General features: G+C 45.4%; 2 protein-coding genes and 1 long non-coding RNA gene across 3 annotated transcripts in view; 2 read left to right on the top strand and 1 right to left on the bottom strand.

Annotated features, from left to right (window-relative positions):
- HID1 (HID1 domain containing) overlaps nt 1-16656 on the bottom strand; it is a 64859-nt gene extending 48203 nt beyond the window's left edge. The window contains exon 1 of the mRNA XM_030208325.1: nt 16119-16656. Within this exon, the coding sequence (XP_030064185.1) occupies nt 16119-16184 (66 nt within the window). The 5' untranslated portion in view covers nt 16185-16656. The remainder of the gene's footprint in view (nt 1-16118) is intronic.
- A 20914-nt stretch (nt 16657-37570) lies between these two features.
- Nucleotides 37571-85325, top strand: LOC115473388 (cerebellar degeneration-related protein 2-like). The gene is given in 8 exon segments (XM_030208323.1): nt 37571-38407; nt 75347-75459; nt 78399-78462; nt 78465-78546; nt 81306-81395; nt 81397-81468; nt 83748-83863; nt 83866-85325. Coding segments are annotated over 8 exon segments (1383 nt in total). The 5' UTR covers nt 37571-38328; the 3' UTR covers nt 84633-85325.
- Nucleotides 85326-91617: 6292 nt separating this feature from the next.
- On the top strand, nt 91618-95454 carry LOC115473390. The gene is made up of 3 exons (XR_003942652.1): nt 91618-91845; nt 94533-94569; nt 95405-95454. It is a non-coding gene; the product is annotated as an uncharacterized LOC115473390 (long non-coding RNA).
- Nucleotides 95455-106238: the final 10784 nt, after the last annotated feature.

The following is a 106238-nucleotide window of genomic DNA, read 5'->3' as shown; positions in this document are numbered from 1 at the left end:
CTCCCTGCTAGTCTCCGGTCAAGCTGCGGTAGTGCAGCAGACCTTGGACAACCTGATCCGCCTGGGTGTGGTCGTTCCGGTGCCAAAAATCAGTTGGCAAGGGACGTTACTCTCATTTACTTTGTGGTTCCAAAGAAAGGAGGTTCTGTCCGGCCTATCCTCGACCTCAAAGGGGTCAATCGGGCCTGGAAAGTGAGGCTCTTTCGCATGGAGACTCTCCGCTCTGTTATAGCGCAGTGAAGGCGGAGAGTTCTTGGCTTCCTTGGACATCAAGGAAGCGTACCTGCATATTCCCATCTGGCCTCCTCTCCAACGCTTTCTGCGTTTTACAGTCCTGAGACGACACTTCCAGTTCAGAGCCTCCCTTTCGGGTTGGCTACTGCCCGCGGACCTTTTCCAAAGTAATGGGGGTCATAGCGGCCTTCCTGCTAAAGGAAGGAGTACAAGTCCATCCTTATCTGGACGACTGGTTGAATCCGAGCCCCCTCTTATGCAGAGTGCGGCAAAGCTATGGACCGGTAGTTGCTCTTTGAGCTCCCTGGGATGGATCATCAACTGGAAGAAGAGCCAGCTGCACCCGACTCAGTCCCTGGTGTATCTGGGAGTTCGATTCGACACCCAGTGGGCAGAGTGTTCCTGCCAGACAATCGGATTGTCAAGCTTCAGGCTCAGGTGGACTAGTTCCTAGTAGCCTCTCCTATTCGGGCTTGGGACTACGTGCAGCTGTTGGGCTCTATGACGGCCACGATGGAAGTAGTGCCCTGGGCCAGGGCTCATATGAGACCACATACAGCTATCTCTGCTGCTGCGCTGGACTCCGAGGTCGGAGGATTATGCTGTGCGCCTTCCCGTGAACCCAGCAGTGCGCAAGGCGCTGAGCTGGTGGACGCAGACAGACAAGTTGTCTGCAGGATTGCCTCTGGTGACCCCGGAGTGGATTGTCGTCACGACAGACGCCTCTTTGATGGGCTGGGGAGCCACTGCTTGGGAAGGACAGCGCAGGGGCTCTAGTCTCCTGCAGAGGCAAGTGGTCTATCAACCTCCTGGAACTCAGAGCCATTCGCTTGGTGTTATTGGAGTTCATCCCGGTACTCGTGTTGAAGCCTGTACGGGTCCTGTCGGACAATGCCACGGCTGTGGCCTATATCAACCGCCAGGGAGTGTACCAGAGCGCCCCTCTAGCCAAGGAGGCTATGAGTCTTTGCCAGTTGGCGGAAGCGAACCTGGAGCAGCTTTCAGCGGCCCACATTGCCGGAGTCATGAATGTCAAGGCGGACTTTCTCAGTCGCCATACCTTGGAGCCCGGAGAGTGGCAACTATCTGCTCAGGCGTTCTTGGACATCACGAAGCGCTGGGGCCAGCCGAGCCTAGATCTGATGGCGTCATCGGCCAATGGCCAAGTGCCGCGCTTTTTCAGCAGAGGACGGGACCCTCGATCCCTGGGAGTAGATGCTCTTCTCCAACAGTGGCCGACACAAGAGCTCCTCTATGTGTTCCCGCCCTGGCCCATGTTGGGCAGGGTGCTAGACTGGGGTGGCAAAGCATCCCGGCAGGGTAATCCTGGTGGGGTCCGGATTGGCCCAGACTTCCCTGGTATGCGGACTTGTTCGGGCTCTCAGTCGACGATCCTCTGCGGCTGTCAGTGGAGCAGGGCCTGTTACATCAGGGTCCCGTGGTGATGGAGGATCCCTCTCCCTTTGGTCTTACGGCCTGGCTATTGAGCGGCAGCGTCTGAGGAAGAAGGGCTTCTCAGACAAGGTCATCGCCACTATGCTGAGAGCGAGGAAGCGCTCTACTTCTACTGCTTACGCCAGGGTTTGGCGTATCTTTGCAGCATGGTGTGAAGCAGGCTCACTTTCTCCCTTCACTGCTCCAATTTCTTCAGTGTTGGCGTTCCTGCAAGAAGGTCTGGAGAAAGGCCTGTCGCTCAGTTCCCTTAAAGTCCAGGTAGCGGCTCTGGCTTGCTTCAGGGGCCGCCTGAAGGGTGCTTCCCTGGCTTCGCAGCCAGATGTGGTGCGCTTTCTCAAGGGAGTTAATCACCTGTGCCCTCCTCTGCACTCAGTGGTGCCTGCGTGGAATCTCAACCTGGTGCTAAGAGCATTGCAGAAGCCGCCTTTGGAACCCTTGTCGAGGGCATCTCTGAAAGACCTGACGTTGAAAGCAGTCTTTTTGGTGGCTATCACTTCAGACAGAAGAGTTTCCGAGCTCCAGGCGCTCTCATGTCGAGAGCCTTTTCTGCAGTGCACTGAGGCAGGAGTGACTATTCGCACAGTGCCTTCCTTCCTGCCCAAGATTGGTTCTCGCTTCCATGTGAATCAGCAGCTCTGTCTCCCTTCCTTTCGTAGGGAGGACTACCCAGAGGAGTACTCTCGCTCTTGGATATCTGGATGTGAGATGAGTCATCATCAGATACTTGGAAGTGACCAATGATTTCCGGAAATCGGATCATCTGTTTGTCCTGTTTGCAGGTCCTCGTAAGGGTCTGCAGGCTGCTAAGCCTACAGTGGCAAGATGGGTCCAGGAAGCCATTGCAGCGGCTTATGTGGCCGCGGGGAAGGTGCCGCCTATCCAGCTGAAGGCTCACTCCACGAGAGCTCAGGCGGCCTCGATGGCAGAGGCCGGATCCGTCTCCTTGGAAGAGATATGCAAGGCGGCAACGTGGGCTTCGGCTCATACATTCTCCAAGCATTACCGTTTGACTGTGGCTGCACGGGCGGAGGCCCGGTTTGGAGCTTCAGTGTTGAGGTCAGGGATTTCTATGTCCCGCCCTGGGTGAGTACTGCTTCGGTACATCCCACCAGTCTATGGATTGATCAGCTTGATGATATGGAAGGTAAAATTATGTATAATCATACCTGATAATTTTCTTTCCATTAATCATAGCTGATCAATCCATAGCCCCTCCCAGATATCTGTACTGTTTATATTCTGGTTGAATTTTAGGTTCAAGTTTAGCCTTCAGTTACTTCAGGAGGACTTCGTGTTCAAGTTCTTCTTTCACTTGGATTCTTCAAGAGTTGAGACGACTTTGTGTTACAGTGAGCTGCTGCATTCCTCTCCCCTCCGTTTTACGGGGCTGGTTTGAGACATAAATTCTGCCGGCACTCCCTCCCGCTTCGTGCGGCTGTAGGGCAGCTTTGTACCCCTCCCGCTTCGGCGGTGTTAGGGTCAGTCAGCTCCTCCCGCGGTTGCGGTTGCAGGATAAGCCAGATCCCCCCGCATCGGCGGGTGTGGTGTCCCTCCCCCGCTCCGCGGGGATGAGCTGGACGGATTCCCCTCCCCCACTTGTGTGGGGATGAGCTGGGTAATTCCCCTCCCCCGTTTCGGCGGTGGTGAGCTGGGCAGAGTGTCCCTTCGTGGGTGTAATTCTCTAAGTGCTGAGTCCTGCGGATGGAGCTTTGATATCGACATACTGAGGAGTTTCCGGCAGCACATGACCACATATAGGGAGGCAAAAGTTTGCTCTCTATCTCCACCTGCTGGTAGATGGACACAACCCACCAGTCTATGGATTGATCAGCTATGATTAATGGAAAGAAAATTATCAGGTATGATTATACATAATTTTACCTTCCTGAGCCACTCCTTTGTTGCCTTGGCTGTATGTTTTGGGTCATTGTCGTGCTGGAAGACCCAGCCACGACCCATTTTTAAGGCCCTGGCGGAGGGAAGGAGGTTGTCACTCAGAATTGTACGGTACATGGCCCCATCCATTCTCCCATTGATGCGGTGAAGTAGTCCTGTGCCCTTAGCAGAGAAACACCCCCAAAACATAACATTTCCACCTCCATGCTTGACAGTGGGGACGGTGTTCTTTGGGTCATAGGCAGCATTTCTCTTCCTCCAAACACGGCGAGTTGAGTTCATGCCAAAGAGCTCAATTTTTGTCTCATCTGACCACAGCACCTTCTCCCAATCACTCTCGGCATCATCCAGGTATTCACTGGCAAACTTCAGACGGGCCGTCACATGTGCCTTCCGGAGCAGGGGGGACCTTGCGGGCACTGCAGGATTGCAATCCGTTATGTCGTAATGTGTTACCAATGGTTTTCGTGGTGACAGTGGTCCCAGCTGCCTTGAGATCATTGACAAGTTCCCCCCTTGTAGTTGTAGGCTGATTTCTAACCTTCCTCATGATCAAGGATACCCCACGAGGTGAGATTTTGCGTGGAGCCCCAGATCTTTGTCGATTGACAGTCATTTTGTACTTCTTCCATTTTCTTACTATGGCACCAACAGTTGTCTCCTTCTCGCCCAGCGTCTTACTGATGGTTTTGTAGCCCATTCCAGCCTTGTGCAGGTGTATGATCTTGTCCCTGACATCCTTAGACAGCTCCTTGCTCTTGGCCATTTTGTAGAGGTTAGAGTCTGACTGATTCACTGAGTCTGTGGACAGGTGTCTTTCATACAGGTGACCATTGCCGACAGCTGTCTGTCATGCAGGTAACGAGTTGATTGGAGCATCTACCTGGTCTGTAGGGGCCAGATCTCTTACTGGTTGGTGGGGGATCAAATACTTATTTCCCTCTGCAGAATGCAAATAAATTCATATACTTTCCACAATGTGATTTTCCGGATTTAATTTGTGATGTGCTATCTCTCACTGTTACCAATAACCTACCCTTCAATTATGGGCTGCTCATGTCTTTGTCAGTGGGCAAACTTACAAAATCAGCAAGGGATCAAATACTTATTTCCACCACTGTATGCGCCACAGAAGGAATGCACTCACCGTGTTCAGACGGCCTGCCAAATACCCTCCTCAAAACAAATTATGCGGGGGGGGGGGAGAGAATGGCAGCACGACATTTCATGACTGGTAAGTATGCCCTGGGCAAATTTTTCAAGTCCAACTATAATATAACTGACAATAACAACAATACTGTGCACACCAAGGCAAGCCACCCAGGAACGCCAAAAGATCATCTCGCACATTCCTTAATCTTCACTTCCCAAACTGCAAAGGCCTAAAATATAAACTAATGCACGCATCAACCTTTTCCTATATGAGCACGCAATTCTGGAACGCATTGCCACGTAACCTAAAAGCGACCTATGAACTGACCAACTTCCGAAAACTGCTGAAGACCCATCTTTTCGACAAGACATACCACAATGACTAAAACATATGAAATCCCCACATACATCTAGCAAGCAATGTTAAGAGCGCCTCACATTATATCTTTATCATGTTTTCCATTACCAAAATACTTCTGTAACACTACATGTCAACTCTCCTCTCAGTTCCACTATATATTGTAAGCCACATTGAGCCTGCAAAGAGGTGGGATAATGTGGGATACAAATGCAATAAATAAATAAATAAAAAATAAAATAAACCAGAGGGAAAAGCAGTCCAGAAAGGCCAAGTAAAGTTAAATGTGGCATCAAACAGTTGAAAAAGGACCTCACTGAGCTGGCTACCAACTGATCAGATGCAGTTGATGAAACACAAGACCAGAAAGTGTAAAAGATGCAGCTGTCTTTCTGTATGTGCCAACTGACTCAAGAAAACATATTATTATTATTATGAATGTATTCTTATTACACACCTCTCCACATGATCTTCTAAGCACAGTATAAATCAAACGATGATTGCAGACATTATAAACTAATGGATTAAAAAGAGCAACCAGTGATTCTATATGATGATATACAATATCCGGTGACCAATGTAACTCATTATGCAAGAAGCCGACCAGGGATTTCCAGAGGAATTGCTCTGAAAGGGATACAGCAGGTGTGCAACGCCACAGCGGAGCTTTGACAAACAGCTCATCTATAAATGCACCGAGGCGCCCTGGCTCAGAACAAGGAAAAAGAGAGAGAGCTATGCACGTCACAGGAAGCAGGAGGAAAACAAAAGAACCCTGACGTACCAGGAGACTTCTCCCTCTCTGCGTCTATGGAAGGAAAAAAAACAATAAAAAAGGACAATTCTCTACACATCTGGCTCAAAGAAGACAGCAAAAAAAGCTTGAAAACAACTGTGAAAGAGAAATGAAGATAGAGATAAAATAGGTACAGACTGTATGGGGAAAGAAGGAGCTGCTAGTGAAAGGGGAAAAAAGGAGGAGAAAGAATGGAGGACAGATTAAGTTATACATGAAATATCTAATGGATTAGCAAGATGGAGAATGAGAAAATAGAACCTGAGTACAATAGAAACAAGAGACAAAGATCTAAACAGACAACACTCAAAAGAAACTCCAGAGTCAAAAAACCAGGGACTTGATTTCAAAACAATGTAAACAGCCAGGGGAGGCTCCTGGCCATTTAAAATCACCTGTCTGGGGCTAACCCGGCATTTTCAGAAGCAATTGAACCGGATTGTGCTGCTGAAAAATGCCCAGTTAGAAGCATAAAACGTACTCACGCATAGATTACTGGTTGGGGAGGAAACCTTTCGAGGCAAAATTTATAGGACTAAGATTGAGCCTTGCTCCTGGTCAGATCACTGCTCGGTCAGCATAGAGCTAAGCCTTATAAGAGAGAAGAGGGGCCACAGGAATTGGCGTATGAATGAAGCACTTTGTTAGACCCTCAGCATGCAAGTGCAGTGGAGAAATGTATTGAGGAATACATCCGGTTGAATGACAATGGAGAAGCACGACCGGTGAGTGTATGGGAAGGTATGAAAGCGGTGGTGCGAGGGCATATCATTGCGCTGCAATCTCATGTAGATAAGGAAAGGAAACAGGGAGAGGCCACACTGCGGCAGCAACTAGACAATCTGGTAAAGGCACATAAGGCAGACCCCAGGGATAATGAGCGAGAGAGACAGATACAACAAATACGTAGACAACTAAATGAGACCCAACTAGCGGAAATAGCAGCTCAGTTACAAGCAGCGCAGCAGGAGCACTTTGAGTTCGGGAACAAGGCTAGCAGGTTATTGGCCCGTAAACTGCAAAAACGAGCACAACGTAACTCTATAGCTGCTATAAAGTCGGAGGGTGGAGAGATGTGCACCTCCACAGGGGCTATACAACACGCTTTTTGGGAATACTATGGCCAGCTTTATGAGAGGGAGCAAACTGCAAATAGGGAAGAGCAGGAAGAGTATATAAAGGACCTGGGCTTACAGGGGATTTCAGAGAAGGACCGGGATGACATTTCAGCGCAAATAACAATAGAAGAAGTGGAAGAGGCGATAACAGGGATGCCTACACATAAGGCTCCAGGCCCAGATGGCTTCCCAATCAGATTCTATAAGATGTTTAAGAAATGGCTTGCCCCCCTGCTACTGCGGGCGATTGGGTCCTTCGACGAGGAACATTCACTGCCATACTCTTGGAGAGTGGCAGAGGTAGTACTGATCTTGAAGCCAGGGAAGGACCCGCAGAAGTGCGCGTCGTACCGACCCATATCCCTGCTAAATAATGACTACAAAATCTTTACTAAAATTTTGGCCAATCGATTGGGAGGGATAATGCCTCGTGTGGTCCATCAGGATCAAGCGGGGTTTATTGAGGGACGTCAAGGCAGTGACAATATAAGAACCCTGATGCATGTGATCCAACAGATTGAGGAGGAGGGGAGCCCAGCCCTGCTGCTGTCGATAGACGCAGAGAAGGCCTTTGACCGGGTGGACTGGGCCTTCCTGAAGTCTTTGATAGGGAGGATGGGCATGGGTGAGAGATTTGACAAGTGGATAAATCTTATATATGATAAACCTCTAGCCCTACTTAAGATCAATGGGGGGTTAACCGAGCCGGTCCAATTGTATAGAGGCACGAGACAGGGGTGTGCTCTGTCTCCCTTGCTGTTTGCATTGTCGATAGAACCACTGGCCAGGAAAATTAGAGAACAGGTTGATATTAGAGGGGTGGTTCGGGGTTCCCGTGACCAGAAAATAATGCTTTTCGCAGACGATATCTTATTGACAGTTTCGAACCCGGTGCTGTCATTGCAGAAGGTGATGGAGATATTTGAACAATATGGGAGGATGTCAGGATTCAAGATAAATATGACAAAATCTGAGATTCTAAACCTGTCAGTAGACCAGGATGATATGAGAGAGATACAACAGCGTTACCCATTTGTATGGGCACAAAACTCTATTAGATATCTGGGAGTGCAGATAACAGCAAAAATAGATCAGCTATATCAGGCAAACTACCCCCAAAAAAGTAAAGAACTATTTCTGGAACTAGATAGATGGGAAGCCAGGACAGTGTCATGGTCGGGTCGAATTAATGCAATAAAATGATTATACTACCCAAGTTATTATACATGTTCATGGCCTTACCGGTGCCTATTCCGCGTTCCTTTTTCCAGCAACTGCATAGAAAAGTATTTGCCTACATCTGGAAAAAGAAACCACCAAGAATCCGTAGGAGAGCAATGCACCACCCCCCAGCATTAGGAGGGATGGGTGTCCCTGATTTTTTCCTATACTATCAAGCAGCCCAATTAAAAATTTGGCTGAATGGCAGCCCAGTAATAACAAGAAATGGCTCCACTGGGAAAGGGCATGGATGGGCACTAAATATTTAGGCAATGTGTTATGGGGACCGAAACAACAGATCCTGACAGCTCTTCGCAAGGTGCCGGTAGGACTAGCTCATCTGCTTAACACGTGGCTACAAGTTAGAAATAGAGTGTTCCCAGAGAGGCAATATTTCTTACAAACGGCTATAAGTGATGCCCCGGGTTTTTCTTTGGGGACGGAGGAAAAGACCTATCAAATGTGGGCCCGCAAAGGGCTATATAGGTTGGGTCAGTTATGGGATGAGAATGCGGTAAAAGATTTTGAGATAGTGAAGGAGGAATATGACTTATCCCCCAGGGACCTCGTGTACTACCACTGTGTGAGAGACTATATTCAGAGGAAAGCAAGGGATGAGCTGGAGCTGGCGGAGACGGGCTTAGAGCGGGCGATAAGGGTAGGAGGAGGGAAGGGATGTATAACTAGACTCTATAAGGCTCTTTTGCTCATGGGCTCCCCGATTGACTTTTATACAGACAGATGGGAGAAAACGTTACAAAAGAATTTCCCTACAGGCTGGTGGGCTAATAGCTTCAGGTTCCTGGTGCGCTCATCAATCACTCAGCCGATGATTGAAAGTGGGTACAAGATATTGTTTTGGTGGTACTATACGCCCCTACGCCTCCACAAGATCTATCCAAAGATATCTAAGGACTGCTGGCGCGAATGTGGGGGGCAGGGATCCTTTTTACACATCTGGTGGGAGTGTCCCAAGGTATGTGCCTTTTGGGAACAAATTATAGCTATAGTCAATGAACTGGGCACAGGGGGCTATACACGCCAGATAGAATACTGCCTATTGCATGCCCGCCCACAAAAAACTAGAGTACAAGAACATAAGCTTATTGTTCAGATATTTGCTGCGGCCAAAATGCAGCTGGCAAGGGCTTGGAAGACACGGGAAACTCCACCCTTGCAAAGAGTGGGATATAAAGTAGAATATATATACCAAATGGCAAAACTGACTGCGATGAGGAAGGGTTTGCTAGGGATGTTTCAGAAAACATGGGGCCCATACGAGGAGAAACGTGAGAAAATCTGGCTCCGGGGGGGAGGGGATAGTAATGGGGGCGAGGAGGGGAGGGAGGGAATGATGGAATAATAGTAAAGAAGGAATTATATTGTGTTGATAAAGTTGGTTGTGGGATGTTTTCTAATAGTAAGTTATTCCGTATGTGTCTGTTCGATCAGTGATGTTTCCACATTGATGTAAAATTTCCATAAAATCTTTAATAAAATATGGTTAAAAAAAAAAAAAAAAAATGCCCAGTTAGCATCAAAGAAGAAACCAGCTATTTTGTGGGTGTTCCAGGGTGGAGCTGGCACTTAGCCAGTTAAGTGCCAATTAGAGAATGACACAGGGACCGGGGGGGGGGGGGGGGGGGGGGATGTAAATCTGCAGTAACAGTAATAATTTTAATGGAATCTGTTTGGAGGGGGTGGAAATGGGGACAAACTTTGTCCTTGTGTTATTCTCTAATGAGAAGTTTCCAGCTAAGTGTCATGCAAGGTTCCGCGTTAGGAGTCACAAACCTAGAAAGGGATCTGGGAGTCATCGTTGATAAGACGTTGAAAACTTCTGCTCAGTGTGCTGCGGCGGCCAAGAAAGCGCACAGAATGTTGAGTATTATTAGGAAAGGGATGGAAAACAAACACGAGGATGTTATAATGCCGTTGTATCGCTCCATGGTGGGACCGCACCTCGAATATTGTGTCCAATTCTGGTCGCCGCATCTCAAAAAAGATATAAAAGAATTGGAGAAGGTGCAGAGAAGGGCAACGAAAATGATAAAAGGGATGGAACGACTTCCCTATGAGGGAAGGCTAAGACGGTTAGGGCTCTTCAGCTTGGAGAAAAGGTGGCTGAGGGGTGATATGATAGAAGTCTACACGATAATGAGCGGAGTAGAGCGGACAGATGTGAAGCGATTGTTTACACTTTCAAAAAATAACAGAACCAGGGGACAAAAGATAAAGCTAGAATATGGTAGATTTAAAACTCAGCGTGTAGTTGGACTCTGGAACTTGTTACCAGAGAATGTAGTGACAGCAGCTGGCCTTACGGAGTTTAAGGGGGTTTTGGACAGATTCCTGAAGGAAAAGACAAATTGAACATTATTAATTTTTTTTTTGGTGGGGGGGGTTGCCAGGTTCTTGAAGCCTGGATTGGCTGCTATCGGAGACAGGATGCTGGGCTTGATGGACCCTTGGTCTTTTCCCAGTATGGCGATGCTTATGTGCTAAGTGATAGTCCATAAGTACATACTTAGAATAGGCTTCAAATAAGGACTTTCCTAACACAAGTGATTCCAAAACCTGTCCTGAGGGAACTCCAGCCAGTCAAGTACAATTTCTACTAAATACCAGGTCATCGGGGCTTTTCTTTCTAATTTTGTGCCGATGCAGAAAGCTACTGTGGGCAGAAGCATGTGGTAAATGACGGCTCAACACACACATTAGCAGGTGGAACAATGCAGAAAGGCAGAGGCGGACTGACCATTCGGGCAACCGGGGAGTGCCCGAGGGCCCAGAGGCTCTAGAGGGTCCAAAGGCTCTGCCCGGTTCCCCACCACTGCCAGCCATTACAGCCATCCCTTGTCCTACCTTGAAGAGCCCTGGTGGTCTAGTGGCCTCTGCAGGAGCAGGAAAGAACCCCACTGCTGCTACTCTGCCTGTCGGTGCCGGCGCCACCGTGTTTTAAAAATGGCTGCCGAGGTTGCCAAGATCCACGAAACTACTGCGATAAGTCTCGGAAGCCATTTTGAAATCACGGCGCCGCCGCCACCAGGCAGAATAGCGGCAGCAGGCAAGAAAAAAGTGGGGTTGTTTTCTGCCCCCTGGTGATGAATATTTCCTTCTGTATTTCTGTAACAAGTGTATGCTTGTGTAAATTAAAAATTCTATACATAAAACATTAAAAAAAGACAGTCCTATCTTTTTTTTTTTTTTTGCCAACTCTGCATACCCAGAAATTCAATGCCGGAGCCCAGTTTTGAATTCCCGAATATAACGCCAGCAGAAATCAGCAAAATGCTAATCATCAACAACTGACTGAGCCCCAGATGTTTACTCTCATTCCCCATGGTGTCTTTAGCAATACATGCATTCAACTTGGGGTGCTGATGGCTCATAACCCAACATAGTGAGGCACGAATGCACAGATGTCTAACGAGTCCTAGATAAAGAAAGCTCTGCAATGAGAACCATAGGATGAAGGTGAAAGAGAACAGACTCAGGAATAATCTAAGGAAAGACTTCTTTATGGAAAGAGTGGTGGATGTGTGAAACAGCATCCCAAGTATAGGTAGTAGAAACAGAGTCTGTATCTGAATTCAAGAAAGCTTGGGACAAGCAAATCAGATCTCTAAAGAGAGGGACGGAGAGTAGATGGTATGTATAGGCAGACTGGATAGGCCATAATCTGCTATTAAGATAAGGGAAAAGTCACCACTTATCACTGGGATCAGTAGCACTGAATTTTCCTACTCTTTAGGATTACATAAGTAATGCCACACTAGGAAAAGACCAAGGATCCATCGAGCCCAGCATCCTGTCCACGACAGCGACCAATCCAGGCCAAGGGCACCTGGCAAGCTTCCCAAACGTACAAACATTTTATACATGTTATTCCTGGAATTGTGGATTTTTCCCAAGTCCATTTAGTAGTGGTTTATGGACTTGTTCTTTAGGAAACCGTCTAACCCTTTTTAAACTCTGCTAAGCTAACCGCCTTCACCACGTTCTCCAGCAACGAATTCCAGAGTTTAATTATGCGTTGGGTGAAGAAAATGTTTCTCCGATTTGTTTTAAATTTACTACACTGTAGTTTCATCGCATGCCCCCCTAGTCCTAGTATTTTTGGAAAGTGTGAACAGATGCTTCACATCCACTCATTATTTTATATACCTCTATCATGTCTCTCCTCAGCCGTCTCTTCTCCAAGCTGAAAAGCCCTCGCCTCCTTAGTCTTTCTTCATAGGGAAGTCGTCCCATCCCCGCTATCATTTTAGCTGCCCTTCGCTGCACCTTTTCCAATTCTACTACATCTTTCTTGAGATGCGGCGACAGAATTGAACACAATACTCAAGGTGCGGTCGCACCATGGAGCGATACAGGCACTTGTGACCTGGATTGGCCACTATTGGCAACAAGATACTGGGCTAGATGGACCATAGGTCTGACTCAGTATGGCTATTCTTATGTTCTGTTCTTATGTAAACGTGCATGGAGCAGCAGTTAGAATCATAATCATATCCATCAAGCTTTCAGAAGGTTAGAGTGACCTACATAGTGGGACCATGGTTAAAACCCAAATTTTATTGAGCATGGAGAGGCCAGATCTCTAGTTATCACAGCATCACAAATCTTGGTGGCTGTGGGGAAATTCTACAAAACAAGGTGGTGAGACAGGGAAGGGGGCCTATGTACTGGTTTTGTGGGAAGGCAGGGACCGAAATGGCATAGTAGCCAATGGTAGACGCCATCACTTGGTCAGAATTTAGGCTTGTTCAGGACAGATGTGTAGAACAGTAGTGGGAGAAAGGACAAGTAATGGCCTGGGGGGAGGTGGGAGTCAGTGGGCTATATCAGGGGTTTTATGAGTACATCTACCATCACTTGCTATGCTGCTATGAAGTCAACAGACCAATATAAGCTAGTACATTTATATACATCTACATATATTCATGTTCATATATCTAGCCCTATGGTGGCACTGCATGCTGCCATTCCTCCTTCCAGTCTCTCTCCTTGGAAAGTGGTTGCCTCTCTTAAAGAAAGCTTCCTTCAGGAAACAAATACGCCTATTCTTGTCCAAGTTCCGTATACAGATATGGCCTACTGACTTCCTATCTCTTGCAGATGTGAATCACTGCTACCAACAAGGAAATGAATAGGCGCCCACAAATAATGACAAACACACTGCTGCAGACTGTCGAGACCGTTTTAAGACACCCGTATAAGCACAGATCTTTGGAAGCTAGAACACAGCTGGAAAAAAAGCAGCAGACACTGGGAAAAAGACACTGCTGAAAGGCCTTGCTCAGTTTCTCTGAAGCAACAGCCGTACATCACTGGACTGCAGAATCCCACATGTGCACAAGCACACTCTGTGGGCCGCAAGCTGCCAAATAAGTCAGACCACAACAAAGACCAATTGAATAACGATCGGAGTACAACAAACATTACAAAGGGCGGCACTTCACACAGGGGCACAGCTCTGACCTCAGCAAGAACATTCCTCAACAAAATGTTTTCAAGCGCTGAGGCACCTCCAGACGTTCTCTCTGGTCTCACTAGATTCAGCAATTCTCAAGAGCCAAGTCCCAGCATTTACCATAAAATGAAATGTTCTTCAGAAGCACCTGCTATTCCCAAACACACCAAAGTGGGAAGCACAATTCAAGACATGACCTGCTGTCCCAGCACTTGACCTGATATGGCTCTGCCAGCAACCCCCAGGTTCCACTTGGACGTTCTCACATCACGGAGTGCCAGTGCACATCGGCCTTCAAAACCTAGATCCCCACCTGTGCATTCCCTACTATTCCTTCAATGCCCAACCTCTACAAAAAGATCTCCAGTGGTTGCGTCCCAGTAAATCAATAGATCCTGACAACCACACAAACTCAAAGAACCAACAGCATATGCTTTGGAGGCAGCAAGAAGTAGCTGCAGCCAAAGTAAAACAATAGACATCTGACAAACAAACCAACTAAAAAAAAAAAACATCAGCACATGCTTTAAACTACAGAAAGGGGGCAGCAAAGAGTACCCACAGTCAAAACAAAACAACAGATCCTGACAACCAAACAAACTCAAAGAACCATCAGCACCTACGTTTTTATAGAATGTTTGTGTGATGATCATAATGCTGAATTTAATTATCAAACTCTTGCTGGAGGCTGCAGGATAGGGGGCAGAAAGTTAATAGAGGGCAGTGTAAGGCTGAAGGTTTGCGTAGGGCACCCACTACCCTTGTACCTGCCCTGTTGCATCCAAACCAATTCTAACAATGTACTGCAAAAAATGCCTATACTGCTGAATCGCAGGGTTATAAAATGAGCTGAATCTTAAAAGAACATCATTTGTTTACAATTCAGAGGCAAGAACACTAATCTGCCGTTCCAAAGATTTGAATTTAAACTCCAGCTGAAACACTGGAGATTTCTTACCACCCAAGACCATAGATTTGGAAGTTGCATTTTTCTACTGAAAAAAAGATATGCAAGACAACTCAAGCCCTCATCTAATGAATGCCTAAACACATGGGGGGGAGGCCATCTAATGAGAATTTGTATTCATATCTGCAAGAGGAAAAGGCACTAGTGTGACATTGAACTAATATCCCAAGCTTGTTAGACATAACTAAAGTATGATGGTAGATAAGGGCCACAAGGCAAGGTCCATCCAGTCTGAGCATCTTACTTCACAGTGCCACAGGTGTCAGCTTGGTTGAACTCTAGGCCAGTGGCATAGCTACATAGGGCCACAGGGGCCTAGCCCCCCCCCCCCCCCAAATTTGCTCAGGGCTCCTGGTTTGGCTGGCGGGGGTCCCCACTTGTGGCTGGTGCTGCTGGTGCTGGAAACCATTGCTGGATGAAGTCTTCAGCTGGCGGGGGTTGGGAACCTCCGCAAGCCAAGGTATTTGCGGCGGTGGTGCTTCAGCTGGTGTGGTTGGGGACCCCCACCAGCCAAGATGTACAGCGGCAGCTGTGGGTGGCGAGGCGGTGGGAGAGGGGCGGTGGCTGGGCAGTGGACCAAAGTTTGCCCCCCTACCTTGGGCTCTGGTCCCCTCCCACTCAAGGTCTGGCTACACCCTAACATTCCTTACAATTAAAAATCATCTGCGTTAGACTCAGGCCTTCCTAAACTCTGTTCCTATTTTTACCTCAAGAGTCGCCCTTTCCATTAATTCACCGTCAAGAGTCCAACCTCCTTGAGGTTAACAATCTACCCTATAAGGATCCTGTATGCACTTCGAGCTTCTCTACATGTCCACTCCAGTTTTTACCCTTCTACCCCATCTTTACTTCTCAAGAATTCATGTTGGGGACACTGCATTAGTACCAATAGCTGGCCTGGGAATGGTTTTCCTGCCTGCAGATCTGCCAAGAGTTTTGTAACAATTGACTTGACATTTCGTGATTTCCCTCGAACCTCGTTCAATATGTTTGCGTTTCTCACCCACTAAATTCTTTGCGCGCTCTCCGTTTCTCTTTGACCATTTCCGCGTATTATTTCCAGGAACACGTCAGCCTTAGATCGAGATTCCAGATCCAGCTGCTGGTACCGGACCGGGATGCCCCTCCTCTCGCTGCACCTGTGCACCCACCGCCTACCGGATTTGGCCTGCCCCGTTTCCCGGATGCTTGTTACGAGCACCAACCAGCATAGCCCCTCGGTCATTGTAAAGCACCGTCCGAACGGACACACGACACCCTGGGGCAGGGGTAGCAGCCTGGGCTTAACGAGTCACCGGGATAAGGTTAGTCCCTACAATCAAAGTGCGTTAATCACCGATCACCTCAAAATGTCTTTCCCGGTACACCGAAACGGTTTACCCCTCCGGGCCTACACGTTCTCCCCTCCCCCCTCCTCTCGTTACACCGACTAAATGGTCTCTGACCTGGGTTTTGGTGGTCAGCTGGATCACCGCCTTCCTGAAGTTGAGCTTCGAGTCGGCGTTGCCCATCTTCTTTGGCCTGGCCGACAATCAGGATCCGCTCCGGTCCAGATCCTGTGCCAGCGGCGGGTACCGGAACCCGGATCCACCTGCAGCTGCCGTGCTCTCAATGCCCGCTGCTGCTGCCTCCACCATCTGCTGTCGTGATTCCTGCTTCCTCCCCCACGTCAGGGCTGGGACTGGGAGTCACAGGCTGCAGCAGTCCGCCTTTTGCACGCCCCTCCCTACCTCACATTTGGGATAAATAAATCCCTGGCATTTGGAGGGATGCAGATCGCTACTCGACAGCCCAGTTACCCTTTTTTTTCGATTTCGCTCGTTCATTTAAAGCTTCACTTTGCTATTAACCCATTTACCTTCCCACGTTCTTCTAGCCTCCGTCTGCATTTATTACGTAGTCCGATACGCGCACTGCCCTTCCTAAAAATAAACAGAAGCCTGTTTTACAGCTCAGTTTTTAAAATGATTTGGTAGAAATAGTCTGAGCTCACTGACGAACACGGCCAGAACTAGACTGGACAGTGTGGATGTAATTTTATAAACCATTGTTTGTGCTTCAAGGTCTTATGCCCTTAAATAAGCTTTTATTCAATTACTCTTAGGGGCACAACCAGCCAGTCAGGTTTTCAAGATTCCTACAATGAATATGTATGAGATACATTTGCATACTAAGGAGGCAGTGCATTCAAATGTATCTCGATTGTGGCTATTCTGAAAACCCAACTGTGCCCCGAGGACTGGTTTGAGAACCAGTGACATAAAGCAGTAGTTCCCAAACCTGATCCTGGAGGCACCCCAGCTAGTCCGGTTTCAGGATATCCACAATGAATATTCATGAGAGAGATTTGCATGCGCCTCCTCCACTGCAGTTCTCTCTTATGAATATTCATTGTAGATATCCTGAAAACCAGACTGGCTGGGGTGCCTCCAGGATCAGGTTTGGGAGCTAGTGGTATAAAGTGTGCATGCTGACAAGAAGGTGGACCTTAGTCGTTGAGGGACCACAACCCAGTCGAGTTTTCAGGATTTTCCCCAATGAATATGCATGAGATCTATTTACACGCACTGCCTCCATTTTATGCAAATAGATCTCATGCATATTTATTGTGTAAATCCTGAAACCCAACTGGGTTACAGCCCTCGAGAACCGAGATTGTCCACCCCTGGTGTATACTTTTAGGCTACCTGCATGATGGCCTGTTTTAGGGTGAAGTCACAAACTACACCTGTAATAATACAAATACACGACATGGCCATGTTTCGCCATACGGCTGCGTCAGGGATTAGAAACTAATACAAAACCCAAAATAAATATAATTAATCAAAATGATAAAATCAGCAAACAATAATTAAAAATAACCAATTTAAAAAATGTCAGCCAATTAAAAAAATAGAATAATAAAATTGATATCAAATGTAAATGTATGACACAGAATATAACAAACATGTACAAACAAACATTCAAACTTAAAATTGTAGACTAATATGCTCAAAAAAGTAACCAAAGGAGGAGTAAGACCTATGTAAGGAGCTCATACATATAGGGGGAAATACTCCGCTTTCCCCTAATAGTTATCAATAGAAATCAAACAAAATAAAACATGGAAAAGAAAATAAGATGATACCTTTTTTATTGGACATAACTTAGAATATCAATGAAATGCTTTGATGTCCCCATGCATACCTCCTACCCACCCTGTCAGACTGTCAAAGTAATGCTTTGATGTTTCTCTTATATATACTATCTGCTACCACATTTGCTTATTTCCAATCTGACGAAGAAGGGCAACCTTCGAAAGCTAATCAAGAAATGTATTATGTCCAATTAAAAAGGTATCATCTTATTTTCTTTTCCATGTTTTATTTTGTTTGATTTCTATTGATAACCTTAAGAGTGGACTAACACGGCTACCATACCTCCCTAATTCCTTAATCTTCATTTTCCCAGCTGCAAAGGTCTGAAATACAAATTAATGCACGCCTCTACCTTCTCCTATTTGAGCACACAACTCTGGAACGCGCTACCACGCAATTTGAAAGCGACCAACGAACTGGCCAACTTCCGTAAATTATTAAAGACTCATCTCTTTGAAAAGACATACCACAAAGATCAAAACATGTAAAAATCTCCAAACATACCCAGAAACTTCGTAACGCGTCTAAAGTCTTATAATGTCTTCTGCTATACCACTATCTATTCCTAATGTTTGTTAATGTGTTCTGCAGTACCACTATCTTATATTTCATGACCATGTAACCCAAAATCCTACTGTAAAACCAAATGTATATTCTCCTGTCCAGTATCCATGATGTATTGTAAGCCACATTGAGCCTGCAAAGAGGTGGGAAAACATGGGATACAAATGCAATAAATATAAATATATAATATTATTATGTCTCCAAATATCTGTAAAAAATTAATAAATAAAACAAACAGAAACCCAAACAGGACTATTAAGAACCAAAAACAGCAGTGAAACTTAGCTTCCCTGATTAAAATAATGAAAATAAACCAAATCTGGGATACTTACACTGCAGCACTTCCTCACCAGTGAAGCAGATTCACCTTCTCACTGCCAGCATTGAATCTGCTGAGTACTGCTGTTTTGTGTTTCGGCTTGGAGTGCCTGCCTCAGGAGTCTTGCAGTCCTTCGTCTACAGTGGAACTGTACAGTATACATAAACAGATTTCTGCAGGTCTTGAAAAAGACCGTTAAAGCAATCCACGACTTGGCAAAAACGATTGCATCTGGTAAAATTCACGATGAAAAAGAGCGGCGCTCCTCCACAGTCTAAGCACAAAAGAGTAATGCTTCCCAGGGGCTATCAGAGTCCAAGCCAATGGCAGCTAGGTGGGGTGGTATAGTGGGGATAAAGGAGGGGAGAGGAGGAGGGGGGGGGGGCTTTGGGGGGTGGTAGGTTGGTTGTTTAGGTACGGTATGATCTGTTACCAGTTACCTTTTGTCTAGGGGTAGAGGAGTCAGCTTAGTTTCTACTACTACTACTTAGCATTTCTATAGCGCTACTAGGGTTACGCAGTGCTGTACAAGTTAAAACATGGGGAAGTACAGTCCCTGCTCAAGAGAGCTTACAATCTAAAGGTAACAAACTATGTAGTCAGTGTAGTCAGTGTATCGTGAATGGGGAAGGTGGTTAGGCGCCAAAAGCAAGGGAGAAGAGATGGGTTTTGAGTAAGGACTTAAAGATGGGTAGGGAGGGCGCATGGCGTATGGGCTCGGGGAGTCTGTTCCAGGCATAAGGTGATGCGAGGCAGAAGGGACGGAGTCTGGAGTTAGCGGTGGTGGAGAAGGGTACAGATAGGAGTGATTTGTCCTGAGAGCGGAGGTTACGGGTGGGGACATAGGGGGAGAGGAGGGTAGAGAGGTAATGGGGGGCTGCAGATTGAGTGCATTTGAAGGTCATTAGGAGAAGCTTGAACTGAATACGGTAGTGAATCGGGAGCCAGTGAAGCGACTTGAGGAGAGGGGTGATATGAGAGTATCGGTTCACGCGGTAGATAAGACGTGCAGCGGAATTTGGACAGATTGAAGGGGGGATAGGTGGCTAAGCGGGAGACCAGCAAGGAGAAGGTTGCAATAGTCAAGACGAGAGGTAACGAGTGAGTGGACGAGGGTTCGGGTGGTCTGTTCAGAGAGGAATGGGCGGATTTTGCTAATATTATAGAGGAAGAAGCGACAGGTCTTAGCTGTCTGCTGGATATGGGCAGAGAAGGAGAGGGAGAGGGAGGAGTCGAAAATGACTCCGAGATTGCGGGCTGACGAGACGGGGAGGATGAGGGCGTTGTCAACAGAGACAGAGAGTGGGGGAAGAGGAGAGGAGGGTTTGGGTGGGAAGACAAGGAGCTCAGTCTTTGCCATGTTCAGTTTCAGGTGACGGTTGGACATCCAGGCGGCGATATCTGAGAGGCAGGCCGAGACTTTGGCCTGGGTTTCGACTGTGATGTCGGGAGTGGAGAGGTAGAGCTGGGTGTCATCGGCATAGAGATGGTACTGGAAACCATGTGATGAGATCAGTGAGCCCAGGGAAGAGGTGTATATTGAGAAAAGAAGCGGTCCAAGGACAGATCCTTGGGGAACTCCAACAGAGAGCGGGACGGGGGTGGAAGAAGAGCCATTAGAAAATACTCTGAAGGTGCGTTGGGAAAGATACGAGGAGAACCAGGAGAGGACGGGGCCCTGGAATCCAAATGTGGACAGTGTGTCAAGAAGTAAATTATGATTGACGGTGTCGAAGGCGGCAGATAAGTCGAGGAAGGATGACCTTTGGATTTGGCAAGGAACAGGTCATTGCAGACTTTGGAGAGAGCTGTTTCTGTTGAGTGTAGTGGGCGAAAGCCAGATTGAAGCGGATCAAGGATGGCCTGAGAGGAGAGGAAATCAAGGCAGCGGCTGTGGACAGCTCGTTCAAGTAATTTGGAGAGGAAGGGTAGAAGGGAGATGGGGCGGTAATTGGAGGGACAGGTGGGGTCAAGTGATGGTTTTTTAAGAAGTGGAGTGACTACAGCGTGCTTGAAGGTGTCAGGGACAGTAGCAGTGGAGAGAGAGAGGTTGAGGATGTGACAGATTGAGGGGTTAACTGTAGGAGAGATGTTGGTAAGTAGATTGGTGGGAATGGGGTCAGAGGAACAGGTGGTGCACTTAGAGGAAGAAAGAAAGAGCAGTTTCCTCTTCGGTGATCTCAGGGAAGGAGGAGAAGGAGGACAGGTTAAGTTGGTTGAGGGAGTGGGTTAAGAAGTCACAGGGAGGAGAAGGCTTGGAGGTGAATTCAAGGTTATCTTCTGCACTTTATCGCGGAAGTAGTCAGCTAATGTTTGAGGAGAGAGTGAGGGGGGGTGGGAGCGGAGGGCACTTTAAGTAGAGAGTTGAGGGTTGCGAAGAGGCGACGAGGGTTGGAGCCAAGAGAATTGGTTAATTGAGAATAATATTCCTGTTTGGCAAGGAATAGGGAGGACTGGAAGGAGGATAGCATGAATTTGTAATGGGTGAATTCTGACAGGGTGCGAGATTTCCTCCAGAGTCGTTCAGCAGATCGGGTGCAGGAGCGAAGGTAACGGATGCATGGGATTAACCAGGGCTGAGGATTAATGCGCTTAGTGGGGCGAGAGACAGATGGTGCTAGGGTATCCAGAGCAGTGGAGAGAATTTCATTGTAGGTAGAGACAGCCATGTCGACACATTCAGAAGACGAGATGGACGGGAAGAGATTGGAGATGTGAGAGGATAGGGTGGGGGGGTCGACAGCTTGGAGATTCCTGAAGGTAGTGGTTATAGTTGGGCGAGGTTGAGGGGGAGGGTGATGAAGTGTGAGGGTGATTAGGTGATGATCTGAGATAGGAAGGACTGAGGTGCAGAAATTAGAAGGTGAGCAGGAAGAGAAGAGAACGAGGTCGAGACAATGGCCATCACGGTGAGTAGAGGATAGTCGGAGGTTAAAGGAGGATATCAGAGTGAGGAATTTAGAAGCGTAGGAGTTGGATGGGTTGTCAACGTGAATGTTAAAATCACCAAGAATGAGGGATGGAGATGCGGGATCAAGAAAGACAGTGAGCCAGGCGTCGAAGTCAGTAAGGAATGAAGAGAGGGGCTTATCAGGGGGGCGGTAGATGACGGCAACTCTGAGTGGTAATGGGTGGTATAGTCGGATGGAGTGAGCTTCAAAGGACGAGAAGCAGTGAGACTGCGGCAGGAGGAGGGGTTGGAAACTACAGGAGGGCGAGAGAAGTAGCCCGACGCCTCCGCCGCGGCCATCTGGGCGGGGAGTGTGGGAGAAGAGATAGCCTCCATGACAAAGGGCAGCGACTGAGGCAGAGTTGTCAGGGGAGAGCCAGGTTTCGGTTAGGGCGAGTAGTTGAAGGGAGCGAGAGATGAAGAGATCGTGGATGAAGGGCAGTTTGTTGCAGACCGAGTGGGCATTCCACAAGGCACATGAGAAGGAGAGGGAAGAGGGGGGGAGGAGGGGAATAGAGACGAGATTGGAGGCATCACGGAATCGTTTGTGTGGATAGGAGGAGGACAGGTCAGGGGGGCCTGGATTAGGATTAATGTCTCCCGCGGATAGCAGGAGGAGGAGCAGGAGAGTGCGGAGGAGGGTGGGGGAGGTCGGGCGACGAAGGCGACGAAGACGTGGTGCACTTAGGAGGAATGGTGAAGGGTTAATGGTAGGAAGGAGGTGTTGAAGATTAAGGGCTAGGAAGGAGGAGGGGGACAAGAGAGATGGTGAGGTGGTGAGGGATGGGGGTGGATAGGGTATTGCCATAGTGGGCAGGTTGGGAGGGAACACAGGTGGGCACTGATTTCCGGCAGTGGACAGCGGTAAGGGGAGGGGAAAAATATTAGGAAGGGACAGGGCAAGGAAGAGGATGTGGACAGGGGCCATAAATAGTGATTGCGGTGTAAGTGTAGAGACTGAGGTGAGAAGTAGATAGATAGAGCGGAGAGTCGGAGGCTTGGAATTGGAGGGATGGATGGACTGGAGAGCAGGTAAGTCAATGGCTGACAAGTTAGCAGGCAGGCAAGTGAGGCAGTGGCTGCCAAACTAGCAGGCGGGCTGAAGCAAGCTGGTGCGGATGGACAGGGATGAGCAGGGAGAGGCTGGGGGGGTAGGTAGGTCAATGGCTGACAAGTTAGTAGGTGGGCAAGTGGTTGACAAGCTAGTAGGCGGGTTGGGGCATGCTGGAGCCGGTGGACAAGAACGAGCAGGGAAATTCTGGAGAGCAGATAAGACAAGGGTTGACAAGTTAGCAGGCAGGCGAGTAAGTCAATGGCTGACAAGCTAGCAGGCAGGCTGGAACAAGCTGGTGCAGATGAGCAGGGAGAAGCTGGAGCAAGCAGGCTGGAGCAGATGGACTGGAACAGGCAGCAAGCAGGCTGGAGCAGATGGACTGGAACAGGCAGGGAGAAGCTGGTTCAAGTGGATCGGAGCACGCTGGAGCAGATTTACTGGAACAGGCAGCAAACAGGCAGCAAGCAAGCTGGAGCAGATGGACTGGAACAGGCAGGAACAAGCTGGTGCAGATGAGCAGGGAGAAGCTGGAGCAAGCAGGCTGGAGCAGATGGACTGGAACAGGCAGCAAGCAGGCTGGAGCAGATGTACTGGAACAGGCAGCAAACAGGCAGCAAGCAGGCTGGAGCAGATGGACTGGAACAGGCAGGGAGAAGCTGGTTCAGGTGGATCGGAGCACGCTGGAGCAGATGTACTGGAGCGGGCAGGCTGGCGCAGGTGTATTGGAATAAGCAGGGAGAAGCTGGTTCAGGCAGAGTGGAGCCGGTGTACTGGAACAAGCCGGGAGAAGCTGGTTCAGGCGGACTGGCACACGCTGGAGCAGATGTACTGGAGTAGGCAGGCTGGAGCAGGTGTACCGGAGTAGGCAGGCTGGAGCAGGTGTACTGGAGCAAGTAGGTGTACTGGAGCAGATGGGCTGGAACAAGCAGGGAGAAGCCTGACTGGAACACTGGAGCAAGCAGGAGAAGCTGGGTCGGCGTACTGGAGCAAGCTGGGATCGGCGTACTGGAACAAGCTGGGATCACGAGATGGGATCATGCAGACAGGAGTAGGCTTGGAGCAGGCGGACTGGAACACACTAGGGCAGGAACATGCTAGCAGGGAGAAGCTGGATCGGGCGGACTGGAACAGACTGGAGATGCTGGATCAGGCGGACTGGAGCAAGCTGGACTGGGACAAGCAGGGAGAAGCTGGATCAGGCGGGCTGGAGCGACTGGAGCAGATGGACTGGAACGAGCAGGGAGAAGCAGCTGGATCAGGCGGGCTGGAACAAGCAGGAAGAAGCTGGATCAGTTGGACCGGGACAGGCTAGTTGGTGGATAACGAAGGGGGGCAGGACGGATGGTACATTTATTTATTTATTTATTTGTATCCCACATTTTCCCACCTATTTGCAGGCTCAGTGTGGCTTACATACTACCGTAGACGCGATCGCCAATATCGGTTTGAACAAATACAAAGTGAGGTTGTAGTAAAGTTAGTTCTTATGTGAGTCATAAGGAAGAAGAGTTAAGTCACGTCCAGTATGAGCTTTGGTTTTGTTGTGTTGCTGGGTTAAGGCATTTACGTTGGATCGTTGGGGTACGCCCTTTTTGAACAAGATACTTTTTAGTAGTTTCCGGAAGTTCAGGTGGTCAAATGTTGTTCTCACGACGTTTGGTATTGCATTCCATAGCTGTGTACTTATATAGGAGAAGCTGGATGCATAGGTTGATTTGTACTTGAGACCTTTGCAGCTTGGGTGATGGAGATTTAGGTATGTTCATGTTGATCTTGATGTGTTTCTGGTCAGTAGGTCTATAAGGTCTGTCATATATCCCGGGGCTTCTCCGTAGATGATTTTATGAACCAGGGTGCAGATTTTGAACGCAATACGTTCTTTGATTGGGAGTCATTGTAGTTTTTCTCGTAGGGGGTTGGCGCTTTCGAATCTCGTTTTTCCAAATATAAGCCTGGCTGCTGTGTTTTGAGCAGTTTGGAGTTTCTTTATGATTTGTTCTTTGCATCCCGCATAGATTCCATTGCAGTAGTCCAGGTGGCTTAGTACCATAGATTGTACCAAGTTGCCGCTGCCCGGTTACCGCTGGGTTAGAGCGGGAGCCCTTTCTGCCACCTCAATGGGTGGTGGTATGGGTTCCCCCTCGAAATGGCCATGCAGCAAGTGCTTTACTTGCTGCACAGCCATTTCCTGCAGAAAATAAAGACTACCCTTTTACCAGCTGCGGTAAGTTGTGATCACAATAAGAGAGAGAGGAAAAAAATTTTCAATGCTTTTCTTGTCAAAGCATAGCCCTTGAAAAGCCTGCAAGCGAAACGGATGGGGCCGCCGATGGGCAACAGATAAGTGCTCAACCTTACTTTATATGTGAAAATAGCTGCTTTATAGCATCTCATAAAGAATTAGTAAAGGTTCTTCAATCAAACAAATTTGAAATTAGCATTGAGAAAATAAAAAAAAATTTTTGGTTAAAGGATAAGTAGAGGAGTGTGGTAGCCGTGTTAGTCCACTCTTAAGGTTATCAATAGAAATCAAACAAAGAAAACATGGAAAAGAAAATAAGATGATAAAGGATGGTTAAAGGATAAAAAAGAATAAAATTACTTTTGAAAATAAAATTGAAAATTGAAGTAATTGTTCTAAGCAAGGCTTTTATGACCAGTGATGAACACCACGCCCCCAGTTAAAGCCGCTGAAAATTGAAAGTAAGCGGTTGGGCGTTTTGAGGTCTTTTCCTTGCTTTTTTGGAAAAAACTTTTGAAATATTATGTAAGAAATCAAACAGTATATTTCCATATAGGTCTTATTGGATTCCTCTTTATCTGTCTGGTGACCTTATATCTTGGAGTCCTTTACGGTGATCCTCGCACTACTGTTTACTTGCTGCACAGCCATTTCCTGCAGAAAGAAAGACTACCCTTTTACCAGCTGCTGGTATAAAAGGGGGCCTCGGCGTGCATCAAACACACGATGCCAGCACAGGCCCCCTTTTGCCACAGCTGGTAAAAGGGGCGCCTACTGAACAAAAGTCAACTATTCACTGAAGAAAATGCTCGAGCAGTGCGTGTTCAACTCAGTAGACGCTGAAATCTGTGGCAGAGAATATGGAGGAGATACGTGCAATTGCCACTGAACCAGGTGCAAGGAAGCAGTTCTTGTCCAAATTTTGCACAATTGATGACTCCCTGCTGGAAGAAGTTGTTATGGTGTTGGAACCATTTGGCAGGGCTACAAACGAACTGTCGACAGATACTAAGCCTTCACTACATCTGGCGATCTGATATCAGTTGAAACAGCATCTTGACAACCATACGATAGCATCCTTCAAGAATCATCTTGCAGATCACCCGGATCTCTATTTCACAGTTACAGAGACTCACTTGGCAGCAACGTTGCTGGATCCAAGGCTGAAAGGTTGTTTAGATCTGATGACAGTCGAAGGGTGGAATAGTGCTATAAACAGACTGCGAACACTTGACAACCAGATCAAGCCGTGGTCAAGGTGCAGCCAATTGCCAACCCACCAACAAAACTTTCTGAATATGTCATCTTCCTGGCTCCAGGCTTTGGAGGTCATCCAGAATGCAGCAGCTCGGTTAATTACCGGAGTACCAAAGTCGGAACATATTATTCCAGTGTGAAAGTATTGGCATGGCTTCCTGTAATGTACAGAGTTTTCTTCAAGGTGCTTGTACTGATTCATCAGTGTATATTTGGAACTGCTTCCTATTTTTGTAATGTTCTGAAGATGAATAAACCTAGATGAGTGTTAAGATCAGCGACATCTCAAAACTTGTCTGCAAATAGGTGGGAAAATGTGGGATACAAATGCAGCAAATAAATAAATAAATACATTTTGTCTGCCTTTTGCACATGCTATCATTATGTGGAAAACAAGATGTTAGCATTTTCAATTGTTGGTCCATCATTGTGGAATGCTGTACCGGGACTTTTGAGATCTTGTGACAACGTTCAACAATTCAAACGATTTTTGAAGACTCACTATTTTGAAGGCTTTTTTTGGGAAGAATGAGGGGTATTGTAATGGCCATTTTTTTTTTGGTTAATTGATGAATGTATTTATTATTATTATTGTTGGTTATGTTTTTGTGTTTTATTGATTATGTATGTTTTTCTTGTTACCCACTTTGGGCAAAGGCAGGATACAATATAATAACATAACTTACAAAATAAAATTTATTTTGGAGGACTTATTCAAGAGCAGGAAAAAGTTTCAGTGATCAGTGAAGTGCTACATACATATCGAGCTCAGACAAGGAATTCTGCTCATCTCTTACTACCTACTGGCAACAGAAGTCCATGTGTGGCTGAAACTGACACATGTTGCCTGTTCCCTGCTTGGAATGCCTGCCACCAGCAATCATCAGAAACGTTCTTTTTCTGTTGCAGGACGAAACAATTGAGAAATGTAGAATGGAACTGAGCTCTGGCTCTCTAGATGGTTTATTCCTTTTTTAAATAGGTTGAATGATAGCTTTCTCAGAGTTCCTGTTAATACATAACATACTTTTTCTTGCATATTTGACAAAGTTATGCATATTTTTATAGGATACATTTTTATGTTTGTTTGAACTTATAAGATCTTTTAAATGCAGGTTGGGTTAGGGCAGGGCCGGTCTTAGCAATTGTGGGGCCTGTGCAGACCAGTTTGGTGGGGCCCCTCAGCTCCTAGTGGTTAGTGCAGTGGACTTTGATCCTGGGAACTGAGTTCGATTCCTACTGTAGCTCCTTGTGACTCTGGGCAAGTCACTTAACCCTCCATTGCCCCTGGTACAAAATAAGTACCTGAATATATGTAAACCACTTTGAATGTAGTTGCAAAAAACCTCAGAAAGGTAGTATATCAAGTCCCATATTTCCCTTTCCCTTTCCTTGCCTATCCCTGCCCCACCTAGCTCCTCCCCAGCTAGCCCCACCCTTTTTGACAAGAGTTTATTTTTTTTTTATGTGCATTGCCCCAGCTCCTTGCCTAGCCCTGCCCCCACCTGCCCCTGCCCCCTTTTGACAAGATATTTATTTTGTGTATTTATATGCACTCCCCCACCCCCGAGCCTCAGGGTGCCCTCCCTAAACTTACCTTAATGCACCTTAGTAGTCCAGTGGCCTCTTCAGGGCAGGAAAGAACAACACTGTACCCTGGCCACTGCTCTGCTCATTGCCATCGCTTCTTCAAAATGGCTGCCAAGAGTTCCGCTTGAAGTCTTAGCAGTCATTTTGAAGAATGTGGCAATGGCAGCGGGCAGGAAAGAGTTGGATTCTTTCCTGTCCTGAAGAGGCCACTAGACCACCAGGGTGCGTTGTGTTAAGGTAGGTTCGGGGAGGGACCCCTGGAAGTGCGAGGCCCTGTGCAGCTGCACCTGTTGCTCCTGCCTAAGACCGGCCCTGGGTATGGGAATGAGAGAGAAAACTATGGTGTGATGCCAATATGATGGGGATGGTGTGGGGACAGAAAAAGAATTGACTGAGGATGGTGAGGGGACAGTAGCAATATGATGGGGATGGGGATGGGGATGGGATGGAATAGAATTGATTGGGAACGGACTGAATTATGCCCCTGTGCACACCTCTAGACCAAAGCCACCATTTTGAACCCAGAACAGTCGCATAACAGGAGTAATGAGGGTCTCTTCCTCACCCATCCACTAGATTACCAGGGAGACCACTGGGGGAGTCATAGGTGAGGTCAGGAATTGCAAAAGGAGAGCTTAGGGGGCGTTTTTGGTTAGAAGGGGTCTATTGGGGGAGTTTACTGTCTGGGGGTACTATTCAGGGGGGGTTGAGCTGCACTGCTGCAGCAGCTGCATTTTGTTTTTTGTTTGTGCCAGGGCCCGAGTTACACAAGTGCAATTCACTATCTCCCATGTATGTAACATGGGTGCCTGTGTGATACATGTCTGCCCTGTGTGGTGAATTCAGGGCAAATGCTGGCCAAGTCACCTGCTTTTATCACATAGCACCCCTTAGCTTAGCAGGGCCGTGCCAACACGGTAAGCGAGGTAAGCATGGCAGGGGGGGCGCTTCCCTCTGGGGGGCGCCGCCGCACCATGCTCACCTCGCTCGCCCTCCCCCCAAAATCCCTTTTCTTTTTTTTTCCTTTTTAAATGTACCTCCGTAGCGGTTCCGGCAGCGCAGCGTCAGTGAAGGAGGCGGCGCTCCCGACGTCGCTAGCCTTCCCTTCGCTGTGTTCCGCCTTCTTCTGACATCATTTCCTTGATGTCAGAAGAAGGCGGAACATAGCGAAGGGAAGGCTAGCGACGTCGGGAGCACCGCCTCCTTCACTGACACTGCGCTGCCGGAACCGCCACGGAGGTAAATTTAAAAAGAAAAAAAAGAAAAGGGATGTTGGGGGGAGAGAAGAGGGCGGGCAGTTGAACAATGGGAGCGGGAGGGCAGGGGGAGAGACGAGAGCATGGATGCGAGGGGGGGGTCATGGAAGGGAGAGAGGGGAATTGCTGGAAAAGGATGAATGGAGGGGGCAGGGACAGAGGAGCATGGATGGGCATGGATTGGGAGGGCAGGGCTCAGGGAGAGAGGGGAATTGCTGGAAAAGGATGAATTGAGGGGGCAGGGGACAGAGGGGCATGGATTGGGAGGGCAGGGCTCAGGGAGAGAGGGGAATTGCTGGAAAAGGATGAATGGAGGGGGCAGGGGACAGAGGAGCATGGATGGGCATGGATTGGGAGGGCAGGGCTCAGGGAGAGAGGGGAATTGCTGGAAAGGATGAATGGAGGGGGCAGGGGACAGAGGAGCATGGATGGGCATGGATTGGGAGGGCAGGGCTCAGGGAGAGAGAGGAATTGCTGGAAACGGATGAATGGAGGGGGCAGGGGACAGAGGAGCATGGATGGGAGGGCAGGGCTCAGGGAGAGAGGAGAAATTGCTGGACATAGAGGGGAGGGAAGAAAGATGAAGGAGAGGAAATGAGGGAAAAGGAAGAGAGGAGAAAAACTGCACATGGATTGAAGAAAATAGGCAGAAGCTGAGGACCAGAAATGAAGAAGAAAGGAGGAAAGGAAAGAAATAAATGGAAAGGAAGCCCTGGAAACGGAGTTAAGAGGACAGATAGCAGCAGAATCAGATACTGGGCCAGCATGATCAGAAAAAGAAAGTCACCAGACAACAAAGGTAGAAAAAAATCATTTTATTTCATTTTAGTGTTTGGGAATATGTCCACTTTGAGAATTTACATCTGCTATCTTATTTTGCAATGTATAGCAATTTGTTTCTAAGAATATTGCTGACAATTCCTGTCAGTGTGGCAAGTGGTGAGCGATCATTTTCACGGGGGGGGGGGGGGGGGGGCGCCGCCGCCAACTGATAGTCTGCAGGGGGGGGCGCCAACTGATAGTCTGCAGGGGGCGCCAGAGACCCTAGGCACGGCCCTGCAGCTTAGAGCCTGATTATTAAGGGGCATAGTTATCAATGTAGGCTACTGTTAAGACATGTTATTTCACTGTTAATCCCAGTTATTAGTAACTAGGTTTCATTGTATAAAATAGGACTTGTGCTAAAACAGCACAAATTAGTGGTTAAAACAACATGTCTTAACAGTTGCCCACATTGATAACTTCCCCCCTTAGTGTGAAGAGTTTCAGTGTCTGGTAGCCAGAGATGATATTGTGATGTCATAATGCCTCATTCCACCAATGCCTAAGAGCCAACCTTATCACTGATGTCACAATGGCTTCCTGGCTCACTTTTATTACATATAGCAGTGATTTTGGTTTCTAGATACATTTCTTTTTTTTTTTCTTTAATTAAGGGGGAAGTTATCAACATGGGCTATTATTAAGACACTAGTGGAACCCAGCCCATTTCTTCAACAATGAAACGGGCCCTAGAAAGGCTCTCTTGTAAGCAATTTTTTTGTCTCTCCATGCCCTCCCCTCCCCTCCATGTCCAGCGATTCTCCTCTTCCCTGCCCTCCCATCCGTGTCCCGTGATTCTCTCTTCCTTTGTACCTCATCATTTTCTGGCTGGCCTGGCTGGCTTCCCTTCCGTTGGCAACATCCTGACGTCAGCTCGCCTCCAGCGTTCCCTTCCCTCTCACTGTTCCGCCCTCTGATGTCATCACGTTTTGACGCGAGGGCGGGGCAGTGAGGGGGAATGGAACGCTAGAGGCTGGCTGACGTCATCAGGTGTTACAAACCCAGGCAGCCAGACAGCGATGGAACGTTGGAGTTGCAAATTATTATATAGTATATTTAACTCCAGCTATTTGATACTAGTTCCCATTGCAGAAAATGGGACCTGTGCTAAAATAGCACAAGTTAGTGGAAAAACAACCTGTCATCAATGTAGGCTTCCATTAAGACAGGTTGTTTTTCCATTAAAGCCTACATTGATAAATGTGCCCCTAAGAGACCTGTTACTAAGCTGCGCTGTAGGCGCGCAAACGTTTTAGCGTGTGCTAAAACTTAGCATGCACTAACGCTAAAGACACCCATAGGAATATAATGGGTGTCTCTATCATTAGCGTGTGCTCATTTTTAGCACATGCTAAAAAGTTCGCGTTCCTACAGCTTGGCTTAATAAACAGGGCTCTAAGTGTTTCCCCATAGACAAAGGCTGGAAAAAGCACTTTAGTAAATCTGGGGAAAGACTGCCAGTATTAATGAAAACGCCTGAATTATTGTATTGTTTAAATCTGAGGAAAACATTACAATCAGGAGGACTTATAGCCTTATTCATTGTTAAACATTAATGTGAAGTGCTGTGTGAAATGTCTACTGTCTGGATTGTGTAAAGTTTTGTCAGTTTGATTTATAAGGATCAGAAAGGCTTAGTAGCACAAAGGCAAACCCAGGATAATATATAGATAGTTGGGAAGGTAATACATAAATCTCAGGCAGATAAAATGCCAACTTGATGTTCATTGTCAGATAGTGAGAAAGCTTTTCTACAATGCAGACTGGCAAATTATGCAGTGAACACTGAAGAAAATCAGATTTGGCAAAAACGTCATGAATTAGTAAGCAAATTATATAAAACCCTTCTCGCCCCTATTACTTAAAACCCCTGGCCATTGTTATTGATAAACATTTATATAGCACTTTCCTAGAACAACCATTCAAAGTGGTTTACAAATCATAAAAAGAAAATTGCATAATTTAAAGTTAAAAAGTAGAGGAGTGTGGTAGCCGTGTTAGTCCACTCACGGCTACCACACTCCTCTACTTAAGATGGAAGATACCACATACAGCCGCATGAAAAAGCAAATGAACAAACTTTTGGAAAAAGAAACAAAAGTGAACAGTCATCTTTACTTTCTGACACACCCTGTCAGACTGTCATAGTAATGCTTGAATGTTTTCACTTATATACACTGTCAGCTAGCACATTTGCTTATTTCCGATCTGAGGAAGAAGGGCAACCTTCGAAAGCTAATCAAGAAACGTATTAAGTTATGTCCGATAAAAAAGGTATCATCTTATTTTCTTTTCCGTGTTTTATTTTGTTTGATTTCTATAGATTTTACATGGAATGTTGCTATTCCACTAGCAACATTCCATGTAGAAGTCGGCCCTTGTAGATCACCAATGTGGCCACGCAGGCTTCTGCTTCTGTGAGTCTGACGTCCTGCACGTACGTACGTACGTGCAGGACGTCAGACTCACAGAAACAGAAGCCTGCGCAGTCTTCTACATGGAATGTTGCTAGTGGAATAGCAACATTCCATGTAGAATGTCCAATAGTAGCAACATTCCATGTAGAATCTCCAATAGTATCTATTTTACTGTCATAGTAATGCTTGAATGTTTTCACTTATATACACTGTCAGCTAGCACATTTGCTTATTTCCGATCTGAGGAAGAAGGGCAACCTTCGAAAGCTAATCAAGAAATGTATTAAGTTATGTCCAATAAAAAAAGATATAGTAGAATTGGAAAAGGTACAGCGAAGGGCGACGAAAATGATAGTGGGGGATGGGACGACTTTCCTATGAAGAGAGGCTGAGAAGGCTAGGGCTTTTCAGCTTGGAGAAGAGACGGCTGAGGGGAGATATGATAGAAGTGTATAAAATAATGAGTGGAATGGATCGGGTGGATGTGAAGCGACTGTTCACGCTATCCAAAAATACTAGGACTAGAGGGCATGAGTTGAAGCTACAGTGTGGTAAATTTAAAACGAATCGGAGAAAATTTTCTTCACCCAACGTGTAATTAGACTCTGGAATTCATTGCCGGAGAACGTGGTACGGGCGGTTAGCTTGACGGAGTTAAAAAGGGGTTAGATAGATTCCTAAAGGACAAGTCCATAGACCGCTATTAAATGGACTGGAAAAATTCCTCATTTTTAGGTATAACTTGTCTGGAATGTTTTTACGTTTGGGGAGCGTGCCAGGTGCCCTTGACCTGGATTGGCCACTGTCGGTGACAGGATGCTGGGCTAGATGGACCTTTGGTCTTTCCCAGTATGGCACTACTTATGTACTTATGTACTTATCTTATTTTCTTTTCCATGTTTTATTTTGTTTGATTTCTATTGATAAAGTTAAAAAGAAAATTGCATAAACATAATTAAAATTAGAGAAAGTATAACAACACAATAAAACAACAAATATAAAGAAATGAAAACAATTGATGAAATAACCAACTTTCGTAAATCTCTGAAGACATATGTCTTCAACAAGGCCTACAAAGAAAGCCCATAATCCACTGAACACTTTGCCAACCCAACCAGTTAAGACAATTTACCTTCTATACTCACCCACCTTACTCTCCTCTACACCCTCACATTTCTTTACCCTCACTTAATCTTAATACATCACTAATGATATCTAATATCCTGTAATGTTAATGTCATACAAGACTATGTAAGCCACATTGAGCCTGCAAATAGGTGGGAAAATGTGGGATACAAATGTAATAAATAAACAGATCCAATGGAGCTTGCAATGATCAAAACATAATAACATGGGAAATAATAGCAGATAAAGACCTGTACGGCCCATCTAGTTTGCTCAGTAAGATGGCCCTGTGCAGGACACCCAATCTGGGGCTGATGCGGAAAATTTCCCATGCAGTTACCACGAGTTAGCAATACAGAAAGGGTGTCAATATGGGTGTTAACTCACACAGAAACCCTGACCACACACCGTATTAAAATGAATGCAAATCCAGTGATTAGCCAACCTGCAGTATGAAAACAAAATGTTTTGGACATTCGGCTAATGGGGGAAAATTTTTCACTAGGTCCAAGGCAGTGTAGAAGGGTTGGTTGAGAGGAGCGGGTGTCTACTGGCACCACTCCTCTTCCCCCCCCCCCCCCCATCCAACCACCCTGCCCAAAATAGCTTGCATCAGTCCCCCTGGGGTCTAGTGGCCCAACTTGATGACCCAACCCCCTTCCTACAGAACATTTTCCCTTGTGGTCTAGTGACCCCCCTCCTTGCCCCCATACACAATCCCCTTTTCTTGACTAAAAAAAGTTAAATACCTGGTGTCTAGTGGCACTCTCCCATGCCCCAACCCATCCCATAGGACCACCCGAGCCCACCCACCATACCTTAAATGGGAGACAGGAGTGATTCCCATTCTCCTGCCTCCAGTGTTGCCATCTTGAAAAATGATGGCATCCTGCATTCTCTTATATGATGAACAAACCCCACTCTGTGCATCCCCAGGATGCACTGCACAGAGTAGGGCACTGTCATTTCTCACAATGGCAACGCCAGAGTCAGGTTAGTCTCAGTTGTAAGGCTGTCACTCTAGGGGTGTTAACCCTGGTTTAGTGGCTGTGAAGAAAAGTTCAGCTTGGATTCCTGATGACGCTATATTTTAGTGAATCATAGATCTGTGTTGAGTTCAGTCCTGTTGGAGTTTAGTTGCGGACACTCTTTCCTGCATGTTCCTTGGACTATGGAGCTTTTATTTGACCAAGACTGAGCTTCTCATCTTTTCCCCTAAACCAACCTCTCCTCCTCCCCCATTCTCTATTTCTGTGGATAACACTCTCATCCTTCCTGTCTCATCAGCTCGTATCCTTGGGGTCATCTTCAACTCCTCCCTCTCCTTCTCTACACATATTCAATAGACTGCTAAAACCTGTCGTTTCTTTCTCTATAATATCAGCAAAATTCGCCCTTTCCTTTCTGAGCACACTACCAGAACCCTCATCCACACTCTTATCACCTCTCGCTTAAACTATTGCAACTTGCTTCTCACAGGTCTCCCACTTAGCCATCTCTCTCCAATCTGTTCAAAATTCTGCTGCACGACTAATATTCCACCAGTGTCGTTATGCTCATATTAGCCCTCTCCTCAAGTCACTTCACTGGCTTCCTATCCGTTTCCGCATACAGTTCAAACTCCTCTTATTGACCTATAAGTGCATTCACTCTGCAGCTCCTCAGTACCTCTCCACTCTCATCTCTCCCTACATTCCTCCCCGGGAACTCAGTTCACTGGGTAAATCTCTCTTATCTGCATCCTTCTCCTCCACTGCTAACTCCAGACTCCGTTCCTTTTATCTTGCTGCACCATATGCCTGGAATAGACTTCCTGAGCCAGTACGTCAAGCTCCATCTCTGGCCATCTTCAAATCTAAGCTAAAAGCCCACCTTTTTGATGCTGCTTTTAACTCCTAACCCTTATTCACTTGTTCAGAACCCTTATTTTATCATCCTCACTTTAATATTCCCTTATCTCTTGTTTGTCCTGTTTATCTGTCCTAATTAGATTGTAAGCTCTGTCGAGTAGGGACTGTCTCTTCATGTTCAAGTGTACAGCGCTGCGTACATCTAGTAGTGCTTTAGAAATGATTAGTAGTAGTTATTTTGATGCTCCGTATCACCCATGTTGCAGTAAATAGTGATTAAAACCCGTACTCCATCGCTATTTTTTTTAAGTCATCTTTCCTGTTAGTACATGAGCCAGTCACCACTCACACACGGACAGGAAGGGTGATATTTAGCAATGAGTTGCAGATTACTGCTGCAATTTTAACAGGAACAGGAAAGTAATGCTAACGCCGGACAGGCCCCCCTTGGATGCCAGCCCCTGGGGAATTTCCCCCCCCCCCCCCGCCCCCCCTCTCGGCGGCCCTGGTCTGCGCCACAACTAAATTTAGTCATGCGAACAGGCGCACAGCCTATTCTATAAACCATGTGGAAATTTAAGTGTATTCTAAAAAGTATGCCTAAATTTAGGCATATTTTATAAAATATATCTAGACATATTTTTTCAATATGGACTTTTTTTTAGGCCTGATATATAGAATCTAGCACCATAGTCTTACTTCAGTTTAGGAAAAGAGCCCCCTAAGTTTCTGTTTGAGCCAAGGGAGAGTTAGGTAACTTGCCCAACATGGCATGAAGTGGCAATGGCATTTGAACCCTGGCTTCCCTCTCAGCCCTTTTCTCTAACCATTAGGCCGCTCCACCATGGATAGGCAATGCTCTCATTAGATTAGGAGAAACTTTTTTTTAATGATTTTAAAACTGCTTCTAACATATACACTACTACTACTACTGCTTATCATTTCTATAGCGCTACTAGACGTACGCAGCACTGTACACTTGAACATGAAGAGACAGTCCCTGCTCGACAGAGCTTACAATCTAATTAGGACAAACAGGACAAATAAGAGATAAGGGAATATTAAAGTGAGGATGATAAAATAAGGGTTCTGAACAAGTGAATAAGGGTTAGGAGTTAAAAGCAGCATCAAAAAGGTGGGCTTTTAGCTTAGATTTGAAGACGGCCAGAGATGGAGCTTGATGGACCGGCTCAGGAAGTCTATTCCAGGCATATGGTGCAGCAAGGTAAAAGGAACGGAGTCTGGAGTTAGCAGTGGAGGAGAAGGGTGCAGATAAGAGAGTTTTACCCAGTGAACTATACAGTAGTGTGTGTGGCTCAAAATATATATAAGGTAGTATGTGGTGGAGCATGCCAGCTTCCCTCGCCAGGGGCGTAGCCAGACAACAAATTTTGGGTGGGCCTAGGCAAGAAGTGGGTGGGCGCCAAGTGTTCTCTCCCCCCCCCCCCCCCCCCCCCCCCCCCCCCCCCCGCCCCACCAAAAATATCTCTCAGTTGGCAGGAAAATGCTTCTTTCCACCTTGGCAGTCTGCAGCAGGCAAGCGCTGAAAACTGAGCATGCACAGGTGCCGGTATCATGGAGAGTAGTGCTTTCGTTACCATCAGGGGGAAGTCTTCAGCTGACGGAGCTTGGGATCCCCACTAGCTACCACTAAACGTGTGTTACTGCTGGGTGGGCCTTAGCTCTAAGCGGATGGGCCCCAGCCCACCCAGGCGCATCTGTGGCTACGCCACTGTCATCCCCCCCCCCCCCAAATGGATTGGATCCTGTTTGCTGTTACATCTGACATAGCTCCTGAATTCCTTTTGGCTGCTTTACATCCGCAGTCCCCCTTCCGCCCAGGATCGGCTAGCCAAAGCGCTCCAGATTTGCCGAACAGTTGAAACAGCCCTGGGTTTACACCATTGCCTATAGGGACTTGTAGTTACAATTTCCCAGTGATATGGCCTAAGAAAACCAAGGCAAGTCTTTACATGCAGTGGGATAAACTAGGATTGGATGAACCTTGTTTAGCCAGTTGGCAAAGTACCTCCTCCTCCCTCTCTGGAGTAGGGCTGTGCCCCATTGACGTTTCACAGAAATCATTCTGGATGCTGCAGTGAGTCTGATATCAAATAACGTCTTTCAGCTAAGTGGAAAGGGGGGGGGGGGAGTATTGCGAAGAAACACAAATAAAATTCCATTTGTACAGATTGTTTGCAGAGGGGGACTGCCATTTCCAACCAATCTCTCTGTGAGACTGTGAGTGAGCGACCAGCAAGCTGGCTGCAAACACCTCCCATTGACGGCAACTGAAGCTAACGTGAGTCAAACAGTGACAGCCCTCTCTCCCAATAAACCTCCTTCGCTCTCTCCCCTTCTCTCTCGTCGTGTGCTAGAGGAAGGGGAGGGATTGATCGCTTCGTGTAGCACAGATCATGCATCCCGGTTTCCTCTGACAGCTAAACCTTGGATGCAGGGGAAAGGGGGAGGCTTTATTTTCCTGCAGTGCGATGCTAGAGGTCTCCACTGGACCTCGCCTCTGAGAAGGCCTTGCTTTCTCTCCTTCTTTTGGTGCATGCCCAACGTCATGCTACAAAGCAGCCTGCAGTGGAGGAGAGCTCTGCTTAATCCCTTAAAAAATAGCCATAAGCAGTGTAAGAGAAAGGAAATGGAAGCAGGAAGAAAGACGGACTGAAAGGGAGAAAATCAGGAGGAAGAGCAGCTCGGATTGTATCTAGAATCCCTGCCATACCAGGGAAGGATAGATGGACAGAGAGAGTCACAGATGCAAGCCGACCCTGGTACCAGCGCAGACTGGACAGACAGCTCAGCATTGTCTTGCCTTAAACACTACCGCCTCTTCATCTGCCCTGCCCCAGTTTGGCCATTGTCAAACTTGACCCATGCCTGGTGTGGTCAGCATCCAACCTGCCTAAGCCGGTCGACGTCATCTAGCCAATACTGTATCTGCATCCTGCATCCTGCAAACAGATCTTTGTTTTGTTTCTTGCCTTATTCTCCTTTCCAGCTCCACTGAACATCCTGCCCTTTTTTTCCTATAATATTTCAATCTGTTTCTCTGGAGTGCTGATGCTGAGTGCTGGAAGAATGGAAGAGTTTCAAAGTGAGGAAGAGGAGCCCTGGTATGATCAGCAGGACCTAGAACAGGGTAAGGGAAAAAAACTATTAAAAAAAAAAGATACAGCCTCTTTTTATCCAGGTTTAATCTTATAAGAAATGAAAAGCTTGAGAGGTAAAACCTTACAGCATCCACAAGTTTATGGACACTTGGGGAGGTTTATTTATTGGTTTTTACCTCTGCTGCTAGTAAATCACAAGAATTAAAGCTGCAGTGTCAAAATTTAAGTAGGTTTGCAGCTTAAGAAAATGCACTTCGTTTCTAAACATTTTTCTGAGATGCGTAAAATCCACATTTAAATATATTTTTCCTAAGGTTGACGTCTATTATCCATTAGCTTTCCATGCCATTAGAATTTGGAACTTTCTTCCACATCATATTCATTCTTCTGCCTCTTGTTGTTTTGGGGGGGGGGGGGGGAAACCTGAAAACTTATCATTTTGCAAAATATGTTTTGTGAATTTAGGAGATTGATTTGTAGAGGTATACTTTTTATTTTGGTATCTATATGACTGTTGTGCTTGGGTCTTTTTGTTACCTGCCTTGTGCCATTTTTTTAAAGAATTTGGCAGGATACAAGCCTCTAATATAGTATTATCCATTTTTTTTAATTTAAAAAGTGTTGTCAGCGTACTCAGTGCTGTACAATCACATAGACAATGAAGACTAACCCCCAGCTTCTATATAGCGCGGCGCGGATTCTGTAACAATGAACATAGCTTAACAAGCTAATGAGCACTGATAACAGCACTTAAGCAATAATGTGCACTAATTGGCACTGATTATAATTTAGGGGCACAACTCACTAATAGTGACAGGGCAGTCGAGGACGTCCAAAATGTGGACGTTTCTGCAATGGGCAGTTAAGGACACCCAAAATTGGATGTTTCTATGAGAAAGACGTCTTTCTCAAAGAAACATCCAATTTTGGACGTCCTTAACTGCCCATTGCCGAAATGTCCAAAATTTGGACGTCCTCGACTGCCCCGTCACAGAAACGTCCAAATTGTGGACGTCCTCAACTGCCTTCGCTGGCAGGTTTGTTGTAGGGGGGAATGGGGGCCTGCCAGCATGCAAATGATCTGCAATGATCTGCAAACCCTAACTCCAGCTCAGAGCTGGCGTAGGGTTTGTTGCGACCAGCGACCCAATCTTTGGCACGCTGGACGCAGATCATTGGGGATGAATGCGTTAAACGCTGATTAGCATGCATTTGCATGCTACTTGCGCTAACAGCCCTCGAGCGCGTTGTTTCACGTGCTCGAGGGCTCTGATCATGGGGCAGTAGCAAACACCAGCGCTAACAGCCTCTAGCGCCGGCGTTTGCTTTTGATCATCTGGTTGTAAGAGTATTCAGTAACAATGTGCGCTGAACTTCTAACGCGTGCAGGCAAAAAGGGGCATGGTTTGGGCGCGGAAATGGATGATTCGAGGGCATTCTAAAATTTACATGCCTAGTTACAGAATATGGCCCAGTGCACCTAAATCTACGTGCTGGGATTTTACGCCACATTTTCATTGGTGTAAATGGATGCACGTAGATTTAAGCGCTGAAATATCAACTAAGTGTATTCTATCATCAGCGCCTAAATCTAGGCATCGATTATACAATACGCTTAGTTGGCACTGGTTTCACTAACCAATATTTTAGGCACCATGTATAGAATCTCTCCCTAAACGTTCTCTGCTATGAGTCCCAGTGATAGCGCACACAGCAGAAACTGTTGAACAAGGTGAGGGCGTTTAAAAATAAGAGACAATGTAACTAACTAGAACACAAGAGGAAACATACATAAAAACAACTGTCAAACATGAACTTAATATGAAATTTATACACCCATCTTTTATATAGTAGAATTTGATAGAGTGGTGGACTTTGGTCCTGGGGAACTGGGTTGGATTCCCACTGTAGGCACAGGCAGCTCCTTGTGACTCTGGGCAAGTCACTTAACCCTCCATTGCCCCAGGCACAAATAAGTACCTGTATATAATATGTAAGCCGCATTGAGCCTGCTATGAGTGGGAAAGCGCGGGATACAAATGTAACAACAACATGGAATGTTGCTACTATTGGAGATTCTAGATGGAATGTTGCTACTATTGAGATTCTGTTGCTACTATTTGAGATTCTACATGGAATGTTAATGTTGCTATTCCACTAGCAACATTCCATGTAGAAGCCTGCCCTTGCAGCCGCGCAGGCTTCGGTTTCTGTGAGGCTGACAGGACGTCAGACTCACAGAAACAGAAGCCTTTGTGGCCACATTGCGTGGCCTAGTGGTTAGGGTGGTGGACTTTGGTCCTGGGGAACTGGGTTCAATTCCCACTGCAGGCACAGGCAGCTTCTAGTGACTCTAGGCAAGTCACTTAACCCTCCATTGCCCCAGGTACAAATAAGTACCTGCATATAATATATAAGCCACATTGAGCCTATAAGTGGGAAAGCACAGGGTACAAATGTAATAAATATATTATCAGTCACCTTTTCTAAGGCTCAAGGTGACATACAGATTTGTACAGTTTACATTACAAAACAAATTGAAACACACATATTATATATCCAGAAAGCTGACAAATCTTTCATACCACAAAGAAAAAAAAAGAAATCCCAACTACAATGTTGCCTTAAAACTGTGTGGGAGTTCACTGCCTGTGCTTTTAATTATTCTGTGGGATACCCAAAGGACCTGCCTGCCCTGTGTGATTGAACCACCAGATTGCAGTTCTACCCCTAACAATTAGAGCAGTCAGTGGGCTTTCCTGCTGCTTAGGGGGATGTTGCATCCATACATATATAATAGTGAGTTTGCTTGTGAGTATGGTGAGCATGGTGGAGGAGTGGCCTAGTGGTTAGTGCAGCGGACTTTGATCCTGGGGACTCTGGGTTCAATTCCCACTGCAACTCCTTGTGACTCTGGGCAAATCATTTAACCCTCCATTGCCCCCCCAGGTACAAATAAGTACCTGTATATAATATGTAAACCGCTTTGAATGTAGTTGGAAAAACCACAGAAAGGCAGTATATTAAGTCCCATCCCCTTTCCCTTTCTGTATTACCGCTATTCAGATGACATCTCTGTTCTCGTTCCGTTTAACTCTGTATCTGAAATAGATCCTTCTAGAATGCATCAGTGCTAAGCTAAATAAACATAGAAAAGAAAATAAGATGATACCTTTTTTATCGGACTAACTTAGTACCTTTTTTGATCAACTTTCGACGGTAACCCTTCTTCTTCAAGTTACTCCGAAAGCTAATCATAAAAGGTATTAAGTTAGTTCCGATTAAAAAAAAAGTATCATCTTATTTTCTTTTCTGTTATCATTTTATTTGTGTTTATTACCTTTAAAAGTGGACTAACACGGCTACCACATCATTTTACTCAAGATGATCATAAGCTGAAACTGAACACTGAAAATAAACAAAATGTTTATGTTTTCACACCAAACTTGATACCATTCCTAAACTTATTTGCATTCATCAAGTTAATTATGAATTATTTCCTGTTGTTAAGGTTCTGGCCCCCTTGTTTACCAGCTGCACAGCAATGCCGACACAGCCTATTCAAAGTGAATGGGCTCTGTCCGCATTTGCGCATGGCTTAGTAAACAGGGGGGGGGTGGGGGGGGGGGGGGGGGGGGGGGGGGGGGGGGGGGGGGGGGGGGGTTTTGGTTGACAGCTAGGAGTGGCCTAGTGGTTAGGGTGGTGGACTTTGGTCCTGAGGAACTGAGTTCAATTCCCACTTCAGGCACAGGCAGCTCCTTGTGACTCTGGGCAGCTCCGTTGCCCCATGTAAGCCGCATTGAGCCTGCCATGAGTGGGAAAGCGCGGGGTACAAATGTAACAAAAATAAAATAGATACTATTGGAGATTCTACATGGAATGTTGCTATTCCACTAGCAACATTCCATGTAGAAGGCTGTGCAGGCTTCTGTTTCTGTGAGGACGTCAGACTCACAGAAGCAGAAGCCTGCGCGGCCACATTGGTGATCTGCAAGGTCCGACTTCTACATGGAATGTTGCTAGTGGAATAGCAACATTCCATGTAGAATCTCAAATAGTAGCAACAGTGGAGGAGTGGCCTAGTGGTGGAGGAGTGGCCTAGTGGTGGACTTTGAGGAACTGAGTTCGATTCCCACTTCAGGCACAGGCAGCTCCTTGTGACTCTGGGTAAGTCACTTAACCCTCCATTGCCCCAGGTACAAAATAAGTACATGTATATAATATGTGAACTGCTTTGATTGTAATCGCAGAAAGGTGGTATATCAAGTCCCACCCGCCTCCACGCAATTACTAAAAGACCCTCTTAGTTGGTATTCTATAACTTTAGAGCATAATTTCTTTAGTACACAACTCCTGAGTGGTGTGGACATGGGAGGGGCATGTGCATGTCAGAGACATGCCCAGTACTACACACTAAGGTTATAGAATACTGTCAGTTATGCACACATGTAAAAGAGTATGTCAGAACATGTGCCGACGTTTGCACGTACAAAAGAGTATGTCACAACTTACATGTGTTCATGCTGACATACCCTTTTATAATGTTTTGTAATAGAAATTATTAGGTACAAACTTAGATTGTAGGCGTTCTGGGGGTGGAGGAACATTCCTACAGTACCTGAACATAAACGCACCTCAAGCTACAACTGAAAAGGGCTTGAACTAAATCCAAGATCCCTTTCTTTCCTTCCCATTCAAGAAACTATGTCTAGAAGCTTCTAATTACCTTTCCATGTAGCTTTAGTAACTCAAAAACCCATATATGTGATATTTACATATATGTTTAACTAGAATGAAAAATGGCTGCCCATTATTTTCAGCCTTTTTTTAATTAGCCACCAACCAGGACCTTTGATTAGTCTAGGGCGATTTTTTTTTCTCTCTTTACCCTTCCCCCCACCCACCCAGCTGCATTTCTCCCTCCTCCCTCCCCCCAAGCATTGATATGCTAACAATAGAGAATATCTGATGCAGCTCAATGGAATCTTCTGATGACTACAAACAGCTTGATGGGGAGGAGATGAGGCAAGTCATGGGGTCAAGCAGTCAGAATTTGCTTCTTTTGATTTTTTTGTACTTGCTGAATCGCGCACAAGGTCTCTTGGGTCATGCTGTGGAGGTTTCAAGCCCGATCCAACAGATTTGCCCTAGGACTTTACAAAATTGTTAAACTGGGCTGTCCATAAACGCAACACCTTAACGCAGAACAACAATCTATGAGGTATTTCAAGTGTAGTAACAATAAGAGCAGACAGCCATTATGTCCTTTTCTTCCTTTCTATCTTTCTGTTGTCTTTTTCTGTGTCACACGCTTTGTTTCGGAATGATTTACTAAGGTTTGTTTGGGTTTTTCCTCCCATTTTGTATATAATGGAAATAAAGCCAAACAAATAAGGTCCATATTAACTTAGGGGTCGATATTCAAAATGGTTAGCTGGCCAGAAACGACTCATAGACGGTTAAATCGCCTGTTCTGGGCTAACCACTAAATTTGCAGTGGCATTTATTTTATTTATTTATTTATTTGTTGCATTTGTATCCCACATTTTCCCACCTATTTGCAGGCTCAATGTGGCTTACAATGCTCCGCTATGGCAGTCGCCATTCCAGAGTGAGAGATAACAATTGGTGTTACACAGAGAACATAGATGACATAATAGAATTAAACAATTAAGCAAACAAATCTTGGAAGAAAACAATTCAGAATATAAGGTAAAGTGGTGATATGTTACGATTACAATTATTGATCATTGTGGTATGCCTTGTTGAAGCGATCGGTCTTCAGAGATTGGAGTGGCCTAGTGGTTAGGGTGGTGGACTTTGGTCCTGGGGAAGTAAGGAAATGAGTTCGATTCCCGGCACAGGCAGCTCCTTGTGACTCTGGGCAAGTCACTTAACCCTCCATTGCCCCATGTAAGCCGCATTGAGCCTGCCATGAGTGGGAAAGTGCGGGGTACAAATGTAACAAAAAAAAAATAGATACTATTGGAGATTCTACATGGAATGTTGCTATTCCACTAGCAACATTCCATGTAGAAGGCTGCGCAGGCTTCTGTTTTCTGTGAGTCAGACTCACAGAAGCAGAAGCCTGCGCAGCCACATTGGTGATCTGCAAGGGCCGACCTCTACATGGAATGTTGCTAGTGGAATAGCAACATTCCATGTAGAATCTCAAATAGTAGCAACAGTGGAGGAGTGGCCTAGTGGTTAGGGTGGTGGACTTTGGTCCTGAGGAACTGAGTTCAATTCCCACTTCATCACAAGCAGCGCCTTGTGACTCTAGGCAAGTCACTTAACCCTCCATAGCCACATTGAGCCTGCCATGAGTCGGGAAAGTGTGGGGTACAAATGTAATAAAATAAAAATAAAAAAATGTTTAATTGGTTAGGGCCACTGAAAATAACCAGTCAATGCCAAAATGAAAACCAGCTGTTCTGGGGCAGAGTTAGCACTTAACCAGTCAGGTTAACTGCATAAATAGGCCCCATAAAATTCAGTCCTACCTTTATGTGGTAACCCATAGCCGGTTATGTGCTGAATCGTGCACTTAACCGTCTACGTGTTAGCCAGCTACGGAATCCTGGAAATTCAATGTCAGGTGCCTGGCATTGAATTTCTGGGTTTAATGCCCGCGACAGTCAGCAAAATGCCGATTGCTGCCAGCTGGATATCGGGCCTATAGTGGTTAGTGTAGCAGGCTGAGAACGAGGAAAACCAGGATTTTAAATGTGGCCTTTAACAAATCACTTAACATTACCACATAAGAACATATGAATAGCCATACTGGGTCAGACTAATGGTCCATCTAGCCTAGTATCCTGCTTCCAACAGCGGCCAAGCCAGAACACAAGTACCTGGCAGAAACCCAATTAGTAGCAAAATTCCATGCTACCAATCCCAGGGCAAGCAGTGGCTTCCCCCATGACCATCTCAATAACAGAATATGGACTTTTCCTCCAGGAATGTGTCCAAACCTTTTTTTAAGCGAATTCCAGAGCTTAACTATTGCTTGAGTGAAAAAAAATCTTTCCTCCTATTAAGTATTTCCATGTAATTTCATCGACTGTCCCCTGGTCTTTGTACTTTTTAAAAGAGTGAAAAATCCGTTCACTGTTACCCATTCTACACCTCAGGCACAAACTTTTATTTACTAACCTGCTAACCCAGGTTTATGTAACGCAAATCCTTTACCCAGAAAAATGGGCATTTGAAAATCCACCATCCTTCCTGCAGGTTACAGTACACATTGAGAATTGTTTGAGTTTGGTTATCAGAATCTATTTGCTTTGACTGCAGCTGCTCCCCCCCCCCTCCCGAAGGTGCTGCTAGGCAATTGCCTAGTCGTGACTAATGCTGTGACCAACCCTGCACAATTTAGTCAATAAAGCTTTTAGATTACAAATCCTCTGGCAGGAATGTACCAAGTGTTTTGGAAGATGTTAACTCACCTTGAGCTCAGATTTGGAAAGGATGAGATATTAAATCTAAAATCCAAATTCAATATATGCATTTCTGAAGGTACAACAGATTTTGCCAAACAGTGGAAGAGTGTTGACCAGCCTGACTCTGGTAGTCATCATTTCTTTCAAAAAGGCTAAGAAAAGACAGGCTGCTCATGCAAAACCTCCTGAAAAATATATGTCTTCAGATTTCCTTTACCTAATCAAGTCAACCAGTAATCAGTAGGTAGTGTTTCCTGCATAGCAGCCAACGGTTGATGTGCTATAATGAGAATTCCTCAAGCTCACTCAGTCATGACATCTGAACAGAGAGGGGGCCAGATTCACAATCACTTCACCCTTTCTGGTGAATGTGGAATGGGGGAGGGAGGAAGGGAGGGAGGTCTAACCACCGAAAATTAAAGCTGTCCTACCATGCACACACAAAGCACTCCCATGGGGTCACTTCAAACTGTCAGAGGTCAGTGCCCTGTACACAAGTGCCTAATTTGCTTAATTGATCATCTTGAACAGAACAGAGGGAATTTAGCAAGGTTCCACATGTCAGGACAAGTTGAGTGGACTAAAAATGTCTTTTTGACCTTGTATGGAATACTTGACTGGGAGGCAGCATAGCTGTTCAGTATCCCTGTCACTTACTGGTTTTCTGGATAGAGTTTGATATAGAATAACCAGAAGATGCTTTTTTGAACAACTGTTACCATAATTTAATCCTAGAGACTCAGTGTGGCCCTTATCCCCGTGTGTAAATAGCAGCATTTACACATGTAGATTGACACGCACATGTAAAATTAATCCAAAATGAAGAAGATACTCCCACGCACAGCGACAGGAAAAACGTGGGGGACGATCAATTGAATTCCAACACAAGGGTAACTGATTTAATAGTAACCAAACAATTAAAACTGTGCAAAAGAGCTTTACAGTCTTCCTAACTTGATTACTGACATGCTGTCCTGCATTTCAGCGCAAGGAGCGCCTGCTTCAGGAGTCACAAGCAATTCAGTCTAGTTGATAATGCAAGGATATCAGTCAGTAATTCCAAGCACAAAGGTACAACTGTAGTTTACTGTTCTTGAACTGCTGTACTGCGGCTCCCCAGATGGTTCCAGAGTTGTACCTTTGTGCTTGGAATTATTGACTGGTATCCTTGCATTGATGATATCCATGCATTGTGGTGTGGAGGAGTGGCCTAGTGGTTAAAGCACCAGTCTTGCAATCCAGAGGTGGCCAGTTCAAATCCCACCCACTGCTCCTTGTGATCTTGGGCAAGTCACTTAACCCTCCATTGCCTCAGGTACAAACTTAGATTGTGAGCCCTCCTGGGACAGAGAAATATCCAGTCAGTGGTGTGCTGGAGCCGGCTTGCACCGGCTCGCAAGAGCCGCTTGTTAACTTTGCTCGGCTCTTGCGAGCCGGTTGTTGAAACCCGCGAGCCGGCTCTCCTCCCTCCCTCTTCCCTCACATCACTGACCTGACGAATTCTTCGGGGCAGGCAGTCTTGCCTGCCCGCAGCAAGTTCTGACTCTCCCCTGCTGGTGCTGCAGGTTCGTGCTTTAAAAATGGCCGCCGAGGGAGAGACCACGTGATGCGATGAGCTGAGCAGGACGTGACTTGCTCTAGCTCCGAGACTCGCTCCCCCTAAACTGCTTAATTAACAATAAAGCGGCAACTACCACCATTAATCAAGACTACAAGTGCGTATGGACAAATATATTCAAAAATCGCCAGGTGGTATGGCGCTGCGCACTGCAAAGAAAGAAAAAAATAAAGCGGGAACCCTGGATGGAGTTATGGCGGAAGGCCCGGGAATCGCGGCAACGACGCATAATTTTACAGAACAGCAATTGATTCAACTGACCTCTGCTATCGAAAAAGCTTGGGCTCCGAAATGGTCGGCGTTGCATGACAAATTAGATCAATATCAGACTGCGGTGGATGGCTTGGGGATCAGGACGGGAGATCTGGAGGCCAGAATGGCGGCCCTCGAGGATGAAACACGAGGTTATGGGCCAGATATCCATAGTCTGCAAAAACAACTGAAAGAACAAACTGCAAAGTTGGAGGACCTAGAGAGCCGTTCGCGGAGAAATAATGTCCGTATAGTTGGGCTCCCAGAGCAATTACCAGAACGAAATCTAGAAACCTGGCTTGAAAATTGGCTAGCAAAGGAACTGGCGCTCACGGATTCGTCTGGCTCGCTGGTAGTGGAACAGGCACACCGAATAGGGCGAAAAATGGAAGCAAACAATAGGCCAAGAGTGGTGGTGGCGAAAATCCTTAATTACAAACACAAAATCGAAATATTACAAGGATTTAAACTAAAGAGAGACTCACTTAAATATGGTGGACGCAATATTCTGATCTTCCAAGATTACACAACATTGGTTCAGGAGCAGCGTAAGAAATTTCACCCATTGTGCTCACAGTTGATTGAGAAAAAGATAAAGTTTGCGTTGCAGTATCCCGCTAAGCTGCGGCTGTGCATTCAGGATAAATGGCAATCCTTTAATAAAGTGGAGGAAGCACAGGCGGCTCTGGCGGAACACCAGCTGTTGGACAGTACGTAGAAAAAAATGAGCAAAACTGTGTAAGAAGGCATAATTGATTGTGAGTAGGATCTTTACCGGGAAAATGGGGAGAAAATATGTTGTATAAGAATGGGGGAGGGGGTCTCAAAGCATAGGCACGTGGTTTTTACATTTTCGTAGGCATTGCGACCTGGGAAATGTTTCGGGGTAGCATTACAGGATGGGGTAATGGGAAGTATCGGGAAGGGTTGGGAAGGGATTGGGAGGGGGGGAGGGCAAAATATATTTTAGTATGGCTCAGCCAAAGCAGGGACCTCGAAGGCACAGTATTTATCCGAGGGCAGGACAGGGAGCAGATACAATCAAAGCATGAGACACACAGGGCAACGGCCAAAAGTCAAAAAGGGCGCCGAACATTAGGGTATCACATTCAATTTAGATCATGCCCGTGCGAATAATAACATGGAACGTGGGAGGATTTTCCTCTCCAATTAAGCGGGCAAAAATACTGGCAGCCCTGCGGAGACACAAGGCAGATATCGCCTGTTTACAAGAAACCCGCCTGACAGTGGCAGAACACAATAAATTAAAGAAAACCTGGGTAGGAGAGGTGTTTGCCAGCTCCCCCCGGGGCCGTAAAGGTGGTGTTGCAGTTTTATTTAGAAAAGGATTGGCGTATAAGGCCTCATTGATAGCCACAGATCAGGCGGGGAGGTATTTGATGTTAAAGGTATGGTTACAAGGGATGGAAGTAAATTTGCTGGTAATCTATGGGCCTAACACACATGATCCTGAGTTTTATCAAACAATAATGGAGTTATGCAATCTAAACGGAAACCGCCCATTACTGGTAGTGGGAGACTTAAATTTGGTAATGGACCCAGTCCGGGACTGCACAAATCCAGGCTCCTCTCATTATCAAGGACATAGGGGAGAGACACTATCATGCCTAGTACACACACAAGATCTGGTTGACACATGGAGAGCCTTACACCCAACAGAAACAGATTTCACGCATAGATCTCGGGCGCATGGGACGCAAGCTAGGCTGGACTATATATTAATATCACGTGGGGAGTTCCATAGGGTGCAGAGGGTAATTATAGGACCGGAAGAAATATCTGACCATGCTCCAGTGTGGCTGGATCTGGAAACTAATATTGCAGAGTCATGCGGGAAAAGATGGAGGTTCCCGGCATATCTAGTAGCAGATCCACAATTCCAAAAATATATTAACAAGAAGTGGGATGATTTTGAGGCAGATAATGCGCAGCATGCGGACCAAGCATCCCTATTTTGGTCGACCTCTAAGGCCGTCCTCCGGGGATCCATTATAGCTTATGTCTCTCTTAAAAAGAAGAAAGTGGCAGCTAGCGTACTTTTACTAGAAGCACAATTGAAACGAGCACAGAAAGCTTATGCGGAGAATCCAACCCCAATGAGGCTAGAGACGTTGAAAGCCACACAGGTGTCCCTTAACACATTGCTGCATGAAAGAGAAACACACTCCCAAATATATAGGAAATATAGGTTAGAGAGATATGGTAATCGACCGGGTCGCATGTTGGCTCGGGCTATAAAGACCTGGAATGGCCCAAGGACAATTGATGCGCTTAGAAATCGACAAGGCCAGCTAACTAACAATCCAACACAAATTGCAAAAATTTTGGCTTCACACTTTGCCACTCTATATAAAAAAGAACAGCTAGAAAGTCCGCAGAGGATTAGGAGATATTTGACACAAACAGGACTCCCTAGGCTGACAGCTGAGGAACAGCAAGCCCTAAACGCTCCTTTGACGGCAAAAGAATTGCAGGCAGTAATAAAAAAACTGAAGTCATACTCGGCGCCAGGGCCAGATGGATTTTCAGGCGAATTTTATAAGATGTTGCCACTGAAGGCAAGAGGGGCATTGATAGACTATTTTGAAGAGGTGATAGAAGGTGGCAAGTTGCCCCAGTACGCTAATACATCAACAATTACTTTAATACTAAAACCAGGTAAACCAAAAGAATTAGCAGAGTCGTATAGACCCATATCGTTATTGAATGTAGACATTAAAATACTAGCAAAAATTCTGGCGGAGCGCATGGCCGATGTTCTTCCAAGACTGATAGGACCGGACCAAGTGGGATTTGTTAGGAATAGGTCATCGGTTTTAAACGTACGAAAGGCCCTGGTAGCGATGGCTAGATGTCAGGAAAGGAGAGACCCCGCGATGCTCCTGAGTCTGGATGCTGAGAAAGCTTTTGATAAAGTGAGTTGGGATTTCCTCTTCCAGACTCTGGAGCATCTGGGATTTGGGGAATGGTTTGGAAAAGCAGTAAAAACCTTGTACAGCCAACCGAGGGCGGCAGTATTGGCGAACGGGACTTTAAGTGAAGAATTTCAAATAGAACGTGGCACGAGACAGGGGTGCCCCTTATCTCCGCTATTGTTTGTGCTCACTTTGGAACCGTTACTGAGACAAATAAATGAAGTAGAAGCCATTAAAGGAGTGAGTTTCGATAAGTACCAACTAAAAGTGCTAGCATACGCCGATGACCTTTTGGTGATAATTACAGATGTTGGGCGCTCGCTTAACCCCCTTTTAGAGGTATTAGACAGGTACAAGAGGGTGGCCGGGTTCACCTTAAATTTGGACAAATCCATGGCTCTGTCAGTTTTCTCTACTTTGGCAGAAAGAGAGGGGCATGGACTCCCCTTTAAACAAGCAGATGGGGCACTCAGGTATTTGGGGATATGGTTATCAGCAAATCTGGCACAGGTTTATACACTTAACATACAACGATTACTGAGGGACACCGAACAGAACCTAAGGGGGTGGGAATCATTGCCACTAAATCTATGGGGAAGAATAGCCCTGTTTAACATGTGCATTGTACCTAAATGGTTGTATGTATTTCAATTGTTGCCATTATTTTTGAGAAATAAAGAAGAACGCAGTCTGAATAAAATGTTAAGAAAGTTTTTGTGGAAAGGGAAAAGAGCTCGTCTATCTCTAGGCACTCTGTGTACCCCAGAAGAATATGGAGGTATGGGATTAATTAGTATTAAAAATATAACAGCTGCCAGCGGGATGCGTCACATCAACGATTGGTTCCGCCAGACCTCCTATTTCTCAAATACAGAGTTGGAACTCAGCTTGCTTCCACAGACTCATTTTAGTAACTGTCTACATTCAGGAGGAGGGGACATTCCAGAGATACTGAAAGTTACGGGGATCATGAGCTCAGCTAAGGCAAACTGGAGATGGATATGTCGGAAGTACCAGTTCTCGCCCAAAGTAACACCTTACCTTTCTATTGTGAACAACCCTAATTTCAGGCCAGGATGCATCTACCCAGCTTTTAGTAGATGGAAACTAAAAGGAATGACATATTTGTTACAAGTGTTGACGTTGGAAGGCAAGCTTAAGTCATTCTCAGAATTGAAGACAGAGTTTTTAATCCCTCCAAGAGATTATTTTCATTATGTACAGCTGCAACACTACATTAAAACACTGCCATGGACAGACTTGACGGAGGACGTACAAGAAGAATTGTCCTCAGCGTACTCTTTAAGAGCGCAGGATAAAGTACCGTTGGCATTCCATCATCGCCACATAAAGGATATGACTCCGGAGGTGGATTATGGGCGGTTGGCCGAAGTCTGGGGAAAAGATTTAGCCACAGACATTACTGAAGACCTGCTCAAAGACTATATTTTGTCAATTAAGAGACGCTCAAAATATGCAGTACACTGGGAAATACAGTATAAAACTGTGATGCGAATGTACGTGGCGCCTAGAAGGGCGTTTCATATGGGCATGTCCCCATGGGGGGAATGTCCGAAATGTGGAGTAGATGGAGTGACGTTGGGTCACATGCTGTGGACATGCACAGGAATACAAAAGTTCTGGAAAGACATTACATCCCATGTTTCTAAATTGTGGAAAGTGAAATGGCAGCTAGATGCGAGACTGTTGTTTAACCACTTCGGAGCACCGTGGCGCTCTGTGAAGGGGCTGAAAATATTCTTAGGAAAAACTGTCATAATAGCACAACAATGCATAATGGCCAATTGGATTACAAATAAATGTCCCACGTTGCAGGAATGGAGAGTGCGTATGATCACTCTGATGCGAATGGAGAAGACGGCAATCAGGGATATTTCGTCAAGACACGGGGAAAACTGGCAGAAATGTTGGTGTTTATTTTTGAGTACACTAACCCCAGCGGCGAGAAGCCGACTTTTGAACAGATAACTATAAAAAGTCTGAGTCTCATGTATGGAACCAAGTTGGTTTAAAGGGTTGGAGAACGAAAAGGGGAAGGGGGGGGAGCCAAAGGGAAGGGATAGGGGTGGACGGGGAGAGGGAAGGGGGGGGGGGGGAAAAAAGGAATTGGGAACTTGTTAGAAAGAATGATGTTAGCATGGTCATAATTGTACAAGGTTTAAATTATAACAAATGATTGGTTACCAATAATGTTAATGTCTAGTTCCATAATAAAAATGATTTAAATATAAAAAAAAATGGCCGCCGAGACTTTGCCCTTGTAAGTCTCGGCGGCCATTTTGAAGCGCGAACCGGCAGCGCCAACGGGGGACTGAGTCAGTGCTTGTAGCGGGCAGGCAAGACTGCCTGCCCCGAAGAATTAAAGGAGTCAGATTGGTGATGGGAGGGAGGGAGGAGAATTCTATTAACAACTCGGGAGGCGGTGGCAGGTGAGAGAACTAGGGACTCGCTGGGCATGGGTGGATCATGGAGGGGAGAGAAGGGTCGTCGCTGGGTATGGGTGGATGGAGGGCAGGGGAGAGGAGGGTCACTGATGGATTGGGTGGATGGAGGGCAGGGGAGAGGAGGGTCACCGGACATGGGTGGATGGAGGGCAGGGGAGAGGAGGGTCACTGGGTATGATTGCATGGAGGGCAGGGGAGGGTCGCTGGGTGCATGCAGGGCAGGGGGAGAGAAGGGTCACTGGACATGGGTGGATGGAGGGCAGGGGAGAGGAGGGTCGCTAGACATGGGTGGATGGAGGGCAGGGGAGAGGAGGGGAGAGAGAAGAAATGCTGGACATGGATGGAGGGGAGGAAAGAGTGAGGAAGGAGATGAGATTAGGGGAAAGGAAGAGAGGAGAAAAACTGCATATGGATGAAGAAAATAGGCAGAAGTTGAGGACCAGAAATGAAGAAGAAAGGAAAGAAATAAATAAATGGAAAGGAAGCCCTGGAAACGGAGTTAAGAGGACAGATAGCAGCAGAATTGGATACTGGGCCAGCATGATCAGAAAAACAGTCACCAGACAACAAAGGTAGAAAAAAAATCATTTTATTTTCATTATAGTGTTTGGAATATGTTCACTTTGAGAATCGGGTGCTCAACATTAAAAATTTATATTTATTTACTTATTTATGGCATTTTATCCCACATTAAACATGAATTAGATTGGAACCTGGGGTCATTTAATTTTTTTTTCCTGGAGAGAGTAATGCATTGCCGCTGCCCCCCCCCCCCCCCCCCGACTATAGCCAGCTCCACAATTTTGGGGCGGCGCAGAGGTGGACAGGGGGGGGGCCCAAGGGTGGATGGGGGGGGGGGCGCAGAGGTGGACCGGGGAGAGAGCCTGTTAAAAATTTACCAGCACACCACTGTATCCAGTGTACCTGAATGTAACTCACTTTGAGCTACCACTGAAAAAGGTGTGAGCAAAAGCTAAATAAGTTGTCAACTAGACTGAACTACTTGTGCTGCTTGCACTGAAACACTGTCAATAGCAAGTTTATTGATATACTGTCAACAAGGAAGAATGTATAGGTTTGTTGCACAGTTTTAATTGTTTGGTTACTATTAAATCAGTTACCTTTGTTTTGGAATTAATTGGGTCATTTCCCCCCCCCCCCCCCCCCCCCCCCCCTATTTTTCTTTTTTTTTTTTTTCTGTTGATACGCCAATACGCCCCCCCCCCCCCCCGGCGAAATGACACCCCCCCAGGTGCACGCCACTGGGGGGGTGCCGCAGCGCGTGCCTGTTGCCCTGTCTCCGAGTTCGCAATTCGCATGTGTTCACTGCTCCCTCTGAGTCTGCCCCGGAACAGGAAGTAACCTGTTCCGGGGCAGACTCAGAGGGAGCAGTGAACACATGCGAATTGCGAACTAGGAGACAGGGCAACAGACGCGCGCCACGGCACCCCCCCCCCCCAGCGGCATGCACCCAGGACGGACCGCCCCCACTTGGTACGCCACTGCTCTCACACCAGATGGCAAACCTCCTCCATTTGAAAGAATAACACCTCAGTGAAATCTTTCCTGGAAGCCAGCAAGACCCGAGAGACACTCTCCGAAAGACCCAAAGAAGCAAATGGTGTTCAAAGAGTGAAGCACTATCGGAAGAGTGTTCCACAACTTAGGACCACAAACATAAAAAATAGAGGATCTATATTCCTCTAAATGAATCTGCCTAGTTGACTTGGGAGGAACTTGTTAACTGAACTGTGCTGCAGGGTAGTTGAAACAGAGGCGTAGCCAGACAACAGATTTTGGGTGGGCACCAAGTGTTCCCCCCCCCCCCCCAAAAAAAAAAAAAAAATTATCTCAGCTGGTGGGAAAACACTTCTTTCCACCTTGGCAGCAGGCATGCACTGAAAACTGAGCGTGCGCAGGTGCCGGTGTCGTGGAGAGTAGCGTTTTCGTTACCATCAGGGGAAAATCTTCAGCTGGCGGAGCTTGGGATTCCCACCAGTTACCACTAAACATGTGCTACTGTTGGGTGGGCCTGAGCCATAAATGGGTGGGCCCCCCCTGGCCCACCCAAGCCCACCTGTGGCTACGCCACTGAGTTGAAAAGACCTTCAGGAAAGACATTTGCTTTTCCTACTATTGGGCTTTCGCCTGCAGTGGTATCACTTCTAGCACAATTGTTGCACGGGTATTTATTTTAAAACAGTACATGCTTTTACTTTAAATCTTCTTTTATTAATCAAACAGGTACTACTACTACTACTATTTATCATTTCTATAGCGCTACAAGGCATACGCAGCGCTGTACACCATACACAAAAAGACAGTCCCTGCTCAAAGAGCTTACAATCTAGATAAGACAGGTAAACAGACAGAACAATTAAGGGTAAGGGAATAAATAGGTAAGAATAAGGACAGGGCAAGTGAGTAATGGTTAGGAGATTCACTGGCTACCCATCTTTCTGACTTCTATTCAAAACCCGGATGCTAATGCATCGTGCACTCTATTGTGGTGCCCTGGCCTAAATCTCAGACTTGCCGATTTCCTTTCCCTGAATGGTCTCTTATATCCTGTAGCTTAATCTTGCATTTCCATCCCTGTGTGAATCACTTTTCTGCTATGTAGTATCCTTCCTCTTGAATTTGTTGTAGGCCATGTTAATGATAAGAGCTTTCAGATCTTATTTTAAAACTGGGATCAAAACCTGGCTATTCTCACTGGCCTTTGAGGAAAGTACTTCAGCTTCTGATTAACAGTTATCCCTCCCTGTGCTTTAAACATATATCTTTTACATCCTGAATCTCTAACACTGTGTCCCTCAACAAAAAACAACACGCTGGTTCAAAACAACCAGGTAGAACTTGAAACAATTTCAGATATAACAATGCACCTTATAGTTTCAGCAAGGTTTTATGCAAAACTGTTCCTCTTTTTCCTCCCCTCCCTCCACCCTCCCACCCAAAGTCCGCCCCCCCCCCCAAAAAAAAAAAAAAACGTACATGCTTTTAAAGCACGGAGAACAAATCCCACATGCTTTTCAAGCATGAAATGTGGTGCAGGTGGTGCAGTCACGTCTGTAGAGATGCACCTGTTGTCTTAAAATTGTCAGCGATGGAGTTTCCACAAGTGACAGTAATAACTGGGGCTGTATTTCAGATGTCAGAAACAATATAATTTGCATAGACTATGGTGCAAGCCAGCCACATAGACTGTAACATAATTAGTTCTTTAAAAAAAAAAATCTATAAGAGTGGAACTCCATGAAAAATATAGGTGACTGAAAGAATATTGTGTGTAGATCAGACATTATCCAACCGAACTGAAAATATGAGACTTGGGTGCCGTGGCACATATTACACTGCGCTAAGGTACCTCTCAGTACCCTTCTCCACCACCGCCAACTCCAGGCTCCGCCCATTCTGCCTCGCCTCACCCTATGCTTGGAATAAACTTCCTGAGCCCTTACGCCAAGCCCCCTCCCTGCCCGTCTTCAAGTCTTTGCTTAAAGCCCACCTCTTCAATGCTGCGTTCGGCACCTAACCCTTACCGTTCAGTGAATCCAGACTGCCCCAATTTGACTGCCCCTATCGGACCGACCGTTCACTTGTCTATTAGATTGTAAGCTCTTTGAGCAGGGACTGTCTCTCTTTGTTAAATTGTACAGCGCTGCGTAACCCTAGTAGCGCTCTAGAAATGTTAAGTAGTAGTAGTAAGGTTTTCCCATTAATGTCAATTTTTAATGCATATTAACTGCAAAACCTCCACAGTAATTATACATTTTTTAAGGGTTGTTCCTGGAATGTGGGGAGTGCCAGCCTCTCTTTTAATGCAGCTTAGCATAGCAGCAAATCACGTAAAGCAGTAAACCACACCTCGAAAGGTGCAGTTCAGTATCCGTGACTTGCATTAGGAATATGCACAGGGCAAAACTTTTGTAGTCACTTAACTACATTCTGAGGCCTTTTCATTCCTGTTCTTTTGACAGTGTAGTCTTTTCGGACTTCCTGATCTCATTAGAATTAAACATTTTGAAATCATTTGAAAGATGTGAAAAATTTTGTTTACAATGATTTATATTTGGTGAAGAGGCCTAATTTATGGTTCCAATTTATAGAATTGCCAACAAAATGTAAGTATCTTACAGGGTGCCTACACGTACACACTAGTTCAGCATGTAAATACACCAAATACCGTCACGTACATGGTAAGAGTACATTGACCTACAAAAGAAAGAGCAGGGCAACTAAGCTCTATTCTGTAATTGCACACGTAAGTGGCGTAGCCTGTAAATGCAAGGGGAGCATGGGCAGAGCTCATGTAACTTACAGAGTAATGCCAGTTACTCGCGTCCCTGCTGCATTTATGCCAGGTCTACTGTCCCCTGTGAGTGGGAGTCCCCCACCTATGGTCCTGCCAAGTGGGGGGTGCTGTTTCACTATCACATTTTTCATAATGAGGGACAAGTAAGCTGTGCAGGACTCCAGAGAACCTGCCTGACCCTAATGATTGAAAACAGAATATTGAAGCAGCTCCCCACACTGACAGGAGTGCAGTTGGAGGGACTCCTGCTCAGCTTAGAGCAGGGACGTAGCTATGGGGGCCTGGGCCCCCATAGATTTGGCTCTGGACCCCCCTGCTGACAACCCTCTCAACCCCCCCCCCCCTCCTGCCACCAAACCCGCCCCTCAACCCCCGCCAGCCGAGGTCCTTCCCGCGAAACAGTTTCGTTCAGTTTCTGAGTGACGTCCTGCACGTACAACATGCAGGACGTCACTCAGAAACTAAACAAAACCGTTTCGCGGGAAGAAGAGGACCTTGGCTGGCGGGGGTTGGGGTCCTCCGCCAGCTAAGGTAGGCGGCGGGAGGGGGTCGAGAGGGGCGGCGGCGGGGGGTGTCAAAGTTGTTGTTGGCAGCAGCGGCGGGGGTCGGCAATGGCGGTGGGGAGGTCTTCAATGGTGGTGGGGGTCAGCAATGGCAGGGGGGTCAGCAATGGCAGCGGGGGGGGGGGGTCGGCAATGGTGCGGGGGGACTAAAATGTGCCCCCCTCACCTCGGGCCCTGGACCCCCCTGCCACCGAAGTCTGGCTACGCCCCTGGCTTAGAGGGAACAGTGGCTCAGATCTATGACTGGTGGAATTTGAGGCAGGTAATTATAAGGCACATCAATACTGGATTATGTAGGATTGTATAATGAGTCTGGGCACCCAGATGCCATTAGAGAACAGGGCACCTATTGTGCTGCATCACAGCGTCCAAATGGAACCGGCTCTTTAATGCACATTCATTTGCTATTGAGGTTTAATAAATAGGCCCCTTTTTCTCAAAGCCTCTTGTGATGTCAGAAGCCACCAGTCTGTCAGGCCTGTGTTCTGCTACTGTTTTGGGACTGTCACACACAGGCAGCAGATTTCAAACACAGCCTTTATTCTCTTGCTTAGTTACAGGGGAAACAAATCTAGTGCTCATTGACCTCTTTTCTGCACATAGCTTTCTGGTCCTTCCCAATATAATCAGTGGTTTAATAATTAAAAAAAAAAACGCATTTACCCAGGCAAGCAAAGAGGATCACTGGCTGGCTGGGACCTGCAGGTGCATCAGCATAGCTGAGATTTTGGAGGCTACAGGTCTCTTGTAGTTTGCACAGGAGAGCAGGGCTATTTAGCCAGTATGTTGCAAGGTCTTGCAGCACTGTAAAGGAATTAGAAAAGGTAGAGAGAAGGGCAACGAAAATGATAGAGGGGATGGGATGACTTCCCTATGAGGAAAGGCTAAAGCGGCTAGGGCTCTTCAGCTTGGAGAAGAGATGAGTGAGGGGAGATATGATAGAGGTCTATAAAATAATGGAGTGGATCAGGTAGATATGAATTGCTTGTTTACTCTTTCCAAAAATACAAGGACTAGGGGGCAAGCAATGAAGTTACAAAGTAGTAAATTTTAAATGACTCGGAGAGAATATTCCTCCACTCAACGTGTAATTAAACTGTGGAATTCGTTGCCAGAGAATGTAGTAAAAGCAGTTAGCTTAGCAGGGTTTAAAAAGGTTTGGGTGGCTTCCTAAAGGAAAAGTCCATAGATCGTTATTAAAATGGACTTGAGGAAAACCCACTGCTTATTTCTAGAATAAGCCGCATAAAATGTATTGTACTGTTTTGGAATCTTTGCCAGGTACTTGTGACCTGGATTGGCCACTGTTGGCAACAGGATGCTGGGCGTGATGGACCTTCGGTCTGTCCCAGTATAGCAATACTTATTTACTTATGAGAGGAGAATTGAGCAGTGAACCAGGAAGTATCAGAAGTAGGGTTACCATACGTCTGGATTCCCCTGGACATGTTCTCTTTTTCAGGGGACTCCAGGTGGCTTTTTTCCAGCTTGCCTGTTTGTCTGAGTTTCTGGGCAGGTGGGCAGACTAGCTGTATGGTGGGCCTCATGGTGCCCTCCCCTCACATACCTTAATGCGCCCTGGTGGTCTAATGGCCTCTGACTTCAAGGCAGGAAAGAACCCCATTCTTTCCTGCCTGGCGCTGCCACAGACCTGCTTCAAAATGGCTGCTGAGACTTCAAGCATCCAGATTGTTCTCTTCATTTCTGGAGTCCGTGGTCCATTCTCTACGCTCCTTTTTTTTTATCTGGGATTGAAAGGGGGACATGCTCATGGATGTTTGCTTTTTTTGGAAATATACATCTTTTCATGTTGTATTTAGCAGAGTATGGAAGACAAATGCATTTCTGCTACTTTACCAGTATTTTCACTGCTTATAGCATCTGGCTTTCTTGGGTGGGGAGCAAGGTGACTGTGCGGGCGTGGCAGGGACATGGCTGCATTTTACGTTGTGTCCTCTTTTTTTGTCGTGGCAAATATGGTAACCCTAATCAGAGAAGGTGCAGCACATGGGTAGCCCAGGACGGCAGAGGAGGGGAAAAAGCGTACCAGGAAAGATATGGGGCAGAGATCTGAACTGCTTGGATAGATGACTGGATAATGGAGCAAGTGGGGTTTACCTATGGAACAGCCTCAGGGCTGAGACCAGAGAAGGCTGATAAATAGTTATGTATGCCCAGGACATTGAGGTATTTAAAAGCATTACAGTAGTCTTTGTGGGAGAGAATAAGTGTTTGGATGAGTAAGGCGAAGGAGGATTGACCGAAGTAGGCTCTGATCAGTCTTAGCTGTTTGAGTTTGTAAAATGTTTTCTGCCATAGATGGTTGATTTGTGGTTGAGATCAGGGGCGTATCTGCGTGGGGCCACAGGGGCCTGGGCCCCCACAGATTTCGCCCCAGACCCCCCTACCGCCGTTAACCCTCCCTCCCTCCCCCGCCTACCGCCGTCACCTACCCCCGACGTCCGCTTCCTCCTGCCGGCTTTTTAAAATATTGCTTCAGCTGGCGGGGGACCCCAACCCCCCGCCAGCCCAGCCGCGGTCTTCTTTAACTTCATCCTCGTCGTGCTGTGAAAGCTGCATGCATCCTTAGTTCCAGTTGGACGGAGTTTGAAGTCGCAGCACGTTGTAATGTCAACGTACTGCGACGTCAGACTCCGTCCAACTGGAACTAAGGATGCATGCAGCAGTGTTGCCAGGTGGGTGGTTTTCCCGCCCAATTGGGCGGTTTTCCGCGACCTGCCGCGGGAAATTTTTGCCCGCGGCGGGTTGCTGTTTTTTGGGCTTGTTTTGGGTTTTTCGGCGGTTTTTTAGTGGTTTTTCGTGCCATGGGGGCGGGGCTAGTGGCATTTTGGGCAGGGTTAGAGACGTTCTGGGCGGGGTTAGTGACGTTCTGGGTGGGGCCGATGATGGGGGCGGGGTTGATGACGGCGGGGGCGGGGGTTGATGACAGCGGGGTGGGGTGTCAGGGGCGGGGTTTGACTTTGGGCGGGTTTTGGGCTGGTTTGGGTGGGGAAAGAATTTTCCACCTGGCATCCCTGGCATGCAGCTTTCACAGCACAACGAGGATGAAGAAGTTAAAGAAGACCGCGGCTGGGCTGGCGGGGGGTTGGGGTCCCCCGCCAGCTGAAGCAATATTTTAAAAAGCCGGCAGGAGGAAGCGGACGTCGGGGGTAGGTGACGGCGGTAGGGGGGGGCTATAATGTGCCCCCTCACTCTAGCCCCTGCCCCCCTACCACCGAACCTCAGATACGCCCCTGGTTGAGATAGGCTACTGGATACAGCTAATGTACCTGGAATGAGGTCCGTTTGAGTGTGAAACCACAGTAGTTTGGTTTTGTTTCTGGTCAGCTTCAGTCTGTTTTCGATGGCCCAGTTTTGAATGCATTCCATGCTGCTGGATATCCGAAAGGTAATTTCTGATAAATTGCCACCCACCGGTGTAGCAGAAAAATGCCATCTGCATACAATAGTAGGCGTCATAGGAGCCAACTTTTCAAAATTATTGGGGGGTGCTAAGTCCAATGGAAATAACCCCTCCTGGACAGATACAAGGAATTTTCTCAATATTGGGGGTGCTCAAGCACCCACAGAGCTGGCTGCTATGGGAGTTCGTCATCCCGCATCTTGACGTTCTCGAAGGATGACATAAATACGTTAAAAAACAGGAGTGGTGAGAGTGGGGAGCCTTGCAGTACCCTGCAGGGTGGCACCCAGAATGGATGGGCAGATTGGATGGGTGATATGGTTTATATCTGCCGTCATTTTCTCTTTTTCTAAATTCCAGCCACCGAGGGCTTTTTATGTCTGGATATTAAGCACTGGGCCATACCCAGTTACTGGCACTGAATATCCGGTATCGGGTGGCTGCTGGCTGTTATTCAGGTACTGGTGATATTCAGGGAGATACCTGGATAACTATCCAGATAAAAGTTAGGACGGCTTTTTTGCTAATCTAATTTTATTTGGAGAGTTATTCGGTTAGCAGGCTGAAAATCACTGCCAACTGGGTAATTGCGGGCTCCGCCCCAGCAGTGTCCAGAGAGTGCCAAGAAGGTGGTCTGACCAGATGTTCAGGGTACCTCTCACATAATCACCTACGAAAAGCAGAAGCAAGGAGATGGGTTATATCTTCAGTGCTGGCAGTCTGCAGCTGTGCAAAAGGTAGCAGTCATCCTTCATGGCTTAATTGTGTGTATGCAGAGAGGCAAACGAGTGCAGCTGCAACCCTTGTATTGAAGAACTGGCTTAGCCAGCAGCATTTCCTTCTCTTGGCTGTGTGTCTATTCCTGGAGACAGACTTTGCATGTAGGAGGCCACTAGAGTCACATTCCATACATAGCTTCCTTTTCTAGAATACAGGAAGGGACACGGTGAGCATTTCCTATCATTAAATTACAGTCAGTGGTAACCAGACCCCTGAATTGAATATATCGGCCTTTTTGGAAGAGTCTTTGTCAGAAGTACCTACCCGAAGGTCCCTTTTAGTATCGTTTGTCTTCGAGCAAGACGCGAAGGCACTACTTAGACTCTATTTTAAGAATTCAAATAGAACTTTTTGCAGACAAAAAATCTGGATTTTTCCAGATGTGATTAGGTCTACACAAGATCGTAGGAAAGCCTTTCTAGCTTATAGAGAAGAGATTAAAACAATGGGTGCTACATTTGTGTTAACTTATCCATGCAAATGCTATATTAAATATCTGGGAAATAAATACATCTTTTTTGAGCCAGACCAGCTTAAAGCATTTATAGTTAGTAAGAAACTGACCAGATAGAGTTTGTGGAGTATTAAGTAATCTATATATATAAAAGGCAACCCCAACGTTCTGAAGCCTCCACGGAAATTGAGGCGCCCGAGATATCCGGTGTGCCCTGGAGTGTCTGCACCGCCCTCGCGTCAAAACATCATGACGTCGAGGGCGGAGCTATGACACTCGAGGTCCGAAACGGCCCACAGCGAACAAGGCAAGTAGCTTCGAGGGACAGAGGGAGGGGGCCCCTTGCTAGCGCCCGAAACGGCCCACAGCGAACAAGGCAAGTAGCTTCGAGGGACAGAGGGAGGGGGCCCCTTGCTAGCGCCCGAAACGGCCCACAGCGAACAAGGCAAGTAGCTTCGAGGGACGGAGGGAGGGGGCCCCTTGCTAGCGCCCGTTTCATTCCGCTCAGAAACGGGCATTTTTTCCTAGTAGTATAATAATAGGGGTTTTTTTGAGCCAGGCCATTTACATCTGTAAAAATGCCTTATTTCTCCTTAAAATAGTTTTCTCCTTACCCCCATCTAGGATTGTGGTCTAAGAAAGCAACCTATATTTTCTTATTGTTTATTATATTTCTACTTATTGTAGAGAATGCAAAACTAAGTGAAGTTGGGAATATTTTCTTTTGTATATAAGGAATAATGCAATCTCTGTAATTACAATGCTGGGTTACTGATTTATAAGTGTTTATCTTGTAAATTTGAAAATTTAATAAAGAAATTGAATAATACAGTCAGTGGTAAGGTACATAGGCCATGGGATTTTTATTCTTGTTAACTCTCTTACAGATCTACATCGTTTCATAAAGACAAATGTCAACTAACTCAAAATAAGAGACAAATGTGACAAGAAGAGAGTATATTCCGACCTAAAGACATTTGGACATATCCCCCTTCCCTCTTCCCTCACAATTTGCCCTCTATCTCCATCCATTCCTATTCTTCCCCATTATCTCTTGTAGGTTTGCTGTATTAGCTTCATTTTACTGCATTGGCGCCTGCCTCTGTGGTGCATTGTAAGCCACATTGAGCCTGACATTGTTGGGAAACTGGGGTACAAATGAGATAATAAATAAATTAATAAAATAAATAAATATTCAAGCTACACGTATTTTCTAAGAACTAATGCCCCAATGATCAGAAGCAAACGCAGGTGCTAGAGGCTGTTAGCGCTGTACTAGCGCCTGCGTTTGCTACTGCCCTATGATCAGAGCCCCCGAGCACATGAAACACTGTGCTCGCGGGCTCTAACTGCAAATAGCATGCAAAACAGGGTTCTTAGTGCAAATAGCATGCAAATGCATGCTAAACCTATTATCCCCAATGATCAGCGACCCATGCGCCAAAGATTGGCTTGCTGGCTGCGGCAAACCCTACGCCAGCTCCGAGCTGGCATTAGGGTTTGCAGACCATTGGGGAGGAATGGTAAGCCCTGTCCAGCATGCATTTCCATGCTAGCAGGCCCCCATTCCCCCCCAATGAAGCAACCCCCCCCCCCCCCCCCCAGCAAGAGAGGGCTGGATGTCCAGCGGACCTCTGGTCCCCCCCGACACAGGTCCAGGAACTTGTTAGAAATGCTGCAGGGGGTTAGGGAAGCTGGAAACCCACCAGATCTCCAGCCCTCCCTGAACCTGTGTCGGTGGGGGGGAGGGTCCTCAGTGTTTGACAGATCTGGGCTTTTGACAGCCCAGACCTGTCAAACAAGTGAAGGAGGATGCGCTCAGGCACAATCCTCCCGCACTTCTACCCCATGATCAGAGAGAATTGCGTGCTTAAATTTGCATGTCATAGGTCTGATCATAGGTCCAATAACACCCCATGCTGTTCCAGCGCTATTTTAGAGCGCTGTTTGGAACAACGCAGGGCTTTTGATCATCTGCTTGTAAAGTAGCAAGTACACAACCCAAGCAAAGTTCCAGGGAGCAAAGCAATAATACAATGTGTACATAGGTCACCTTGAGGCAGGACACAACATGGAACGTGCAGGTGAAATTCTCTGGCTTTGATAATCATACTGTATGTAAGGTCTGAGCAACGAACTGAGAGGATGGTCCCTTCTTGGGCGATTAATCTGTATAATATGACCACACCTAAGGCTACCGGGGACACAAAACTGGACCCTGACTAAACCAAGAAAATAAAACAAGATGTGAAAGGTGTATTCTTTTCTGCAGTACCCAGAAGTTCCCAATGCATTCTTTGTGAGACCACCACGCGTACACATGATGAACTGCTGTGCACCCCATGGTGCACCGGAGTCTGAGTGGTGTAATTGCTAGGAATGCTGATGGCACTTTCCGTGTCCCCATAGGAATAGCGCCCCCACTCGCTCCTACAGATCCCTGCCCCTGGACATAAGAGGCCTTCCTGCAAACTCCTTTGCCATATTTTTCATGAAAGCAATAGAGGCAAGGTGGGAGAGGGGCTGTAGCCTATGTTGAAGCACCAAGGCAGTAGCACACTGGCATATGAGGGGGTCCTTTTCTGCTTTGCACACTCTGTCACTCACCTTCACCTCCTTCTTCAGCTTAGGGATCCCAGTAGCACTCTCTGTTGCATGGGATCCTGGGCAACCGCCCTGCTCAACCTCCCTTAAATCTGACCAGTCTGGATTCTGCATTTCTCAGCAGCCTTAAAAGAAGATGAGCAAACTTAGGGGGTAGTTTCTAAGGTATGTTATGACCCTAACGCACATTATTTGCCCCTTAACATGTGTTAAAAAGGCACTAGTGCACATCACATTACTGTAACACACATTAATGTGAACTGCTACGGGTTAAATAATAATGAGAAGAAAAGCATTCAAACCAGCTCATTACTATGCAAGCTGAATACTGCAGTTTGCGGTAAACACTGCAAGCCTGCAAGCTCCTGGAAAAAGATCACCAGCTTTATTTTTCCATCCCAGGAGCATCCATCTGAGAAGCATCCAGCCGCTAGGTTCCAAATGGCACCAGTGACCCCTAGTAGTAGGGGTCAAGCTGCCATATAAGAGCCTTTTGGCACACCTTAATATCCACTACCTTACATATGCACACCAGATAGATGGACACACTCTTCCCTAATATGTTATTTTCCACTGGCACAAAGGATGTATAAAGATTTTTTTTTTAATGCATGCAACCAAAATAAAAGCAGTATGGGACAATTCTATACCTGGTGCCTCCATATAGGCATCCCAAGGCAATGCATGTAATGGAGCCTAGGCACCCAGCACATTAAAAGAGGTAGCTGTGTTAGTCTGGTGTAAAGACAGGTGGCGCTATTATAAAAACCAATTTATATAGGCATGGTTTCCCATACAGAACTCACAGCCTCATGGGCTAAAGACTGGAGATTTGGGACTGAGTCATGGAGGCCTGCTTAGCTGCAACCTGAGCTCCCAGAAATGTGACCATAAGGGGCAGAAGGAGAAGACCACCCACTCTCCTCCAGAGCATAACATAACATAACATAGTAGATGATGGTGCAAACAACCAGCAAAAGCTGTGTCTTTATCAATAGCAGTATTTAAGGAAATCCAGCCAGACACAGCCTTGCTGGTTCAACAGTTTTTGCTGGGTCCGTTCTGTGTCTACTGCTATCTATCTAAGAGGTCCTTTTACAAAAGTGCGCTGAAAAGTGGCTTGCGGTAGCATAAGCGCGGGTTTTGGGCATGCGCAGAATCATTTTTCAGCGTGCCTGTAAAAAAGGTGAAATCAAAATTGCCACGGGTCCATTTTGGGTCCCTGACTTTACCGCCAGCCATAGACCTAGCGGTAAAGAATTTGGGCGGTAAGGACCTACACACGTCAGATGCCACTTGGCGTGCGCCCGAAAATAAAAGTTATTTTTCAGACGCACGCCAAAAATGAAATTACCACAAGAGCCCACGCGTTAGTCGGGCGGTAAGTCCATTCTGGCGTTCGTTGGGCACGCATAGGCACCTACGCAGCTTAGTAAAAGGGGCCCTAAGTTACCCAGTTCCAAGCTGGAGATGTTTTGGCCAGTCCTGGGTTTGAACTTACATCCCAAAGCAGTGTGGGATTTGTAGTGGCCTGATCCTGCCCAGTGAAATCAGTGCTGCAAGTCCCATACTGCACCAGGAATGGGGTGGTCAGAAATCCAGGACTGTCCCAAACTCGCCAGCCTGAAATCGGGTAACTTGGCATCTCTGCAACCTACCTGCAATTCCTGTTCCAGGTATAGCTCCTGAACCTGTTCGATCTCCTCCTTGCTCAATCTCTGCCTCGAGCTTAGCCTCTCTATACACCTGTCCAGGGAGAAGACCCTGGTCCTCGAAACAGGGGCGTAGCCAGACAACAGATTTTGGGTGGGCCTAGGCAAGAATATGGGTGGGCACCAACTGTTCTCTCACCCCTCCCCCCCCCCCCAAAAAAAAAAAAATTATCTCAGCTGGTGGGAGAATGCTTCTTTCCACCTTGGCAGAAGGCATGCACTGAAAACTGAGCATGCGCAGGTGCCGGTGTTGTGGAGCGTAGCGTTTTCGTTACCATCAGGGGAAAATCTTCAGCTGGCGGAGCTTGGGATTCCCACCAGTTACCAACTAAACATCTGCTGCTGTTGGGTGGGCCTGAGCCATAAATGGGTGGGCCCACCAAGCCCATCTTGACTACACCACTGCCTCGAAAGCTCATGACTCAATAAATTGGTTAGGCTATAAGGTGCCCAGTGCCTCTGGTTTTTGTTTTTGTTTTTTTTCAACAGCACCTGTATAAAATCATTTGAAAGAAAAAATGTGTTATGCACATCTGAAATCTGATTGACCATTCCTTGCAACAATTACTTGGTAGCTGCAGGCAAACAATTTGTTATGTTAACAAAAAAGAAAAAAAATCTAATGTTTAGCTCTGCCAAGATTTAAACAAAGCTACTAAAGACCCTGCCTTAAAGCCATTGTAAGAGCTGGCTATAAAGTAAATAAATGAACAATATTAAAAATGCAGAGTTGAAAATACTGTGAATAAGTTCTAGGCAGTCCTTGGTGAAAAAAGGCAAACAGACATCAGTAATTAAGGCGATGGTGTTCCTACATCTTGTCATTTTGACAATTACTGTAGTTAAGAGAATATACTAAATTAAACCCTCTGATGCAGGGATTACGTTTTATTGAAAAGAGACAGTCTGAGACCATTTTAAAAAAAATACCACAACCCAAACCCAGACTGGAATAGAATGCGAACAACAGAAGGAATGCAGAGACCAGTTTTCTTAAAAGAGGTTTTTTTTTGTTTGTTTTGTGACATGGGGGTCTGCCACCCCACCATTCCACATGAATTTCATGGGGGCAGCCTGGAGGGAGTTTAGGGGCTCCATTTCCTCAGTGATTAATGAGATAATTTTCCACCGACAAGGGTAATAAAAGGAATAAAGCAGACACAGCTAAAGTCAATTACTTACAGTAATTAATCTCTAAGTAGCTTCAGATCTGTCAGGGAAATTGGCATGTTTTGAATTCTGCCTTTTTGAATGTATCTTTTTGTTGGGATTTTTAGCTGTCCTAAGCAGGTCCTATCAACTCTATTCCTCTGCCTCCCTCCTCCGCGCCCACCCCCATCTCCATACTGGAAAGCCAACATTTCAAAATCATTGGACGTGCTAAACCCAACAGAAATTACCTCTCCTTGGACACAGTCAAGGAGTTTGTTCAGTATTGGGGTGCTCAAGCACCCATAGCACCTACAGAACTGGCTCCAGGGCTGCCGAGGGGGGGGGGCAAAATTCTCCGGGCCTGGCCTCCAAGGGGGGCCCAGCGCTGGGGTCTCTCTCTCTCTCTCCTGCCCCTGAAGAAAACTCCAGTGCCGGGCCCCCCCTTGAAGGCTGGGGAGGAGCAGGCACTGCAGGGCTTCTTTAGGCCAGGGCCTCTGGTTGGCTGGCAGGGGTGCCCCCCCAAGCCCCACCAGCAGAAGAGGTCTTCCTCCAGCGCTGTTCTTCACTCTGCTGCATTTCCTGCCAAGCAGCTGCTTTTCCCCTCAGGCCGCGCATTCTCGGATTTGAAACCAGCATTTGCAACGTGAGAGAAAAAACAACAGCAGGGGCAAGGCAGGCAATTGTGGCAAAGTGAACCAGCAGGCTGGAAGATGACTTCTGCTGGCAGGGCCTCGGGATCCCTGCCAGCCAAGGTATTTGTAGTTGCGGTCGGGGGGGGCAGCAGCGGTGGTGATCCTGGGGGGTGGCAATGGTGACGATCCTGTGGGGGGGGGGAGCCCTGCCCTGGGCCTGGCTCAGTCTCTCGGCGGCCCTGGCTGGCTGGCTCCTTTCCAAAGCAATAGGAAACTTAAGGATCATAAGCTCAGAAAGCACTAGGATTCTAGATGTTTGGTTTTACACTTTGAACTTGTGTACAGAAGATAATTTATGCATGTGTGGGGGGGGGGGGGGGGAACATGGAGCTATAAATGCTCCTAATATCTGCTAATGTTTGCCCTAAGCAGCAGAACCCAGTCCCCCAGCTCTGCCTTTTGAATGGAGAGGAAGTTCTAGAGGGAGGGGGTCACATCGTGAGACTGCCAGGACAGATAAGAAGTTATCTAGATGCATGGAACAGCTTGCAAGTGAGGGGGGTGGGAACAAAATGTAATTAAATGTAATGTAAGATCCATGCCGTAGAAGGAATGGATCTACGGAATCTTAGCAGAGACATTGGACTAACCGCACCCAGGCCCACTCTGGCAGTCGTAGGAGCCAACTTTTCAGATTATTGGGGATGCTAAGCCCAGTGGAAATAACCCTTCCCTGGACATATACAAGGAATTTTCTCAATATTGGGGGTGCTCAAGCACCCACAGAGTGGCTCCTATGCGTGGCAGTGGAGTACTCGATATGGACTCTTCTGTAGTTCAAAATTACATTTTAAAATGAAAGCTCCAGAGTGCAGGTAGCCAGGTAATTTGGCCAAAACAGGAGTGGTGTTCATAATGAGTCAGTCCTGACATCAAATGAGCAGCAGCATTCTGAGCTACAGGGCATAAAAATTACACAACAGTAAGCCCAAATGTAGTGCACTGCAGTAGTCCAGAAGCTGTATAGCCACACTCTGAATTACCATCCTAAAATTGTCAGGGCTAAAAAAAGAAAATCACATAAGCAGTGGACAAGTTTCAGCTTATAAAATATAGTCTGTATTGCAGTTCATAAGTATAATGAAAGACAAAAAAAGAATCTAGCCAAATCCCTAAATAATGCATGCCTCGCGGACTAAAAATATACAAAACCTGGCTCTTGCTCATTTTTAAGCAAAAATGATTCGCAGACATCCACATCCACACTTTAATGGCTCTTAGACAGGTTAATTCAATAGCTGCAGTTATAGATGAGCTGCAACTTTTTCTTCCATTGATTCATCTGCATTTAACTGGTAGCTGACACCCAAACAAGAAAGCAGGTACAGTGTATACGTTAAATAGCAATTGTGGACAAGACAGAGCTTGTGGAACTCCAGAGGAAATATCCATCTATATACATAGAAGAATTGGTGGTGTTCTATGCAAAACTAACAATAACTCAAAACAGACTCAAACCACACAAATCACAAGAGCCACCATCAAAGATTGTGGCCCATATCGCATCAAGTAGCGATAATAAAAATGTTTCAGTATTACATCTTCGGTGAAGATCAAATTGGAATTGATCTAATATGATAAGTTTGGTAAATTGATCTAATTATGGTAATTTGGTAAATCCAAATTTGAAAATTCAAAGCCCCTTCGAGAAAAATTAGACTGGCTCCCAATAAAGGAAAGAATTAACTTCAAAATGTGTGCCCTAGTCCACAAAATTCTTTATGGAGAAGTCCCAGGATACATGAATAACCTAATCAACCTTCCTTCTAGGAATACATCAAGAACATCCCGTTCATTCCTAAACCTCCATTATCCTACCTGCAACAGCCTCAAGTATAAATCTACTTACGCTACCTCCTTTTCCTTTATCAGCACCCAATTATGGAATGCTTTACCAAAAGCTGTCAAAACTACCCAAAATCATCTTAACTTTAGGAAATTACTCAAGACCAGCTTATTCAAGAAAGCCTACTCCCGGGATCCAACATAATGAGCATGAGCGCAAACAGGCTGTCCCGCTGACCAGTGCGTTAACAACCCCTTGAGAAAGCCGCGTTGTGCGAAACAGGCACCTGTCGGGGAGAGTTCCGCACTTGAAGACTTGGGGAGATTCCCGCATTTAAGAAGCTAAGTTATGCTTTTGCATTAGAAAAGTTTGCAGCCTTGTTTGATTGCTCAACACTAAAGCTCATGATGTGTATGTAGAAGTGACAACAGTCGCCTCTGGTGATTTATAATCACCAGAGGGAGGAGAGGAGTGGCCTAGTGGTTAGGGTGGTGGACTTTGGTCCTGGGGAACTGAGTTTGATTCCCACTTCAGGCACAGGCAGCTCCTTGTGACTCGGGCAAGTCACTTAACCCTCCATTGCCCCATGTAAGCCGCATTGAGCCTGCCATGAGTGGGAAAGCGCAGGGTACAAATGTAACAAAAATAAAATAGATACTATTGGAGATTCTACATGGAATGTTGCTACTATTGGAGATTCTACATGGAATGTTGCTATTCCACTAGCAACATTCCATGTAGAAGGCTGCGCAGGCTTCTGTTTCTGTGAGTCTGACGTCCTGCACGTACGTGCAGGACGTCAGACTCACAGAAGCAGAAGCCTGCGTGGCCACATGGTGATCTGCAAGGGCCGACTTCTACATGGAATGTTGCTAGTGGAATAGCAACATTCCATGTAGAATCTCAAATAGTAGCAACAGTGGGAGTGGCCTAGTGGTTAGGGTGGTGGACTTTGGTCCTGGGGAACTGAGTTGATTCCACTTCAGGCACAGGCAGCTCCTTGTGACTCTGGGCAAGTCACTTAACCCTCCATTGCCCCATGTAAGCCGCATTGAGCCTGCCATGAGTGGGAAAGCGCGGGGTACAAATGTAACAAAAAAAAAATAATTAGTAAAAAACAAAAAAAGCCAGAAAAAGTAAAATAACATATAAAAAAAAGGAGGGATGAAGGGTAAGTCGATGATACAACTGTCACTAATAGGGGTGTGCAAGAAATCACAGTGAAACCCCAGTGACCTTATGAGACTTACCTATGAACATAAAAGTACTGTATACATAACATACACATTTGTTCTACTTGGTAGTGTGTTGTATATTTCTAGAATAAGCCGTGTGTCACGGTTACTAAAAGAAACATGTCTCCAGAGCTGCTAAATGCAGGTCATACTGATCTCATACTGGCATTTCTGACATTTTGATATCATTTTAGCTACACCTCATATTTATAAAGACATCAATTGTTGATTTATGGACTCCTGTAAGGCACTTTCACCAAAACACGGCCCGTGTCGAGACCATGGCATCTTCTTTTGAGACTTTTGTCATTTTCAAAAAATAAGAATCGTGTTGCATTTTTCATTGCCCACATACAAAGCGCATCAAATGTACTTCCTTAAGGACAAGTATTCCAGGCGTATTCACTCCTCAAGGAGCTAATAACAGGGCAGATCTGTTAAACACAAACTTAGGGGAAAGGGAGATGTGTAGATGTTAGGAGTATCTGGCCTTATCTACCATGCACCCTGGGAACACATTGTATTACAATGATGATGATTTCTATAGTGATAATGGCTTATGGGGCTCAGATAGTGGTACTCTTGATCACTGTATTAATATATATGGTAACATCGTAGATGACGGCAGAAAAAGACCTGCACGGTCCATCCAGTCTGCCCAACAAGATAATTTCACGTGTGCTACTTTTTGTGTATACTTTACCTTGATTTGTATCTGCCATTGTCAGGGCACAGACCTATGATGATTTGCATTGTATAATGAATGATGATGATTTGTATAGTGATAATGGCTTATGGGGCTCAGACTGTGTGTCTGATTATTGTATTATGGTGATTTGTATAGTGATAATGGCTTATAGGGCTCAGACAGCGTGTATTCTTGATCATTGTATTATGATAATGATTTGTATAGTGATAATGGCTTATGGGGCTCAGACTGTGTGTCTTGATTATTGTATTATGGTGATTTGTATAGTGATAATGGCTTATAGGGCTCAGACAGCGTGTATTCTTGATCATTGTATTATGATAATGATTTGTATAGTGATAATGGCTTATGGGGCTCAGACTGTGTGTCTTGATTATTGTATTATGGTGATTTGTATAGTGATAATGGCTTATGGGGTTCAGACTGTGTGTATTCTTGATTATCATATTATGTTGATTATTTGTATAGTGATAATGGCTTATAGGGCTCAGACAATGACATAATAGACAGTGTACGCTCCTTGGAACTTACAGTCTAATTGAGATAGGCAGAAAAACACAGGAAAGAAGCAAGAGGCTAAAGACAGCTAACTTCCTGCTTTTCAGACAGGGGCCACTTCATCTATTTGGGTAAAGCTACAAGAAAATAACAAAAGCTACAAAAGGAAATCAAAGACAGGGGTAAGGATGTAAGGAGGGAGCAGGGACAGCAGCAGCCTTTTAAGACTGGTAAATTCTAAAGTTTTGCCTCTTCCACTGTCGTTCATCTAAACCATTATCAGCAGTGTCTAAGCAAGAAAATTAGAGCCCACGTTACATAAACATGATAAAGGAGCTGAAAGAATAGATATTTCTCCATTATATATGACATATAACACCTAAAAGTCATGTAATAGTACATACACAACCCAAAGGCCTCTCACACTTTTCACCAAAGTGACTATTGTCAAGTTATTTATTTAACATCTATATTCATGATGATCTTCACGGCACAAGGCAGATCACAAACACAAAATACGAATAGTAAAGTTACAGTATGAAGTCACAATTGATAAACAATTGCATTATAAAATCATAGTAGCATAGTAAATGACGGCAGATAAAGACCAACATGGCCAATCCAGTCTGCTCAGATGGATGACTAAGATTAAAACAAGGCACTGGGCAGCAGGTACAGATTGTGAGAGTTATTTATTTAGTTTTGCTTTGAATGGAAGTGCTCTATACTTATATTCCATCCTTTTGCCATTTAAGGGATCCTCTGTGTGGAGGAGTAGCCTGATGGTCAGTGCAGTACCCGAGAACCAGTGGAACCGGGTTGATTCCCACTGCAGCTCCTTGTGACTCTGGGCAAGCCACTTAACCCTCCATTGCCCCAGGTACAAATGAAGTACCTGTATATAACATGTAAATCCCTTGAGTGTAACCACAGAAAGGCAGGTGGTATTTCAAATCCCAACCCTTATCCCAAGGCTTTTTGAATTCTGTCACTGTTTTTGTCCCCCACCACCTCCTACAAAAGCATTCCAGACATCCACCACCCTCTCCCTCTAGGGTTGCATACTCACAGGGCCGGTCTTAGCAATTGCGGGGCCCTGTGCAGACCCTGTGCAGTGGGGCCCCTGCCTGTCCCCCCATCCGCCACCATAAGCCATAATTTATGAGAGATTAAAAGGAGGTTGAGAGCTCTTGGAACCCCGACTCATCCAGCACGTTTCAGCAGAGAGTGGCAGATAGTGGCAGCGATTTTCATATCCCGTCAGCTGCCGAGCCCAGAGCCTCCTCGCTGCTGCATCCTGCCCTTGTGGAAGCAGGAAGAAGTGACATCAAAAGTGGGCGGGACACAGCAGCAAGGAGGCTCTGGGCTCGGCAGCTGGCAGGATATGACAATCACTGCCGCTGCCTGATGCTCTCTACTGAAATGTGGATGCACATTAGGGTACAGAGCAAGGCGGTATTCCGAGACAGGACCACAGATGCACCAGAGATGCGGGGTCCCTAGGAGCGTGGGGCCCTGTGCGACCACCCATGCCTAAGACCGGCCCTCTTGTCATATTTTCTGACGCAGACTCAATATCATTTTGATTGCTTTCCTCTGAATGGCTTCAAGCTTTTTTTTTTTTTTTGTGTCTTCGGAAAGATACAGCCTCCAAAACTGAAACACAACATTCCAAGTGGGGTCTCTCCAACAACTTGTTCAGGGATATTATCATCTTCTTCTTATTGCCTGTTATTCCCCCTCTGAGACACTCAATGCTATCACTATCTAAGGGAGGGTTGTGCGGTGAGGAAAGGGTCAGTCATGGTTGTGCAGGAGCGGAAAAAATGAGAGTGTAAATCACAAGAGTAGGAAATGCACCTTCCTTGGTGTTACATGGGAAGTAATTTTTATAACAGGTTTGGAGTTGGAAAAAGCATCAATGTTTAACTTAGCTACAAAGACAAATGGTCACACGTGGGTTTTTTATACAATAACAGAGGTAAGCAGACAGTAATCATGGCTAAATTGAAGCCACGGGTATTTAAGCCTACTTGAAAAGTTGTAAATATTAGCATGTAAATAAATACACTTATACACATGTATTTTTATAAATTACACATATAAATTGTGAGTTTGCCTATATTCCACCTGAGAACATGCCCATGAGTGGGTTGCATAAACATACATGTCGTCTTGGCATGGGAATACTTTTATACAGGTACCACTTGGGGTAATTTGATAAAGGCCCTTATGCTTGTGAAAACAGTGCTTTTATGTGCAAAAAAATGTATAAAATTACATTCTAGAAACGTATATGTCTACGACTTTTTAAAACGTGTTTTGCAGATCTGCATTTGGCAGCTGAACTAGGAAAAACCCTTCTTGAGCGGAATAAGGAGCTGGAGGAGTCCCTGCAGCAGATGTATACGACCAACGAGGAGCAGATGCAGGAGATTGAGGTAAAGGGAACAGATTGGTGAAAGTCAACATGGGACTGTTTAAGTTTTGCATATCTCTCGTGCTCTTGTATTGTGGATTTTGTTTTTGAATAAAGTGTATATAGTCAAGTATTAGCCACATGGCAGCAAACACAGAAAGCACTAGATCCAGTAAATGACGCTCAAAAAACAACACCGCAGTGGATGGAGGGGCAGGTGAGACAGCAGGGTCGCTAGACATGGGTGTCTGTTGGGGGGGGCAGGGCGAGAGCAGGCACTCGCTGGTCGCATGTGGGGGGCAGGGCGAGAGCAGGGTCACGCTGCACATAGGTGGCTGCAACGGGGCAGGGGGAGAGGAGCCTTGCCGCTACACATAGGTGCCTGCAAGGGGGCAGGGGGATAGGAGGGTTGCAGGACATGGGTGGCTGCAAGGGGGCAGGAGGAGAGGACGGTCATACGACATGGGTGGCCGCAGGGGGGCCAGGGGGGGAGCAGGGTGGCTGGAGGGGGATAGGGGGAGAGCAGGGTCGCTGGCCATGGGTCGCTGCAGGGGGGGCCAGGGGACAAGAGGGTCGCTGGGCAGCAAAACCTTGCTAGCGCCCGTTTCACTTCTCACAGAAACAGGCATTTTTTACTAGTTATTTATAATATGCAAACCACTCTGAAGAGTAATTTAAGGGCAGTATATCAAATGCCATTAAACTTTTTACTATTCTTTGCCCATAGAAGATATATCTGATGATGCAGGATTTAAATGTATAGTTTATCAATAGAAATCAAACAAATTAAAACATGGAAAAGAAAATAAGATGATACCTTTTTTATTGGACATAACTTAATACATTTCTTGATTAGCTTTCGAAGGTTGCCCTTCTTCGTCAGATCGGAAATAAGCAAATGTGCTAGCTGACAGTGTATATAAGTGAAAACATTCAAGCATTACTATGACAGTAAAATAATACCATTGGAGATTCTACATGGAATGTTGCTACTATTGGAGATTCTACATGGAATGTTGCTATTCCACTAGCAACATTCCATGTAGAAGGCTGCGCAGGCTTCTGTTTCTGTGAGTCTGACGTCCTGCACGTACGTGCAGGACGTCAGACTCACAGAAGCAGAAGCCTGCGCGGCCACATTGGTGATCTACAAGGGCCGACTTCTACATGGAATGTTGCTAGTGGAATAGCAACATTCCATGTAGAATCTATAGAAATCAAACAAAATAAAACATGGAAAAGAAAATAAGATGATACCTTTTCTATTGGACATAACTTAATACATTTCTTGATTAGCTTTCGAAGGTTGCCCTTCTTCCTCAGATCGGAAATAAGCAAATGTGCTAGCTGACAGTGTATATAAGTGAAAACATTCAAGCATTACTATGACAGTCTGACAGAGTGGACTAACACGGCTACCACACTCCTCTACTTAATGTATAGTTTGAAAGTTGCACATATCATACTAATCACAAATGATCTCATACTTAGATGAGGAAAGCAAACTACTGTGATTTTTCTTTAGATAAACACTATGGAGTCAATATTGAAAGCAATTTAACCGGGCAGGAGAGCCAGGGCTATCTGGGAATATTCAGCAGCACTTGAAAGGTATTAATATAGAAACAAATATTTTCCAGAGAAGAGAAAATGGTAAAACTAGAGGACATGAATGGCGGTTGCAGGGTGGTAGACTTAGGAGTAATAAAGAAAATTATTTTTCATGAAGAGGGTGGTTGATGCCTGGAATGCCCTCCCGAGGCAGGCGTTGGAGAAAAGAACGGTAGCAGAATTCAAAAAGGTGTGGGATGAGCACAGAGGATCTCTAATTAGAAAACGAATGGTATAAAAAAAATCAAAACTTAAAGGGTTGCACATGTGTTTGCATGTCAAGTGGTGCTTAGATGGCAACTCTAGCTGTAAAAACTAAGGCCGGTGCTGGGCTGAGTTGTACGGTCTATGTCCCGCATATAGCAGTCCGGTTTAGGATGGGCCGGAGAGGGCTTTGACGGAAACTGCAGTAATTTGGAATGCGAGGACAGTGCCGGGCAGACTTTTACAGTCTGTGTCCCGCAAATGACACAACAGATTCAGATAGGCTGGAGTTTGTTTTGACAGCAACTCCAGTAGTTGGAACATAAGGACAGAGCCTGATGGACTTCTACGGTCTATGTCCCAGAAACACTGCGATCAAGTAATAATCTCACTTCATTGTTGATTTAATCTTGAATTGATAACGAATGTGACTGTTGGGCAGACTGGACAGACCGTTCAGGTCTTTATCTGCCGTCATTTACTATGTTACTATGCTACACTCAACTGGATAGCACTGCTGAATATCCCATCTAACCACCTAAGCCGAAACCGACTATATGTACTGGGTGGTCTGGGGGAGGAGTCATCACTTATGCGATTAAGTGCTGATATTCAGCACTTGACCGCATAAGGTAACCAGACAAGTCAGACTGCATAAAACACAGTCCTGTCTGTGTCCAGTTTCACTTATCTGGTTAAGCGCTGAATATTGGCCTTAACTGGATAAATTCCAGCTAGCCTCATATACCCAAATACTTAATGCCAATGCCCGGACATGGCCTGGCATTGAATACTGGGGCATAAAGCTGGGGGTGGCTAAAAAAAAATGTGTTCACCGCCACCGGCTGGATATTTTACCCACACATTTCTGTAGGTGAATTAATCACCTGCAGATAAATAACCAGCAGGCTACCAATCTCTCCCTTTTTCTCTCCCCCATTATGTCCTGCCTGACCCACTAACTTGCCACTTTAGAAGTACTTCCTAAGTTGCAGCATAGGAAGAAGGTAGTTCTGAATTACAGGGAGGTTTCAGAGTTCTTTCTGTGCTATCTTACGTAAAGAGAAGAGCTCTGGGAGAGTCAGAATAAAGGCAAGTTGAACTGAAGCACCCCAGCAGCTCACACCGGCTTCTTGTCTCTTGCAGTACCTGACTAAGCAGCTGGAGATGTTACGACAGATGAACGAGCAGCATGCCAAAGTCTACGAGCAGTGGATATGACAGCCCGGGACCTGGAACTTAACAATCAGAAGCTTGTGCTGGAAAGCAAGACATCCCAGCAGAAGATACAATGGTAACATATACAGCTTAGATTTTCCCAAGCTGTGAGGAATGAGGCAGAGGCATGAAGGACAATTAACAAAGATGACTAGAACTGAAGCAGGCATGTACAAATATTATTAAAGGAATCAGCCAGGTATAGAATGTGAAGAAAAAAAAACAACGGCAAAATGAGGTAAGTACTACAGTACAACTGATACCAAAACATCAAGAAACAACAAAAGGCAAATGTCAATGTGCTGGAAATGACTGGTAAAAGTATTGTCTCTATAAAGTTCCCACTTTTACTCAATGATATAGAGCAGAACATCTCTCTTCAGTCATCAGCAAATATTCTCTTTCCAAAGGAATCCCAGGATTGGGGGAGGAGTTTTTTTTAGCCACCAATTATTTTCCTCCCACAACCTCCTCCTGCTTCGGGCATCATACTTAATCAGAATTGGTTCCTAGTGCAAATGCAGGATTGTAAGCTTCTATTCCCCACCACCCCCTTCACACACACACTTTTCAGCTCCTCCCATTGTAATGTCAGTCCACTGCTCTAGCCTTGAAAATGCAGCTACAGTTCTTTGTGAAACCACAGCATCCCCAGACAACCTGAGTGATGGAGCCAGCACTGAGAATTTACTGAGAAAATGCTCATCTTAAAGGAACTCTTCCAACTAACACCAGGGCATCAAAGCATACGCAATGGGATTTTGGCAGTTCTCTTTCAACCAACCTGTCCACCCCATGAATAATGGCCATGTGATACTTCCCTGGCTTCTCATTCCCCGAGGAGAAAGGAATATTATCCCCAGAAATAAAAACACCTGTCTTCTTCCTTGAATCCTGTAATGTAAGAGATAATCTGCAATTGTCCTAGTTCACAGAAGCTGACTATTGCAGCCGTTTGGCTTCAAGTCCAATCTCACCCATCGTTCCTCATAAGCAAAGAAAATATGTCACTGTTTTCAAAGCCGTTTATACATTAAAAAAAAAAGTGCATCCTGGTTGCAATTTAAATAAAGCGGTATAGGTTGAAAGAATATTGTAAGCTATTTTTTATAATCACTACTCAGCTCTTTCCACTTGCTTGATTGAGATTTGCATATTAATGTCTAATATGATACTTCACAGTGATTGTCTGAAAAGTCTCTAATATGCCTTGGCAGGTTTTGAATAGTGGCCCCTATTTTTTTTTTTACGCCTAAAGAACTAGAACAAAAACACAGTAAAATACCGATAGATAATTTCATCATCCATCCAAATCCCTCTAGAAACAAACCGTTCAAAACTCTGCGGCACGTCTTATCTTCCGTCAGGACCGATATGCCCATATCACCCCTCTCCTCAAGTCACTTCACTGGCTTCCGATCAGGTACCGCATACAGTTCAAGCTTCTCCTACTTACCTATAAATACACTCGATCTGCAGCCCCTCACTACCTCTCTACCCTCATCTCCCCTTATGCTCCTACCCGTAACCTCCGCTCACAGGACAAATCCCTCCTCTCAGTACCCTTCTCCACCACCGCCAACTCCAGACTCCGCCCTTTCTGCCTCGCCTCACCCTATGCGTGGAATAAACTCCCTGAGCCCATACACCAAGCCCCCTCGCTGCCCATCTTCAAATCCTTACTCAAAGCCCACCTCTTCAATGTCGCCTTCGGCACATAACCATTATACCTCCATTCAGGATATCTAGACTGCCCCAACTTTACATTTCGTCCTTTAGATTGTAAGCTCCTTTGAGCAGGGACTGTCCTTCTTTGTTAAACTGTACAGTGCTGCGTAACCCTAGTAGCGCTTTAGAAATGTTAAGTAGTAGTAGTAGTAGGTAGCTTCCAGGTACCTGAGCTTCTATTTTGTCTCACTGTTACTTATTACACTGGAGGTCTGAAGAGGGGATACCATGGAATTTCAGTTGTAGCTTTCTAGGTTTTTCCTCTCATTTTAAAATTCCACATGTTCCATCCCTTATAGTCCAGTCTTCACAGCAGTAGTCCTACAGTCAATGTTTGCTTTAGGAGGGAGTTGGGCTTCAGGCCCCAGCACAAGTGGCACCTTTAAACATACCACTGGGTGGTGCTGATGAGCTGAAATATGTTCCCCCACCTCTCCTCCCTCTCCTGGGGCTTGGCTATGGAGCAGTCCCCACATATCATAAGCATATAGACTTCGAACCTCAGATTGTTTCCTACCTGGCTTCCAGAACATTTAGGAGGACCTTAAATGAAGACCTCATGCTATCTACCACAGGACCCATTTTATTCCTACGGGTCCTGCTGCAGATAAACTTGCACAAATCTTTAGTAAAAGCGGGGCTTTTTTGAGGGGGTACTTGGGGGTACTGAGTACCGGCACCTTTTCCATTGTCTGCTAAAATTGACCCATGGGCCCCTAATGAAAGAGTTCAGGCTCTACATACCAATTCTGCCTTGTCACTTTGACTGGTTGCAGGGGAATTGGCTATTGTGGGGTGGGTTCCTCAGTGATCACCCTAGCCCTGAAGAGTGGCCAGGCATTTGAGTACCAGCACCTTTTTTTGCTAGAAAAAATGCACTGAGTAAAAGACACCCTAAATGTTAAATGGCTGTATCTCTTAATATAACCCAGTTATGTATGTTCTAAGTGAATCTATAAGTAATTTTTAACCGTACCTATAAAAATTCCTCCTTAAGCTATAAGTGTGACATTTAAGAGCATAACAAGCCGAAAGGTAAATCAGGTTATTTGGTATAAAGTCTGACTTGCTCATCATTGTCTATGCTTTCTCTGTTCTTGCTGGCAGCCTGATGGGAACTGTCGAGGGTCTGCAAAATCAGGTAGAAAGTCTGCAGAACCAGGTGGATGAGATGCGGAGCCTGGAGCAACTGCGTATCCGGGGAGAAACGTGAACGCCGAAGAACAATCCACACTTTTCCCTGCCTCAAAGAGCTGTGCTCTAGCCCCAGGTAGACAGCAAAGAAATGAAGGATGCAGAAGAGCTGGGAAGCCAGCTGTTGGCTGCTGCAAGAATAGATTACAGACACAGGCAGCAGTTCCTCTGTACACGACGCAGATAACAACAAAAATGGCCCGTGCACTTACATGAAATCCACTTACTCAGGGTTTAAAAAAAATAAGTTCTTGCATTCCTCTAAAGCCAAGATTTGTCTTTATTACTCTAGGAACACAAAAACTGTTAACAAAATTGAATTTTCTCATATTTTGAGATCTTCTTAGTAATATGTTAATAGCTGTTAGGCAAAAATGGGCCCAATGTCATCTGTTGTAATGCTCTTGTAATAAGATTTGTAGCTATGTTATTGTTATTGTTGTTCCTGCTTCTTTGGGATTTCAGCTGAATCGTTTCAGAACCCACCTCTGTTGTGCTATAGCACCATGCACATTTAAAGAGGGTTTTGTTTTTTTTTTCAAAGCTTGAAGCCCAATTTTGCATAGAGTAGTGGTTCCCAAACCTGATCCTGGTGTCACCCCAGACAGTCAGGTTTTCAGGATATCCACAATGAATATTCATGAGTTAGATTTGCATGTAGTGGAAGCAGTGCATGCAGATCTCATCTCTCTGATGAATATTCATTGTGGGGCGTACCTAACTTACATGCTCAGGTTATAGAATACTAGCAGTTATGCACCTAGGTGTGAGCATTTACACCAGCCTTTGAGCTAAAATTAGGTGCGCTACTGTGGAGTTATGCTAGTATTCTAAAATGCATTATAGAATTTGCACTTAATGCATCCCAGTACCTAACTTTAGGCAACGTATAGAAATTACCAACATAGGAGCCAATATTCAGACTACTGGAGGCAGGTCTGGCTAACTCCCGCAGTCGGTGGCGAACCCAGAAATTCATTGCTGCGCCGTATCCGGCGACCGGCAGTGAATTTCTGGTGTTTCTTTTTGGCCACTATGAACACACATAGCAAACAATACAGGGCGGTGGTGGTCAGAAACCAGTGAAAGTATTAAGCCCAGTGCATTGCTACTGAGGTTTACTGGCACTGGAAAGTACAGAGGTTCACTGAAGTATAGTAGCCTTCCTTGTTTGTTATGTAAACATATCAATAGAAATCAAACAAAATAAAACATGGAAAAGAAAATAAGATACCACCTTTTTTATTGAACATAACTTAATACATTTCTTGATTAGCTTTCGAAGGTTGCCCTTCTTCGTCAGATCGGAAAGCTAATCAAGAAATGTATTAAGTTATGTCCAATAAAAAAGGTATCATCTTATTTTCTTTTCCATGTTTTATTTTGTTTGATTTCTATTGATAACCTTTAAGAGTGGACTAACAAGGCTACCACACCTCTCTACTTATGTAAACCTAGAAATGATTTGTAGTAGTAGTAAACATACATGCCTATGTCAGAATTCTGGTCATTTGCACATGCTCTTGGTGCCACCATTATAGAATTGCCCCTGTAAAGGGCAGATTTTCCAAACCTGCATGTACTCTGGGAGCCAATGAAGGAAACAAACTCTGAAAGTCAAACTTTTGCAATCGTGGGGTGGGTTTTAACCCCGAAAGGTAAGTACTAAATCCCCCCTCAAGATCTCCCATGACCAGACTCAAAAGAGAAGCTAAAGCATAGTTGTACATGACCATGGGAGCCAACGTTTCAAAATTATTGGGGAAATAACTCCTCCCTAGACATATACAAGACATTTTCTCAATATTAGGGGTGCTCAAGCACCCACAGAGCCGGCTCCTATGCACATGACTCCAATCAGGTTAAATGCTGACTGGGAAATGTTCTAAAATATACATGTATTGGTATTCTGAAATACAGAATACATGTATATTTTGAAGGATCAGAGAGATCATGCCCTCATCATGCCTTCTTCATCCTGTGTATGGTCATGTAAGTAAATGTGGCTACATTCTAAATTTTCCACGTAAACGCGTAGAGCAACTTTTATGCATGCAGGTCAGCTTTTTACATTCCAAAATAATTTCCACAGTCATAGACTTGACTGTAGAAAAACAAATTCATACTCAGAGGGTGAAAATCTATGCAGGCCTGTCTCAAATGTTCACCTTCCCCCTCTTACAGCCTACTGCACCTCAAGGTATTTCTTGAAGCAACGCTGCTATTGTCAAATAGCGTGTTTCTGATGCCCTTTATTCACATCTTCAAAATGTCCTTTTCTATTAGAACAAAACTAGGAATTATGCGGAGTTCTTTGGAAGCGTTGCAGCTCATTGCAGTTCTTCTATTTCGCAGGTACGAGGATGCATTCCAGGTTCACAGCTCTTCTATGGAGATCACGCAGAAGAGCATGGAGCAGGAGAATGAGCGTCTGCAAACCTTGGTGAGCTCTCTGAGGTCACAGGTTGTTCAAAAAAGCAGCGGAAAGAGAGGGTGGAACGAGAGTACGCATCTGTCATTCAAGAGTATTCTGAACTCGAACAGCGGGTCTGTGAAACGGAGAACTGCAAACTGCGCATCAAGGAGCTGGAGGCAGAGCTGCTGGAGCTTCAGCAGATGAAGCAGGTCAAGAAATATCTTCTCAGCAGGGAGGAAAACCTGTCCGAGGCACTTCTGGAACCGTTAAATAATACCCCAGAATCGGACTACATTGATCTCTCCGAGGAAGACGGAAGGAAACATCAGGACCCAGCCATAGAAACCTCCCTAAATCACCCTGTCCGAAAAAGCTGCAGCGACACCGCACTCAATGCCATTGTGACTAAAGATGCCGTGAGCCGGCATGAAGGCAACTACACGCTACATGCCAATAATGTGCGCAAGCGGGGGATGTCGATTCTGAGGGAGGTGGATGAGCAGTATCACGCTCTCTTAGAGAAATACGAGGAGCTTCTCAACAAGTGCAGGCGACATGAAGAGAGCGTGCGTCACGCTGGCGTCCAGACGTCCCGTCCCATCTCTCGTGACAGCTCCTTTAGGGACTTTCGGGTGGAAGGCCATGAGCTGGAAGAGCGAAAGACGATAGAGAAGAGCCTCAGCAAACAGGTAGAGGCTGTGGACAAGAGGCTGGAGCAGAGCCAACCAGAGTACAAAGCCTTGTTCAAGGAGATCTTCTCCCGCATACAAAAAACGAAAGCAGACATCAATGCCACAAAGGGGAAAAACAATACAAGCAAATGAATACTAACCACTGTGCATTCTCCATTCTTGTACCGGACTTAAAATGCCATGGCTTCTCTGTTATCCCCAGGAAGGTTCTCATGGTGTTTCCTCAAACTTGAACTGAAACTGCAGTAAAATATTCAGCCAGGTACTTTGATTAAAGTAGGACTTAAGTTTGGCGAATAAATAAAATATATTTCCGGTACATACCACAAAGCAATATTGTAGCTGTAGCAGCCTCGGACACTTTCTAAGATCTCCTGCATGTGGTGTACTCTCTACAACCAAAATCGCAAGCCTACCCTACACACCAGCTGTGACTGACTTCTGCTGTTTCCCTTTTCTGTTATTTGCTCTTATGTGCCATATGGAGAAACTGAAGACGCCAAGCAGTGCGCTAGAGAAGCTCGGGGTAACCACTTAGAAAAGCCATTGTCACTTCCTGACACTGTCTCAGGCACCCCAGACATTTTTTTAATTCCAGTTTGTTATACTAATGAGGACACAGACATGTACCTTAATGATTCCTCTCGTGGTCTTCACTAAGTTAAGGAGAGAGTATGTTGTTCCCGACTAAGCCTCCTCACTCTCTCAGGTTTTATTAAATTGTCTTTAGTGAAAAACTTGTTGCATACTGGAAAAGTTTGATGAGAAATTGTTACATCCACCAGTCCCTTAAATGAGAGTTTTATACATACTTTAGAACACAGCCAGTATTTGTTTTTTTCCATTTTTGCCCTATTTCAGTGGAGGAGTGGCCTAGTGGTTAGGGTGGTGGACTTTGGTCCTGAGGAACTGAGTTCCAATTCCCACTTCAGGCACAGGCAGCTCCTTGTGACTCTGGGCAAGTCACTTAACCCTTCATTGCCCCATGTAAGCCGCATTGAGCCTTCCATGAGTGGGAAAGCGCAGGGTACAAATGTAACAAAAAGAAAATAGATACTATTGGAGATTCTACATGGAATGTTGCTACTATTGGAGATTCTACATGGAATGTTGCTATTCCACTAGCAACATTCCATGTAGAAGGCTGCGCAGGCTTCTGCTTCTGTGAATCTGACGTCCTGCACGTATGTGCAGGATGTCAGACTCACAGAAGCAGAAGCCTGCGTGGCCACATTGGTGATCTGCAAGGGCCGACTTCTACATGGAATGTTGCTAGTGGGTTCGACTCCCACTTCAGGCACAGGCAGCTCCTTGTGACTCTGGGCAAGTCACTTAACCCTCCGTTGCCCCATGTAAGCCGCATTGAGCCTGCCATGAGTGGGAAAGTGCGGGGTACAAATGTAACAAAAATAAAATAGATACTATTGGAGATTCTACATGGAATGTTGCTATTCCACTAGCAACATTCCATGTACAAGGCTGCGCAGGCTTCTGTTTCTGTGAGTCTGACGTCCTGCACGTCAGACTCGCAGAAGCAGAAGCCTGCACGGCCACATTGCTGATCTGCAAGGGCCGACTTCTACATGGAATGTTGCTAGTGGAATAGCAACATTCCATGTAGAATCTCAAATAGTAGCAACAGTGGAGGAGTGGCCTAGTGGTTAGGGTGGTGGACTTTGGTCCTGAGGAACTGAGTTCAATTCCCAGCACAGGCAGCTCCTTGTGACTCTGGGCAAGTCACTTAACCGTCCATTGCCTGCCGCATTGAGCCTGCCATGAGTGGGAAAGCACGGGGTACAAATGTAACAAAAATAAATTTTCTTAATTGGGGAATCCAACAATGAAGGCTTTTACTCAAAGCCAGGAGTGAAAATTGCCATTATTCAAAAAAAAAAAAAAAAAAAAACCATCCACGTCAGACTCTCGGTCCTTTTCAGCTTTACTGGTTTAGCAGCCAGCATGGTCTCTTCTAGGGATGTGCATGTTATTTTAAGCTGAAGACCTTTTTCCTGTGTCATCAACAGCACACACTATTGCTCAGTAATGTACAATATTTATCAGTAGGTGCACTGTTTGAACAGTGGGCTGCACCATTATGCAATAATGCACCATAGATGGCATTGCCCCTAAGACGAAAAAAAAAAAAATGAAAAATCCCGTTATAAAAAAATGGGTAAGAAAACAAAATGAAAATGTTTGGCCTGTCCACCAGTCTCTTCCAGCCACTTTCTCAGATACAACAAAGAGCTTGTAAAAACTAAGGAGCCAACCACAGTATTCTCTACCACTGGAAATCCAATCCATGAAAAGTGCTATCTACTCATAGCGGTCTTCCTAACCTCTCCATGATGTATTTTTGGTTGACAGTTTCCGTCTTTTGCTGAAGCTGTGCCAAATCAGATTATTCTTTAATCGTTGTCATTTCATAGCAATTTAAATATATTTGAATATCTCTAATAGTATTGATGCCTTTGATCCCCCACCAGCTGCCCGAGTCTGCCTGATCTCAGGAATTGCCACAAACCTCTTCCTATGTACCCAAAGTTGCCCTTGCTGGGTGTTTTCATAAGTGTACACAATATCTTGGATTCAGTTCACAGTAACTGTACACGCAGCACAAGCAACACTTAATGGCAACTGAAAAAGCTACTAAGCAGTATTTTATGCATTTTTACTACTAAGTTATATTTTATCTCTGTTTTCAGAACAATTGTATTTTTAATGCATAATTTATCCAGCATTGTATCTCTCTGTTCTGTTCTCCAAAATGTGGTGTTTAAGTTCTATGTTTTAACACAGCTCCTTCTGGTTAGCCAGACATGGGCCAAGTTTACCAATGAGATGTCACTATTCCATCGCTGCTGTCCTGTGATGCAACCTTGTACTCTCCTCACACCTGCCAAAACCAAAAGCATTTCTTACATGCTAAGCCAGTTCAACTTCAAACCCAGGGCCGTTTACTGAGGTTTGCTAGTGTTTTTAGCGTGTGCTAAAAATTAGGATGCGCAAACCGTACCGTGTAGACGACCATAGGAATATTATGGGCATCTACACAGTTAGCGCGTGCTAAAAATGCCAGCGCACCTTAGTAAACAGGGCCCCTAAAAAGTTACACACCTTGCAAATAATTATGATGGCCACAACTACAGGGTCTACTGCCAGTGTGAAGGATCTTTATGCCTTATTTGTTTATATTAAAATTGCCATCTTAATAATATTGGTTTGTCTTCTTGCTGCATTGCTGCTCTCCTGGAGCTGGTGCTTTATTTATTTAAGCTTTCAAAACTTTAAAGAGGGGACTTTGAATTCATGTTGAAAAATCTGATTTGTTTTTTGGAAGGTCATGAACCATGAAAACATGATGAAGGGGCCAATGTCTTGTTTTCATTTGTACATCAGATTAATATATTTAAAAAATGCTTTATTCTCTTCTTAAATAAACATCAGTATTCTTAAAGTTATATGCTGTCGGTTTCTGTCCTCATTTCTTTGAAATACTAGTTATTTTAGAGTAACGCTTGATTTAGGTCTAGATAATAATATGTTTAGATTTGAACTCAAATACATGATGTCCACCGACATGAGTAGAATCAGCGTTGCTGGGAAAATTAAATTAAGGTTTTGTTTACAAAGCCACGCTAGCGATTCCCACGCGGCAACTGAGAGGAAGCCCACAGGAATTGAATGGGCTTCCTCTCATTTGCCGTGCAACAGGGGCGTAGCCAGACCTCGCGGTGGGAGGGGGCCAGAGCCCGATGTGGGGGGGCACATTTTGGTTTCCCCTTGCTACAGCAAATACCTTGACTGGCGGGGGTCCCTAACCCCTGCCAGCAAAACAAGGGGCCCAAAGGAAATTTGGGGGGCCTAGGCCCCCATGGCCCCACATACCTACACCATTGCCGTGCAAGAATTGCTAGTGCAGCTTTGTAAAAGAAGCCTTTAGTCTTCAAGGGGTTCTTTTACCAAGCCGCAGTAAAAGGGGCTCTGCCCTAGCGGCAGAGCGTGTTTTTGCCGTGCACCAAGGCCCCTTTTACTGCAGAGGGTAAAAAGGCCAAAAACAAAATGGCTGTGTGGTAAGTTCGCCCTTGCCATGCAGCCATTTTTTTTGGGGGGGGGGGGGGGTAAGCACTTACCGCCACCCACTGAGGTGGCTATGTGGGCTCCCACACTAACCAAGTGGTAAAAATACAGAAAAACTTAAAATGGCACACGCTAGGGGTGGAATTACCACCAGGCTGCTGCGGTAGCTCAGCGGTAGTTCCAGATTGGCGTGGACTAACCTTTTAGTAAAAGGGCCCCCAAATAAATGAGTCTCAACTTGGGCTGAGTATGTTTGGTGTTGTGCTGTTCCTTTATGGAAGTGTCTAGTTAACACTGGGCTCCTCTTACTAAGCTGTGGCAAAAAGTGGCCTTAGTGTACCCTTACGCAGGTCATTTTTACTGCTGCTGTAAAACGGCTGATTTTCTATTTTTTGTAATAATGGCCATGTGTTAATGTTGCACATGAGTACTTATCGCTACCCATTTTATAGGTGATAAGGGCTCACACGGTGTTCCTGCGCTAGCCAGTTAGAATGCAGTAATAATAATAATAAAACTTTATTTATAACCCGCTATATCTTTAAAGTCTAAGCGGGGAACAAATCATATACAAAATATTAAAAAAACAAAACAATAAAAATTATTTCTTTACACAACAAACTACAAAAAAAACTATACAATTCAAACATACAGCAGATTAAAATTTACATGGTATTAAAATAATTTATATATCAGAGGAACCAAAAGCCTGAAGAAATAATGAGTTTTCAATGCTTTTTTAAATTGGTCCATATTTTGTGCTGAATGAAGTTCAATGGGCAAAGCATTCCATGATTTCGGACCTTTGATGTAGAAAATAGATGATCTGCAGTAGATGAGCTAAATGGAAAAATGACCACATGAGTATTTATTGCCACGCAGTAGATGTGCTAACTGGTTAGTGCAGGAATGCCCCCTCTCCACCCATGACACATCCCCTCAAAAGAAACTGAAATATTTTTTGCATGCTTAGTGCACACACATTTCAAAGTTACCGCAGGACACCTGATCACATCCCCCAGTGCTCCATTTTTAGCTGTGTCAGGCACATGATAGCACCTAACAGAGCTTAGTAAAAGGGTCCCATTCTTAACAAGCTACTCACAAAGCAAAAGAGTCACAATTTTTTAATTTTATCAAAACATACTTTGAGGGGTTTTTAAAATATATATTTTCAAATAAAACGTAATGTGGGGGCCAGCAGAGCGGCTCAGTAAGTTCTGTTCAGCCCCCAAATCAAATCTTCCACTACTCAGGTTGACTTAGCAAAAATGTTGTGGGGTAAGGAAGGCGTCGCAGTCAGTGTTTGAGACACCCATGGGCCAGATTTAAGGCCCAGGATTAAACATAAGAACAACCATACTGGGTCAGACCAATGGTCCATCTAGCCCAGTACCTGGCAGAAACTCAAATAACCCAGCTCTGGCTCTGACTAAACTAGAAATACAAAGGAGCAGGTCAACAGAGCTGACAAGTTAGCCAGTTCCAGGTGGAAGCCTTTTTGGCCAGCCCTGTTTTTAAATTCTCATCCCAATGCAGTGTGGTTATTGTAGTCCCCGATTCTACCCTTAGAAATCACTGACATTAGTCTCTTAAAGCATCAGGATGGAGTTGTCAGATGAGTGGCCCAAAAATCTCCATCGTGGAATTAGGTAACTTGGCAGCCCTGGGTTAAAAAAAAAGTATAAACAAAATGTGGTACCCTACTGTAAGTTAATGAAACAACTCATCAAGTCATCATTAGTTTTCAACTGGATCTTTACACCAATAGGTCCCTTAATTCTAAACTGGAAACACTGCTTTATTCACATGAGCTATGTAATAGTAACCATGCACCATTTCTGCAAGGTTAGCACACATGAAGTTATTTTCAAGAAGGATGTGTTAAAATCTGAATACTGAAGAAAAAGAACCTTAGGGTTATTGCTAGATTTCTTTGTATCGTGATCTGCACTGAACTCAACCTCTACACCTCTACCCAGGAAATCTACACTGCCCCAACTTGACATTTCGTTCTTTAGATTGTAAGCTCCTTTGAGCAGGGACCGTCCTCTTTGTTTATTTTGTACAGCGCTGCGTAACCCTAGCAGCGCTCTAGAAATGTTAAGTAGTAGTAGCATATTATTTAGAACATTTATGTAACCCCGCTTTTTGCCACTGAAAGCAGCCCACATATTCTATATGTGGAATAGAAGCACTTGTAAAGTAACTGAAACATGCTCTGCCCTGTGGCAATATGGTGCTGTGTTCAGACAGTTGTTTTAATAATAGTTATGCTAATATGGTCTTTTGGGTGATATACTCTGGATATGCACGTTCCAATTCATTCTAGTAGTGTCCAGGCCTTAGTAACACAGAACTGCCAAATGATCCTGAAGGAAGACATGAGCGCATCCAGGTTTTCGGAACCGTCTGCTTTGAGACCATCATGGGCTGTATAACGCTGCTTTCTGCATCTGAAATCAGCACAGCAAATAGGAAAGAAAAAAAGGGGGCACTCAAAAGTCCAGGATGTTAACCGGTCCACCCAAAAGCAGGGCTGCCAACTTACGCAGTTCCAGTGGGGAGATTGTTGGCCAGTCCTGGTTGTTTTAAACATACATCCCAAAGCACTGTAAGATTTATAGTTACTACTATTTAGCATTTCTATAGCGCTACAAAGCGTACGCAGCGCTGCACAAACATAGAAGAAAGACAGTCCCTGCTCAAAGAGCTTACAATCTAGTAGACAAAAAAATAAAGCAAACAAATCAATTAATGTGTAGAGGAAAGAGGAGAGTGGATACAAGTGGTTACGAGTCAAAACAAAGTTCCTGATTCTACCCATTTCAATCACTGTTGAAGTTGCAGGTCCCATAATGTGACTGGTCTAAAATGTTCCTTCCGGTGGGTAACTTCGAAGCTCTGCAGTTGTTAACCTTTGCTGCCCGCGAGCTACCTAGGCTACAAGTGATTATGAGGAAAAGACAGAAACTCCACAGCTGACCTGAGCTCTGCGGCTCAGCTGCTTCGTCACACAACCGGAAGTGACGTCAAATTGCGGGCGCCGCGCCGCCTGCTTTGCCCCCTAGCAGCAGGGCCTAGTGCTAGTGCAGCTGGTCTCCCATTCCAAGATGGCGGCTTTCACTGCCTTTAGGGTTTCTGTCTGTCGCTCGTCCCGGGGAAGTGCGGCACCGGGGCAGATTCTCAGAGGCTTCCTGCACGGGGAGTCCGGCTCGGAGTTCCGCAGCATCTACAGCTTGGATAAGCGTACCCCAGCTCCGAGGTGAGAATCGGAAAATTTCTAGTGAGGAGCATCGGTAGGAGGAAGGGTGCATGAAGTAGAAAGCTACTAGGATAAAGAGGCAGCAGCAAGTTAACCTTTGGCGCCCGTTTCATATGATACTCCACATATGGCTTCTGCGAGAGGTTCATGGCTGTCATGGTATGGGCTAAACTAACCCATTAGGCGACATTTCTCCCAGGAGCAAACTGAGGAGCCTGAGCAGACCACCTCCACTTGATACCCTTCTTCTGTCCATTGGTAACTTAGTTTAGCCTAGAAAGAAGGGCTTAGATCCTTCTCCTTCCAGTGATACTTTAAGGAATATATATGTTGCACCCATTACTTCATGTGCTGTGGTAGAGCTTAAGATCAAGAACTTGTACCTACATAGAAATATAACACAACCCAAGATTAACACACATTGCAGTTAGAAGGTAAGAACCAATGGGTTCACCAGGTTACTCATTCCTACCCATCTACTGTGCTGTTTAAGACTTTACTTGATTGGTCAACCTCTCCTTACCCCAACAAGCTCGTCTGAATTTTGCCACTGTTTTGGCTCCTATCATTTCTGCTGAACATTTAAGTCGGGAGTCTATCATATCAATTAAAAAGAAATGTTGTTGCATTCCTTCCATGTCTTCATCACTTCAGCTGTGATATCTTCTGAATAACTATGGACCCAATAGTTAATGGGCACCTGTCTGGTTAAATCCCTCTGGGTTGGCCATCAAGCAGTTAGTGCCGCTGAATATTGCCTCTGACTGCCCAGGTACTGTCCTGTTAGTGCCAAAGTTGTGCGGGGGTGAAGCCAGAACTTATCAGCAACATTTATTTTTATTGTATTTGTACCCCACATTTTCCCACCTTTTTGCAGGCTCAATGTGGCTTACAGAGTATAGATATGATAACGTGTTACATGATTTAAAACAGTCAATCATAAGCAGAGGTGAAAGAGGATATAGATGGAAGGTGTTAGGTAAGGTCGTGTGAGAGGTGTTTTTTTGGTGTGCTTGGGTGGTTTAAGGAATGATTTGTTTCATTGATCCATTAACCAGCTAAGAAAGCAGATAAAGTTAGGACAGCAAGATGAGTTAACTGCTGGGTGAACGCAATTACCTAGGTATTCAGGGCCCAGACCTGGCCCGGCACTGAATATTGGGGGATTAATTCAGCGCGCAGCTTTAAGTGTTAAAAAAGTACTAACTGCTGCAGGCTGAATATCTCTCCCTTTATCGTAACGTTTCAAATGTAATTCCATTCTTTATTGCCACAGCAAAAATCCTATAGTAAAGTCATATATAGCTTCCAAGCTCCAGGTTGGATTTTAAAGATTTAAATTAAGACTGGATTTTATTTCTCTTTTTAGTTTGAAACCTAGATTTCCCTCACTGTAACTGGTCAGATACAATCTTATTCTCCTTGTAGTTCAGCAAAAGTAAATAGCACTTCTCTCTTAGTAGCTGTTTCTTCAAATTGTCACTTCCCTTTACTATTTTTTTCAGTTTATTAAACCTTGACCATCATTATGATTAGAGTTGTTGATGGGGAATAACCTGCCTTCCAAGTTGATACTGTAAGATACCACTATTAATAAAGAGCTTTAAACAAAAGGTCTACAATGAGACATTCAGCCAATTGGAGCATTTAATTTACTGAGTTTTCTAATTCATTTTATCCTGTACATTATTCCCCTGGATTCTATATATGGTGCCCAAAATTGAGCACTGATCCAAAATTTGCATGCAGTGCTATAGAACACCAGGGATGTGCGCCCAAATTGGGCGCCCAGAATTATACCTGGTTTCGGCAGTAGTAAGTGCTGGTGTCCAGATCGGCACGTGATGCTATTCTATAATCGATGCTCACCTTTGAGTGCCCATTATAGAATTGCATTGAACGCTGATTTTTGAGCGCCATTTACTGAATTTAGCTTAAGATTTATTTTAAAAACTTATATACCACTTAATTAACTAAGTGATTTACAAAAGAACATGCATAATCAAGACTACCTCTACTTCAGGAAGCAGGTGAAAGCGTGGCTCTTCTGCCAAGCCTTTAATACATAGGGTGACTGACTATACACTTATTCTACACCTGGACTAGCTTTGCTACGCACACTGTAACTTAGATCAGTTCCTTATCTCTTGCTTAACTATACTAAGAACTTGCCTTGAGTTTAGCTAACCATCAAATTATCCCAACTGACTCTATACCACACATCTTGTTCCCATCATGTGGTAAACTTTATTGTAGAAAATCATTACCATCGTATCTGTGTTAGATGAATGTTCTAATAGGTGTATCATTGGTATTATGCTAACGTTGTATTAAATCTCTGGTATCTGAATTCCAGTGCTGTTAAATGTGTATATGTGTGATACTGTTTCATGGTAGTTCTATTAAGTTTAACAAAATTGTAAGTTTTATGTTAGTGTACCTGCTGTGCACTGCCTTGGGTGAATCTCTTCATAAAGGATGTTAATAAATCCCAATAAATAATCATATTATATAGAACCTAACATAGACACATTTGTTATACAATTCATGTTGTATCAGAGGGCATAACATTCCAAAAACTCAATAAAATGCAGCCACATGAAGGGATTGAAGGAAGGAAAAGCACTCCTGTCTTTGATCCCCACCTTCTTTTTAATATTCACCTGTTAATGTTTATGTATGTTCAGGGTGGAACAAAACAGAGCAACGTTGATATTCCTGTAGGTAAGATTGCATAGCATGGGGAAAATGTTTGAACTAACAAGCATCTTTTGTTTGGATTTTGATATATTTGACCAGAATACATATCATCTCTCTATATAAAAGGCAACACCAACGTTCTATGAAGCCTCCAGCCGGAAGTGTGAAGGGGAGAGATATCCGGTTTCCCCATGAGTGTCTGCCCCACCCTCTCTGTAACACAAACGTCAGTGAAGGAAAACAGCAGAGCAGGAAATCAAATCGCTGGCTCTGTAACAGTGAAGGACTCAGAGGGGGGAGGGGAGAGAGGGCAGGGACACACACACTCCCACATGCACACAGAAGAAAACATTGCTAGCCCCCGTTTCATTTGCATCAGAAACGGGGCTTTTTTACTAGTTTAGTATAATGTAAGCACTTCTGAGTTAAAGAGAAGTTTGAAGTTGGTATTGTATTGCTTTTAAACCAACCTGTCATGTGATCTCAGAAAGATACATCAATCCAAGATTGACACACACTGCAGTTATGCTCATGAGTGAAGAATTGAACAGATTCTCTGTATTCTAAGTTACTGTGACATTAAAATTTGCTTACAAATTCAACTGTACAGTTAAGGTTTTTTTGAGAGGGGGAAAGGAAGTGTTTTATTCTCTTAGAGCTTAGAGAAGTGGTGCCTTGTTTTAGCAATGAACTAAGTTTCAAGTATGTTTGTGTTATTGTCTTGTGTTCTTAAAGATATAAAGTTCAGATCTTACTGCAAGTAATTGCACAAAATGTCTATGGTTAGAAAACCTGCATCACTATTTGAGACTTTAGATTTAAAATAATTTGTATCCTATTTTTGCTTTCTGTCTTCCAGATCGTCTGACAATCTCCTATAGTCGAAGCAGTGGACCAGGGGGCCAACATGTAAATAAAGGTAGAAACAAGTTTGCTTCTTATTACCTTTGCACCATTTCTCAAACTCATTGAAGCCAGACCTCCTGACTGCTCCAGAGCTCATCTACATTTACAGAAATCTACCAGAACAAAGACTTGCTTATCCTCTATGACCTTCTTCCATAAATGTTTTCTCTAAAATCTGGAAATTCAAAACCAGAACAATACACTCATAAGAACATAAGAGTAGCCATACTGGGTCAGACCAATGGTCCATCTAGCCAAGTACCCTGCTTTCCAAACAGTGACCAAGCTAGGTCACAAGTACCCGCAGAAACCCAAATTGTGACAACACTCCGTACTACAAATCCCGGGGCAAGCAGTTGCTTCCCCTTGTCTGTCTCAGTAGCAGACTATGGACTTTTCCTCCAGGAATTTGTCCAAACCTTTTTGTAAACCCATATACGCTAACCACTGTTAATACATCTTCCGACAAGAGTTCCAGAGCTTAACTATTTGTTGAGTGAAAAAATATTTCCTCCTATTTGTTTTAAAAGTTTTTCCATGTATCTTCCTTGAGTGTCCCCTAGTCTTTGTACTTTTGGAATGAGTAAAAAATCGATTTACTTCTACTCGTTCTACACCACTCAGGATTTTGTAGACCTCAATCATATCTCTCCTCATTCATCTCTTTTCCAAGCTGAAGAGCCCTAACCTCTTTAGCCTTTCCTCATACAAGAGAGTTCCATACCCTTTATCATTTTGGTCACTCTTCTTTGAACTTTTTCTAATTCCGCTATATCTTTTTTGAGATACGGTGACCAGAACTGAATGCAATACTCAAGGTGCGGTCAGGTAACTATGATTCAGATTATTCTTTCCAATGTGCATCTTGCATTTGTCCATATTAAATTTCATCTGCCATTTGGATGCCCGGTCTTCCAATTTCCTAAGGTCTTCCTGCATATTTCACAGTCCGCTCGTGTTTTAACAACCTTGAATAACTTTGTATCATCTGCAAATTTTATCACCTCACTTGTCATCCCGATTTCCATATCATTTATAATATGTTAAATAGCACTGAGCCCAATACAGATCTGTGGTACTCCACCCTCCTCCATTGAGAGGAATTACCATTTAACACTACCCTCTGTTTTCTGTCCATAACTAATTCCTATTCCACACCAGAAACCTTGCCTCCTATCCCATGACTCTTTAATTTTCTCAGGAATCTCTCATGAGGAACTTGATCAAAAGCTTTCTGAAAATCTAGATACACTGCATAAACCGGATCACTTTTATCCACATAGTTTATTCATGCCTTCAAAGAAATGAAGCAAATTGATGAAGCAAGACTTCCCTTGGCCGAATCCAAGCTGACTCTGCCTGTTAAACCATGTTTTTCTTTGTGTCCGTAAACGTTTCCACTATTTTGCATGGCACCGACGTCAGGCTTACCGGTCTGTAATTTCACAAATCACCCCTAGAACCCTTTTTAAAAATCGGCATCACATTGGCCACCCTCCAATCTTCAGGTACTACAGACAATTTTAACGACAGGTTACATATTACTAACAGCAGATCAACAGTTTCACGTGTTGAGTTCTTTGAGTACCCTTGGATGTATGCCATCCAGTCCAGGTGATTTACTACTCTTTAATTTGTCAGTTTGGCTCAGTACATCTTCGGGTTGACCGAAATTTCTTTCAGCTCCTCTGCATCATCACCCTTGAAAACCATTTCCGATACAGGCAGATCTCTTATATCTTCTTCCGTAAACACAGAAGCAAGAATTCATTCAGTTTCTCTACTATGGCCTTGTCCTCCCAGAGCACCCCTTTTGCTCTTTTGTGATCTAACAGTCCCACAGATTCCCTCACAGGCTTTCTGCTTCTGATGTACCTGAAAAAGTTGTTACTGTGAGTTTTAGCCTCTGCGGCAAGCTTCTCTTCATATTTCTTTTAGCTGTCTTTATTAATGCTTTGCGTCTGACTTGCCAGTGCTTATGTTGCTTCTTATTTTCTTCATTTGGATCCATTTTATTGAAGGACAATCTTTTGGCTGTAATAGCCTCTTTTACTTCACCTTTTAACCATGCTGACTGTCGTTTCTCTTCTTTCTACCTTTGCAAATACGTGGCATGCATCTGGACTGGGCTTCCAAAATGGTATTTTTGAATAACATCCACACCTGATTTAGTGTCCAAACCTTAGCATCAGATCCTTGTAGTTTCTTTTTAATCATTTTCCTCATTTTATTATAGTCGCCCTTTCGAAAATTAAATGCAGCTGCAGTAGATTTCCTTTGCGGTTCATCCCAGACAGTAGCTCAGACTTGATCATATTACAATCACTGTTTCCCAGAGGACCCAACACCGCCACCTCTGCACTATGCCCTGCACACCACCAAGGACCAGATCCAAATGTCTGTCTCCCCCCCCCCCCCCTTGTTTGTTCCTGGACCAGTTGCTCCAAGAAGCAGTCATTTTATTATATATAGAAATGTTATCTCCCTGGCACTCCCTGATGTAACACTTATTCAGTCAACATCAGGGTAATTGAATCACCCATTATTATAGCTTTGCCCAATTTGCCAGTTTTCCTTCTGTTCGTTCTGTCCCGCAGACAATAGTACAGCCCTACTAAACTAGGTCTTGCTGCTAGGCTATCTGTTAAAGCTGTAGTATAAGTTTTAAAACTATGGGAGGAAAGCGTATAAAAACTAGTTGATAAAGTTTGCTTTCTTTATATACATAGTAACATAGTAGATGATGGCAGAAAAAGACCTGCACGGTCCATCCCAGTCTGCCCAACAAATAAACTCATGTGTGCTACTTTTTGTGTATACCCTACTTCGATTTGTACCTGTCCTCTTCAGGGCACAGACCGTATAAGTCTGGCCAGCACTATCCCTGCCTCCCAACCCACCAGCCCCGCCTCCCACCACCAGCTCTGGCACAGACGTATAAGTTTGCCCAGCACTATCCCTGCCTCCCAACCACCAGCCCCGCCTCCCACCACCAGCTCTGGCACAGACCGTATAAGTCTGCCCAGCACTATCCCTGCCTCCCAACCACCAGCCCCGCCTCCCACCACCAGCTCTGGCACAGACCATATAAGTCTGCCCAGCACTATCCCTGCCTCCCAACCACCAACCCCCCCTCCCACCACCAGCTCTGGCACAGACCATATAAGTCTGCCCAGCACTATCCCTGCCTCCCAACCACCAGCCCTGCCTCCCACCACCAGCTCTGGCACAGACCATATAAGTCTGCCCAGCACTATGCCTCCCAACCACCAGCCCCGCCTCCCACCACCAGCTCTGGCACAGACCGTATAAGTCTGCCCAGCACTATCCCTGCCTCCCAACCACCACCCCCGCCTCCCACCACCAGCTCTGGCACAGACCGTATAAGTCTGCCCAGCACTATCCCCGCCTCCCAACCACCAGCCCCGCCTCCCACCACCGGCTCTGGCACAGACCGTATAAGTCTGCCCAGCACTATCCCCGCCTCCCAACCACCAGCCCCACCTCCCCCCACCAGCTCTGGCACAGACCGTATAAGTCTGCCCAGCACTATCCCCGCCTCCCAACCACCAGCCCGCCTCCCACCACCGGCTCTGGCACAGACCGTATAAGTCTGCCCAGCACTATCCCCGCCTCCCAACCACCAGCCCCACCTCCCACCACCAGCTCTGGCACAGACCGTATAAGTCTGCCCAGCACTATCCCTGCCTCCCAACCACCAGCCCCTTGAAACCCCAGTCTTTCAGTTCCCAAAGCAAAGAGGATGTAAGGGGAATGTGGAGGGACCAATCAAAGCAACAGATAGTTATATAGAACTATAGCGTACTAGAAATATTAATTCTGAAATTTAAGACATCTAGGCTCTGGAAATACTTGATGTTTTCAATTTCACACCAAGATCTCTCTCAGGACTGAGAGAGTCCTTCCTTTCTATGTACTGGGATGGTTCCCGGGGAATAGATATTTTCAAATGTTATGTGGTTATGATATTATCCTATGAAAGGCAACAAACCCAAAAGCCCATATTTCTGTGTCACTTAACAGAGCCATAAATTCAATTCACAGTGCTCTTCACTAGGAAACCTTAGTGTTGCCTTCTCTGATGATTATCACTTGCCTTTCTCTGGTTTGCAGTTAATACCAAGGCAGAGGTTCGTTTCCAGTTGGGAGCAGCAGATTGGATTGCAGAAGATGTACGGCAGAAGATAGCTATAATGGTACGCAATGACCCTTTACCCCAGACACGATTCCTTTAATAGGGAGGAACCTCTGTATTATTAGACACAAAATGAGTTTAAAGAAAAACTCAGCTAGCCAACTTGACTTCAGTTGGTTCTCTTTTTGCATATTTTCGTTAATGGTTTTGCTGGTAGCACTGTGTACTGTTGTATGATAGGTTAAAATCCTGGACCCAGTTCCTGTATGGGGAGCCAGGGTCGGGGATGGTGCAAAGGTAGCATTTACAGCCCCCCAGGGATTGGTTGAGTGCATTTGCACTAGTCTGTGTAGGGGAAACTGTGGTCTTTCTCAACCAGAGAATTATTGCTACAGCGCCTGGACTAAAGAGGAGAGAGTAAAAGTTGAGAGAAAACCACAGGTAGCTGTCATGGAAGGCTCATGGCACCATCCTCCCAATTAGAGCAGGTTCTCATTGAGCTGAAAGCCCAAAAGTGCAGGAGGAAACAGAGAGGCCAACAGAAATGTCTTTTCAGCTGCAAAATTTATTTAGTAAATATTGGATTCTGTCGGGCCCTTTCTAGAAGTAATACAGTAATACAGCTAGAAGTACCGTATTTTTCGGACTATAAGACGCACTTTTTTCCCCCCAAATTTGGGAGGAAAATGGGGGGTGCGTCTTATAGTCCGAAGGTAGAGATTTCCCTCCCTCCCTCCGAGTTCGGGATCGATCGCCCGACTTCAATTCTCAGCGGCCATTTTGAATCTCACCGAGACCGTCAGGCTGCATACAGGAGGACGGAGAGCAGCGCGCTGGGCAGGAAAGGGGGCTCTTTCCTGCCCCAACGTCACTAGACCACCAGGGAAGATCGCGTGACGTGAGTAGGGAGAAGTGGTGACAGGGCCGGGGGGAGGGCGATCCCGAACTCGGAGGGGGATTCGGACAAGACGCACCGGAGCACCTAGGTTTTAGAGAGGGAAAAAGGAAATTTTTTTTTCCTATTTCCCTCCTCTAAAACCTAGGTGCGTCTTATGGTCCGGTGCGTCTTATAGTCCGAAAAATACGGTAATCAGGGGAGTGGTTCTGGGTCTGCAGCAGAAGCTATAGGAGGTGAGACTTCAGGACCTAATATGTAGAGCCAAGAGGAGAAGAGAGATAGGGGAGATAAGCTACAACCTTTCAAATACCTAAAAATATCAATTATTATTTATTTGGATTTTGCTCACACCTTTTTCAGTAGAAGCTCAAGCTGAGTTACATTCAGGTACACTAGATATTTCTCTGTCCCAGGTGGGCTCGCAGTCTAAGCTTGTACCCGAGGCAATGGAGGGTTAAGTGACTTGCCCAAGATCACAAGGAGCAGTAGTGGGATTTGAACCTCTGGAGTTCAAGACCGGTGCGCTAACCACTAGGCCACTCCTCCACTCAATGCACAAACAAGTCCTTTCCAAAGGAAAAGAAGCAATAGAACTAGAACTCTTGATAAGAAGCTCCAAGGAAGTAGGCTCAGGAAGGTGTGATGGATGCATAAAATGCAAACCTGAGTAACGGTAACAAAAAAATGGTTAGAAAATATAGAAAGATACCTTAAGTCTGTCACTTACTATGTTACTATAATCTGTGACAGCATTTAATTAAAGCACATGTTTTAAATTCTTCCATTGTTGCTGAGTGATAATACTACTACTATTTAGCATTTCTATAGCGCTACAAGGCATACGCAGCGCTGCACAAACATAGAAGAAAGACAGTCCCTGCTCAAAGAGCTTACAATCTAATAATGGCTTGTGCATGTCAGGCTCTGCCCATGAAGCTGCCAAACAGCTCCCAGCACAACCTGTAGTATTGCATCTTCACAAACATTTTCATTTGGTACTGAGAGGCCGATGCACAGCGACACCCAGTAATACAAGTGCCACTGGAAAATTTAGGGTCACAAACAGCAAGCAATGCAAAGGGGATCGCATGCAAATGAGTTGCTTGGATCCCCTTTTGTGCATCGATCATTGTTTGCAACTGGAAGCTTTCAAATGCATTTGACAGCTTGTACAAATTTCCTGGTGGTCCAGTGGACTGCCTCACAACCCCCCTCCAAACACTGGAAATATCCCTCCCTGGTGGTCTAGTGACCCCTCCACGTACCTTAAATCCGTAGGAGGGGAGAAGCATTTCATCCTCCTCCTTTCCTCTGGGCTCAGACCCTGCGCAGTGCATCCTGAGATGCACTGGGAGGGGCTGAACACCATCACCGTAGTACTTGCATTATTTCCGAGAGAGTTTTTTTTTTTTTTTCTGGAGTTCGTAAGATGTAAACTCCTTTACTCAGAATTTCTCACTCTACTACTACCTGATCAGAGCCTCTTGCTTTCTTTTATCTCTTTGTAACACCAACTGTATACTTTGCCATGACGAAGCCATAACAGATCTCTGTAAGCCACATTGAGTCTGCAAATAGGTGGGAAAATGTGGGATACAAGCAGTGGGTGCTGGAGCGGACTCTCACGGCTCGCGAGAGCCGTTTGTTAAGTTTTTAAGAATTTTGGGAACCGGTTGTTAAAGTAGGCCCCTCCCCATGGCTACTTTAACAACTGACTCCCAAAATGTGGGCTTGGGCCCCTCCTGAAGTCTCTTTTACTTTGCTGGCAGTGATGCTGGCCCCACCAGCCAAGTAAATAGACTGCTGCTGCTCCGTGCTCCGTGTTTCTGACTCTGAGCGACTTTTCATGCAGCGCAAGAAGGTTCCATCATGCTGCTCAGAGCCAGAAACGAGCAGCAGAGAATGGTGGCAGTCCATTTATTGGCTGGTGGGGCTCGGCAAAGGTATGCCTAGCTTGCCTGCAGAAGGGAGGGAAAGAGAGGCATGTATTCCCCTCCTCCCCAAATTTCAGGGCCGGTTATGCCCGGAGAGAGAGCCCGTTGTTAAAATGTTAACAGCACCCCTGGATACAAGTGCAATAAATAAAAATAAAATAAATATAAGGAAAATAAAACTCCTTATATGGTGTTTAGCCCCTCACAGTGCATCTCAGGATGCACCGGCTAGAGACTGGGTGCCTCCATTTTGAGAGGACTGGGCCCAGAGGCAGGAGGGAGAAGGCGTTGCTCTTACCCTCCTGCGGATCTGAGGTGTGTAGGGGGGTCACTAGACCACCAGGGAGGGATAGTTATAGTGAGGGGGGGGGTCGGGAGTTGGTCCACTGGACCACCAGGGTTCTTTTGCTTGGGGAGGTCTGGGAGGGTAGGGGTGTCTGGGTCCACTGGTCAGGGATTTTTGGTTTGGGGGGGTGGCAGGGAGGGGTCAGGAAGGGAGAGATAGGAAGCACAACGGGCAGTCTTTGCAGCTGCCTGTTTCCTTCCTCTCCAACAACTCCAGAGAAGCCCTAAAATCTAGCTCAGATTTTACAGCTGCTCTGGAACTGTGCATTACACGGAATACTCATTAGAATACTAGTGAGCTAGTTGTAATTCATTTGTATAGGGTTCTCGGTGGCTTCTAACTGCACACGTTAGAGCCATGGAAAAAACCTTTGTGCATTACTCAATAGATAACATTTGCTTTAGACTGGGTAAGCTCTGTGCATTGGGCTTTAAGAGAGAATATAAAAAAGTATCATTATTGGCTGACTTGGCGCTGTACACATCCATGCGGAAGGTCTCTTATTTGATCCTCCACCCAGTGCTGTAGCGAGGGCAGCTGACACCCGGGGCGTGTCGCCGCTGCACACACCCCCCCTCGGGTGCAGCACGGCGCGCCCCCCCCCCCCCTCTGGAGCGCACCCTCCCCCCCCCCCCCCCGAAGCGTATTCTTACTTGTATTAGGAAGCGAGGGGCGGGCGAGAGGGCCGATCCGCCCCCGAGTGCACGTCGCTGGGAGCTGCGTCGGCTCCGCTGGTTCCCTGCTCTCTCTGCCCCGGAACCTGTTCCGGGGAAGAGGGAGCAGGGAACCAGCGGAGCCGACACCCCCCCCCCAGCGACGTGCACCTGGGGGGACTGCCCCAACGATACCCCCCTTCCTACGCCACTGCTTCCACCTCCCAAGTTCATTGGGTGTGCAGTTTGTAAAATTAGATTTTTTTTTGCTCTTTTTTAGCATAAAAACAAGATGAATAAGTCTGGGGAGCTGATCGTTAGCTCAGAAGTAAGTCGTTACAGATGAGGAACCTGGCTGAGTGCTTGCAAAAAATCCGGGATATAATTGCAGATGCCAGTCAGAAACCCAAGGACATGAGCAAGGAAGATAAAGAGGTTCTAAGGAAAAGGTACAAGAAAGCAATGCGGATTATTGGTCCTTCTGCACCCAAAAGGAAACCGCTCTGAGAGGCAGATGCAGCAAAGTACTGTTAAAGCACAAATTGCTATTTCCACCTCTGTAAAATTACCAAGTTGAAAATAGCAAAGGATGCTCAAAACAAACGAGATGCAAATGAGCTGGTCGCAAAAACAGCGAGCAGCTCGACAGGGTGGAAGGCAATCGTTCACCAGAGCATGCACAGAACAGCCAATTGCTAAGCGTGGCTGCTCTGCGCATGTGAAGACGTCTTTCATACATGCATACAAGCTGCATGTATGAAAGCAGGGTGTAGCTTTTTTTTTTTTTTTTTTGTCCAAACGTTTTTTTAATTGCTGCCAGCTGTCTCCTCTGCAGCACTCCCTTTCCTGCGGCCAGACCTCCCTAATGACTCTCGGCAGCAGTGGAGCTGGTGTTGACGGGGAAAGGAAAGCAAGCAGGTGAAGGAAAGAGCGAAAGAATGCTTAGGGGGTGGGCACTAGAGATGCCATAGCTCTCCTCGGCCAATAGGCAGCTGCTATTTCCAAGGCAGTAGGAAGGAAACAACAGTACCAAGAGCTCCTGACCACCCATAAAAATTTCATCATTAAGGTAGGCGGTCTTTTCTGTGCATCGCTAGGAAAACAGCTGTGCGTTACTCGGAATGCACTTGAATGCTAAGCTCATTTAAATAACTTAGCATGCAATTATCGTTAGCTGCTACCATGACAGGAAAAGAGCCCGTAGGACCCCTTTGTACAGTGTCGCTGAACTCCGTGCTCGTTAACCAGCTAAAACCAGTGTAAAAACCACTTTGCTGACTCATTAATTTTTGTGCATCTGGACCTGAGTAATAAACAGGTAGACACAGTTTACCCACAACTTTTAATTGAATGTTACCCTTTTAATCGTATTTCACAAGAAACAAACCAAAAAAAAACTACTTATTTGGAGGCTGTGCCATTACCTGTCTATCCATACGTATTTGTGTGTGTACATGCACAGCCGTGGACCCATAGTGAGACAGCTGCATGTACCCAAGTCAAGCAGCCGAAGACCTGTATAAAGTGTGAGCTAAGCAGCAAGATTCGCAGTAGCCAGAGTAGGGGAGATTCAGCAGGACGTGACGTTACTGCTGCCAGAAGGTAGGGGGCAGAGCAGCAGAAGAACAGTGCTGCTACTTCTGTTTGAGTTGGGGGGAGAAGCAGATGGCATATGTTTGAAGAAGCTTCAGCAGCAGCTGCAAAGTGCTGATGTTTTAGGTGGCTTAAGCAGTTTGTGATTTGATTTTTATTGTTATAAATGTAAAACGCATCCAGGGGCGTAGCCAGAGAACAGATTTTGGGTGGGCCTAGGCAAGAATTGGGTGGGCACCAAGTGTTCTCCCCCCCCCCCCCCCCCCCCCAAAAAAAAAAAAAAATTAACTCAGCTAGTGGGAAAACGCTTCTTTCCACTTGGCAGCAGGCCTGCATTGAAAACTGAGCAGGTGCCGGTGTCATGGAGAGTAGTGTTTTCATTACCATCAGGGGAAAATCTTCAGCTGGCAGAGCTTGGGATTCCCACTGAACATGTGCTACTGTTGGGGGGCCTGAGCCATAAATGGGTGGGCCCTGGCCCACCCAAGCCCACCTATGGCTACGCCACTGCTCTCATAGCATATTAAATATCAAGTAGTTCAGCCCACACAATTTTATATCTTTACAAAGGTAAAAGGCATAAGAATCATACATTCAAAGCATGATTTTACCAGTGTGTTTTTAAGGAAAATGTTTAGTAGATAATCCTAAAGTGGTTTTGTAGTATTAAAGCTGACTATGAACACAACACACTACAGTCACATATTTACAAAGCTTGTGCACTCATTTCTAGGCATTTCTTCATTCTTGTAAAAAAATGTGTATTTTATTGGTGAAGTAGTACGTGGTGTTACTAGACCCTCTTAAGTTTCTAATTCTGTGCTTATGATTCTAGGGTAGAGAACATGAATCGAGAACGACTTCAACAGAAAAGAATTCATTCCATTATAAAGCAAAGCCGGAGAGTAGATGTGGAATGAGCTTTGTAGACTGAGGGAAGCAGGACCCAGAAACGATGTAATGAAATCTTGGACAGTATACTCAGAAGGGACTGTGTGGACTGTCTTGCAAGATTTTGAAGAGTTCTTTGTAAAAATGTAAAAACAAAATATTAACTAGTTTTGTTGTTATTTAAAAAATAAAGTATTCTGTGATGTTTAACATTATGTACTGAGTTAATAATTTACCTAAAATCGAGTGTAGTACCGGAAGACTGGAGGGTAGCCAATGTTACTCCGATTTTTAAGAAGGGTTCCAGAGGAGATCC

Source organism: Microcaecilia unicolor, chromosome 6 (genome assembly GCF_901765095.1).
Source record: "Microcaecilia unicolor chromosome 6, aMicUni1.1, whole genome shotgun sequence".
NCBI classification, from domain to species: Eukaryota; Metazoa; Chordata; class Amphibia; order Gymnophiona; family Siphonopidae; genus Microcaecilia; species Microcaecilia unicolor.
Note: the sequence above shows the minus strand (reverse complement) of the source record. Positions and strands in the feature narration are given on the sequence as shown.